Here is a 144,179-nt window from a genome sequence, read left to right on the forward strand (position 1 = left end):
AGTTTTCAGGCACATTCTTGGCTGTTGACACAAAAAGATGTCCTAGGGTGATATTATTATTTCGCTGCCTCAGTTCTGGTATCAGTCATTTCTTTAAGGAGAACTCATATGTTTTTAAATGTGGAATATAATTTAGAATATAAGATCTTGGCGTGTTGCATGTGCTCATTGCTTTTGGCCTACCAGAGGGTCCAGGTCTTTTCAGTGAGCAGAGCTAAGAAATAAGACACTAAAAAATGATGTGTTTATACTGACACCTCCAATTCAAATCCATGATCACAGGATACTTTTCACCTCTTCCCATTCTATATTTATGCTTCTTTTCTCTGACAATGAGAAACTAGGGTCACAGAAGGATCAACATATTTATTCCTTTGCTCTATTCTAAAATACAAGCATGATAGTTTCATAATTATTATACTAACATCCCTGCCAAGAGCAGTTTTACCAAGTAAACCTCAAGATTTCTTTATAGTTTTTTTTGTTCTTAGACTATATCCTACTAAAGATACAAGTTAAAGATACAAGTCACTTGAATTAAATCTTTTCTTTTGGTGTGGCTTGATTAGCAATTTATTATAAGTTAGGATCATTTGTTTCTGTTTGTATTCAATTTTAGTTTTGATTTTTGTCAACTTTGTTGAATTAATTCTATTTTTTGGATGAATAAAATATGTATATGTGTCAAATTCAAAACAATTAGTCTATTTAAAGAGGTCTTTCTCTCATACCTAATCACTTATGTGTCATTCCTGCCTTTATTTTTAAAAAATGATACACACAAATACACAAATGCAGTCTTTGTTATCTTTTTATATTTAATAATATATCTTAGAAATCAACCTATGTGTGTACATAATTTTATTTATTTCTATGGTTGTACAAAACTCCACTAAAGAGATGTTATCTTTGTCTATTCGACTAGTCTCCTATGTATTTTGCAATTGCAAATATCACAATAAGCAAAATTCCACACATTGCTTCATATATATGGAAGTAGACTACAGACTTAGATTTCTGGGCTGAAGAATGAGTGCATACATAGTTTAGTTAGAAATTGTCCAATTCTTCTAATAATTGAGAGTGCCCATTTTGTCACAGCCTTGACATTTAAATGTGTCGATCTGATAGATGAGAAATACTTTCTAAAAATTATTGATCTTTTTAAATGACTGCTCATTTTGTTGGTTCTAATCGTTTCTTTAGTGATTCTTGGGATTTACAAGCAAATAACCATATTATCATGAATTACTCGAAGTACAAGTTTTCAGGAAAAGGTATGTGCTCTTTACTGTGGTTAATGGAGGTTTATTACAATTATACATAAAAACCTAAGTATCATTGATTTCTTGTTAGTAAGAATTTGGGAGAGTATCATTTGGGCTGACAGCCTGGTGCTATTATACTTTCGAATGGTAATTACTTTGTGACTTGAAGACGGAAAACATAGGAAGTATTTTTTTTTACTAGAAAATATTCTTATCATGTCCTTTTAATTTCTAAATCATAGGCTATGAAGTGGGAAAAGTGATTTTATCTTACCTCTGTTATGAGAAGTAAAATGGGTGACAATCAACTGGTCGTGTGCCATCACAGATTTTGTTACCTTTAGAACTATTGGCTCACCACTTTTATCATCTCCTAAGAAGTTGTACATGAACTGTCGTAGTCTGAAATTGGACTCCCTGCATCAAACTAAAATTGTTAAAGTCAGGGTTAGGACACAGCTTCTGTGTTTTGGATAAGAGCTTTCTACCATCCTTCTCATAGATAGAGAGCCCTAGCAGTTTTGAATTTTCTATTCCTAGAAGAAAGAAAAAAGAAAGAAAGACCAAAAGACAGACAAAGGAATGAAAACTAGCTTTTAATTTCCTCATAGGCTCCTGAAATATGTCCAAATGAAATTCACACATTGAAAATTGTTTCCAGTTTTATCATAGAGCCTTGGAGAGAGTATCCTAACAAAATTATACTTTACACTTGAAGCGATAAAAACCAGAAGTTCTTACAGTGAAATTAAACATTAGTACTTTCTTAAACTTAGATTTTAATTTTAAATGTTGGAAAATGAATTTCCATTATCAAGAAATGATGTCAAAATTGTCAATAAAGCTATAAAAATGGAAATGAAGTCATGCATACAAAACACTTTTATGTTTTACAAACATTCCTCACAACCACATTGAAGAAAGCTTGCTACCCTCTGCTCATGAGACGTTAAGACACCGGGGTGAGGGGAGTAGTGTGATGTCTCTTCCCAGCAGGAATGTGCTTGTACTTGCTTTTGAAAATCCAATTGTCACCCCATGTTTCATGTTCATGTTCATCTTTCTTATTTCCTCTAGATCCAAAACATCTTCCCATTTGAAAAACCTTAAATGTCCTCCAGTCTACTTTTTCATCAGACTCATGTGATGTGTTAACTAACTGAAAACATTAATCTGCTATCTTGTTCTTGTCATTTCTAGCCTTTTTTTCCTTCACTCAACTATTAAGAAAAGTAATCACCTCTGTTTCTAGCCTTCAAAAAGGAAAAGGGCAGTGTAGGTAGACATACGCAGAGTAAAAATAGATGTTAAAATGGCTTAAATTGAAAGATTGAAGTTTGTGATCCCTTTGAAAAGAAAAAAATTTGTACTCCCTTGTCTCATGGATGAACTCGCTCATTCTTGGTCACCTACTGGGTGAGTAATCAGCTTGAAGTTTCTCTTCGGAGATCTCAAGGTCCCAGGTATCTTAAACTTGCCTAAAACAGTTTGGGAACCACTGAAATGGGGGAGCAAAATGCAATTTTCAATATGGTAGAGTTTAAAAGTGTTGCAAGATATAGAGTCCCAGATCCAATTTTGGAGTGGATAGTACTTTTTTCTGGAATATTTAATGAACAGCCTCTGACTTTTTATTTAATAATGGCTCCATGATTATTCACAGAAAGCCTCAGGGCTCCCTAAAGCCACTTTCAGTACTTCTTATAGAGTTCAGCTCATTTTCCAACTGAGAAACTGATGTCTACAAGGACAAGTGAACAACTCCAAAGCCACTTAGTTAATCAGGGACAGAGCTAAAACTAGAATTTGGCATCTATTAACATGAATTTTGTGTACTCTAAAAATGAGATTGGTCTATAGATGTAACATCATCCAGAAGCCAAAAGTCCTGATGTGTCTAGGATTTATTTTCCATTTGCCAATAGGAATTTTTATCCTACTCATTTCTGATAAAACATTTTAATAGGCCAAAAGGGAAAGGGACAAAGGGGTTAGGAAAAGAGACAGTGGAAGAAAACAGATGAATGGACAGATGCAGGTGGCCGATGTTACACATTTGACAACTTTGCCCATGGTTTGCCCTGTGTTCATTGATGCTGTAAAAACAATTTTGTCAGTTGCTGCCAGGCTGTGCTGGTTGACTTTCCTTGCATGGCCATTCTAAGAGGATGAAGTCTATCCTGTGATGCAGTTCCAAATCAATTACTAAGTTAGACCAATGCAAAATATGTAGAATGTCTCAGGGAGCCGAGAGAGACAGAGAAGATAATAGGATCAATTGTGCTCACTGACTGTGAGGGCATTATCCTCTGGGAGACACCACCAGCATCAAATCTGTCAATTACTCGATGACCACACCTAGACAACGGGGGAGAGTTTCAGGAGAACATATTTTATCCCTAACATATAATATCAACATCTTCATTAGAAATGATCCTAAAGCAAAGTTCCTAGGCTCACAAACATTATTTTAACCCTAGATATATTTTACTTAATGGCATACATATCTACAAATATGTATGGATTTAGGTTTTGTAGAACAGTGCATTGTTGTTGAATAAAGAGTTCAAGTTTGGACACTTATTATTTCAATATTTTTGTCTTATTATCATACCACGTGTCTAATCAAAGTTCTAATTTTAGAGACTGTATGCACAGGCAATGGAGTTTCAAATAAAAATAATCTTTATTACCTTAATTGAAAATGAACAAATAACAGCTTACAGTTAAATTGCATAGCTTCCTAAGTTACTTACTAAATGGTTTGAACTTTTGACTCAAAGAGAGCCGTAATTACCTTTGTAAAATATCTGCTATTAGTTTTTAAACACACTATGTTTAGCGTCATTCACTATTCACAAGAAATATTAGTGTAGCAGATGACCTGGTGTCAGGAGGTAAACCCACATTTTTCTTACTTCCAAGTCTGTGCTTTTGATCATTCTGGCTCTTTAGGAAAGCATATTTACTTGGGTTATCATCAAGTATACTGGTCTGAGAATTGTGCCTGCATAGTTAACTTTAGTATAAAAGTAAAGGTTTTATGGTGAGGAAATAGCATCCAGAAATCCAAAAAAATTATACAGACATTGAGATACAGATTAGAGCTAGTAGTTTATGTTTTAAATTATATAGGGAAGCTGATTATAGTGAAAAAATACAACTACTGTGAATAGAAAGCAATGGCACATTTTTACAAAAGATCTTTATAGAAGTCAAGCCCACTCCAGCTGTACCAAAGATATGCCTAACAAGAAAGGATTGCTTGTACCTTTTGGAAGAGTATGTATATGTATGTGTGTGTTTCTACCTCTCCGTTGACTCAAAATGGCTCTCTCTCCTTCTCTCTTTCAGTGTATTTACATTTTGGTTACAAGATAATCTAGGAAACATTCTTCAAAGACATTATATATGCATGAATAATCTCAAAATATTTATAGAGAATTTAATTACAATAAGTAGAATTATATACATTTAAAAACAAGAATCCAGGATAGTCATTTCTTGCTCATTGTGTGTGTGTGTGTGTGTACGTTAAAAATAATACCTTTTCTATCTTGGGCAGAAGTTTATTTTGGTAAAACAACATTAGATAAGAGCAATATTTTTTAAAAATATCACTGATAAAATAATACTTTGATTTAGGAAGTGGTTATTTAAATCATTTAATAATATTTATTATTTTTGAGTCTAAATCTGCATAAAGGTATCTTTACATAGGTGAATGTTTTCATCTTTGTATCAATTTTGTGCATTAAATTTACAATTCTATACAACTCTACTTTAATAGTTACTGGAAATGTAGACTCCTTCTCTTTTTCTGTTTTATTCTTCTTAGCACTTTGCTTTTATTCTCAGTTTTGCTTGTGTTCAAAATGGCTGCTGAACTCAGCTATTACGATTGCATTCATGTAGCAAGAAGGAAGTGCAAAAGGTAAGTGACTTGTATTCTTGGTTGAGTCCACTCCTTCAAAACAATCTTTTGAGGCGTCTCATACAACACTTCTGTTTACATCTTATTGGCCAGAATTTAGTCATCTGGTTGCGATAGAAGCTTGGACGTATAATCCTTTCTAATCACAATCCACAAAATACCAAGAAGGAACACTCTGTGGCAACTAATCCTCTCAGCCTCAAGACAGAGGAAATGAATCAGATAAACCAATTATTTTCATTATATTTTAATCCTAAGTATGCTTTCTCTCAAGAAGCAATGAAAGATAAACTGTCTATATTAGTTTGCTATGGCTGTCATAATGAAATACCACAGACTCGGTGGTGTAACAGAAATTGATTTTCTCACACTTCCAAAGACTAGAAGTTCAAGATCAAGACGTGGGTAAGTCTGATTTCCTCTGAAGCCTCTCTCCCTGGCTTACAGATGCCTGCCTTCTCGGTGAGTTCTCACATGGTCTTTCCTCTGTGCTTGCACCCCGGCTGTCTCTTCCTGTATCCAAATTTTCTCTCTTTATAAGGACAACAGTCAGATTGCATTAGGGCCTCCTCATCGGCCTTGTTTTAACTTAATCGCCTCTTTAAAGGCCCTCTTTCCAAAGACAGCCAGCTTTCGAGGTACTCAGTGGTTAAGTCTTAAAGATATGAATTTTGAGGAGACACAACTCAGCCCACAGTACTATCCTTTCAGGAATGCCGTGGAAATGTAAAGATAAATTCAAACTTCAATATAATTAATTTTATTATAATAGTGTAATGAATTGAGCAAAATGGACTTTTGGCTCTTTTTGCTAGTTATATTTTATTTCATTCATTACTTCTAGAAATCTCTCTCCCCTGAAAAGAATATGCCCCACTTTACTTTTTTCTAGTTCAAAAACTAATAATCTCTATGCTGGAAATAAATATTACATAATTATATACTTCAGTGATTCACAAATGAACGCTTAACTGAGTTCCAGGGATATTTATATTTTATCTCCACAATAAATTTTACTTCAGCCATTTAAGTTTATGTCATTTTTCCATTTTGAATAATACACAAGTAGCCAAAACAAATTCACAATGTTTCTTTTCTTTCAACAAACTTTTAACATTGGTTTATATTCTTTCATATTTGTTTTGAAATGAATACAAATACATATAGACATACTTTTACTTTATGGAGATTTGATCACATAATATAAATGATTTTGTCATTTGATTTCCTTTCTTAACATATAACGCATAATGAGGATCTTTCCAGTCAATATTTATACGGTGCATAATAATAGATTATGCAAATGAAGCATCTTTGCAATCAACACTTACACTTCTACTTATTCTTGTAAGTAATGGCATAATATTTCACAATAATTTAAATGTCTTTATGTAATCTATCCTCTTTGGTGAAACATTTGGGTATTTTTCAAGACTCCCATCCCATCCCTATAGAAAAATGGATGTAATATTTACATTTCAAAGGGAGAATATTTTGAGAAAAATATTTTAAGACCAAAGGATTACCCTATCTTGGTGGCTTTTTGTATTAGGGCAAAGAGCTTTGCCCATTCTCCTCCTCAATCATATCAGGAACGTCAACATTAAGATAAATTTCTTATAAAACAAACTCAAGAAAAATATGATGTAATGCCCTTATTTAGGAATTAATAACCATCATTATTTTCTGCACTTTTTCTAAGCATAAGAATCCCTGGGAGATGCAATGTGAATGCAAAAATCAAGGATCTCAAGAAGCATATTTATCATAAGGAGTCTGATTCTTTTTTTAAATTTTGTCAGTTACATGATCAGCTATCCACAGGCAAACTAAATGTTTACGTAGTTTTGACAGTGACATAATAATAGTCCCCAAAGCAGTTAAGTTGCAAGAACTTTTTTGAAACTCTGCAAATATAGGCCTAGAATCAATTATTATTCAACATAGAGCAGTGAGTGAAAGTACTGATATGCTCGGAATTACAATAATTTCTAAAAATAGGGCTTTAATTCATGTAGTATACTTTAAATTCTGACTTCAGGCTCACGACTTTGGTTTCACGAAAGAGAAAAATCATTCTCAAAGCCCATTAAGCTGACTAGTTTCCTGAAATTTTTTCTCAGTATTGTTTGAAACTCACACATGCAAATCCAAATATTCGAGACTGCTTTGTTTGTTGTTGGGGTTGAGTTTTGTTTGTTTGTTTTCCAGTTTTCACACATGTAAAGATTGATGGTATTAGCTATCATAATATTTGTGAAGTTTTACTTTTTGTCTTTCTTTAAGCGTTTCCTTCATGGTAATTTTACAAAATAACATACACAACTTTTTTTTAGCAAACAGTTTTGGGCCTATAGCATATAAGTAGAATAGTGCACAGGTGACAATTATTCAACTCAATTTTCAAAGAGAACATGCTCAAGTAACCAGCACTCACATCAGTGAATGCATCCTTGCCAGCACTCTGGAGTCCCCATCTACCACTTGTGCACTCTGCAACTGTCCACTCCAAGGGTAACCATGATCCTGTCTTCTCTCAAAGCTGATAGAACTTGAACTTCATATGCATGGAATTGTACTGTAAGAGCTCTATTCTATCTGAACTCCTTTGGTCACAATTTTGTAAGATTCATTCCTATTTTTACTTGTAGGAATGATTTTCTCATTCTCCCTATTGTATGTTCTTTGTTGTATGCATCTATAATTATGTATTTATTCATTTTTGAAGATAGACATGTGAGTGGTATTTCAGTCCACTATGGATGAAGTTCCTGTGAACATTCTTCTTATGCATGTGTTTGATGCACATGTAAACACTTTTGTGTCAGATATATAGCTAGGAGTGGAACTGCAGGATCACAGTGTATGTGTGTTTTTATCTGTAGTAGTTATGGCCAAGAGATTTGCCAAGTAGTTGTTCCAATTTATAGTCCCAACAACTATGTATGAGAGTACACACATATTTTTCATGTGGAAGACATACAGGTATTTGAAGCTAAGGAACAATTTTGGTTGATTATAAAAGAGATGATAATAGAAAACTTCACTTATAATTAAAGATTTTGATATACTATAGGAAAAAGCTTAAACTGAATGACTCTGTGTAGATTTTAATAAAATTATTCTTACAAAATAGTTTACATTTGAAGATGACAGTACTTCATTAATCACCAGAAAGTGTCTACTAAAAATGTTGACTATCCATATCATCTTTAGTTGTCAATCACCCATAAATTTTATCCAAAGATTTGTATGCTTTCAATTATACCATACTGCCAGGAGAGTTCCTTAAGGAGATTAATATTTTTTTCTTGGCATCAGAAATATTGATATTCGCAAAGATCCAGGTTCTAGGTCTTCATAGTGACATCATTATACTTGCTTGAGATTCAAAAAGAAAAACTTTACATGTTTAAACCTTAAATATTTTCTATCTGCAAGTATGGCAGGACACAGACATTGAACAATGTATTTTTATATTTATTATCCTTAGAAAATGCAAATAGATGTATATATTGTGAACTTGTGGATTAAAAAGTTACCTATGCCACGGGGACATGAACAGAACTTCTTTGCAGCCAGAATTGTAAGAAGAGATTCTTTTAAACGTTTCTTTATTTATTCATTTTGTTAATCTGTGGTAATTAATCCTTTAACTATATTTAAGAAACTGTACTGAAATTATTATTTGTTAACATCTGATGTTTTTTGACATTTTTTCCTTCAATATCTTATTTGCCTGTATAAAGGAGACACACTATAAAACCAAAGGGTCATTTTCAGTCATTGACTTTAAACTTGGTGTAACACTGATTTTTTTCAAAGCTAAATATGTGTAAACACTGATGAGTAAACCAGACTTCTGCCATGTTAAAGGATTAAAATAGAGCCATAGATTTTCAAAGTGTTTTTAATATACTACAGTTGAGGTATGAATTTACTTTGCCAGTGTCATGCATGATAGTCTCCTTTTGCTAACCAAAGAGATAACTCAAGCTTCTTCTTTCTTGGCATGTCTCCTTGTTGAGGCTTTTCAGTTTTCCAGTCTACTTTGCAGCTAAGGGTGGTTGTGCGACTCAGTTTAGACCAAAAGCATAAGCAGAAGTCAGCTGAGGGGGCTTATTGGAAAATTCTTTCTTCTTTTTAAAGAACCAAGTATATAAAGAAGCTACTTACTCTGTCTCTACTTCTCTTCTTCCTGAATTGGTCATAGATATGGTGTCTGCAACACTGATTTTCATCTAATGATCATGAAACATTTAGCATAAGAAGGATCAACCCGCACTGTAGGGATCACAAAATGGGGCCTGGGTCTTGAAAGTATAACTGAGCCATTACACAAAACTTGGAATCGCCTATACCCTGACACGTTGTTAAGTAATAAAACACGTCCCTGTGTTTGCAATCAGTGTCAGTCAGCTTTCTGCTGAATGCAATCCTAACCAACATATTTTTAAAGTTGTTAGAAAGGGTATATTTTTGCTCAACATCTTTCAGATTAAGAAATATTACATTGCTTTATTTTTCTTAAAGCAGATTAAATCGTGTTTTAAACATCTCTTTTTTGTGTGGTGAGAAATATTTGCCCCCGTCAGCCATTGTCACTTAGTGGGGAGCTGTTTCCTCTTCCCCGGGATTTTACTCTTGCCCCATGGGGTCTTCCACTGCCTGGAGAATTGGGATAAAGCACTGCCCTACACACAGACCTGCTGCTTGTCATGATCTAGTCAACAGGTCAAACTAAGGCCTATGGTCAGTTTGAAAGCTTCCAACTTAGTTGGCTAGTATCTTGTCCCAATACCCACTCACATAGACAGACTGGGTAGTCTGGCTCCAGGACAAAATCCTGCATCTGATTTTTCAGGTCCAACCATAGGCGATCACAAAGGCTTATCTGACAAGTCTCACAGGGGAAGACTGCCCTGCCCACATCAGACCAGTGCATTGCAGTCTCTGAAGGGAGTTGCAGTCAAGGACTCAGAGCTCTGTGGTCATCCGTGCTTTTACACATATCTGAATTCCCAGGCCAGGCCCTCCCTTTGGAGGCCTCTTTATCAGGGAACCCACTGAAGAGGCTTTCTCAAGCACCTCTGCCCAGATCACCTTATCAGGGATCCTTGAAAAACTTTTTCTCCACTCTATTCCTAGCCCTTTCCCTTTGCCTCCTTTCAGCCTCCAGGCCCAAAACCAACAGAAACCTTTTCTTTAGGGGTTTTCTGGGCAGTAAGACAAACATCTGCATTAATCCACCTGACCATCACCTGTTGCCATTCCATGGGGGAAAAGTGGACCACTGCGGGGAGCTGTCACTTTATCCTGTTTAGCCTTTTGCTGGACTATCTCAACAAGTGATTAAATACTTGCCTATTAATACATTTGGGTTGTTGTCTTAATTGTCTATTTGAACATCTGGCAGCTCATCTCTCTTCAGCTCAGCTCAGCTCTTGACAAGACCCAGAGGAGGTAGACAGCTGCAAATGGTGTGCGAAGTAGAACTGGGCCACAGGGTCAATCCTTAGGAAATACTCTAGGAAAACTCCATTGTTTGGGGGCATAGAGCTGTCTTTCAGTTATGCCTTTTTTGTATTTACACATTTTGGAATATTCCACTTCTAAAATTTGAGTATGTAAAATGAAGTTGTTCTCACAGTTGTTCCCTCAAATCCAGAGAAGTCACAATCCCTAGGGCATAATGTTTATCTGACTTTCAGGAGGGGGATAACAAATGCCTCTCACGCTTTGGTGTTTAGGATACAGCTGCAAGAATAGAACAGAAATTAGCATCCATTAAATGATCCGTCAAATTTGAGATAGTAAAACCCACTTTCTGTGTTTTCATGTGCCCCTGGGCCTTTAATTTCCCTTGTAGCTTAGCCAATTACTCTCTTTCTTGAGTCTTACCTGCTCTGGCTTCTGCTCCCTATGTGCTGAATGTTTATGGTAGGAGGTTTTGGGCAAGGTTCTCCCTTGTGATTCTTGCCTTCCTTCCCTTCCTTTCTCCTCTCATCTTTTCTCTTTTCTTCTCTTTCCTCTTTTAAAATTTTAATTACTTTTTATTTTTTTTTGTCTTTTTGCTGGGAAGGATAGCTTACCAACTCATGGTCAGACTGCTCTGTTACATGGTGTGAAATGGAAATACGACATGGAAATAGAGAACATACATACATACATACACACCCACCCCCCCACACACAATCAAAAAAGTGGATCTTGTGTCACTATTGTCATGCTTTATTCTTCTTGAAACTATCTTTATATTCTGTGCATTTACCCTGCATCTGTGTCTCATAAAGATTGAGTGGATAGGAAAAAGGGAGGGAGAGAGAAAGAGAGATGACGTCAATACCCTATACTCTTCCAACATGGCACCTCTTCTCTCTTGAGATGTGTCAGATCCTTTTTATATTTGCTGTTATAAATTATAAACTTTTTTCCAAGGAAAAACTGGATTTTAAAAGAATAAAATTAGAAAATTGTGTGTCCTATGGGAAAAGATGATTGGCTGCTACAGGTTTAAAAGAAGAAAAGTAGAAAAGAGGATAGCACAGTAAATGTATGGTTATCTATGCTTCTTTCTAAAGTCTTGAGTTCCACAATTTATTTTATTTATTTATAATTCCCAAGATTCAAGCAGAGAATAAAACTAGTCTCTTAAAATATTAATTTTCAGTTTTTAATATTTTAAAAAATAAAAACATTTTTGGTTTGCTCCTCCCATGAACTTACAATTAATTTTTTTATGTCTTAAAAATAGTTTCCAGATGCATCTGAAATTTTATACAATATCAGATTTATATTTTTAGGATCTGACAGATAACGTAACACCAATAAATGGGAAACTATATCCGTAGTCCTCCTTGCCTTCCTTTCTGAATATGCAAATGAGGTAGTGTCAAATGTCTCTTTTCAATTATTTTAGGCAGATCAGAAATCCCTTGCCAGTTGCTCAAACTTTTGACATTTTCAGGTTGTGATTTTTGACTTGTAAAAATTCACAATTTCAGCTGATCCAAAAAAAAGAAAAAAGCAGTATCTTTTAAAAAAAAGTCTACCTAAATTTTCATTCACTGAAATAATTTCCAAGCAAATAAATTAAACTGACCTTTTTTCTTGATGAAGGGGAGTCCTCAGAGGGCTTCACGGCCTTTGGAGACTTACTGAGGAGCAACACTGAAGAAAATTGATGTTTGCTGCTTACAAAAAGTCTGTGGGAATCATGTACAAGAACAACAAAACACTTGTACTTCTACACTATTCAGTAATCTTTTGGTTAAAAGTGACACTCATTCAAACTAGATTAAGCCACCAAAGAGTGGGAAGGCTACACAGTTGTGCTTATTTCAAGACAAGATGGATCCCAGGGTTCAAATATGTCACTAGCATCCTGTGTCATTTTCCGCATCTCTTGTTTCTGCTTGCTTTCTGAGACAACCTCTCTTCCTCATTATAAAGGTAGACCATAGAGCTCCAGTTTAACAAAGCTTGTTTTTCAGGCTCTCACATGCAGAGATACCCCCTTTTTCTGCTTCCATGTCAATATCTCCACCTCATGTCAATACCATGTCAACACCTCTCCTTCTGCCACCCTGAAAAAAGAATGCATCGAATCAAAACAAGTCAAATAAAAGCAAATCAATCAAGCAAGCAATCACAATTCTGAGTGGCTCACCTTGAATCATGTGATCAGCCTTAAACCAATTACAATTTCTCAGTGGAGGAAGTATTCTAATTGAAAAGTTGGTTTATGCGTATTGCAGTGACTGTTTCTTAACAAATTACCCAAAAATTTAGTTGCAAAAAATAATCGTTCACTTTGCTCATGGATTTGGTATGTTAGTAATTCCCAAAGGGCATGGAGAGGAAGTCTTGTCTGCTTCTCTTGAGGTCTACTGGGGTGTCTCAGAGGCAGAAGTCTGGAATCATATGAAGTCTCCCTCACTCATGTCTGAAGGTTGACGTGAGAGGGAATTGAACAGCTTAGGAATAGAATAGACAAGATTCCGCAGGCATCTATCTCTTGCTTTGTGCAGTCTGGTCATCTAACCTCTCAGCACGAAAGCTTTAGAGTAGCCAGACTTTCTACACATCAGCTCATAGCTCCAGAGAGAGAGAGAGCCAGGCAGAAGTTGTGTTACCTTTTTCTAATTTAGAGTCAGAAGTTACACAAAGAAACTTACGACATATTCTATTCATCAGGAGTAATTCAATAAGTCAATCTGCATTCCAAAGACCTACATATTTTGTGAGAAGAAATGTAAAGAATTTGCGGACATGTTTTAAACACCTTCAATGTACCTAACTTTGGCAAGGGTAAATGACATTGCGAGAAATTTCTACCAGGTGTGAGAAGGAAGGTGGTTAGTGGTTAAGGTGTGGCCCTCTTATCATGCTGAAGTCCAGGTTCGTTTCCCAGTTGGGGAACCACACTACCTGTCTAGAGTTGTCAAATTGCGGCAGCTGCCTGTTGCTGTGACACTGAAAGTTATGCCACCGGTATTTAAAATACCAGGAGGGTCACCCAGGGTGGACAGATTTCAGTGGAGCTTCCAGACTAAGACAGACTAGGAAGAAGAACCTGGCCACCCACTTCTGAAAAAATTAGCCATGAAAACCCCAGGAATAGCAATGGATATAGAGCTGGAAGCTGAGAGGATGGTGCAAAAAGACCAGGCAGTGCTCTCCTCTGCTGTACACAGGGTCACTAGAAATCAGAATTGACTCCACAGCACTATCAGAGGAGAATGGCAGGTAACAAAACATTTTCATGTGTTCATTACCAGCATATAAGAAAGGAATATATAGCTAATAATTGCAAACAATTTTATGTACTGAAGATACCTTCTTAAGTATAAGTTGCTGTTACAGTTCTAATGAAATTTATAATTGTTTATATCACCTCTGAATTATCACTGATGCTTGCTCATTGTTACACATTTTTACCAATCTTTTCACTTATGAGTATTAATTTCTATCAATTGGTTGGAATAGACCTTTATGAAATATTTTTAAGGAAAGTAAATAGGTGCATATTTTTCTTGAACCCTATTTACTTTGAATTGTTTTTATCTTAAAAGATATGACGACATGGAAAATTATCTGATCACAATTGTTTATTTTTTAACATTAAATTACTGATGATATTGTTACTTTATACTTTTCTTTCATCATGTTGAGTCTCAACAGAAAATGTGAGGGACGTTAGTTGTTATTGTGAGCATGAAGCTAACCTTTATTTTTGACTTTGCGTTTGTACATTATATGGGATGAGGTTTCTACCCTACTGCTATGTGTTTACATGAGGTGTTTTAAGAATTATGTTGCATTGACCATAGTGAATCCTAACATTAGAGGTGCAATGTATTTTGTTGGTCTAGAAAACTTATCCACTCTACAATTTTGGCCACAGCATCTGCCCCATTTGTTCTGTTCTGTCAATCATCACCAATAATTTGCATTTTAAATCACCAGTTTGCAGCCTCCTTAGATATATTTACATCTTTTACCTGTTAATTTTCTTCTTGTCTTGTGAATTCTGGGAAAGCTTTTCAAATTGTTCCTCATATCACTTAATCAATAACTTATTCTTCTGAGAATTCACAACCATTTCTTAAACATTTTTCGGATCCATGGAATAGATCATTTTCAGAATTAATGTCTTCCTTTAAGTCTTTTGTATATTGTTCAATATATTTGATTCTGCATTATATTTTTGTGGGTTATAAGTTGCCAGTAATTATGTTTTTTCTTTTAATATCATTTGAATTGTAATTTCTCCAGCATTGTTTATCAAGAGATGAAGTACATTACTATATCTCCGACCTTATGACAGGGCCACCTTGTCTTGAATAATGGAATTTGTAGTAAGTTTTGAAAGCGAGAAATATGAGTCTTCCAACTTTGTTTTTCTCTTTCATTATTGCAGCTATTCTGGGTCGCTTGAATTTCCATATGAATTTTAGGACAACTTATCAATTTTTGCAGAAAAAGCCAGGTGGAGTTTTGATAGGGAATGTATTGAATCTTCAAATCAACTGGGGACTATTGAGATCTTAATAATATTAAATCTTCCAGTCCACAAATATGAGATTCCTTTCTATTTATGTAGGTCTTCCTTAATTTCTCTCAAAGACGTGTTCTAGTTTTCAGTGTACAAGTCTTGCACTTCTTTTGCTAAATTTATTCTTAAACAGTTTATTCCTTTATATGCTCTTGTAAAAAGAATTTTTTTCTTAATTTCATTTTTGGATTATTCATTGCTACTATGTAGAAATGCAATTAATATTGTCTATTGATTTTGTGCCCTACAATCTTGTTAAACTCATTTATTCTAATAATTTTGTGTGTGTGTGTGAAATCTTTAGGAATTTCTGTCTCTTTTTATTTTTTGGTGAGGAAGATTTGCCCTGAGCTAACATCCATTGGCAATCTTCCTCTGTTTTCTTCTTTTTGTTTTTGCTTGGGGAGGATTATCTCTGAGCTAACATCTGTACCAACTTCCTCTACTTTATATATGGGATGCCTCCAAAGCATGGCTGATGAGCGGACTAGGTCCACACCTGGGATCTGAACCAGTGAACCAAGGAATTTCTGTATCAAATAGCATGTAAATACATGTAAAAATTTTTATATTTGATGAGACATAATTCTCATGTTTTCCTTTAGTTCGTTAGACATGCTTTACTTCAGTCCTTGGAAGGTATTTATACTAGATGATATTAAAGTCTTTGTCAAGTGAATCCAACACCTGGGTTTTCTCAGGGACAGTTTCTTCATCATTTTTTTTCCCTATGCATGTACCATATTTTTGTGATTCTTTGCGTGTCTCATAATTTTTGTTGAAAAGTGGACATTTCAAATAATATAACATGGTAACTGTGGAAGTAAGTTTCTCCCTCTCCACAGGGTTTGGTACTATTTTTTGTTCTTGTTCTTATTACCTTTTTTTTATGTGTGTGAGTAAATGTCCTGAACTTATCTGTAAAGTCTGAGTTCTGGGTCAAGTGTTGCCACTGAAATCTCTCTTTTGTTAGCTTAGTGGTCAGCAAATCAGTGGACAAACTTTTTCTTAAGTGCCTGTGATCCAATCAGTGTCCCACATTTGCTGAGGGGCTTGCTGTGCACGGGGGGGCACAACTTTCATGCTCCTTCAATTTTCAGCTGTGCCTTAGCCTCTTCTTTGGAGTTTCAAGATCAGCCAGAGACTCGATATAAGGGCAGTCCCAGGCCTTCCCAGGCGAATGAACAACCCCATACACGGCCTTCCAGATTCCCAGGAATATGTCAGAGCTTTTCAAAGCCTCCTGTGCACATCCCATTTCCCAACATTTTCTTTTAAGCTTTTTGGTCATTCTCGCATTTGTCCCAACTATTACCAGTGGCTCAAGTGGTTGTAGTATTAAACAGTTGTGGCTGATGGTTTTTCACAAGTGCCCTGGGGTGAAGACTTTTCAATCTGAGAGAGTTCTGACCCAGATCAAATAAAGACAGACTGTCCAATTTGGGTTTACAGGGAGCTGCCAGGCCAAATAATAAAAAATGTGTAGAAATGGAACACTCCAAATCCATGCTGCCCCGTTAGGGCACTTATTTCAGCAAGTACTTTCCATTCATTTATTTTTAAATAGATGTGTAAAAGTATTTGAAGAATGTAATTCTATTTACACAATGAACAGAAGGTAACTATCTTAAAATTATAAATACCAGAAAACTTTTTGCAAATGTCATATTTACTAGGAACTCTTTAGACACATTTTTCTTCAGATTGAGACTAAGACCAGGTCACCTACTGTTATTACTCAAATTGCCACAAATTCAGTGCAGTTTAAATTATAATTCCTGATGAATTTTTTTCTAATAAATACTCAAAAAACACATTCTAAAATACATATACAAGAGCATTTACCCAATAATAGTCCAATCACTTTTAAAAAAGAATTTCGAAGTCTTTCCCTACCTGAGAGGATGCGATATTTTAAAGAAGCCATGTTGATAAAACAGTTTGGTTATGGATCACATTAAACAAATCAACTTGTTAAACAGCATGGAAGTCTTAAAAATAGAAATAAATCACATATGAATGAATCTGTTTTATGAAAAAAGTATCACAAAAATTGGTCAAAATGATGGATTGTTTAAAGGATGGTGTTGGAAAAACTGACTCATGGAGAAAAGTATAACTTTGGATCTCCGCTTATCTTCGTATTATATACAAAGACCAATACGGGAACAGTAAAACTGTAAAGTTAACAGAATGAAACTAAGGACAGCATATTTGTATCTCTGAGTTGGGTAACAGATTTTAATGAAACATCTAAAAGCACATATCATAAAGTCAAAAAGTAAAAATTTGGGCTCAATAGGTCAAATTTAATATTGTTATTCAATCAAAGACGCAACTGAAAAATACTGCTGGAATGATAGAGTAGAAGATATCTACAAATCAGTATCTGAAAAATGCTTCATACAGTATACAAGAAGTTTATGTCAACAGAATAAAAAATAGAGATAATACGAAGAGTCTAAAGCTTATTAATAAGCAATTAAAAGAGAAATTTCTGTACGTATTCATAAAACATCATACTCATGTCTTTTAGGAGATATTTGCAAGATATTTATCATAGCATTGTATATGGAAGTGGATAATTGGAACCATCCTAGCGATTGACTACTAAAAGATAAAAATAAAAAATAATGCAAAGGTAAAATCTGTAGGATGCCTATAACGTCATAATGTAGCAAACAAAATGTATAAACTAGAGGCATGCACAGCATATGGATGGATCTTAAAACATAAAGTTGAGTAAAAAGAAGAAGAAAAAGAAATTATTGTATTTTCTTTGCTTAATATCATTTATGCATCTGTACAACACAAACATACAGGAAAAAAATACTATATACTTAGATAGATAACATACATAGTCAATTATTCATGCCTAACATATTAGAGCAGGTGTCTGTTGGGGGAAAGGGGAATATTTAAAGCATACAGGTAGTGAAGTGGGGAAATGTATCCTTAACTCTTTGCACTGCAGTTCCATAATAGTGAGACGAAAATAACCAAAGCTATTCTCAACTAATGGGTAAAACATAAATCTTAACCTGTGACAGTGATTTCACACTTTTTCTTCTACAATTTTTTTTCACAGTTAAACTATTGTTGCACATAATAAATGAATTTAATTTCATGGATGCTGGTGACCAATATCTTGGATTTTTTTCTTGTCATATCAAGATAATAAGATATCTACTTCATAATGTTGTTACGAAGATTGAATAATTTAATATGTGGAGATATTTAGAAGATGTTTGAGACATTTAAATGCTCAGTAAAATTATCTTCTTAAATTTTTGGCTGTCAAAAAATACATGAACAAAAAATAAATGAGGTTATAAAATATATATGTACTATATATATTTTAGATTAAAGGATGCCATAATGCTATTTATTCATATATTAAATGACTAGAAATATGAATTCAACATTTTCACCTACTTCTAGAGCTAGTCTCAGTTTTAGTCTAGGATAGTCCCAATTTTGTAGTGGCCTTTGAATAATTTAAGAATCTTATAGTTAAATGTGACCATGTATATATAATATTTAAATATATATGTATATATATACAATTAAGTATATATATACAATTAAGTATAATATACAAAGGTAATTGATCGGCTCATATAGATTAAAAGCCTAGAGGAAGAATTGAATTTAGTTGAATGTAATTTTCAACGTTCACACATTCTCAGAACTTTGGTTCTATTTCTGTGTTTTCTGTGATGCTTTTGGCATTTTTCTCCTCTGTGAGTCACTTTCACCATTAGGACAGCTCATCTGATGAGTAAAAATAGATGTAGCAGTTCCTGAACTCCCATCCACATACTATTCCAACTATTCCAACATTTCATTCATTCTCAAGGAGTTAGACAAAGCTTCTTCCCTCAGCATCCCAGCAAAATGGTCTGAATGCCACATGACCTAAACTGGGTCTCATGATCATCTCAGAACTGAATTCTGTGGCTAGGAGAATGGGAGTCCTTTAAGTCTCATAGAAACATTGGGGGGGGGGGGTTTGGGGGGGGATTATGTTACTCAAAAGAAAAACTGGATGCTTTAGTGAGAACTCTAGGCAGTGAGTAGGGTAAGAAACCAACAAGTATCAACTTTAGAACTAATATCTGGAACTCTTAATAGTGCTATGCATTCCTTCTAGAGTCTTTCTTCTTTCCTCATACAAAGGCCTACTCAGCATTTTATCTGTTTTTCCTTTGTTTTCCTCATGTGTTTAAAGGCTTTCCAATGCCTCTATGTTATTGGCTCCTCTTGGGTCAACATTTCAGATTCCCACAAATCCATTGGTTTCACTCATTGATCTTGTTCATAGGGTGTTCAGATGTTGTGCTACAGCAGAAGGACAAAAATGGTAAGAAACACAGAATTTTTGTCTGAGAAAAGTCTGTCCTATAAGGATATTCAATGTTATACTTATATATTATTCTCTTATTAGAGACTAACAAAAGCGAGTATGTATAGTTTGATGAAATCTGTTCAGCTGTGGAATTGTCAGGGTCAAGCTAAAGGACACAGGTTAATTGCATCATTTACCTATATATTCAATTTTCCCTGATGTTCAAGACTAAGAATCAATGACGCCGACATTCTCTGGAGGGCTCAATCAACATGTTGCTAGAGATGTCCCTGGTGAGGGAGTCAGGCCAATTTCAGAGCCCCAGGATCTGGTATACTTTTCTCTAGAGACATGGCACAAAATTTAAAGATAGTTTCAGAGGCTGTATCCAAAGTGGGAAACAAGTATAAGACCTTGAACTTTTTTCCTCTCTCACCTATGGGTGTCAGATCGCAGAAAAGTTCAAGGGGAAGACCCCATATTGGAATGATTGAAAGATTGTTTAAAGAAAAAAATGCATAATAACAAAAATAAGTATAATAAATCTCATACTACTGAATGGCAAGATCAAGATTTTATCCAGGAAATTCAGAGTTATTTTCATGATTAGTCTAAATTGAACGTGATTATTTCACTTGATATTGCAATGTCTAATGTGAAAAGTATTAATATAGCTTGTTTTGCCCCTGTAGCAATGTAGGCATTTAAAAAATAGTTGAGCAATGAAGTTACAAGGAATATATGAGCATGTCTTTGGGCCAGCCTGGTGGCAAAGTGGTTAAGCTCATGCACTCTGCTTCAGTGATCCTGGGTTCACTGGTTTGGATCCCAGGCATGGACCTACGCACTGCTTATCAAGTCATGCTGTGGCAGGCGTCCCACATATAAAGTAGAGGAAGATGGGCACAGATGTCAGCTCAGGGCCAATCTTCCTCAGCAAAAAGAGGAGGATTGGTGGTGGATGTTAGCTCAGGGTTAATTTTCCTCAAAGGAAAAAAATAAAGAGCATGTCTTGGTACTGCAAATTTTGCTATCTTGAGAATAAAAATTAAAATGTCATTAAGGTACAGATTTTAAGCCTTAGATTATAGTTTATAAACATCAGGTGATAGATGTAAACTTTCTACATTCCAGAAACAATATTGTCAATGTGGTCAGGTCACCAGAAAACTTTCTAGAGAAACAAGCACAAGAGGCTGGTACATATAGTCAGATGTTCTCAGTTCAAATAACAGAAAACCCCAAAACAATTTGCGTTAATAATTAATAGAAGACATTTAGAGCTAGGACATCATCAAATTTGGAAAGTTTACTCTTTAAAAGAAACTTTATTTGTTGGCACCCAATGACTTTAACAAAGACCCAGTTCTTCTGATCTTTATTCTCCGCCAGCCTGAGTGTGTTTGATCTGTCTTGCCCTCAGATGAGGCTAATGGCTGGTGGGCAGCAAGGAAGGCGCTGCATACCTATGTAGCCATGCCAGATAAAATCATTCTGCATTAAGAGTTTCTTTTCAGAAATGACAAAGCTGTTGCAATTAGCTAGAGCAATGTCACAGCAGGTGAGATTAAAACACTGTTGCCTGCATTACCAAAAACCCGTGAAAATGCTCCCATGCTGCCCGGCACAGTCATATAAGCAAATGTAAGACTAGATAGCACTTCAGTGAGGTTCATGTCCTGAATGCACTGGTTTTTCGTGTACCTGGCAAGAATTCCTACAAGATTAAGATTTTTTCTCTGATAAGTCTGATTCATTAGGCTTGTTCTCCAGAGAGATGGTAGAGGCCACAGATACGGTCATTCTTAGAGTATTATGTACTCAATTCTGCTTTACACATTTTTAGTTAGTTAATTTTTCAAGCTGGTTTTGCCTGTTTTATATCTGGGAGTAATTTTTTAAATATCAAATTTGTGGGTGGAATTTAGTATATTTTGTAGATAGAGACTTTCACTTATTTTGTATTTCTTGATGATTTCATTAGAAATTTGGAAGACTAAGCCAGTGGGTGGAAAAACACATATTCTATTCTCACATTTATACTCTTTACATGGTAGCATGTAAGCGTTTATATTTTTAAACATATGAACATTAATTTGTTAAAATCACCTTTTACATCAAATGAACATTTTGATCTGCTGCTTTCACTCAAATTGCTTTATAGAAAATAATGAACTGTCATTGATCATAGCACTGTAGGATATATAATTATTACTATTAATACAATTCGTTAAGAAGTAAACATAATAAATTACTTTTAATGAATCTTCCAGACATAAATTTGTTTCAATCTACAAACTCATTTATATCTTTGCGGTATACCCAAATTAAATTACCATTCTCCGATGTTCTCAGAAGTGCTCCTTCTTTGTAAAGTAATAAACATAACACATAGATCAAAACAATTTCGTTACAGTCAAGTTTTACAGTGCTGGAAGGAAATTATTAATACTCTGGCAAACTTTCTACTTTTTAAAATTATAATTCTTCTCTGTTCAAGAGGATAAACAAGCATCTCTGTATGGTGATGCAGAATAGAACCATGAAAAGCCACATGTCTAAAGAATCAATTCATTACATATAAAATATTCCAGAAGTATTCTTATCCAAAATATTGCAGATATCATTACATTAATGTAGGTAGAATGTTAAAAATTGTAAATTCTAGGGGCTGGCCCCGTGGCCGAGTGGTTAAGTTCGCGCGCTCCGCTGCAGGCGGCCCAGTGTTTTGTCGGTTCGGATCCTGGGCGCGGACATGGCGCTGCTCGTCGGACCAAGCTGGGGCAGCGTCCCGCATGCCGCAGCTAGAGGAACCCACAACGGAGAATGCACAACTGTGTACCGGGGGGCTTTGGGGAGAAAAAGGAAAAAATAAAATCTTTAAAAAAAAAAAAAAAATTGTAAATTCTAGAGTCAGACTCCTTGACTTGGAATTCTGGTTCAGGCACTTTCCATGTGTGGACAGATAACTTAAAGCCTCTGTGCTTTAATTTCCTTATTTGCAAAAGTAGGAATAATAATAGTACCTACAAATGAGTGATTATGGCAATTGAATATTATAATTCTACAGGTAAAATACTCATTAAAGTCATATTGTTTAAATTCTTAAATAAGAGACATTCTTTGTCTTGAACCTATATATATATATATATGAAATATATGTTTGGTCTCTGCCCCTACTTCCTGTTACAGAGCTTCTAAAACCCTTGTAATTTCCTGAGAGACAGGGATGCTAGGAGCATCTTTTGTTCTAATATTTGACCATTGACCACAGTTCCTCGTACAGAGCTCTTAAATCCCTTGGAATTTCCTGGGTGATAGGAATATCTTTTGTTCTAATGAAGCAACTCTTGGTGGTGTCCTGGATAGTTTCAGAAGGGAGCCAGCTGGTCACGAGAAAGAACAAGCTATGATTAGAAGCCTCGAACTTTCAGTCCCACCTCCCATCCTCTAGGGAAGGGAGAGGAGCCAGAAATTGAGTTAATAATCGATCATCTCTATGATGAAACCACCATAAAAATCTCTGAGTTACAGTGTTCCAGACCTTCTGGTTGGTGCACTGGGGAAGGTGATGCTCCCGAACTCCACGGGACTCTTCCAGATCTTGCCCTGTGTAGCTATTCATCTGCATCCTTTACCATATCCTCTGTAATAAACTAGTAAACATAAGTAATTGTTTCCCTGAGTTCCGTGAATTCACAACAAATATTGAACCTGACAAGGGAGTTGTGAGAACCCCCAATTTATATCTAGTTGGGCAGAAGTACAGGTGACAACCTGGGACTTGTGACTGGTGTCTGAAGTAGGGGGCAGTCTTGCAGGATGGAGCTCTTAACCCATGGGGTCTATGCTAACTCTGGGTAGTTAGTGTCATGATTGAATTATAGGATACCCAGTTGTTGTCTGAAGAGTAGGAGAATTGGTTGATGTGGGGAAAAACACTCACACTTTTGGTGTCAGAAGTTTTGTCCTTCCACAAGCTATTACCATATTTGATCATCATTTTTATTAGTAGTCTTTAATATTTCCCCTTAAAATTCATTTGAATTTATATACTTTCTCATGCCTACTTTTTTTTTCAACCTCTTTTTTGTCTTTAAGTACATCTTATTCTTCTTGTACGTTCTCCTCCAACCACTTTTGGCTTAGCACTGTGCACTTTATGTTGACCAGGTTTCAATATCTGCTTGTTAATACACAAACTGAAAAGTCATATATTCTGAGAAGGAAAATAAGATGAAGTAGAATGAGAAATGCAAAGCATGTACATAATTTGTTTGTAGTTAGAAGTTTGAGGGGCTAATTCTCTATGGGGATGAGTGTATTTTAACTCATCAAGCCACTATTCTGAAATGTTGAGAACCGTGTAAGTAGCACTGATTATCCAATCAGATGGTTTCATGATTTGTAAGTGTGTCATTTTAATGACAAAGCCAATCAAAGACTAAGATGTTGTACACAATTACTGTTGAACATTTTGTTCCAGATGTATGAGATTCCTGTTAATTTCATGTTTTTGTTTCTTTGGCTTTTTTTTTGTAGCTTGAAAAGCATAGCTGAACTTTTTCTTTTCTAATTCTTACCCATTTTTGATGAGGATTTAGTGTGAAGAACTGTGTGAAGGGTCTGACATTTTACCTTATGGGCAAACTCTTAATTTAGGTGGCTCCAGTTTCGTGTATACCAGCAGAAGACATGAGACTCGGGTCGAAGACAAAATACTTTCTTATTCATGGAACAGAAGGTAGCAGGAGCTTAATGATGACATCGGTTCCCCTTGTCTCCCAAATCTCACTAGGGTCACTTGGAAGAGCCCATATTGGATGCTGCACACTCAGTGGTTTGTTTCACAGCTAAAGAACCTTAAGCTTTTAAAGGTGGCTGCTAGCTAATTTGTCCAAACTTTGCCCTGGGGGTGGGAGACATTATCATTAACGTTATAGACAGCAGCAACAACAGAAACAACAAAACTTTCCTCTTCCTCAGAGGGACACACTATGTCTATCTATTAAGGCTATTTGCTATAAAAAATTCTTGAAAAGATAGTCAGGACAAAGGCTGTCAGTACGTCTTCTCAGAGGATATGAAAAAATATGACAAATGCATAGAGAATTGTGTCCTAATTCTTATACATGTTATTATGTCAAGAAGTATTACTGGTCAATGGAGACGGGATAAAATATTAAGCAAATGTTGCTGGGAACACTTGTTCTGACTATGGAAAATAATCAATAGGACATCTATCTCATGTGATATCTTTAGAAAACCATCTCTGTGCATTAAAGACAAGTATGAACAGCAAGATTTAAATATCTTTCACAAAAATAAAAGAGGATGTCTTGTTACTGTAGGTTGGGATGAATTTTAAAAACAATGTACTAAAATCACTTATATGAGTGGTAAATTTAACTAAATTTACAAAGTAGCATGTCTGTTTGTAAAAATCTTTTTAAAATAGCTACAAACTGGGGAAAATATTTGCAAAATATAAAATTTAAAAAGATATTTAGAGAGATTTATGAACCAATAATAAAATGACGAATAAGCCAACAGAAAATTTTCACAACTCCTGAACTGGCATTTCAGAGAAAATTAAACAAAAATGGCTTATTGACATGTCAAAAAACACTGAAATTCAATAGTAATAATAATTCAACAGTAATAAGGTAATATACACTAAAACAAATGTGCAACACTATTTTAGATACTAATGACTTAGATGCTCTCTCCTGTGAACTGCAGATTTTCATGTTTTCTTCTGGATTTCCAGCCTTTACTTATTAATAAGTACGAACATTTTTAAAAACATATTTTATATTCTAAATCTCTATTTGTATGTATATTGAAAATACTTCTGCATATTTGATACTTATAAGGTGGCATATTTTACCACAAAGTTTCATAATTACCTTATATTTTGATAGTGTAGTTTTTATCATATTTCCACTGATATTTAAAACAAATTATCTTTAAAATTTTAAGATGATCTTATTGAATGATCTTTGATTGAATAAAGAGTAAAAGTTCTAGTAAGTTCTATTATAGACATACTGGTTGCGCACAACAGCCAACATTTCTAAATATTTTGAATGCCAAACTGTTTATGTTGGACTGTATAAATCTTTTAAAGGATCAAAATTTTCTATTTTAATGCTGTATCAACATTTATTTACAATTTTTTTGTTTCTAGATTTTGATGCTATATAAAACAATACAATAAACATCACAGTATATATGTTACAACTTTTATATAATTATTCCCTTGGTGTAGAGATTCATACAAGAGAAATCTTATTGCATATATTTGATAGTTTTGATGCATTAACCAACTACTCCTCCAGAAACTTTGAAATATGTATGTTCTATCAGCAAAAGAGAAATGTTTGTTTTCTGACACTTGTGAACATAATGAGTGTCCTTTTCTATCATTATACATTTGATGTCTGAAAATATAATTGATTCCCTTATTTGGAATTTATCTCAAGAAAAAAAGAAAACAAATATTTATTTGAGTAGATATTAAAGATTGTCCATCACTTCTAAGTGTTTGATAATTATTTGTCTGATCTATTAAATATCTCTATTTCTTGTGCTAATTTTGGAAATATGTGTATATGTCTAGTAATGTATCAATGTCATCTAGGTTTTTATATTTGGCATATTTCATAATTCAGTTTATTATATTTATCTATGATGTTTTTATAGTTATGACTCAGTTTTCATTTTTTATTTTTTTATTTTTAATCATTATATTACCATCGCATTTCTGAACAATATACTGCTTAGCTTTGTAAGATTTGAACTTTACATAAATAGAAACACACAGAATGTATTCTATAACTATGAGTTTGCTTAATACTATGTTAACATATTAATTTAGGTTGATGAATGGTGCTATTGTTCATTCTTTTTACTACTATAGATTTCATTTTAATATATTACACTTTGCTAGTTCATTTTCATGGTAACGAATATTTGTGTTAGGCACTGGTTTTGCTATTACTAAAAAATGCTGTTAATGAGCATCTTTCCTTTTGAGTATTTATATATTCATTTTTTTATATTTCTTTTTTTTTAATTTTTATTTTTTTCAGATGTACATCATATGTCAAATTCTGGATACATTACATCATGTTCACCACCCGAACACTAATTATAGTGCATCCCCTCACATGTGACCCTAATCACCCCTTTTGCCCTCCCCCCTCCCCCCTTTGCCAATGGCAACCACCAGTCCAATCTCCAATGCTATGTGTTTGTTTTTTTTTTTTTGTCGTTTTTATCTTCTACTTATGAGTGAGATCATATGGTATTTGACTTTCTCCCTCTGACTTATTTCACTCAGCATAATACCCTCAATGTCCATCCATGTTGTCACAAATGGCTGGATTTCGTCATTTCTTATGGCTGAGTAGTAGTCCATCATGTATAAATACCACATCTTCTTTATCCATTCGTCCCTTGATGGGCACCTAGGTTGCTTCCAAGTCTTGGCTATTGTGTATAATGCCGCAATGAACATAGGGGTGCAAGTATCTTTATGCCTTTGTGTTTTCAAGTTGTTTGGATAAATACCCAGCAGTGGAATAGCTGGATCATATTGCAGATCTATCCTTAATTTTCTGAGGATACTCCAAACTGCTTTCCATAGTGGCTGCACCAGTTTGCACTGCCACCAGCAGTGAACAAGGGTTCCCTTCTCTCCACACCCTCTCCAACATTTGTTGTTTCCTGTCTTGTTAATTATAGCCATTCTGACTGGAGTGAGGTGATACCTCATTGTAGTTTTGATTTGCATTTCCCTGATAGCTAATGATGTTGAGCATCTTTTCATATGCCTGTTGGCCATCTGTATTTCTTCTTTGGGGAAATCTCTGTTCAGATCTTTTGCCCATTTTCTAATTGGATTGTTGTTTTTTTTGTTGTTGAGCTGTATGAGTTCTTTGTATATTTTGGATATTAACCCCTTATCTGATATGTGGTTTGCAAATATCTTCTCCCAATTGCTAGGTTGTCTTTTCGTTTTGTTGATGGTTTCCTTTGCTGTGCAGAAAGTTTTCAGTTTGATGTAGTCCCATTTGTTCATTTTTTCTTTTGAGTATTTAGAGTATATATCTAGAAGTGGGATTTCTGCATTCTTTTATGTGTGTGACTTCAATTTTATTTGTGTAATGAAAATTGTATTCAAGTCTGGTAATAAAAATTCCTATTCTACAAGCATATATATAAGACCTGTGGCTCCATATCTTTGAAATCACATTTATTTTTGTTTTGATGTGCCAAGTATATCTAAAAGCAATTTCCCATATTATCATATACTTCTTTTCTTACCTTTTGCTTATCAAGGCTCATTGTGGTGGTTTCCCAAGCTGTTCATACAAATTTGTTTTCATTCTTAAATTGATTATAAGTTTTACTTTTTGTTGAATTTATCTAATTTGTTTTACGGAAATCAAGGAAATATGAGAACAAAGAAAATATTTCTATAAAAACAATTTAAATTGAAAAGAATAACATTATCACAAAAAAAGCCTTATAACAAACTTATTAAAAACTTTGGATTTTTCACTCAAACTGCTTTGCAATTGTTTAAAGATTTTCCATGTGCTTTAAAGACACCAAAGCTGGAAATCGTTTGCAATATGTTAGAGAGATTATTATGGAGAAAAAAAGACATCTGATCCAGTCAGGTAGTAAGAATATGCATGCATATCAAAAATATAAATATTATAAGGTTTAAATTAATTTAATATAAAATAATTGAGGTTTGTATATCTATTATAATTCTAGGAGTTAATCAAATATGTCCATTAACTGACCAACCAACAATGCACAGGAGAAGAGATCTTCAAGTACATATTTTAAAGATAGAAAATTACCTATAGATATATATCACAGTTTAGCAACAATGAATAGATTGGGGACAAAGGTTGGGGTCAAGAGGATTGGTAGTGTTCGTCAAAATATGCTTTAGCAATATCAGTATTTTGTTCTTTTGTAAATAATGCTATTTTATTTTTATACAATTAAAATTTATTTTGAAAAAAGGAATAAGTACAAACAATGCACAAAAGCACAGAAATATGTGCCACATTTTCAGTTGCAAACCAATCTTCGCACTAAAGTTACAAGAAATCAGATCTTATCAGTTAACGTCTTTATGTAGAAGAAATGTAGTCTATTGAAAATAATTAGTTAAAATTAGAATCACTCTTTAGTATGTAAATAAAATTATGCATTTTATCTCTTTTCTTCAGGAATTATTCCTGGGGAGTACATATACATGTCAGTCAAGTCCCTCTTTTATTGCCTTAAGTTGAAATATTATTTTTCACATATAGTTTAAATGAATTTCATTATCCATTCAAGAAATATAACAGAAGAAAAAGATTGCCCTTTATTTTCGTTTTATGTATGCATTACAAAATGTTTTAATAATACTGATGAATGTGATTATATTATCAACTTGCTCTCTCTCTCTTCTCATTGTCTCTCTAAGACTTATTCTATATTCTCACCAGGGAGAGACTTTCCGTGTCCCAGGAATATACAATCATTTGCAAATAAATAAATCATTCGTGATATGACATGGAAAATTATCTTGTGTGGAAAAAGGTCGAACTGATAATCACTAGACTTGATTTTGTGTACAAATTTGCTTGTATCATATTTTTTTAGTAAGATAACCTCTTGGGCCTCAGTATTCTCACTCAAATGATGTGAGATTATTATAAATAGCACTAACTTAAGTATAACTTTTAAATATAACTTTTGCAAAAATAGCAATAGAAAAATTTAGCATGTGATGATTCTCTCATGGGCTTTTTGATACAGACATTTGTGGAATTTGGCATTTTTGGAGGGAATTAGGTTATGTCACATATTTCTACTTTATTAAATAAAACAGTAACTAAGATTCAGTGGAGCATCTCTAATAATGTACTACAATAAAATATCATTTCCCTTTCTTCCTTTCATGTCATTGTTTTCAGTATATGTGTTTGGCTAATAGAGGGAATTAACAAGAGCCAGAAAGGATACGAGAGAATACCTTGGTCATTCCTGTTTCTTGGAATGCCTTTACTTTCTTTCCGCATTTGAGGTAAATTCTGCTTTAAATGGAAAGCATGATTTTTGGGGACTGTTAGTGCCCTTGTTTTCTCAGTAATAAAAGTAACGTGTTTACCTTGAATAAGGAGACTTGCATTTGCATTTTGCACTGGGTCCAGCAAACTGTATAGTTGGCCCTGCTTTTGAGTTTCGTTGAATTCCCACAAATCCTGAGTCCACTGGAATTCTGAGCTTTAGGACCATTTCAAATAATGTATGCCAGGGACTGCAAAACACATATTGTGTCTAACTCCTCTGCTCACGTGGTTGTCACGTCAGACATCATTTACAAAATGCAAGTTTAAAAATTATGATAAATTTCAAGATTGTGAGAGAAGAGCATTAAACCAATCTTTGGGCCCTTGGTAGCTGCATAGCTTGAACACCCTTCCAGTTGGCCCTGTCCTCTGTAGTCACTGGCTCCACCCTCTGAGGTATTCTTCCTGGTTCGTTACCCTTCATGACCACCTATGAAGGGAATATTGGGAAATCCGTCCTCCTTGAGGGCTGCAATGTTAATAACACCCTCCTCCTGCCAGGGACATTGAGAGGGCCTGAGTGTTTTTTGATATTTAAATATTTGAACTGTCTTTAGATCAGGTTAGTTCTTTCTTTATCAGTATAATTCTCTCAAAAAAGAAATAGACTTCTGAACTGTGTGCTTACAGTCAGTGTCATGAGTCAGTAACTATAGCTAAAGTTCTTCCCTAGATAGAGCCCTTAAATCTGACTTATTTCTTTCCTTCCTTATCCATAGCCCTCACTTTAAGGATGGCCATTTGAAACAATTGGCTTGAGTGGGAAGGCAAACTCTTAATCTGATCTTTAATGATGGGATTACATTTCTGTCATTAGTTGAGAGGTACCAAAGGGACTTTGCCATTTAAATACACATATTTTTTTTGATTGAATTTCCTGCTGTTTGGGGTCCAGAAGCTTTCAGCTTTTCCATCTCTTCAAGGCACATATTCTATCTTCTATTTCCTTTCATTTCTTTTGCGTTTTGAAACTAGCAAATCCTAGCCTGAGCTCATATCTTATGTAGTAATTTGAGAAATGCAGCTAACAATTACTGAGACCGACTAACAGAACAGTTACTTCCAATCTTTTCCTCTGGTTTACATTATTAGACATTTCCTACAGCTGCATAACCTAGTGTTGGACATTGCATTCTGGAGCTTTGTGTGCCTATGTATATTTTAATATGCACAAAATTGTGGTTGGACTTAAAAATCTATGTTTAGGGTTTTTTTCTTCCAGCAATACTCAAGAATATTAAGCAGAAAGACTCTTGTATTGTTCTATCTTCTAACATCCAGTTTTGCTCTTAAGAATTATAAGTAATATTATTCCTCTTCCTAGGTGGACAATTTTTTTCTCTTTCTCTCTGTCACATCTTTCTTCTTTCTTAAGTGATGCTATAATATGCCTAGGGATTTAATCTTCTCTCTTATTTAGGATTTAAGTCTATTTTTCAATTTTCTTTAAGAATGGGAAATTTATTATCATTATTTTTGCAATTATCTTTGTTTTAATTTTTCAAAAATCTCTTTGTGGCTGATTTGCTATCAGCCCCATTATATCCCCAATAGTGCTTTCTTTAAAAAATAAACAAATAGAGGACTGGCTCCATGGCCTAGTGGTTAAGTTTGGCACACTCAGCTTTGGCAGTCAGAGTTCAGTTCCTGGGCACAGACTCATGCCACTCATTGGCATCCATGCTGTGGCGGTGACCCACATACAAAATAGAAGAAGATTGGCACAGATGTTAGCTCAGAGAGAATCTTCCTCAAGCAAAAGGAGGAGGATTGGCAACAGATGTTAGCTCAGGGAGAATCATCCTGAGCAAAATAAAATAAAATAAAATAAAATAAAATAAAATAAAATAAAATAAAATAAAAAACAAATCAAACCCTCAGCGAGGTGTATTCTGCTATTGTTGGATAGAATGTTCCATAAATGGCAATTAGGTCAAGTGAGTCAATAGTATTGTATATATATTCTATATCTTTACTGATTTTCTATCTACTCATTCTATCAATTAAAGATAGAAGAATCAAGTGACCAAGCGTAATTTGGGTTTTGTTTTTTTTCATTTCACATCTGTCAGTTACTTCTCTATACTGAAGCTCTTTTGATAGTTCCATAGTTGGTCAGAATTGTTAATGTTCTTGGTGAATTGATCCTTTTATCATAAATATTTCTCTTCACTGGTAATTTTTCTTGATCTGAATTCTGCTTTGTTATGACATTAATATAGACTCTCCAGCTTTTTAAAAAATTATATCACTTGGTATGTCTTTTTCCATCCTTCTGCCTTTTTACCTGTTGATATAATTTTATTTAAAATAGATTCTTATTGGTAGCATAAAGTAGGGGTCCATAGAGTCAATTTTATAATCTATCTTTTAATCGATATGTCTAGACAATATACATTTAACATAATGTAATTTTTGATATGTTGGGATTTAGATCTAAAATTTCATTATTTATTTTATATTTGTCTCCTTTGTCTTTTCTTTGTTCCAAGTTTCCTACATTCTTTTAGAGTCCCTGATTTTTTTTTTTAGCATTTCATTTTAGTTTCATTATTGGATATTTGTATTATATACCTTTAAAATATGCCTTAGTGGCTCTAGGGAATTAAAATATTCATACCTAACCTTTCACAAACTCATAAAGTTAGTACTGTATCACTTCTAACGTATAACATTTAGAAACATTAGTCACGTACAGTTCTCTTCCCCCCCTTTTATATTGTAGTCGTTGTATTTTTTGTATCTGCATTCAAAACCTCATAAAACGTTATGTTTTGTTTTCAATAATCATACATATACTGTGAACTTAACAGAAGAGAAATAATCTATCCTATTTTCCCAAAGGCTTACCATTTCTGTTGCTCTTCATTTATTCTTGAAGTTCAACTTTCCTTCTGGATCATATTCTTTAATTCCCTCAGTATTTCTTTTAGAGGAGGTCTGCTAGTGACAAATTCTCTTAGTTTTATTTATATGGGAATGTCTTGGGGCCAGCCTGGTGGCACAGTGGTTAAGTTCATGCAGTCCACTTTGGAAGCCTGGGGTTCACGGCTTTGGATCCTGGGTGCAGACCTAATGCCACTCACCAAGCCACATTGTGGCAGCATCCCACATAAAATAGAGGAAGATTGGCAACAGATGTTAGCTCAGGACCAATCTTCCTCACAAAAAAAGAGAAAGAAAGTCTAAATTTTGCTGTCATATTTTTACTGAATATAAAATTGGGGGTTGATATGTCTTTGATTTCAGCCCTTTAGAAGATATTCTTGTATTGTCCTCTGACTTCCATGATTTCTGATGAAAAATCTGCAGTTATTTGAATTGTTCTCCAATATATAATCTGTCAATTTTCTCTTACTGTATTTGAGAATTTTTTTATTTATGTTTGTTTTTCCGAAATTTTATTATAATCTGTCTCTGTGTGGTGTTCTTTAAGTATATTCTGTTTGGAGTTTGTTGAACTTCTTGGTTCTATAAATTCATGTCTTTCATCAAAAGTGAGAAGTTTCAATCATTATTTCTCCACAGATTTTCTAAGCAATAAAGTCTTTCCCACCTACTTTTGGGACTCCAATGACAGAAATTACTTAATTATTATCTAACAAGACCCTGAGGCTCTGTTAATTTTCTGTCAATTTTGTGTTGTCTTAAAATTGCGTGATTGCTATTTACCTTTCCTCTAGTTCACTGACTCTTTCTTCTCTCATCTCCGTTCTGTTATTGAGCCCATCAAATGAACTTCTTATTCTGGTGTTTATTTTTTAGTTCTAAAATATCAATTTCATCTCTTTTAGAGCCTCTATTTCTATTGTGAGAATTTCTATCTTTCCATTAATTTCACTTTTCATTTTTAATTCATTTTTAATTCATGGAGCATAGTTATAATAGTTAAAGTCTTTTGTGGTAATTCCAGCATCTATGTCATCTCACGTTTGTCTCCTTTTGAATTTCTTTTCTTTTGAAAATAGCTCACATTTTCATGGGTTCTGCTTGGTTGTTCTTTCCTTTCCTTTTCTTTGATATGTCAAGTAATTTTTAATTGTGAGAATCTGATTCCTAAATTCGCCAGTCCTTTGGAGAATGTCTTTTGTTTTGTTTATACAGGACATTGACCCAGTTACATTGATAAAAAGTGAGTTTTATCTTGCTATTTTTGTTCAATGTTTCCAATGTCAGTATAGTTTTCAAAGCCTTTGTCATACTTTTTAGATTTTCCATATCCTTACCCCATCGGGGTCTGGACTTGGTCAGCAGTTTATCCTACGGTTTAGTTCTGAAAATCTTTGCTATGCATTGGGGCAGGCGCGGTGGCACAGCGGTTAAGTTCACACATTCTGCTTCTCAGTAGCCCGGGGTTTGCCAGTTCAGATACCGGGTGCGGACATGGCACTGCTTGGCACGCCATGCTGTGGTAGGCGTCCCACATATAAAGTAGAGGAAGATGGGCATGGATGTTAACTCAGGGCCAGGCTTCTTCAGCAAAAAAGAGGAGGATTGGCAACAGTTAGCTCAGGGCTAATCTTCCTCAAAGAAAACAAATCTTTACTATGCATCTCTGTGTCTGTTTGCACATGTGCAGGTTGAATGTCCACTCAGGACTTTTGTCAGTGTACTCACAGAATTAGTGGTCCCTTGCTTCAGCCCTGACATGGAGGATTTTCCCCCAACATTGATTCCCAGGAGCCCCTTTACTGGTTTCTCTGGTAAGAATGATATATTCCCTCCAAGTTTTAGTCCTCTATGTTTTTGCTCAGTTCAGTATAATTTGGGCCATCCTTTTGACAAAGAGATGGGAGAGGAAAGAGAAAAAAAAAATCAACAAAGATTCTTGCCACACTCTTAGAATAGCAATAGTCCTTCTTCTGGCTCCTCTGACCAGTGGGATAGAACTGTGTCTCAGAGTTTTGGGTGTATATACTGCTGCTGCTTCCTAACAGTGCAGCTTCATGACTGGAGCTTGTCTTCAAGGAGGGCCAGAAGAGAAGAAAGAAAATAAAAGGAAAAAATGTGGATTCCTCCCCACTCTATACCTCATAGAAGCTCTGTTTTTGAGTCCTCTAGTCAGAAAGAGGGATTTCGTATGGGTTACTGTTGTTCTTGCCTGCTGTACAGTTCTTCAGTTTGGACACCTTCCGGTCAAAGCATGAAGATAAAGGAGGGAAACACTCAACAAAATAGGGAACTCATGCTGTGCTGGTAATTCCGCAAGTTTTGATTTTTCTGCCCAACCTGTCTGATATTGTTTACCTCCCAAAGACCTCAGGTAATTTCTTTCTGTATTCTCTCTATAAATTTTAGTGGTAATCTGTGAGAGTCGTTGGCATGGCTAGTTGTTAGGCTCAAGGGCTCACAATTGCTGCAGGTTTTCAGGGAGGTTTCCTGCAGAGCAAGGTTGCTGTCATTTCTCTCAGGGGCGCAGATAGGTGGGACTGGCCCAAGGCCTGGCAGCACACAATCATTTCAAGCACTGGAAGGCAGGGCAGATCCCCTTAGTGGCCATTTAAGATGGCCAGAGGTACAGCTCTCCTGCAGCCCACACACCCCACCACCTGCGTGCGGACCCACGCCCCACCAACACAGGCCTACCCTGTGTGCATAACCTGCTGAGGCAGACCCACCTGCTCCACTGCAGAGATCCCACACACCCCACCTACACAGGTCCACAAGTTCCCCAGGGGCTTGTTGGTGGGTGGAGCCAGTCCCTAGGGCAGGGTGCCTGCCCTGGCTACGCTGTATTAAGTGAGTGCTCTAACAGATGGGGCAAACCCCTGTGCTAACAGCCCAGAAGAAGGAATCCAGTGGTGTCTGCCAGCATCTGTGTCAGCACGACTGCACTAGTTCACAAGAGTGGTTGCCGGCAGTGTCTCAGTCCCTAGGGAAGTGGGCCCAGCCACCTCCCACCTCTCTGAGATGCACTCAGAGCTTAGCAAGTGTGTATCTTTTACCAAAGGAGTATTCACCTTTCTTTCGGGTGTTTTTTGTTGGTGATGATTTTTCTGGGGGTGTTCTCAGTTGGTTTTTAAAAGCTAGCACAGCCAGGTATTATGGTAACTCATCTCAATTGTACTGACTTCAAAAGCTGGGGTGCCTGTTGAGGCATAGATCTCCAGTTCAGATCCCCTGCTTCTCCAGGAAAAGCTTCGTACCTTTAAGATTGCTCCCAGCCATGAAGTGCGGCAGCTAGGATGTGGTTTTTCCTGCAGCAGAGGTATATTTCTGCCTCTTCCACCCCTGTCAGAGCTGTCCTTTGTTGTGGGGGTTCTTTTTATCCAGTTTCCAGTTCCTGCTCTGAGGTGATTGTTGCACAGGTAGTTGTAGATTTGTGGTATCCGTGGGACGGAGGTGAGTTCGGAGTCCTCCCATGCCACCATCTTCCCAGAATCTCTTCCACATGGTTCTTTTTATGGCTTTCTGATTCTGCTTCATATTACTAACGTCCTTCATTATGTTTTTGAAAGATGTTTGTTATAATTATTTTAATTTCTATTCTAATAATTCTGGTTCATGTTGTAACTGTGACTTATTTGTCTTTATTTTATTGTGGTTGAAATTGTAAGGTATGCAGTTATTTTGGCAAACAAACTGAATTGTTCATAGTATCAATTTTCCTGTCTAGTAGTGTCTACTGGAAAAGCTAAAGGTTATCTGAAACTTTGGGGCCTTCTCAATGGGTTTAGGAAGAGGGCTGATGTTCACCTCTACTTCTTATTTCTTCACCAGGCAGCAATTCTGTTAATGAGGCACCTTTGAACACAAAGAAAACATACTCTCTAATTTCCATAGTTTAATGCACCCTTTCCGGGGTCAAAAACAGCAGAGGGAGTTACGAATGCCTGACATCAAGTGGTCAGTCACACCTCTTTTTACAGCTCCTCATCTCAAAAAGATTTTGTGCCAACCCAGCATTATCCCATTCACACTGAGCAGCCTGGGCTGATGCTGGTCATTTCTGTTGTGATAGGTCAGTCAAAGGCTTTCCCAAATAATTTAAGGGGGTGACAACAGTAGGACCTAAATCATTCCCCTAAAGTATTCTCTTACCAAGGTGATACCTTCTTCCCTCCTATGAGTTCATGATACTCTTTCTTTTGCCCAGGAGTTTCTCAAAAATTTTATGTCATTTCTTACATCCAATCTTCCCTGTAATTTCTCTTTTTTTTTATAAAGCTGATTTCGGAGAATACAGACAGCAGCTCATTCTCTTTGCCACTTTGTCTGTAAACTTTAACCTCTTTTATACTATTACCTATTTTCTTAAGCCCGACTTCACTTGATTACTTAAAATGATTATTTAGGAACCTTGCCTTTCAATCCTTATATCACGAAGAACATCTTTCAGAAGTCTCCTTTTGCATTAGAATTTTTTGTATTATTCCCATGTCCCCAATAGATAGTTTTTTAGATTGCTTTCACATTTCCTTTTTTTCAGATACACTGCAAATTGTTTTCATCAATAAATATTTTGGAAATCATTCCATCCTGATTATTTAAAAGATAAAATAATCTATTACTTAAAATTGAGAAAGTGTTAAAGTATTGAGAGAAATTCAAATGCATAAATATTTCCTATTCTTCACCATGAAATAAACATATTTATGGAGAAAGCCTGAGCTAGAAAGCTGTAGAAAAAGAATGCAAATGTAAACAGTGATCTAATGCATATCCCAGAGTATGTATCCTTATTATTAAGCAAACACATTTTACTGATGAAATGTTCAGAGTGTTAGATAATGCAAAGTAATAGATAAGCTACCTAGTAATAGCCTTTCATTAAACAATGCTGAATTAGAAGTAACACACTTACAGCACATCTTACATTTCCTTAACACGCCTAAATAATATGCCTTATTATAATGATGCTATAAATGGTCATGATAATAAGAATATACTTTCAACAAAGGTAGAAGTTATAACCAACTCAAGTATAAGGTAGTATTACATATAATATGCTCTTAAATGTTAAACATGGTTGGTAAATGCAATTTTCTGATTAATTATATACTTTAATTTAAGAATGAATAACTATTCATTTAACACCTACTTGGTATGTGTGCAGAATATGTGATAAAAATAGAGTACAAGGCACAGTACTTACTAAATACTTAAGAGTTTAAAATCCATTGGGGCAGACAATGCACTCTTTCCTGAAAACAATAGAGGAATGTACAATGCATACTATAATTTGGAGAACAAATAATAAGCATAAAGAGTGTTACTTTTTGGATACTATTTTGGATATTTTGAATACAAAGAAAATATAAATGTCACCAGAAAGCTGCAATCATAAAAGTCTTTCAGTCATTACGACATACATAAATTATAATTCTGAATTGGAAAGCTTATTGCTTCCTAAGTTTTACATTTGTATTCTGATAATTTACTGCAGTTTGAATATGGTTAAACTATTTTTACTATGTGCAATATGGCTACAATCACTAGTTACCAGTCTCACACACACACACAAAAACACGCATATATAGACACACACACATTTATGTCTATCTATTGATCTCTATATATGGATATATACAAATCTCCTAATATATTGATACATATTGTTTGAAAAAGAGTTTGATGGAAATATTTACAGAAAAGGAGAAATTCACATGACTACACAAAGAAATGCTCATGGAGTTGAAACAAAAATGAGTATGCCAAACAAAAGAGAAGTTCAAAGAACCAAGTTGTGTAAGGAAATCGCTGTCTTGTAAGTGTGAGATCAAGAAAGTCACACATAAAATTGAATGCAATTTGCCAAAGACATCAAATGAAATGGAAAAAAAGTTCTTAAATATATAGAAACAAGATGAGTATAACAGAAAATATAACCTCTGCTATCCACAAAGGCAAAATGTTGAAATTCAATGACACAGAGAATCAATCAACCATTAGTGTAAATTTATTCAACATCTATTAGTAGTAAGAAAATAAGAAAGAAAAAGGAATGCCTTACCCTAAATATTCTTTTGCACTCTGAAATAGGATGTAATTTTTCAGAGGCAAGGTCATCAGCTCTGTTGGCTTTCTCCACTCCCACCTCATAGCCACTATTGGGCTTCTTTCTCTGAAGAGAAACTTTAGAGTGATATATAAATAGCTATCTGTCACGTTCTTAGCAGAGAAGATGGGTTCAAATATTATTTTATCTTTTCTTAGCTATGTGACATCGGGCAAGTTCCCTAATCTCTAAAACTTGTGTTTCTCCAGTTTTGAATATCTTTTACAGTATTGACCTGATATTCATTTTAACTCAATCCCACAATTGTCCTGTTAAAAGGTATTGAAGGAGGGCCCACAGGGTCTAGCTTAGATTCTAATAAGTGTGTCTCTGCCACAGCCTGTTGATACCTTCTATGAATATTGTGATAATAGCTTTCCACTCATCTCCATCCATTTCTGCTTTAAATAAGGCACTGGAAGGCCAAAGATGACTAAGTTGCATGGTGACGTTTACCAAATGAAGGATGACTCCCTCTTTGTGCATATTCCATTGAAAACATACTTAAAAAGAGCTACTTGCGCTAGAAAGTCTAAAAGAGATGTTAGTGAGAATCTTTTAGTGTAGTGACGTACAGTGGTGTCCAGCGGTGGTTCAGCTGAGAGACAACCAAAAAGCAAACACTTTGCTATAATCAAAGCGCATCTCCATCTAATGACTAGGGCACTTCCTGGGGCTAGAGCATTTTGTCTAGTTCCTAATTCTGGAAGGATTTATCTCCCTATAGAGTTCCCAGTCCCTATGTAAATGTTATCTCATTCATTTCATAAGAAAACATGTTGCAAGTTTTGTGACTGTCATATTTTATATTGTTTCTGACTTTTTACTATAATATGTAATGGAGAAATGAACATCTCTACTTCTATGTTTTTTCGCTTGCATTGGTTTATTACTTTGGGATCACTTCCCAGAAATGGTATTACTTTTTCAAATAATATGAATATGTTTATGGTTTCAGATACTTATTAGTGAACTGCTTTAAAAAAGGAGTCTGTATAAATTTATAGTTCCTCTGAAACAGAAGAATTGAGCCAATTTCATTGCACATGCACCGTAACTGGGGATATTAAACAAAACCAGAAAGAAAATCCATAGCAAAATGGAATATAGAACCATGAAAATAAATTTGAAAAATATATAATATGGATGATTTCTACAAAAATATGCAATAACAATATTATCTCAAAACCAGGAAAAAATGTTACCATCGTGATAAACTTGGAAATTATTGTAATTTTTATCAAAAGATTACAGCAAGAAAGGCATTAAGCTCAGAATATTTTAAGGAAAATCACTTCAAATAGATAACTCTCATGCTATATAATCTGATGCACATCACAACTTTTAAAAACAAAATAACTATTGGCACTAAAACTACAATTACTGCTACTCAAAATATTAGTGTGCATTCATAACTAATGCCAATAACCACAAAAAATTAAAGTTCCATTCACAACAATAACATGGACTATAAAATATTATGACATTTATTTATATACAAAGAAAAACCAATTAGAATTTATGGCAGATGAGCAGGCAATTCAGTTGGCATGACATATGTAGGGATAACTATATAAAAGTAACTGTTTTAATGGTGATAGTGGGGATGGGAAGACTGGAAACAAATCACTGGAAAAAGATCATGTAAAAACAGTAAGAAAATACTAACTAGAAGATCAATGTTGGCTAACTTGTCTTACCTGCTATTAAAAGTTACGAAACAACAAAAAAACCAGCATTGGTACATAAATAGAAGGACCAATGTATATAACAAAGAAAATCTAGAAAAACAAATTAATATAAAATGATGTGACATCTCAATTTTGTGGTGAAAAGATATAATTTCAATAAATAATGTTGGAATAATTTTACAGCCATCTGGAAAACCATATATTTGGAAAGCTTACATCATATACTAGCATAAGCTCCAAATGGATCAGAGATTTACATGTATAACAATATTTAAAAAATCACATAAAATGTAAAAAATATTTGAATAATACTTTTATATGAAATATGTGTGAAATTATAGAAAGCGCTTAAGAAAATAATTCAAAAATTTTGATATAAAAACAATAACATACCTGCAAATCTTAAAAAAATAAATAAAAGTGAAATATAAATAAAAACTAGAAAAAAATTTGTAATTTGTATCAGCGACAAACTCCATAATATGTAAATCTCATAATGTATAAAGATTTTCAATGAAAATCAAAAGGCAAAGAACAACAATCCTACAGGAAAATGGGTCAGAACTCATATTATACAGATATGGAGTTGAAAATAATATTTAAACATATAAAAATATAATCTGTCTTATTTTTAGAAAAGAAAACACAAAGTATATTTAAAATGATGCTTATATTAACAACATTGACAACATTAAAAGTTTTAATAACACTCTCCTCGCAAGGATGTAGGAAACAAGCACATAAAACATTGGCTATAGGGGCCGGCCCCGCGACTGAGTGGTTAAGTTGGCGCACTCAGCTTCAGGGGCCCAGGGCTTTGCAGGTTTGGATCCTGGGCACGGACATAGTACCGATCATCAGGCCATGCTGAGGCGGTGTCCCACATAGCACAACAAGAAGGACCTACAGCTAGAATATACAACTATGTACTGGGGGGCTTTGAGAAGAAGAAGAAGAAGAAAAAAAAGATTGGCAACAGATGTTAGCTCACGCATCAATCTTAAAAAGAAAGAAAAAATCTTTGGAGCATTAGAATCTGTTAGTATATTATCAAAATTCCAAATATGTACAGACATTGACCTAACAATCTTATTTCTATTGTTTAACTTCTGGTATAGTTGAATAATTGCTGGTCATTATTTATTAGGTTTATTTATAATTGAAAAAGACTTTAATTATGGTCATGGCCTGGCAATGGTTATAATAATGAATTTAGATCTGAGCCACATGCCCCACCCCCACCCCAGAAGCAGATGGATGGTGATGGGGAAAAATAGAGGTGCTATAACCAAGAACAAAGGTGAATTGAATCTAGTGAAGGAAAATGAACAAATGCTCACTCTGAATATATGTGACAACTCAAGTATAAACATTTTCAACATATTAAGAATATCCCCAAATCACTAAGATATAGAAAAAATTCTTAAGAAAAATATCAGTTAAGAAAATAACATGTAAGTTAACTCTAAAACAAATTTAAAAGGCCAATAGATGTGTGACTAGAAAAAAACACAACATTATTAGTGATAAACGGGATGACTAATTAAACCATAGGGAGTCAGGAATTTAGGATTATAAATTGGCCCATAATACTTTGATTGTTTTAAAATACAATATTCTTGGTGATAAGAGTAAGCAAAATAGATATTCTTTAACACTGGGAGAAATGTAAAATAGTATCTACATTTATATGTGTATCTTTACATCTATATCAATATATGCATATGTGTATGAGCATGTACCTCTATATGTGTGTGTGAGTGTGTGTCTAGAAGGATAAATTCAACAATGTGTATGAAAACCTAAAAACTGTGTCTACCTCATGTCCTTTGGTACAGCCATTTCACTACTGAATATTTACACTTAAAGTGAAAATCATAAATGTGAGCAGAATTGCTTGAACAGCAGTCTACATTGAGCTGTTTTTCATCTTTAATCTTTTAAATAAAAATATTCCTATTTAATTTATGGTATAAAATGGAAAGTGATAAAAATTAAAAGTTGTATCACTAAGAAATGATTATAAACATGGGAAATGTTCATAACTCACTGCTAAGTAAAAAGTACGGAGCTCTATAGAAACCCTGGATAATAATGGTAATAAGAGTCAAACGTATTACCGATTACCCAGAAGATAAACCCTGTTCACTATGAGAGAAGAATTGGTGTGGTATATTTGTAGTAGACGTGTACATGCTTGCTTTAGATCTGAGGATCAGATCTTTTTCAGTGTTTTCTGTATTGAGTCTAAAACAGATAAGTAAAAATGGAAATTCTTTATAAATTTATTTTTCCTTAACAATCTGTGCAAAAAAATCCTTACACTTTTATGAAATAATTATTAATTATTGAGTGATTAAAAATTGTCATGGAGCCAGCCCTGATGGCCTGGTGGTTAAAGTTTGGCACTCTCACCTCTTCAGCCGCCCCGGTGAGTTTCCCAGTCATGGAACCACACCACTCATCTGTCAGTCGCCATGCTGTGGCAGTGGCTCACATAGAAGAACCAGAAGGACTTAGGATATACAAGCATGTACTGGGGCTTTGGGGAGGGAAAAAAAATGAAGATTGGCAATAGATTTTTAGCTCAGGGCCAATCTTTGCCTGCACACACACACACAAAAATTGTCATGTATCTGTGAATGGAACTTCCGTTCTATCCACTAATTTATTTCTTAGATTGTTTTTCCTTATCAGTTTTACAGTCTTAATTCTAGCTCCAAAGTATGGTGTCTTCACCATTTGAAGAAATAAAACTAGGCTGTATTTTGTCAGGACAGAAAATAACACACCTATCACTCTGAACAACATAATTTCAAGTTTGTAGCCTAGAATCATTATGAGGTTTTAGGGGTAATTTTATCATAGTACTGATTTATATAGAGATTACTGTGAATATGAGCAATTGTGCAATACTTGCACATTTTATTTTAGATGTAGTGGTGGTGATGGCTATAGATTTTTTCTTAATGAGAGGGAAAAAGAAATATGACGATCATGCAATTTACCTTCTTTCTATTACTGTAAAAAGAATAGAAAAATTTTCTCCAGCTCAACCTTAGAAAGATATCTAGGTGGCGATGCAGATGCCAAAATAGATTCTGGAAGAGAAATCCTGTTAGGAGTGTCAGTAGACTATAGAGTGTTTGATTGTTTGAAGGCCATTGGGATTCTCAGGATTTCTCTCTAGCATTCCAGGTGTAAACTCAGATTAGCAGCCTTACTAAATGCAAGCACAAACCTGATGGTTGATCTGACTCTTATTATTCTCCCTGTGAACGTTAAGAGCGTTCACTTACTGGGCTAGAATGGAAGCCATCTTGAGGCCAATCAGCTGACTCATCTGCAGAGCAAAGAAAGTTGTGAAAAAACAACAAAAATTCTAGGTTGATAACTATGATATACGGTACAGATCTCCAGCGATGAGACAAAAACAGACTCAATTCTGTGTTCTAATACTGATGCTTTGGTGACCTTAGCAAGACGCTTAACCTCTTAAGTGTTTTTTGAATTTTATACTCCTTTTATTTCAGAATCTTTCTTTCTCTCTCTCTCTCACTGTCTCTATCAATTTTGTTCTCTCTCCTCATATACATATGTGCATGTTGTATTGCGTGTGAATATGTATTTAAATCTCAGTCAGTTGTATTCATTTAGAAGTAGCAAGTGGAAATCGGAATTCACATGTATTAAATAAAATAGAAAATTTCAAATTTAAAGACTAGTATCTATTCATTCTATGCATTTTATTTTGTATCTTACAGAAATGATCCATGACTAGTTTCCCCTCCTTTTATGGCTGTATTGTTATAAGGAGTTTTCATCATGTTTCTTTCTCACAGTGTAAAAATTGGTAAAACACTCCAGTGAATGAGCATATTAAGAGAAACAAAGAGCACTTAGCCTGGCTTAAAAGATGAAGATATATATATCACTGGCATGAAGAATACTAATCTGGCAACATATTCTTTTCTATTATAATAAGAGTCTAACTCAATCACACAAATGAGTTCAGTTCATTAATTCTTTAAAGTTTTACTTTGTAAGAAATTTTGACTTACACTAGAAAATTCCAGTAACTTCTCTTTAGTATGAAATAGAGAAAAGAGTATTCCATATTTAACTGGACATAGATGACTATAATTTATTTTTAGTTTTCCTTTCTGAGCCAAGATTAGGCAAGACATCAAATTTATATTGATTACAGGGGTTTATAATATTCTTATTTATCATCTTATTCATTACAGCCTCTGAAGTATCAATGGAGAAAATGTTACAATTGGAACTTTTTTTAATGCTGCATCTGAAACCATGGGCAGAGTAGGAATAAATAGAGATGTGCAATTAATTGTTTCACAAAAGAAAAAGCACTAAAGGTAGGATACAGAGGCAAATAGTTGAAGTTGTTTAAAGAAAATGTTATCACCATATTGGGGGAGAGGAAAAAGTGAGCCAGGTGATAACACATTCAAGAAATGAGGTTGAAAAAACCCCAATACCTGAGAAGGCTAAAATGAAAAGAAGCAGCATGAGCTTCAAATAAACTGGAGGTTTATGGTATAAAAATGGAGAGTGAATACGGAAGTAGCAATGAGAAGTAAGGAAAAGATCTACTCTCTACCCCCAGATCTATGGAATATTGAAAACATTAGAAAATAAACTATTGGAAATATTGGAAAAGGAAAACCAACAAACAGAAAACAAATTCCATTATAGAGCGCTTTCAGGGAAGCACTTGAAAATACAGATTTTGTACTGATAACTGAAAATTCCAGCCAGAGGAACAGTGGAAGAGTTCTGGCTTTGGAGGGGTGGGGAATTGAGCTAGATTAGGAGATTACAGCCCTGTAGGGGGATGAGAGAGTGTGAAGGAAGGAGAAGGTCAAAGATGTCACAGTGATGTAACCACAAGGTGTTCTCAAGTTAAGGCACAAATTTAAAATGCATATATAAGCAGCAAAAGAAAAAAATGAAAATCCAGACAGACTGCTAATGAAAATAATTCTAATGATAGCTCATGCTTCTACATTCATTAAAAACAGTCTATATGTCAATCATGAATAACTAACTTTTCATTAGATTTCATTATTTTACAAAACCCTTTACTTAATCCTTTCTGCTTGATCCTTACAACTCAGAGGTAAATTTAGAGAAACACTCTCTACATTTATCCAAATATGCTGAGATAGTGAGAAGAACTGAATATTTGAATTCAGATTTGCCTCTGTTAAATAGCTTATTTTCTTTTTCTCAGACTGTGTCTTTGTGTATAAGCCAAGACACTTGGCTCACCAAAGAGGACCACTCAACTTAGAAAGAGAGAAAGTTAATTTCCTTTAAAAACCTAATCTAACAGTAATATTAGCATAATATAAATATGTATGCTAAAAACAAAGCTGTTTATTACTTGATATTTTTACTTTCTTTACTAATTATATGTACATTTATTATATGTTAAAATAAGGACTTGCAAATACTATTTTGAAATAACTAAATTTTAAGAGCAAATTATCGTAAGCCTTGACAGTTGACTTTTCTTTTGTAATATAAGTGCCTGACTTAAGCTTTGATTGTCGAGGCATCCATTTAAAAGAGGCATCCACTTCAATGAAGACTTTCTCAAACACGTGGCCAGCCACATGACTAGAGAAGGAGCCAGGATGAGCCTCCCAACCCCCTACCAGGTGGCTCCTTTGTTTTAGAAATCCTGGTTGATTTAGACAGCTGGCCACGAGCACAATTTGGTGTTTTTCCTTTCTTTCTCCCCCTTCCCATGCTTTAAACTTCTGCTCTTATGTTTTAAATTGGCCAATAAAGCATTAGCTTTTGAAACCCTAGACCCTCACCCTTGACCCCAATAAAAAGAGAATCCCAGGGTTTGGCCTGGTGGCATAGTGGTCAAGTTCGGACGCTCCACTTTGGTGGCCCAGGGTTCACGGGTTCAGATGCCAGGAGTGAGCGTAGACACTGTTCATGAAGCCATGTGGTGGTGGCATCCACATACAAAATAGAGGAAGATTGGCTCAGTGACAATCTTCCTCAACAAAAAGACAAAACAAAAACCAGAACCCCCCCGCCATATATATGCCTACCCTAGACGTCGCTGTGTGGCCCCAGTGATGCCCCAAGGCTTATAAGTAATAAACTCTCTCTTTTTCAAAGTTTCCTAATGGTTATTGCTGAAGGACATCTTGCAATGATAATAGGAACTAAAAAGTTGCTCCCGGTCCATAACATTGGTTTGAAAAGGGGAGATGTCTGTAGAAAGCTCACTGCGGTCTCAGGTGAGGGCCCCCAGGCATTTCTAGCGTTACTATCAATAGACTGAGACCGGCACAAAACAAAAATGTATATCAGTAAAAAGTAAGTCATAATGTAACATCTACACAAATGCTGAGGAATCCTGATTAAAAACATTCTGATTATTAAAATTATAAACATAAGGACTATCCACAAAAATCTCTGGAATACAAGAATTTAGTTAGGAAAGCATTAGTGGACATACAGTTTGCAAATCCGGCAGACGTGACCTTCAGCAGCAAACCAAAAGTGTGCTCTGGGAGGATAAACAAAGGGGGCGGCCTTTATGGAAAAAGTTCCTGCCCAGGTTTCCACTCAGGTGCATTTATGCAAATGATGCAAGTCCTGATTGGTTGGCACAGGTCACAGTTTTATTGGTGATGTTGAAGTGGCTGTTAGGGGCTTTTGTAAAATCAAGAATTTTGGCAGAGTCAGAGCGTAAGAGTACATTCTCTGGTTTTTCCCAGAACAGAGGACATGACTGCATCCTAGTCACATCATAGCATTTGACACTATTTTGTTTTTTTGGGTTTTCTTTGGTTGTTTCTTTATTTGTTTTTATTTTTTTAAATTATTTTATTGAGGTCACATTGGTTTATAACTTTGTATAATTCCAGGTTTGCATTATTATATTTCACTTTCTGTATAGACTACATCTTGCTCACCCAAAATAGTCTAATTTTTATCTATCACCCTACATATGTGTCCCTTTACCCATTTCACCCTCTTTCCATCCCCTTTCCCTCTGGTAACCACTAATCTATTCTCCTTAACCATGTGTTGGTTTATCTTCCACACATAAGTGAAATTATATGGCATTCCTCTTTCTCTGTTTGTTATTTTCCTTACCATGATACCTTCAAGGTCCATCCATGTTGTTGCAAATGGCACAACTTTGTCTTTTTATGGCTGAGTAGTATTCCATTGTGTGTGTGTGTGTGTGTGTGTGTGTGTGTGTGTGTGTGTGTGTTTGGGTTTTCTTTGGTTGTTTCTTTATCCATTCTTCTTTATCTGTTCATCAGTTGATGGGCACTTGGACTGCTTCTGTGTCTTGGCTATTGTGAATAATGCTGCAATGAACATAGGGGTGTGTAAATCTCTTTGTGCTGTTTATTTCATATTCTTTGGATAAACATCTGGTAGTGGGATAGCTGGATCATATGGTATTTCTATTTTTAAGTTTTTGAGAAATCTTCCTACTGTTTTCCATAGTAGCTGTACCTGTTTGCATTCCCACCAGCAGTGTATGAGGGTTTCCTTTTCCCCACATCCTCTCCAACATTTGTTATGTTTCATCTTGGTAATTATAGCCATTCTAACAAGCGTAAGGTGATATCTCATTGTAGTTTTGATTTGCATTTCCCCAATAATTAGTGATGTTGAACATCTTTTCATGTGCCTGTTGGCCATCTGTATATTTTCTTTGGAAAATTGTCTGTTCATATCCTCTGCACATTTTTTGATCAGGTTATTTGTTTTTTTTCTTGTTGTTGAGTTGTATGAGTTCTTTATATATTTGGTAAATTAACCACTTGTTGGCTATACAATTTGCAAAGATTTTCTCCCAGTTGGTGCATTGTCCTTTTGTTTTCTTCCTGGTTTCCTTTGCCTTGCAGAAGCTTTTTAGTCTGATGTAGTCACAATTGTTTATTTTTTCATTTGTTTCCCATGCCTGAGTAGACAAGGTATTCAAAAAGATACTGCTAACACCAATGTCAAAGAGTGTACTGCCTATATTTTTTTCTAGGATTTTTATGGTTTCAAGTCTTACATTCCATTCTTTAATTCATTTTGAGTTAATTTTTGTGTATGATGTAAGAAAATGGTTTACTTTCACTCTTTTGCATGTGACTGTCCAGTTTTCCAACAGCAGTTATTTAAGAGACTCTCCTTTCTCCATTGTATGTTCTTGGCTCCTTTGTTGAAGATTAGCTATCCAGAGATGTGTAGTAGTATTTCTGAGCTTTCAATTCTGTTCCATTGATCTGTGTGTCTGTTTTTGTGCCAGGACCATGCTGTTTTGTTCACTATAGCTTTGTAGTATATTTTGAGGTCAGAGATTGTGATTCCTATAGCTTTGTTCTTTTTTCTCAGAATTGCTTTGGCTATTCCAGGTCTTTTGTTTTTTCATATAAATTTTGGGATTCTTTGTTCTATTTCCATGAAGAATGTCATTGGGATTCTAATTGGGATTGCACTGAATCTGTAGATTGTCTTTACATAAAAAGAACACTTTAATTATGTTTATTCTTCCACTCTGTGAGCATAGAATATCTTTCCATTTCTTTATGTCTTCCTCTATTTCTTTCAATAATGTCACAGTTTTCAGTGTATATGTCTTTTACCTCCTTGGTTAAATTTATTCCTAGATATTTTGTTCTTTTTCTGGAAATCGTAAATGGGACTTGCTTGGCAGCTGGGTCTGGCTGAGCTGCTGGGCTAAAGCAGGAGGGGCAGGCTAACGCCCAGGCAGGGCTGCACTCGCACACAAGTCTGGCCAAGCTGTTGCACTTGGCGGTTGGGGCACCTTCGCACAGGCTGTGCTGCTGCCCTTCAGTGGGAAGCATTCAGGCAGGCAGGGCCACCTTGATGGGTGGGTGCTCCTGTCGGCCAGGCTAGCACTCTAAAAGTGTTTGCATGCTAACCAGGCTGCCCCTCTCTCCACTCACAGTTGTGCCAGCCGCTGTGTGAGGATCTGAGACCTGGATCTCTGCCTCCAGGGTGGGGGCCTGGGGGTCCATTCACCTAGTTCCACTGCTTCCTGAGGATCCAGGCCACCCACCTTCAGGTATATAGCTGAATGGATCTCTCAGGCATCCTGTTGTGCTGTATAAGGAATCTTCTGTTGGTTACAAATGTTCATTTATTTGTAACTTAGAGGGGAGACACAAAGGCAACAACTCACTCTGCCATGCTGCTGACATCACTCTCCAACTCCATTTTGCTGTTAGATCCCGGTTAGCCACACAGAGTCCATCTTGTTCTCAGGGATCTTTTTTATCTCATTTTATTCCACGGAACTGTAGAAGCACTGAAGTTGTTATGATATTTCGCTCAATAAAAATGTACAGCACTCAAATATTTTCTATAATTGATATTGTGAAAAATGGCAAAGGAAAGATGTAATAGGAAACAGGAACACATAAAATAATAGTTTCATTTGGAGGATAGAATAATAGGTGATTTTATTTACCTTTTCAAAAAGTTTCATAATATCTTTGTCATCATATTTAAATTATACAAGAAAAAATAAAATGCAATATTTTGAAGCTACAGTCCTATCAGTGGAGTGTCTCTTTGCATGGCTGTAACTACTGGATAACTCTCATCTGCATTTGCCATTACCCCTTCTCTGGGCTTTTATTTAAGGCTGTGATCATAAACACAAATCTGATGCGGGCAGTGACCTTTAACTTCCCTCTGCAAAGGCAGAAGAGGTGCTTTCCGTTTTGCCTTCGTTATTATTTGCTGGGTTACTCAAAGGAGCGATCCCTCTCCTGCCTGTTGAACAGTTTGGGCTCAAAAGTATGTGTTTATCTTTGCCTTGCTTACATGATTGTGGACAATTGGGAATGTTTATGACACTGTAGCTGACAACAGCTATGAATCTGTTGAAGTAGAACAAGGACAGCTACTCTCAGCTTTTAAGTTTTATCATAATTCAAGTTGCGTTATTTGTGACATTATGCTTTATACTCATGGACAGTAGGTGAAATATACGAGATATAACTAAAATTTCACACTCTTAGTTTAACTTCCTGTAGCAATTTAGAGTAAATTATTAATGTAAAGAATGATCTAAGAAGCAATTTAGAAAATCCTAAAAATATGGCAGTTTGTTAATCATCCCAAACAAAGATTTAAATCAGAAATGAATAGAAAATTAATAAAGTTCTATACAACTTAAAATGTGCATTTAGCTGAGCAACTTGAAATCTTCTGGGGGAAACCTCACCAGTTTTTATTACAGAATGCAAAATATCTGTTACGAGATCTAATTAACAGAATTCAGTCAAGTTCAATAATCAGGCATTTAATTGTCAATTTTGTAATTGCTTATTTTGGACTATATGAAAGTCACTTACTGATCAAGCATAAGATAAAGCATTCTGTAGTACTAGTAAAAGCAGAAGGATTCATATCTCTTGTGTAATGTTAGGATTTTTCAGGCAATTTCCTTCCTTTTAATCAGCAAAAAAATCACTAAAACAAATACTCCAGTGGATTTACAGAAGTGATATGAGTGAGAGAAGAAGGAATAATTCATGATTCAGACCAGAATTATATTCAGCTCATAGGATTATTTAGGAAAATATATTCATATTGATATAGTGACATGAAAGTTCTAGGACACATGGCTTCCATCTGCTCGTATTTACTCTTGACGGTCCTAAGGAAGAAGCACCATCCAAATTAGGGGATCTCTTGAGTAAAGTGCCTGGCCTGTCAATCATGAACATTGATGCTTCTGGACAGGTGTCATATGCTGGGAACCTGAAACACTGGTGAGTTTAGGTAATTGCATTATCTTTATTATTACATTGATTATGAATTCAAAAGGAAATTTAAAAATAAGTCTATTTAGATATAAAACACTTTCTTTGTCTTTTATGAATAATTTAGAAAACCCATTGAAGTACAAAAGAAAGATAGAGACATCAGTATCTAGCATTTACTATCTTTTACAAATATGGAAAATATAAGAAAAAAGTGTACTCTTAAGAAACAAATGAAAGCGTACTCAATAAATTTTTTTTTTATGAGGAAGATTAGCCCTGAGCTAACATCTGCTGCCAATCCTCCTCTTTTTGCAGAGGAAGACTGGGACTGAGCTAACATCCGTGCCCATCTTCCTCTCCTTTATATGTGGGACACCTACCACAGCATGGCACACCAAGCAGTGCCATGTCTGCACCCGGAATCCGAACCGGCAAACCCCAGCCTGTCGAAGCAGAACGTGGGAACTTAACAGCTGCGCCACCGGGCCGGGCCCAAAAGAATTTGTATTTTTGTCTTAATTTTCAGTGAAGGAAATAATATCTCCAACTAAAAACGACTTTTTTTAAGACAAAAGACATAATTTTTGTCTATAATGGCATTTGATTTTAAAAATGTATAGCTATCACTAAACTTAGGATTTATTTTGTTAACTTATTCAGAAAGTCAAGTCCTACGTTCCTATTGGTTCCGGCTATATTACTTCAAAGTAGACAAATCATAGTTACCATCATGTTAATAATATTAATCAGTTTAAATTTCATTATATTCCATTGTTAACCAATTATGAATGTTAAAAAGGAAGTTATTTAATGTAGAGTATAAACAAGATTAAGTTTAAAGCCATATTTGGGTCATGATATGGATTTATCCAAAATGCTCTGATGAATGCAGTAAGTGGTATGAATTAAATATATGTTTCCTTTCAACAGTTTGAATTCAGATTAATGTAGAGGAAAGCAGCTAGGCCATTTGGCTTTACTGACAGTTTTACATGTAAACCAAGTAATACTTCTGTGGGTGCTATGTGCATAGATTTCTACTGTCTCTATACTGCTGGCCAATTTATTATTTAGACATTTGTCTTCCCATGATGTTTGAAAATTTATTTCAGAATAAGAAATATATATCAATCTCCCGTGTGTCTTTAAAAGAAATGGAGACGTAAAACCAGTTTGAATTCCTTTGGGTCATTTTTCAGTTGCAAGTGTCAAGGACCATCCCTTCCTCCCAAAGCTCGAATGGTGTGCAGTTGTAAATTGTTCTTCTCTTTTGACAGGCTGCTGTTTTGAAAAATATGGCCATTTATTTCAACAGGGATTTTTTCCAGACTACTAAACTTTCTATCTTGAAATGAATTTTCTGTTACATAACTGAGCTTTCAACAGTCTAACCCCTAAATACATACACAATTTTCCCTTCTATTTCTCAAAATTGTTTTCACTCTCATTTGTTTTGCTTCTCTCTATGTGTGCATTTGCCAAGAGTATGGCAAGAGTAAATGGAGGAATTAATCTGGAGGAAGAAGTAACATGTGTAAAATCATGATTTGTAAAAAAAAATTCCAAAATGATTATATCTCCCCTGGACTAGTGAGTAAGACTATCACCTCAATTCCAGTAGTGCCTTTTTTTTCCTCATTCCTTGTGCATCACGTAACTATATAACTGCGTAGATTTGCTATCCCACTAGTGATTAGAGATTTGGGGATTCTTTTTCTCATTTTCATGTTGCTGTTAACAACCAAAATATCAAAAGCCAGTTTAATGAGACCATAGTTAAACGCAAATTCAGCGTCTCAATCTAAGCCTGCTTGGACTTTTCTAAATGCTGAGACGATATTTTGTAGTGTTGCTAAAAGCTAAAGATAATGCAAAACTAAACTCTGTAACAAAAATTACCCTTTCAGTCATTCTCACTCCAAGAGTCCTCCTTCTACTGAGGCCTTGCAGGTTTCTCACTACTACTATTTTTATAAGTCAGTAAAGATTTTTTAAAAGGATCTGATCACAAGCACACACAGATTTTCTTCATAGAATTAAAAGAGGACTTTTAAGTAAAATTTCTCATCTTTTGGATCAGAATTTCCTCACGCCAGCATTGACTTTAAAGGACAAGACAATTAAAAAGGAAGACTTGTGAGTTAGGGTGATTCTAGTAAATGATAACGTGCACAAGCATAATAGTGATATTAAAATTTATTATTTGGGGCCAGCTTTGTGACATAGTGGTTGAGTTTGGCTGCTCCACTTTGGTGGCCCAGGTTCATGGGTTCAGATCTGAGGCATGGACCTACACCACTCATCAACCATGCTGTGGCGGCAACCCACATACAAAGTGGAGGAAGATTGTCACAGATGTTAGCTCAGAGCTAATCTTCCTCAGCAAAAAAATGTATTATTTGTATCACTGTTGACCCTTATAACAAAGTGATCTTGGCGTTCATTCAAAGGAATACTTTAGGCCTGCTCTTTTCAATTCTTTCAATTCATAGATATACCTTTTGAACAAAATTTTAACTCATCAAGGGAGACTCCTTTACTAGTTATTTCCCAAGGATTTGAGCATCCTCCATGACATGCTTTTCCTGGTTCCAGGATGCTCAGCTCTTCTAAGAGTTTCCTAATGTTAAAATGTGTTACAACAGGGAAAATACAACAAAAGCCAATAAACAAAACAAAGTGAACACCAATCATCCCTTCTAGGACATCCATTTAAACTAAATAATTTATGGATATCTTCAAGAAGTAATTATGCACCAAAAAAAGAAATAGTGTGTAGGGGCCATGTCAGTGGCCTAATTTTAATATTGGATAATCATTACATTTTCTCATAGATTGGGATATACATAGGGAATCTTGTGTCTTTTGCTTTGGTAAGAAATTATGCATATCTTCAAGTGGGATATAAAATAATATAGAAATTTCTTGGATAGGTATTTTCAGGTGTATAAAGAATTACTGGACAGGTATTTTCAGGTGTATAAAGAATTATTGGACTTCAAAAATCATATCACGTAAGCACTTGTTTACCCACTTGAGAACTAATACAAATTTTTTAATTTTTTCTGGGTTATTCCTATTTCCTATACATTATTTATCTGTGTTTCTTTGTTTGGAATCATATACTTTATAAGAAATGGGTCTTGATCATTTAAAGAGCTTGTTTCATGAAAATGATGCTCCATGTGGCAAGAAGAGGAATTACAAAAATAATTATTACAATCTTTGTTCTCCATACATTTAAAATGTGAACGGGCAGACAAAATAAAGGAGTTGATTAGGGAAGAAGTTTTCCTACAGATCAACTTCAGGGACATGAAAAGGGGTAGGGAGTGGGGTCTGTGTGGTGAGGCCCAGAAATAGAAATTTTTTCAAAAGTCAGTATCTACTTAATGGGGAAACAATTAGAAAAGGAATACAATTAGAAAAGGGATGCAATTAGGAAAAGAATAATATTTCAGGCATAAGAATTGTAAAAGAATAAATAACATTATCTCCATTTGTGCGTGATATAATATTTTTATCACTAATTCTTTTGGGCTGTTCGTGTATCCTAACTGAAAACAAAAAACAATTCAGTAAGATAGCAGAATGTAATATCAACATACAAAACTTGATAACTATCAAATACATAAAACATAAAAAGTTAAAAGATATAGTGGAAAAGAAGATCTTATTCATCATGGCCACAAAAAATAACATATTTAGTAATAAGCAGTACAATGGAGTGGACTCACTTAATCAGATATTAAAATATACAGTATCTAAAACTAAAAGAGTGTAGTACTGGTGCATAAATAAACAATCAAATAGAAGAGAATAGAAAGTCCAAAGTACACTAAAGAAATATAGAACTTCAGTATATCATAGGGTTCATGCTCCAAATTACTGCGGTCAAAATAAGCTCATTAATAAGTGATAATGGGACAATTAGACAGCCATTAAGAAGAGTAAAATTGCATCATTTGTTAAAATGCACCAGTAAGACTTAGTGGATAAGATCTAAATGTAAAAATGAACAATATAAACATACTAGAAAAAAACATGAGGGAAATCCTTTAAAATCTGCATATGAGTGAGCAGTAGAAGTAACATTAAAAATAATTAATCTGATACATAAATTTTTAAAGTCATTCTATTGCAAAAACAGTTAGCAATGTCGAAGACAAATGACTAATTGGGTAAAAATATTTACAATGTATACCACAGAATAAAAGAGCCAATAAACTTAATATGCATTTTAAAAAAGCTCTAAAATTATTGAGGGTGGAAAAGACTAAAAACTCAATGCGATTATAAATTGCAATTAATTTTAAAAAGGCTCAAAAAAGATATAAAATAGTTCTAATATATCTGAAAATATATTTGAATTCACTCCTAAGTAACATGCCAATTAAAACTATGTTTAGTCAGTGTCTCACCTATCAGAATGACAAAATTCAAAGACATGATCACATTTACTCTTAGCCAAGCTGTGGGGAAATGAAGTGTCATGTTATTATTGCTGCTGGGACTATGAAGTGGTATAACCTCTGTGAAGGCAATATCTATCAAAACTACAGATGTATTTACCACTTAACTCATAAATCACACTTCCTAGAATTTACGCTATAGTTTTAAAATATGTGTTAAATAAGAAAAAAGACAGTTGCCACTCAGCAAGTCTAATGTGCTTATTTTGTATAAGGAATAACAAGTAAGAAGACTTTATGAATATATCTGCTTAATTTTAAAGATAAGAATTGGTTACCTACAAATGGGAGTGAAAAGGATGGTAGGGAGAGGAGAAAGAAGGAAATTATCTATCTATGTATAGATAGATAATATATGATATTAGAATATATATTATCTACATATATTTTTACTTTATCGAGATATAATTGAACATTAACAATGTGTAAGTTTAAGATATATAACGTACTGATTTGATACACTTATATATTGCAAAACATAATAAAAGACAGTCGGGGCTGACCACGTGGGCGAGTAGTTAAGGTTCTGCACGCTCAGATTTGGCAGCCCAAATCCAAGGGTTCGGATCCTGGGTGCAAACCTACTCCACTAGTCAGCCATGCTGCAGAGGCATCTCACATATAAGTAGAGGAAGAGTGGCACAGATGTTAGCTCAGAGCTAATCTTCCTCAAGCAGAGGAAAGAGAGGAGGATTAGCAATGGATGTTAGTTCAGGGTGAATCTTCCCCATACACACACAAACAACGACAATCTACAGCCAATACCTTACACAACGTTTATGGCAGCCTCTTCTCATTTTCTACATCTGATCCCATTCCCTTTGTTAATAAGTAGAGTCCTCCTGTGTCCCTGAGAAACAAGTGTGTGTTGCCAATGCGGGTATCCCTTACTGAACGGAAAAAGCAAAATATCAAAAGGAAAATTTCATTAATTTTTTCCCTTTTCCTTTCACAACTTTCCTACTGGGATTTCAATAGGTGACATCTAGAAGTGCAGGAATCATCTTGCAATTATGAGGACAAAAGCCTCCAAGAAGGATGACAGAGCAGCAATGTGGAAAGAATTTCTGCTTTTGATGAATTTACTGAGCAGATTGCATTCCTATTTCTAGAATCCCTCTGGTTCAGTTTCAATTATGGGCAGCAGAATAGAACACAAAGGATGTTAGCATGAAATTTATGAGTGATTTAATTGTGACCATCCAGTGACTTTTTTTAAACTATTGTTCTATAAGTTATTACTGAAGAAAATAAATAAAAATAAATGAGAGAAATATTGGAAAAGAGAAGCCAACATTACCCTTTATGATATCAGTGTTTACCAGGCAAACAACACTAACATTTGAAAAACTACTTGCACTGACGTATATATATATATATATATATATAATTGAAAATATAAATCTCATCAGATGTGACTTCTTTGAAAAGATTAACATGAATACAGGTTTCCAATTTTGCTTTGTGAAACTCTACAAATTTGCAAAGGGAATAAGAATGGGTCAACACAAACATAAAGAGTAAAAAATTCTAAGTTCTAACAAAACACTCTACAATCACTGAAACTAAAAAGTAGAGCCAGCAAAAGCTATAGATACTAATGAATGTGTGCTAGATATATTTGATCTACATTAAGTAACTGTCACAACTATACCATTGGTTTCTTTTGACAAGGGTGGCCTGAGAGCAACGGTCTAAGCGTGTAGGAAAAATGCTCGGGAAGAGGTAATATCTTCTTTATTTAGAGTGGTTAAATTTTAGGTACTCAATGGATGTTATGTAAAATGTTTAGCAATTTTATAGGTGGTTTGTTTTAAAACTCATATCTCTGGTGACATTATGGAGAACTATTCTTTTTAAGAAAGGTGCTATTGTTTCTAGTACCATGATTGAATTTATGATCAGAATGTTTTACATTTTATTATGACTACTTGAAAGCGTTGAAACTGAAGTGGCAGTAGTAACCAAATCATCAACAAATACAAATTATGAGAGACTTGTCATAGGTTTAGGAAAAGGATCTGCTGCTTGAAATACTTACCAACTTTGGCAGATCATTAACTACGACACTAAAAATAGGTTAAATATATCTAAAGTTATTGACTTTGGTACCATCATTGGAAGTGGTTGATATGAGAGCCAGTAAGACAAGATGGAAGAGTGATAGCTAGGCAATATGAGAGAAATGGTACTAAAAAGACTAGACAAAATAATTTCATGATTGATATTGTGTAAATAGATGTTATTTAAAAGTAAATAAAACATAGAAGACAAATATAGAATACATTTATATGTTCTTTATAGATATGTGGTGTATACATGTGAAGAATTTGTTGATGTTGACATATGTAGGTGTTATATTCCTTTACTTAAATAAAAGTCAACCACAAAATTTAAATATCTTTGTAAGCAGTGATGCTAAATTGGGAACCAGGCAGAAAATTCTGGGGGAAAAAATGTCAAAGTTTCTAAGAAGATGCTTTTCAAAAATCAGTGGGTCCAAAAGGAAATAATCATACCATGTACAAAGCCTGTTCCCGTGTTCTCTGTCTCTGTTAATGTTATCATGACCTTCCCAATCAGAAATACGGCCATCTTCTTGCACACACACTCCCAACCTATAAGTCACTGTGTTCTGTCAAATCTTTCCCTTCAACCTCTCTTGAATTTATTTTGTTATTTCCATTTCTATTGCCTTTTCCTTAGTTCAAATCACCATATCTCACCTCAATTACTACAACTGCCAAGTAAAACTTTCCTCTAGTATAACTCTCCTTTAAACCTTTCTCTTCTCTGCTGATGTAGTTAACCTTAAAAGAGGCCAAATCGCTCATGTCACTCCCCAGCTGGATTGATAGTTATGATAGTTTATTATTTAATATAATTGTTTACGTTTATATTCTATGCAACCTGCAATTTCAGTTGACATCTTAACTGACAATATATTAGACAGCCCATGGATGAAAATTCCCAAGCATCTCAAAAGTGATTGATGGAAGATGCAGTGTTCTCTGTGGCTAAGGAAGGATGCATTTAAAAGAAAGAAATAATGTGATCAAGTCAAACAGTTGACAGTTAACTTTCTATATTAAATAAGAAACACCAAATTGCATTTTCAAACCTATTTACTGTAATATGCATATTGTCTTCCCCAAATGTCCAAAGGAATAAAAATGGTGTTGCTGTCAAAATGAAAATTTCCAGGAGATTCAGCAACTCTGTTCGTGATTTATTTATTAGCTACACTCCATCTATCTTTGTAATGTACATAGTTTCTTTTCCACTCTATTCTTTAGTGCTTCTCTTCAGCTTTATAACTACTTTTAGTGTAGAATCCAAATTAAGGCCAGGACAAAGAAAACTTGTAACATCCTCACAATCCTTCTTCCCCAGGCATTTGCTGTATCTATCCCTATTTTAGAGATGAAAAATCTGAAATTTTGAGGTATTATGTACATACTGAGAGCTCAATATCTAAACAATAGCAGAGTAGAATGTTATTCAAAGTAAGAAACTTGATGAAGGTGTCAGTGCATATTAAATAATCAAAGCAGAGACACAAACTCAGATTAGTCAAATTATGATCAATTCTGTACAGCCAAATTCTGTACAGCCTTTCTAGAAACCAGGATACAGAGTTTAAAATATTTGAAAGTTCAAGTGCTTAGATTTTCAATAAATCTTTATATTTGTATTTATCATTAATGGTAATGTTTCCTTATCACAAATACTATTCCTTCAGAAGTCTTCTGTGGACAGCAATAGAATAGTTACAAAATATGTTTGCAATTGTGGTAGATTATATGAATTGAACAAGCTCTGATGAGCTTTATGAGTAGACTGGAAAATCAATTTAAAAATAATGGCCATTTACACCTGGATGAGAGGATAATGTATTCCATCAAATGTCCACAGTAATTTGTGTCTGTGGACAATCCTTGGATGCATCAGAGTAGACATACAGAGATAGATAACAATCAAATCTCTGATGTCCTGGTCCTCTAAGATGAAAACACCTTTTGAATATGAAGGAAATGGAAATTATTCAACGGTTTCTCACAGAACAAAGAGAAAATGATCAATCATTGATATATATGGATGACATTCTAGTATGTTGCCGAAATAAGTGAGCTCTCCTTGAATTGTAGGCAAAGTGTTTCTTGGCCTCTCTTTATACGCATGGCTGTACAAATCCCCTCATGTTTATAGAAGTGCATGTCCCAGTCCATCTATACTCTTGGAAAAACAAGAGAACTCTTCACAGGGAAAAGTTTCCATAGAGAATTATTCCTTCCACTTCTCCACTCTTCTAAGCCTAAATATGAGGTTATATTAACAACCTAGTGTTTTGGTAGGAAATATACCTCCAGTTCTGCGTTCCTCCAGGGAAAAAAAAAGCTGATAGTAACAATGAGAAATTCTTTAATACAAATTAATTGAGGGTCTGGCCCGGTGGCACAGTGGTTAAGTTCGCACGTTCCACTTCTCCATGGCCCAGGGTTCGCTGGCCCGGATCCCAGGTGCGGACATGGCACCACTTGGCAAAAGCCATGCTGTGGTAGGCGTCCCACATATAAAGTAGAGGAAGATGGGCATGGATGTTAGCTCAGGGCCAGTCTTCCTCAGCAAAAAGAGGAGGATTGGCTGTAGTTAGCTCAGGGCTCAACTTCCTCAAAAAAAAAAAAAAAATACAAATGAATTGATCTGATTGCATGAAACGTCAACAACTGTAACCATAAAAAAGAATTAAAACATTTTCTGTGTATCTGCTAATAAAGTAATTTTAATTTGTTGAATCTTTTAAAATGTATTCCAGTTTTTTCAGTTTTCACGGCAATCTATTCTTACATAGAGTTTTTTAAAACTGTCACAATAAATCAGAAAATTTGTCTGAATAGTTGAATATTTTTTCTCATAGTGAAAAAAGTTTATGCTCTCATAAATCATGTTTCCTCTCCATATTAGTCAGAGAAAATGAAGAGTCAAGTAAAGAATCAAAGAGTCCAGAAACAGGTATTATACTTTTAAAAATTATAAGCACATAGTATATATGTATTATTTTTATAAATAAACACATATACATATATATACTCTTATATATAAATATTTCTATGAAAATGCGGCATTTAAATACGGCCAGGACAGTTCAGTCACAACTGAAAGAGAAAACTGCAATATGTCTGAAATAAAGATACAGAAACATAATTATATACGTGAACATGAAATCTAAGAGAACGTCACCACAAATATATTAATGCTAATATCACTGAATATGCATTTGATCTTAAAAGAGGGAAGCTTTTCCATGCATAATGGGAGTATCTAGTAAAGTAATGGGGGAATAATAAAAGTAAAGAGAGTTTTAATTTGCATAAATGTGTAATATCCTGTAAGTGCTTTTGAGCAAATATGAGGCAAGTAAGAATTGAGAAAACATATTTATACAGAATATGAAAAACAAAAATATTAAATTATATAGCATACATAAAAATATAAAGTATCTCATATATCACATTTTATGAAGAGTCCTACTAATGAACACAGGCAATAAGTAGATATAAAGATGAATAAATGCATATGAACATCAACATGTATATCAAACTTATACTAGTCATTTGAAATACAGTTCAATACTTCTGTTTGTTTTCCATTTACATTTTTCCCCCTCCATCACTGATGATTCCATTGTGAATGGAGGTAAATCTATACATCTAACTGATCTAAAACATTAACTTGTTTCCGAATGTCAGTACTGTACAGAAAGGCAAACTCAAAGAAGAGTCACCTCTCTCTCCATTCCTTCTATTCTGCCCTATTCTCATCCTTGCCATCCCATTGCCACACATCCCTGTAGGAAAAATATCCCATTAACTTTTCATTTATTCCTTCTATGTTAATTTAGCACAAGTGAGGAGATATATGCATACATTCTTAGTTTCCCAGATACATTATTTTATCAGCTGAATTGTGTTCTCCTCCAAATTGATACATTGAAACCCCAACTCTTGAAGGCAGTTGAATGTGACTTTCTCTGGAAATAGGGCCTTTGAAGAGGTAATTAAAGTTAAAGGAGGCGATACGGATGGGCTCTAACCCAATGTGACTGATGTCCTATAAAAAGAGAAAAGTTGGACACATAAAGAGACACCAGCAATGTGTTCATAGAGAGGAGAGACCATGTGAGGACACAGCGAGATGGCGGCCATCTGCAAACCAAGGAGAGAGGCCTCAGAGAAATGAAAGCTGCTGACACCTTGATCCTGGCTTACTAGCCTCCTTAGAACTGCGAGACAGAAAATTTCTGTTATAATACACCCCGCAATCTGGGGTATTTTGTTATGGTATCTCTACTAAATTAATACACCTAGTGATAAAGCATTTATTATATGTCTGTATTCAGAGATTAATATTTAAATTTACAAATAAGAATAATTATCAGAGGTCACTTAATTTTTAATCTCTTGAAGCAATCTAAATATATAAAAATAGAATAATAGCTGTTAAATTATATTACAGCCAGTAGACATAATTTTATATAGCTATTATTAAAATTAGTTTAGATGAATAATCATAAAATGCGTATGACCCTCTGTGCTAATAGGTTCTAAAATCTCTATTTGGAAGAATAAGCGCACATGCAATAGCAAATAAGGAAAGACTCTGCATTTGTTGTATTTTGATGTGTCATTTTACCAACTCTAGCCTAATTCTATAGGAAGCTGACAGAATTTTTTTTGTCTTTTTTATATCAAAGTCTTGTGAAAATCCTATCAGTGACTGTCTAGCTACAAGGCAAGAAAACAGGCTGTGTCCCACAGCAGGGATGCAGGCGGAAACTATGTTGAGCAGAAAGCAGGAGTAGAGAACATTGTTCTGAATCTGTGACAAAGACACAGACTCAGTGTTGGCTACAGCAAATAGGTTTACTACACCTATCAAACAAGGCAAGAAGCAACATATTTGTTCTTTAGAAGAGTCAAGAGAGGGATGTGAAAAAAAAGTGAGTGAAAGCACCATATTTCCCACTAGAGTTGCATAAATAACACCAACTGCTGACCTAGAGGAAAGCCTGTCTTTTGCTTCCAACAGAGCCGGGTATAATTGAAACAGTTTGATAGTGAAGATTATTTTCTATTTTCTCTAGTATTATTCAGCCTAATTTCAGTATTTGTCATACTTCCGAATATCAAGCCTGTTTCATGGTGTTAACTGTCAAAGGAGCATGGAGAAAGGATATCCCTGCAAACGAAGGGGGTTCAAAGGTAAAACTGGAAATTATATTGAGTGATTGAAGTCTCTAAGAGTGGCAAAGAAATTCTTAAAATGTGAAAGAAACATCCGTAGCTTAGCTATAGAGATTAAAGCACCCACAGGGGGAGTCTGCTAATTTCTAATCCCATAGTTCGTTTTGTCTGTCCAGTTCTGCAAGGAAAAGGGGATATGGTCAAACTGGGTAATTTGAGGAGGGTTTAAAGAAGGGGCAATTTTCAAACATGTGAGAATTGTGTAAGATAGCCATAAAGAGGAGTACACAACTACAGAACTCGTAAGAGTTGGGGAGGAGAGTCTGTTATCACTCCACCATATGAATAGGCAAGAGGACAGGAGAGTAATCAGTGGAACTGAAAAGACAAAGTCATGGATAAAGAGCAAACTGGCAGGAACTGTAAAGTCGATGACAACACATCCAGTAGGAAACCAAAGGACTAATTTCCCTGACCTCATGTCTCCCTCTCCCTCCAATCTCCTGCTATAGTTCACCACTGGATAAACCAGACTAGATGTCAGACAGAGTGAAGGTTAACTTTATGTGCCAACTAGGCTATGCTATAGTATAGTAACCCAATTTTTGGTCAAATATTAGTCCAGATGTTGCTGTGAAGGTATTTTTTATACGTGATCCACATTTTAATCAGTGGACTTTGATTACAGCAGATTACCTTCCATAAGGTGAGTAGGCTCCACCCACTCAGTCAAAGACCTTAAAATAAAAAGACACTGAGGGCTCCCCAGGAGGAAAGAATTCTGCCTCCAGATTATCTTCAACCCAAGACTGCAATGTCAGCTCTTGCCAGAATTTCCAGCCTGCTGGCCAGCCCTACAGACTTTGAACTTTCCAGCCACCAAAATCATGTGAACCAATTCCTTAAAATTCTCTCTTTCTCTCTCGTGTCCATATACACATATTTGTTCTATTTGTTCCATTTCTCTGGAGGACTCTGACCAATAAAGAGGTAAGGGAGCACCAACCAAATTCTTACATGCTGGATTTGTGTGTAGGTTTGGCATATAGATACAGTCATGCACTGCATCACGATGTTTAGGTCAACAACGGACCACATATACACCAGTGGTCCCATAAAATCAATACTATATAGCCTGGGTCTGTAGTAGGCAATACCATCTAGATCTGTGTAAGTATACTCTATGATGTTCACACAATAACCAAATCACCTGGTGACATAGTTCTCAGAATGTATCCTTGTCATTAAGCAATTCATAACTGTGTATCAAATTGGTTGTGGTGGAAATAGTTTGAAATCTTCCAGGAAATAGTAAAAGAATAATCAAAAGTTCTGGAAGTTGCCTGGCTGATAATAAGTAAACCCTGGCCTCAGATGAAGCTGCCTTTCTGTTGTGTTAAACTTAAGTGTCAAAGTCGAATCTCATTATTTTATAGCAATGAAACAGCAGCAACAGCATCGCATGGGAACTTGCTAGAAATGCAAATTCTCTGGCATCGCTCCAGATATACAGAACCAGCAACTCTGGAGTTAGGGCTTAAGAACTTGTATTTTAGCAAGTTCATATAATTACGTGCATACTAAAGCTTGAAAATCATGGTTAATTAGTAAAATTAGAAACCAAATATATTTTATCATAGTGCTAACTTGTATTTATCATTATTTTACTTAGTTTGTGACCATAATAAGAAATAAAGATCATCATGCCATTTACATATAGTCTATCAATGATGTATACTTTTAATAACAGACAAGTAATAAACTAAAATTGGGGCTACTAGGAGGCTTTTGTTCCCAGCCCATCACTGCACATGTCACAAAAGCCACAGGGAAGCATGTGAATAAGAAACGTTAATAATAATTTTTTTTTGTGTGTGTGTGAGGAAGATTCACCCTGAGCTAACATCCGTTGCCAATCTTCCTGGTCTTTTGGGGTTTTTTGTTTTTGCTTGAGGAAGATTGGCCCTGAGCTAGTATCTGTGCCAATTTTCCTCTAGTTTGTATGTGGGAGGCCTCCACAGCCTGGCTGATGAGTGAAGTAGGTCTGAACCCAGGATCTGAATCCACAAACACAAGCTGCTGAAGCAGAGTATGTGGAATTTTAACCACTCAGCCATGAGGCCAGTCCCAATAATATATATGTATATTTTTTGAGGACAACTGACCCTGAGCTACCATCTGTGGCCAATCATCTTCTTTTTGCTGAGGAAGATTGGCCCTGAGTTAACATCTGTGCCTATCTTCCTCTACTTTATATGTGGGATGCCTACTACAGCTTGGCCTGATAAAAGGTGCATAGGTCCATGCCCAGGATCTGAACCAGTGAACCCCAGACCACCAAAGGGGAGCACGTGAACTGAATCACTATGCCACTGGGCCACACCCCCAATAATAATTTTTGAGGGTGGTCAAAAGGTACAAACTTTCAGTTATAAAATAAATATCTTGGGATGTAATGTACAGCATGGTGACTATAGTTAATAACACTATTATATATTTGAAAATTGCTAAGAGATTAGACCTTAAAATTTCTCATCACAGGAAAAAATAATGGTAACTAAACTAAAATGGTAATCATTTCACAATATATACAATATTGAAGCATTACATTGTACACCTGAAACTAATATAATGTTATATGTCAATTATATCCCAATAAGAAATACGTAATAATTTTTAAAATTGAAAGTCACCTTAAGGAGAAAAAAAGGCAGCTTTGACCTGGTATGGGAGGAAAATGACAGTAAAGTGTGGAGGAAATCCAGCTGTCAAAATTGGGAGATAGAGGCTGGCCCCAGGACCGAGTGGTTAAAGTTCTGCGTGCTCCAATACAGCTGCCCAGGTCACGGGTTCAAATCTTGGGTGCAGACCTACTCCACTCATCAGCCCTGCTGTGGAGGCATCCCACATACAAAAAATAGAATAAGAATGGCACAGATATAAGCTCGGGGCTAATTTTCCTCAAGGGAAAAAAGAGGAGGATTGGCAATGGATGTTAGCTCAGGTTGAATCTTCCTCACCAAAAAGAAAAATTGGGACATAGATATACCTATAAACATGAGTGGCTATCTGATCAGACATTCCTACCCAGCACCATTCAGAGATTATGAAAGAACAATAGCTTTGGAAAAGAATCAGTGCCTACCTAGGCTCAGGTATGCAGCAAATAGATGTGGATAGTCCCAGGCTGCGGCATCAAAGCTGTCTGCTCTAGACCACATACCAGCTTGAATTCACCAAAAGGATGTAAGGAAGGACCTGGACATCCACCACTCTGCTCAGGCACATATTAACTGCCAAAGTGGCCAATCTCATCAAGGAAAATAAACTAACGGAAAAATAGTTAGATAATTGAGGAGTATAATCACTGTCAAAATGAAAGTGACAGGCACAATAGACTTATAGTAGATGAAAGGAAGCTATCAAGGGAGTGAAGTTAGTACTTACAATTATGAAGACTCATGTAGACACATCAAGTATAAAAAAATAATATTTTAAGTAAAGAAATAAAAAATGGGACCAAAAGTCCATTTAATGAGTAAATTAATGAGCTAGCCATATATCTGGTTGAGGAACTCTTTTCTTAACAAAAAATAGTAAGGATGTGGAAGATATAAAAGTAAATTTAAAATACACCAAAGACAGAAACACAAGTTCCAATGTCTGTATACTAAAAGTCCAGTTTTAAGGGTTTGGCATTGAAATTTCTATTCTTAGGATGCCAGAGAAGTTTATATTGGATCAAGATTATAGCTCATAACAATTATGAAAGCTGAATTTTAAAAAAATGACATTTAAAGCTATAGGAAAGCAACCATATGGTGGAGAAATAACAGTCCATCTCACACCCCCTAGATCGTCCAGCATGCCAAATGCTAAATGTATGCATGATGCCATCCAAGATCAACCAGCCCCAAGCTGGCTTGGACCAGAACTGCCAATCTCAAACGTGACGATCATAGTTAACACTGCTGTATGGTGTATCTGAAAGTTGCTAAGAAAGTAGATCCCCAAAGTTGTCATCATAAGGAAGAAAACACTGTTTTTTTGTTAACTATGTGAGGTGATGGTGTTAACTAAACTTATTGCGGTAATCATTTTGCAACATATGTAAGTCAAATAATTATGCTGTGCACCTTAAACTAACACAATGATGTATGTCAATTATATCTCAATAAAACTGAAAGAAAACAATAAATTCTTGGTGTGATACCAGACGTATGCTTATTCTGGAAAAAGCTTCACTGAATCCAACATGGCTAGTGTTCTAGAAATCATACCTTCATCGTGCTCAGTATGTTTGTAGAAAAGGAGGCCAGTAACGTCTAAGGGAGTATGTAATGATGGAAGTTCCTTGACTGAGAAAGTGGTCTTATTATTAAAGGTGCTTAACAGAGAGAGTTACTAGGACAATTCAGTTCTATCTCAAAGTAAAATATATAAGTGAGAAATTAAACCCAAATAATATTGTCATAAATCACTATTTCGTGGTGGTTTGTTGTGCACTAAACACTGATACACAAAGAAAATCACATGTAGCTATATCCAAAGATGTACTATTTTACATTTTCTCCACTATTGCATGAAAGGCCCAGTGCCTATGTATCCTTGCCAACAGTTGGTATAGTGAATTTTTAAAATTTTAGTCATTCTGATAGTGTGTAGTGGTATTTCATTGTGGCTTAAGTTATATTGCCCTCATAACTAATGATATTGAGCATGTTTTCATGTCCTTATTTGCCATCATTCTACCTTTTTTGGTAAAGTGTCTGCTTAAAGCTTTTTTGCCAATTTTTTAATTGGGTTGTTTTCTTCTTACTGAGTTTTCAGAGACATTTATATGCTGTTTATGAGACATATGGTTTGTAAATGTTTTTATCCAATCTGTGGCTTGTCTTTTCATTCTCTTAACAATATCATTTGAAGAGAAGATTTTAATTTAATGAAGTCCAATTTATCAATATGTCATTTCATGGATTGTACATTTGCTGTTATACCTAAGAAATCTGAGCCTAACTCATGATCACAGAGGCTGTGTCCTATTCAGGATCTGGCCTAGGGTGAGGTGAGTGAGTCACCTACAGCACACACTACAAGAAGGCATACACACACATCCCTCTCAGAGCCATGCACGTGCAAGGGCATTGTTCTCCTTCCTGTGTCTTCCCAGCACCGCTGAAGCATAATCCCCATGAGGGCAAAGATTTTTGTCTGCTTAGCTCTTTTCTGTATTCCCAGGGATTATCACAGTTCCTAGCACATCCTAGGAACTCAGTAAGCATTTGTTAAATGGAAGAATAAAATAAAGAACTATGTTTCCAATTTTAGAGAGTCTGTGACAGGTAAACATGGGACGTAAAAACTTTACTATACTCTCACTTGTGAGGTTTTAACCATTGTAGAGACAGCAGATAGATGGATCCATCCAGCCTACAGAGAAAGAAATAGAGCTGTTTATGCATAATGATCATGGCATTAAGGAACCAGAGTGAGTTAACTTTTCTTTGTACTCTTCTATTTGCAATTTTTATGATAACCGTCCATTATTTTTTTAACTAGAGAGGAAGAACAGTGGAGGTTTGTGAGTTGGATCCCATTGCACTAGTAGGCCAAGACATGTGTCACATCCTTTTAAACACTGAATGTAACTTTTTATATTCCTAAAAGTGCCAGATTCATGAAATGCCTGATGTATATTAGAACTCGATAAGGAGAAAATGAACAATGGTTTTTTTCTGTTTCAATGGAGAAAGCCATGCATTCTTTCGTATTTGAATAGCCACAAGTGAATACCATAAATGGATCTTTAAATATTTAACTAAGGACAGCAAAATGATCTGTGTTCAGGTTAAGAGAAAAAGGGAAAAATCCCTAGATTCTAAAAACGTTTGTCTTGGTAGATGCTATTATTTTTACCTAGATGTGCTCTAAAATATTTTACGTACATTAGGGCTTCAGTAAAGAAGGTAGTTTTCTTCTCTTTGTGGTTCCCTTTTCCAGAATATTTCCACCAATAAAATATACTTCCCATATAGTGAGTTGGGAGGTGAGTGGTTTCTCATGGCTTCATCAATTTTTCAACTTTCTTTAGGAATGACACACCATTATTTATAATTCTCTCAAAACTTCCATTTGGTTTATTTATTTATCACTGCTACTATTTTAGTCTGTCTTGTTTATTTTAATTTCTTTCTTCATTGCTTGTTTTTTATAAGAGTATTGTTCTAAATCTTGAATATTATTTGAGGACATAATAATTGGAAAAATGTGAATGCTTAACTTTTATCAAAGAAATAAGAACGTATGTGTATGTGTGCACACATACAGTTATGAAAATAGAGTCTAAGATTTTACTTTATTTCATTTCTTTATAATTCTAAAACGAGTTACTTATTATGGCATATTAATTTTGATTTATTATAGCATACATGTCTTGATTGTTGAGTAAATAACAGCATAGCTTTGATGTTTACTAGTATTTTATAGTACATGTAACCTGAATACAAAAGTCCTTGGAATACTTACATTATTTTGTTTCGTTAAACTAATAATTCTAATTAACAATGAGTATATTACTCAAATCATTTATTTTGTGATTAAACACTAACTTTTTTCCTGGATATTTAAAAAATTCTATTTAAATGGGATTACTAATAAAGTATTAGTTATTCATGTTTTTTGATCAAATTTGTGGCCAAGGGTTTAGGGAGTTTAAGCCTACTAATGAGGAGTATAGTTAGTTTCTACCAAATAAAATTGTAAAATATGTTTACCATGATCTCTTTTTAATTTATTCCAAGTGGTTGGTGCATGTATTTCAAATAAAGTTTTCATAAGATTTCTTTTTGGGGGAATGGTGGTTTGTTAACTCAGAACAAATTTCCAGCTAAAAACAATGTTAAAATCCTGTGATTATTTTTTCTAATTTCTTAAAAGCATTAAAGAGCTGAGGAAAGAGCATATAATTGCCAATCAAATTTCGGAGGATATGAGATTCCAGAGAAACAAGAAAAATACCTCCGGAATAACTTTTGCCCCAAGGAACTTTTAAGGTCAGGGCAAACTGAGGCAACAGAATGAGTGACCATGAGGGGAAGGGAGATAAAAGACTAGGTTCAGCATCTAGCCGTTATAGGAAACCCACGTCTAATAAGCTGTGAACCCAAAGGGTCACAAAATTAGGAAGGAAATTAATGAATAGAAACCCCCTTCTTCCCCATGATAATCCCCACTTTCAGGAAACTGCAAGAATGGAGTACATGAAGAAGAACAGAGAAAAAAATCTTGAAAATTATGGCTGTAGGTCAGGTCTCTCATGGATTTTTTTGGGGTGGTAGCTAGAATCTTCAATACCAGAACAAACTGTCATTTAAGATGGTCTCTGACTTCCAAAGAATTTGATACCTTGCAGAAGCAAAAGATAATTCTCCTTGAAAGAAATCATCTTCCTTTCAGGTCTCCAGGAACCTACAAAATTACATAAGCAGCATCCCATTGAAGACAGTCACGAAAGATAGCAGACATGCAAATACCTCAGATATAAGAATTATTAGATATATATTACAAAATAATAAAGTTTGATATTTTTTAAAGAAACAAAACACATGTTTAAAATACCTGAAGGATGAAAGGAAATTAAAAAATGTAATACCACATATTTAGGAAAGAAAAATGGCATCCACAAAATAGGAGTTCAGTGGCCAGTTTGGCAACAGATACGATGCAACAAAAATCGGAATCAGTGAACTGGAAGATAGACCAGCAGAAATTACCCAGAATACAGCTCAGGGACAAAAAGATTTAATTTAAGAAAGAGGTTTAGAGATTTAGAGGATAGTGTAAAGAGGATGGGGATATATTTATGTGGATTTTTAATAAAAAAGAGAGGAAAGAAAGATTAAGAGAGAGACAAATATTCAAAGAAATAATGGCAAAGAATTATCCAGAACTGATAAAATACACAAGACTCAGCTGCAAATTCACAATGAAGCAGATTAAATAAAAATAATTTCACGCAGAAATAAACTGACGATCTCTTATAGTCTAATAAAAACTTAAATATAGTAGAATTATTTTTCCAGTGAGCTGATAAAAATAATTACCAACCTAGAATTCTAAGGTTAGCAAAAATGTATTCCACAAATGAGGATGCAATAAAAACATACTTCTAAAACACACACATGAGTTAATTGCAGTAAAGCTTCCATAAGAGAAATTCTAAAGGATATAACTCAGGCAGAAAGAGAATGATTACTGATGGAATTAGAAAATGAATCTAGAGCCCAAGTGCGACAGATATGTGAGTAAATAATAACAATGCCTTGTGAGGTTTGACTTAAAATGAGATAAAATTAAAAGTCATGAAGAAAATAACAATAAGTTGTAAAGTGTATAAGTGGCCTAGAGTGTTTTAAATGTATTATCAGTGAAAAAAGGAGACTTTTTTCATTAAAATTCTATTTTTTTTTAAAGAGTGGCACCTGAGCTAACAACTGTTGCCTTTCTTTTTCCTTTCTGCTTTTTTTCCCCCAAAGCCCCCCTCAGTACTTAGTTGTATATTCTTTGTTGTAGGTCCTTCTAGTTGTGGCATGTGGGACACTGCCTCAGTGTGGTTTGATGAGCAGCGCCATGTCCGTGCCCAGGATTTGAACCAAGTAAACACTAGGCTGCCTGCTGTGGAGCGCGCGAACTTAACCACTCGGCCACAGGGCCAGCCCCCTTTTATTTCTCTTTTAAAAAGTTGGTAGTGATACTCCCTGACACATTATTAATGTTACTATGAGATCCCATAGTATATAATACTTTCCCCAGTGTTCGGCACATCGTATAAATGATATGCTTATTAAATATTAATAGTCATTGCAAAAATTTATTCCAAGTAACTGTTTACTATAGAGATAAATTTGTAGTAGAAAGTGGAGCAGATAGTATTTTTCTTGCTAATATGATGCTGAAGAAAATAAAATGAATTTATTTTCCAGCTTTCTCAACTTTGACACTATTAACATTTGAATAACTCTTTGTTGGAGAGGGAACTATCCTGCTCATTGTAGAATGTTTAGCAGATCCCTGACCTCTCCCACCCCCAGTAGCACCCCCCAAGCCAGTTGTGACAACTGAAAATGTCCCTGGATGTTGCCAAATGTCTCCCAGGGAGCAAAGTCACCCATGGTTGAGAACCGCTGGTAGAGAGGACTAACAGTCATGGAAAAAATGTTGCACCATCAATATATGATAGAAAAAACAGCAAAATCAAAACTTGCTAGAATTGCAAGTGGAGACACCCCTTTATCATTAGCCTTTCAAGCCTATGTGGCCCTGAAGTTACAGTTTAAAAGCAAGTAACAAAAGTAATCAAAGAGTCACTTTGCTAGCTGATTTAGCAGGATGTAGGCTCTTTCAAGCTGCAACGACCCACGATAAAGGGTTTACCAGTGTGTATGCCAGTGCAAAAGTGACGTTTCCTGACTAGTGACTTTGCAGACAAAATAGTAAGAATTCCCTGCCTAGAGAAAAGATCCAGTGGTTTATTTAATTTACCTAATCTCCAACTTCTGTAAGTATATCATAGTTTTTTAACTTGAAGATTTACCATAAATGAATTATATTTTAAAAATGAAAAATTATTCTGGAAGAGAGTCGTATATATTCTTACATCTATTAACTCAAAATACTTAGTAAAAACGTAATTTATTTACTCCTATATTTGGAAACATGGAAGAGTAAATATTGTGAAGTAACCTGGATACATTTGTAAAAATCTTTTTAATTGTGTAACTGAGCTGTGAAAAAAGAGAAAAAAACCCCACAAAGTTCAAAAATGTGGAGAAAGCACAAATTCAGAAAAGTAGAAGTCTCAAAGATGGCTTTGTGTATATTTCACATAAACATTTTACATATTAAAATTATTTTCTAGTTTGTAATTGAATACTCTTTGTAATACAAATACCTCAATTATACTTTAATTGGTCATATAAATAATATATTTCTATTGAAAAATTAGAATAGTATATAAAAGGAAAATGAAAATACAAAATTTACCCCAAATCCCACCATCATGAAGTAACTTTACATATTGTTGGCCATCTTTGCGTGCTCAATTCATACTCCAGTATATGCATCAACATATCCAGATAGAATTAATCTAATTCTATTCTACATAGGTCTTTTATTCATTATTTCATTTAAAAAATCTCCTGCACACTCTTGGCTTCTTATTTTTCCTCACTTAATAAGACATAGTGGAAATCCTTTCAAATCAACTTCATAGAGCTAACTCATGTATTTTATCAGCCACACAACGCTCCATGTATAGATACAACATAATTCATTCCTTTCCCTATTGGTAGGAATCCAGTTTGTTGTCAGTATTTGCTACTGTAGAAAAGGCTGTGAAAAGCATTTTTGTATGCATATCCATGAATGAATTAAAAAATCTGATACTTTAAAAAATATATTTCAAAATTTAATTTAAAGGTTAAAATAGAAATATATTACATTATAATTTCACCCATTCTCTCCAAAAATAGATGTCATCAGTCTCTGATTTTTTTTTTCAATTTCTTGGATAGAAATTGCTACTTAATTTTATAATGGAATTATAGCTTTTTTTCACCCTGGAAATATTTTCTGATCATAAAAATTTCTGAGCAATGTAATACATTTTAAACACTTAATTTTGTGATATATTTCTAATGATATATCACCCTCATCAGCATATAGAGCCTATACAATTTCTGCTGTTGAATTTTATTAAATATTTGAGGCCAATAAAGAAGTTTTTGTTGAAACTTAATGTTACAAAGTAAGGTATTTGTAGAACATACATTTCAGGATATGGCCACGTAATCTATAGGCATATATATTTAAAATCATAACACACAGAAAGGTGCCAAACTATAAGTGTACAACGCAAAGAATTGTTCAAAGTAAATATCAGTGAAACACCACCCCGGTCCAGAAATAAATAGAATGGTCTCCCTGATGTTGCTGCTGGATTGCTATGCCCTCCCTCCCCATGAAGGGTGAATACTGCCCTCACCTCCAACACAGCAATTTACTGCTTTGTCTTTTTGTTGTTGTTTTTTTAAGGTACGCTTTTTGGTGAGGAAGATTGGCCCTGTGCTAACATCTGTTGCCAATCTTCCTCTTTTTTTTTTTTTTTTTTTTTGCCTCCTCAAAGTCCCAGTACACAGTCGTATATCTTAGCTGTAAGTCCTTCTAGTTCTTCTACGTGGGATGCCACCACAGCATAGCTTGATAAGGGGCGCATAGGTCTGTGCCCAGGATCTGAAGCAGCAAACCCCAGGCCTCAGAAGCAGAATGAGCAAACTTAACCATTACACTACGTGGCCAGCCCCTGTTTGTTTGTTGTTTTTTGTTTTAACTTTGTGTTGACAGAATCACACAGTGTTGTCTCTAGGCTCTTTCACTCAAAATTTCGTCATCGTGAGATTCACTTGTGCTATGTGTAGCTTCAATTCATTCATTTCAATGTAGTACATTATCTCATTTCCTGAATATATCTAATGTTTTTATTAATTCCACTGTAGATGAATTTTGAGTTTTGTCTGTTTGTTTTTAATTCTTTATGCTTGTTTATCACTGCAGTTTAGAGCTATTATGGCTAATAGTTCCATGAGCATCTTGTTCCTATCTCTCGGCGCACATGTGAATGCAATTCTTTTGAGTTTATTCCTGGGATAAGAATGACGAAATTATAAGATATGCATTTTTTAAACATTAATAGATAATGTAGAAAATGTTCCAAAATGGTATTTTAATTTACATTCTCATGAGCAGTTAATGTAAATAACTATTCCTCTACTTTTTTGCTAACCCTAAAGGAATGTGTCGTTTTTAACACTCTAGAGATGTGTGCTGTAACTCATTGCAATTATATTGCATTTACCTGATTTCTATAAATGTTGATAAATTTTTCATATGATTATTGGATTTTGGAAACTCTCTTTTGCAAAAATGCTTGCTCCAGGCTCTTGCTGAATTCTATTGTGTTGTCTTTTTTATTGAATATTAACACATCTAATAGAGGAAAACACACACATACACACACACTCCTTTATATACAGGAGAAGTCCTTTATTCCTCGTATCTTTTATAAATAGTATTTCTTCTGCCACTATGGGCCTTGATTTCACTCTTTTAAAGTTGTGTTTTGAAGAACAAAATTCTTAATCTTACTATAATCCAAGTTAGCCACTATTTTTCCTTAATGGTCAGTAATTCTGTATTCTGTTTAAGAAATCATTGCCAACTCTGAAGCAATAAAAGTATTCTCTTCTATTTTTTTCCCTAGAAGCATTATTATTTTCGTCTTCTGATTTAAATATGCAATTCATCAGGAATTATATTTTTATTTAATTTTCATCCATTTTAAATAGGAGATTCCACCAACACTTTCTGTATGCTTCACAAAGAACTGTTCATTAGGAATCATGCAAGGCCCTCCATTAATCAAGTATCATCTGAATCATATATTTAAGTGGTTTTATTCCACAGTCTCATAGCTTCTTGCAATTTCTGTAATCTTAACTCCTGGTTTTCCAGAATTAAAAAATTTAACATGGGTGGTAGATTAGAAAGAATAAACAGTAAAAATGTGTGTGTGTGTATTTGATGAGTCTTCTTTTCTAATTTAACCAGTCAAAATTATTCCTTTAGTAAAGCATTCACTTTTGGAAATCTTCAAATTATGTAATTCGAGGTTGTCTTCAACTAGTTTATCCTCTGTAATCTGTAATACAGGTCACAAATGTGTGAACAGGCATTGCTTCATGGCTAGTTTACAAAACATAAACAAAAAAAAAATAGTGCTCTCATTTAAGTAGGGAGAAAACCTACTGCTTGCTTTATTTAATGGGTGGAACCAAAAGTTTCATGGGTAATAAAAATAATCTTTGTAGAATTACCCAGTCATTTGGAGTGCTATAAAGGAGCTGTTGTCAATAAAAACTATGATTATTACCATGGTTTCATTCCATTTCTGTGGTAATTAGTTATTATCATTATTTATTACTTTATTTTATGGTTATTGCTTGCAATTTCAGACTTTAAATACCAAAAGCATAAACAATGCTAATTTAATTATAGTATTGGAGTTTTGAATACTGCATGCAGTCTTAAGATTATTAATAAGTATATTTCAAATGAATATTCTAATAATAATTTTCTTTTTTCCCTGATTTCTTGTTCACTGGAATTTTGAACAAATTGATATGTTTGTAGTCTTGAAAATTGTCATGCAGAAATGAATGCTATTCCCAAGCAATTGATTTTAGGGACTAAATTCTGTGATGTTTGTAGTCAAATAAGGAAACAACAGTGATAAAGGAAAGAAATCTTAATCTTTAATAAATTATATGTCCATCATTTAAAGGCATCTTCTAAGAAAGAAAAAAAAAACCTCTTAAAATGTCACACAATATAAAATAGTATAAAAATAGGATGGCATTTACACATTCCTCCATTTGCTTTCTATTTGATAAGGTATAGCATTTCTATCAAGTTTTAAGATAGTTTGGTTTAAGATTTAGTTTGAACTTTACTGATTCTGTTCAACTTTGTACTGCCAGTCCCTTGTAATGTTCATCAAATCATCAGTGATTTGCATCATTAAAAGGCTAACAGATTTCATGAAAAACAACTCCATTTGATCAAATAGAAATTAGCAACAAAGAATATGAAGATGGATGGCATTTAGGGTGTTTTGAAAGTCTTCTCGCATACCTTATTGAAAGTCAACAAATTAACAGTAAGAATATGAATAATGTGGAAATATTCTCTCATGAAACATTATTGGATTTATCAGACATAAAAGACATTTCTGTGTACACATCATTTACACACATGCACATATACATACATAAACACACACACACATACACCTCTCCAGAAAATGATTCAATGGAGTTTGCAGTTCATAAAAAGGAGGGAGATATATATTGGTAGAGACAGGAATGTTTCTGAATTGTGTCAGCCATATTTCCTGGCAAAACATGAGAGAGAAATTTGCATACAAGAAGGTCATTAAGGAGTGCTCTCAGGAACATCTGTGAGAGAGCAAGGGAAACAGGACCAAGAAGGGGGAGAACTGATCAGTTGTAGCTGATTCCATGAAGAGCTCTGAAACTCTATGCCCCTTCAGGATTGGTCCCCACTGAGGCACCAGGGCATCTGAGAAGTACCATATGGAACAGTCACTAGAAGTTGGCTGGTCCTGGTGAAAATGTGTTAGGCAATTCCCAGAGACTCCATTCTGAGCCATCAGTAGCCAACACTGCTGGCAACTGGAAGAATAAGTGCCTGGGTCCTGAAAAGAAGACTTGAGTGGAATGTTACATTTACTACAATACACTGAGTAATAAGAATGTTATATATCTCAAAAAGTTCCCAAAAGTGACATTGGCAAAATGGAGGACCAGGAAGCTCCTGATCCTCCTTCCTCTGCAGAAACACTGAGTTAATAACAATGGACACATCAGAACATCTTTGTGAGAACTCTAGAGGCAAACTGATTTCTCAGCAGAAACCTTGCAGGCCAGAAGGGAATGGCATGATATAGTCAAAGTGCTAAAAGAAAGGAAAAAAAGACTGCCAACCAAGAATACTGTATCTGGAAAACTGTTCTTCAAAAATGAAGGAGAAATAAAGGTGTTTCCAGATAAACAGAAGTTGAGGAGTTCATTACCACCAGGCTTGCTTTTCAAGAAATGCTTCAAGTTGAAATGAAAGGATGCTAGTCAGCAACATGAAACAAATGAAGACATTCTCCAGTAAAGATAAAAACATGGACAAATATATTAATCTGTAATATTATAATTGGGGTACATAGAATTTAAATGGCTAAACCAAAAATTGTGAATCTATATTAATGGCTAAATAATATATAAATATGTAATTAGTCATATCAACAACACAAAGAGGGGAAGGGGGAAGTGTAAAAACATAGAGTTTTTGTATGCAATCAATTTAAGATATTTATAAATTTAAGACATTCTATATAATTGCAATGAAAACCACAAAGAAAATATCTCCAGAATATACACAAAAGAAAATGAGAAGGGAATCACAGCTTATATGATAATGAAATCAATGAAACAAAAGAAAGGCAGTAAGAGAGAAAAAGAAGGACAAAAAGCCTACAAGACATAGTATAAATGATTAAGAAAATGGCAATAGAAAGTCTTCCTACCAGTAACTGCTTTAAATATAAATGGGTTAAACTCTCCAATAAAAATACACACATTTGTTGGATGGATTAAAAAACAAAAACAAAAGCAAGATCTACCTGTATGCTGTGTGTAAAAGACTCACCTTAGATCTAAGACAAACATAGGCTGAAAGTGAAAGGAAGGAAAAAGATATTCCATACAACTGGTAACCAGAAGCGAGTAGGGATGTCTACACTAATAACATACAAAATGGACTTAAGTCAAAAACTGTTACATGAGGCAAAGAAGAAACTTATATGATAAAAGAGTCACTTCAACAAGAAGATACTATAAAAAATTATCAATATTTATGCACCAGACCACAAAGCTTCAAAATATGTGAAGAAACCATTGACAGAATTGAATGGAAAACAGCCAGGAACACAGTAATAGTAGGACACTTCAATACCTAAATGTCAATAATGGGTAGAACAACCAGACAGAAGATCAATAAGGAAAGAGAGGACTTGGACAACATTATAGACCAATTGGACCTAACAGACATATACAAAACACTCCAATGACCAACAACGGAAAATACACTGTTTTCAAGTGCACCTGGAACATTTTCCAAGAGAGATCGTGCATTAGGACACAAGATAAGTCTTAACAAATGCAAGAAGATTGAAATCATACAAAGTGTCTTTTCTGATGACAATGGAATGAAACCAGAAATCAGTAGCAGATGGAAGACTAGAAAATCCACAAATATGAGGAAATTCAACAACGCTCTTTCAAACAACGAGTATATCAAATAAGTCTCAAGAGAAATTAAGAAACGCCTTGAGGTGAATGAAGCCAAAGACATCACATACCAAAACTTATGGAATGCAGGGGCCAGCCTGTTGGTGTAGTGGTTGGGTTTGTGCACTCTGCTCCAGCAGCCTGGTGTTTGCCAGTTCCAATCCCGGGCACAGACCCATGCACCGCTTATCAAGCCATGCTATGATACATATAAAGCATGTGTACATATAAAGTAGAGGAAGATGGGCACAGATGTTAGCTCAGGGTCAATCTTCCTCAGCAAAAAGAGAAGGTTTGGTGGCAGATGTTAGCTCAGGGATAATCTTCCTCCAAAATAAAACTTACGGAATGCAGTGAAAGCTGTGCTATGAGGAAAGTTTATAGCTATAAATGCATACATTAAAAAAGAAGAAAGATCCAAAATCAACAACCTAACTTTACACCTTAAGAAGCAAGAAAAAGAATAATACATGAAACACAAAGCTAGCAGAATAGAGAAAATAATAAAGATTGGAGCAGCGATAAATGAAAAAGAGCCTAGAAAACCAATAGAAAAAAACTCAGCAAAACTAAGAGTTTTGATTTCAAAGAGATCTTTGTACATCCAGGATCATAGCACCATTATTCACAATAGCCGAGAGATAAGCTAAATGTCCAGCAACAGATGAATGGATAAACAAAATGTGGTACATGCATACAATAGAATATTATTGAGTCTTAAAAAGCAAGGAAATCCTGTCAAATGCTACAACAAAGATGAACCTGAGGACCTTATGGATAGTGAAATAAGCCAGTCACAAACAGGTCAATACTATATGTTTCCGTTTATATAAAATATCTAAAGTAGTCAAATTCATAGAAACAAAAGTAGAATGATGGTTGCCAGGATCTGGGGAGAGGGGGAAATGGGAGTTGTTATTTAAATGATACAGAGTTTCAGATTTGCAAGATGAAAAGTTCTGGAGACCTGTTTGCCAGCAATGCGAACATACTTAACACTACTGAGTTGTAGACTTAAAAATGATTAAGATGGTAAATTTTACATTATGTTTTTGATCACAATAATAATTACTAAATATATATGTACACATCTATGTATACCTACTACTTACAGTAATATTTTATAATCACAATATATATTTATTAAATATATAAAATATTATTTTATATAATACTAAATATATCATATTTATTACTTATATACATATATACACACACAAATATATAAATTCTCTGGGGCTGAGATCCAGGCATGGATATTTTTAAGGCTTCCTGCATGTAAACCACGTACAGCCAAGGTCAGGAAATGGACTCCTCCTTTTGGCACTGAACTAATATGTGGGCCTAGTAAGTGGCTCTAAACTTCCGTTTCCTCATTTGTAAAATGAGCCTGATAATACATGCCTTGTTTACTTACAAGGTATGAGGCAGGGCTTTCCATAACTCAAAAAGTAACCAATCAATTCTTAAAGTAAAATCTTGATAGACTCTGGTGTTGGGTATATGGGTGTTGACCCTCAAATTCTTTCAACTTTACTATATGTTTGAAAATATTTTTCATTTAAAAATTAGGCTTTGCTGTATTAAAAAAAAAATCCCCCAAAGTAAACTGTGATTTCATGGCATTTCACTAACAAACAAAAAAGGTATTTTTAGCCATTTTTTGTGGTAAAGTTATTGTCAGTCCTAATTATTTGCTTCCCTTCCCAGTCAGAGTATTGTGTTTCATTGCTCTACGAGCATCAGGATTTGCCACGAGACTCGCTTTGGCCAGTGAATCTGAGCAAGAATGATATATACCTGGCACTTCTGAGAAGACCGTGAGAGTTGAATCACAGCTCCTCTTGGTCATGAGGCCATCTTTCCCCAGGCTGGGGTTGCTTCTTCAGCCTTTGTGCACAAATAAAGGGAAGAACCACGAGGATATGTAAAAGGAACAACAACCAAACTTTGCTGTTGAAAGCAGCAAAAATATGGAAATCTTTTCTTGAGACAATATAAGAGAAAAGCTCACTGGAACAGTTTGAAAGCTATTAAAAATAAAATCATCCAAAAGAAATAAATCAGCCTGATGAAGAAAACATAAGTTATCACCTAAAAAACTCATTTGTACAGGCAGTTTCAGAAACATCTATTTTAAAAAAATTGTAGAATGAAGAATTTATAATTAACAACCCTCTTAAAGTGTCTGTACCTTCCTACATTGAATAATACGTCTTTGGATTGTCTTATATTATCCCAAGTAAAATCTATCATCTTTTTTGATTAATTTATTGTATTCCATTTTAAAGCTGTACTATACTTTCATTAACCAGTTCTCTATTTGGAATTAAGGTTTTTTGGGGTTTTTTTCTTTTAATTGATGTCATGTGGCATTAAGGTTTTGATTAATTCTTTTTTAATATAAATCATGCTGCAATGAAAATCTTTGGACAAATCTCAATCCAGTTTACTAAATAAGCTGAACTTCCTTCTTTTTTGCTGACCGCCCCTTCAAGTCTGCTCTTATGAGCGCATAAATTCTCCATGCTGTGTCATCATTTGTGCAGGTCTTGTAGTTTTGCGGTCATGCCCACATATAATAAACTGTCTTCCAATCATTTAAGGTAAGGTGTCCTAATAAATGTCATATCGCTGCAATTAGTTTTCATCCAATTAAATAACTGTTCTTCTCCTCTCCAGTTTGCGCCTTCGTTACCTGGGAAACTTGCAGTGAAGTGATTGACAAGGGAAACGGGTCTAGTGCTCTCTTATTTTACCACTTAATAGAGATAGTTTGGGGCCCTTCTAGGTATGGGGTATTGAGTAAAGGAGAAAGCTACAGCATCAGAAATATCTTATTTGACTGATAGAAAAAAATTGTAAGAATTTTGACTAGTAAAATTTTAATCAGATGCTTAATTTTTTTTAAAGATTTTATTTTTTTCCTTTTTCTCCCCAAAGCCCCCCAGTACATAGCTGTATATTCTTCGTGGTGGGGCCTTCTAGTTGTGGCATGTGGGACGCTGCCTCAGCGAGGTTTGACGAGCAGTGCCATGTCTGCGCCCAGGATTCGAACCAACGAAACACTGAGCCGCCTGCAGGGGAGCGCACGAACTTAACCACTTGGCCACAGGGAAAGCCCCAAATCAGATGCTTAATTTAATGCTGATGCTCTGGATGTGGCAGAATCCAAGGCTGATTCTTTTTCTCTTATCGTGGTTTTCGGGGTTCTTTAAATAGTCCCTCAACTCATATTACTGAGGATCCTTCATCTGCAGTATATTTCCCATGGGCAATGCCATCTCCAACTGGCAACTTAAAACTATCCCCTGACTTTGGGGTTTCCAGCAACCCAAACCTTTTCAAATGTCATGTCGGAATTGCAGAAGTAGTTCTCATGGAGCCAATATGTGTCCTGTGGGAAACTTACACACTGCTGCGACTGTGGCCCCAATACACCCCTGTCTCTTTGCTATGCCACAGGTAGGGGCAACTGCAATGAACACATCTTCTTTAGGCATAATCCAAGCACTGGATGCTACGTTCCTTAAACTGCACCATAAGTATGTCAAGTAATCTTAGAAGCTTATTGAAGACCCCATCACTTAGCTTGAGAAAGGCGGTACGTAGTCCCGTCTCCTTTCATATGGGGAAAGCACAGAATGCAGCCGTGTACTAAAGCCTTCTCAAATTCTCTCCAAAGTTGTCCTCATCACTGGCCTGAACCACTCAATAAAATCCTAGCATTTTCCTTTATAACCCAGACAGGGATAGTCTGGTTCTAGGAGAACTGGTTTCACAATTTCTCAGCGTGTTTAGGCCAGCCTGTGAAGCAGCTGACTTTAGGACAGCAACATATTAAACCTTGATACAGAAAACAGAAAAATATATTTTTAAAAATAACATTTAACCTATTGTTTCATAACTTGACCACATGCAATCTCTATGTAGGATGCATCCCCAGAGATGTAATTGCTTAGTCAAAGAGAATGTGCACTGTTAAAGGAAGTGCTTAATACCCTCTGAAGAGGTCACATCCATTTCATTACCACAAAGAGTTCGAAATTACTTGTTTACCCACTGATCTTTGTTCTTTGCTCACTCAGTTTAACAAGGATACTGCTTTTGCCCTTCGGATAGATAAAAACGCTATTAACAATTTTTTTACATGTATTCTTTAAAAATTATTGACATTGCATATCTATTCATTTGTTGATAGGTCACTTATAGATATAGACATAGATATAGCTATACTCTGAGTTTATATTTAAAAATGTGGACTGCTGTATCAACTTGCAGGTCATTTTACAGATACTATAATAACATTATCAGTATAATTAAATTTCTCTATATTTGTTGCCAGAGTTGATAATGACAGTGTAATTTGATCAATGATAAAGAGATTACTCTATTATAGTCTTTTATTTAATTCACTGACAATCATCTTAATAATTAAGTTAATTAAGCTAGACGTTTAAGCATCATCTTTGACTTATTCCTCTTCATGCTAAGGATCTTTGCTCAGTGTTCACTTCTCTTCATTCTCAAGGCACGTCATGTATTTTAAAATCTTGACTCAGTAATTCCATGTCTAGGAAGTAATACAACATGTGTTCAGTGATCTATATAGAGTAAAACTTGTTATAAAAATTATATCAAGCAATTGAGAATTGTTTCTGTAAATTAATTTTCTTCCATATGATTAAGTGATATATTATACTGTGAAAGGCATTTTATTAATTTAAAATGCTCAATTTTGAATACCAGGTGAAGAAGGATTTTAAATTAATAGAACATCAGATCATTTTTAAAACCACATTTCTACATATATATATGTGGATATATGTAACACATACAATTATATATGCATCTAAAGCCCATTCATAGAGCATAAAATAAATATGCTATATACAATTATATATGCATCTATAAGCCCATTCAAAGGACTAGAATTAGATTTATACCCACACATAATTTAAGTAGAGCACTTGGTACACTGTTTTAGATAATGGGATTACAAATGCTTTTATTGTGGCTGTTTTTTAAGCATTCTCTATTGGCCATGTAATTTTCACATCAGAAAATAATTATATGTGATTTTAATATGTATGAATATGAATATAACAATTAAGTTGAGTAGGGATAAATATAAAACTAAATCATTAGTACAAGTAAATAAGAATAACAAATTGTGATATTAAAAAACAGAAACTCATACATATGGTATTATACGTCTGCTGGAGATAAACCACGAATTTGATCCTTTTTAGACATCAAACTACTAATAGTCAATCATGAGATTACTAAACTGTCAGGTCAAGTAAAGCACAGATTTTCCAGGTGGCCAAGTTGAGTCTATTTTTCTCTTTTGTCCGCTTAGGATACTGGAATGTATAACAAGTGGTGTCTTTCAGTATTGCTATCTTACTAACTGTGACAGGTTTTATTAGGCTGTCTGCAATAATGTTCCATGACCATAAAATAACGGTAGCGAATTTAATATTTTGAAACTTGAAAAAAATATATGACTGATAAGGTAAACTAGATCCAGGAGAAAAAGTACATATATTTTTGAGGAAGTAGGATGAAAAGGGAATGATTTAAAAATAGATGTCAAAGCTCAGTGATGCTCCTATATCAAGTCTTATCTTGATTATATCTTTAAAAGGTTAACATTCCCTGTGGGAGGCTCTCTTTTTAGGTAAAAACATTCTATTTTAGAATTACCCATGGTGAAAACCCACATGTGCCCTAGAGAAAAACTGTTTCTGAGATATTTAAGTAAGCTATTATTTGGAGAAATCTTCAAAATAGAACCTTTCTTGAAGGTGCACTGAATGTTCAGAAAAATTATTTTAACTGCCTCTTTACAATTCTACCATGAAATGATAGTCTATAAAAAAAGATCCTGGAGCAAAACTTAGAAGTATGGAGGAGGATGTGTATTGTTTAACCAGCTGCTATAAATTTAATGTGGTAACATTATTGTCACAAAGAATTTTACTGATTTTTTTCCAAGTTACTTATCTACACATTTATTGTGTCAGTTCCCAAATATACTTTACTCTGAATTCCGGTGAGAACATATTAATTAACTGCTATTTAAAATGGAAGTAAAGAAATATGATTTTAATTCGAACAAGAACTTAACTGAATACAAGTATTGTGCTTGTGCTGACATTTAAATGTTTTATTTTTGCCTGACTTTGAAAAATGTCACATAATTTGAAATTTAATTTATTTTATCAACACATGCAGCATGACTCTCTTTGAAATAAATTTTCATTTTGTGTACGTCATTGTATGGTATATTTATTAGTCTAAATGGATTATTCAATTGATTTACACCAATACCATTAATATATATGAATTCTTATAAGTTGCTTTTTTTTTTAAATATAAAGAGACTAAAACTATATGGCACCATACCAAGTATATTACGGTTAACCCAGCAAATAGCCTTGAATTGAGGTTCTCCTTTCACATTTTATAACAAGGAATTGGAAACGTTAATATGGAAGCCATTTTAGGAATTTGGCTTACCAAGATGATTCTTTATTTCTTACTCACAGTTGCCTTTGTGTTTGAATCTGAACTCAGAAACATTTTAATTCCCAAGATATCATGACTTCCAGTTCCTTCCCTTCATACAGGTTCTGGGAGGGGGTGGGTTTTAGTATGCTGGTAATGTTTAACTACATGACCCAGGAAATGCTTATGGTAATAATTTTCTGAGCTATATACTTACGATTTGTGTATTTTGTGCATATATCTAAAACTAAAAAGAAAAAAGAAGTCTGTAGTATATTCTCGCTATACTAAAGCTAATGAGCTAACAACTGATTTGAACATTTCATGACTAATAACAGCCTTATTCTGTGTTTCATGGTTTCTGGCCCATGTTTTGGATATTTTAATTTATAAGGGCTAGTGAGTAACATCTCTTGTATCAATTAAGTATTGGTACAAAAATGCTGCACACGAAAGCATGGCAGCAAACGAGAATCATTTATCCTCATAGATCTATAGAGCAGCTGGACAATTTGTTGATCTAGGATTGGCTTGGCTGGGTGGCTCTACTTTGCACTTGGATTTGACCAAGATTAGCTAGGTCAGGCCATTCCCCACATGTATTCAAACATGGCCCTAAGCTGGAAGAGCAGTACCTGCAAAGGGAATCATTATTTGGCAAAATACAAGCTGCCTTGGCCTAGACTTGGAACTGGTATATTGTCACTTCCTCTTTATTTGTTTAGCCAAAGAACATTCTTCTTTCCCTACTGGAAATCTGAGCAAACTGAAAGAAAAAAAGAGAGAGAGAGAAATTAGACTGTTCAAGAAAAAAACAATTGAAGAGCAACTTTCATGATAGGCTAGGTTGGCTTGGTCATGTTTCACCCCTTTATTAGTGTAATTGAACTTACATGGTTGTGGTGTCGCTGAAACACTAGAGACTCATCCTATTGAGGAAGCAAGTCAAGCCCAGTTTTTTGAGATGCCCAATCTCTGCACAGTGGTCGTGAAGCCTGTGGTACACTGAAAGTCACTGCACAAACTATAGTTAATCCTCATTATTTGTGGATTCTTTATTTGTAAATTTGCCTGCTTACTAAAATTTATTTGTGACTCCAAAATCAAGACTAGCTGCACTTTTGTGATCATTTGTGGATATGAATAGAACAGTGAAAAATTGAGTTGCCCAATGTGCACATTCCCTGCTGAGGTCAAAGAAGGTGATATTCTGCCTTCTTGTTTCAGCTCTTATACTGTAAACAAGTGTCCTTTCTATGGCCTATTAGTACTACATTTTTCATATTTTTATGTTTTTCTTTAGTGATTTTGCTTTTTAAAATGATTCTCAAGTGTAGTGCTGAAGTGCTGTCTAGTGTTCTAGAGAACAAGATGGCTATGATGTGCCTTATGGAGAAAATATCAGTATTAGATTAGCTTCATTCAGATATGAGTTAAAGTGCTGTTGGTCAGAAGCTCAATGTTAGTAAATTAGTGATATATATTAAATAAGATTTCTTTAAACAGGAAAACATGTAAAACAAGGTTGCATGTTGAGCAGTGAATGAAAATGATGTGACCTCATGCTTTCAGGAACGTAATCCTGTAATTCGTCTAGAAGCAATGGTTCAGTATTCAATGATTAAATGTTTCTAGTAACTTTATAGACAATAACTATCTCAAATAATGAGAATTGGCTGTACAACACAAGCCCAATCTAGATCAGCTACAGATTAACAAGCCTCAATTCCTGACACTAACAGGCTGACAGAAAAAGCATGCTTGATTTCAAGCATAAATATTATTTATCAGTCTCTGCTGCTTTTTTACACAAAAAGTCCAAAATTAAAGTTAACTGATACATAAAAATGTGAGAAAAATAAGAAACCTATTGTCGAGACATAAAATAGTTAACAAAAGGAGACACAGCGATGGGCCAGACAGTCTATTAGAATACAGGCTTTAAAATAACTATGATAAATGTGTGAAAGGTTCTTGTGGGCAAAAACGTGGAGATTTGAAAGAGATTAAGGAAATTAACAGAAATTATAAAATAACGTGAAATGGAAATGCTAGAAATAAGAAATACCATACCAGAGATGAAGAATTTCTTTGGCAGGATTATCACAAGAATACATACAGACGAAGAGAGAGGCATCAGTGAAACTGAAGATAGGTCAATGTAAATTACCCAAATTGAAACCCAAACAAGAAAAACATGGACAGATTATTTGAAAACTATGAAGAATATCAAGTGGTCTATAAGACACATACATATAATCGAAATTTTAAAAGGGGAAGAGAAAAAGAGGAAGCAAAGCAGAGTGTATTTGAAGAGATAATGAATAAGAATTTCCCAAATTTAGTGAAATACAAAACGCTGTGTATCCTTGAAGCTCGGAAAAATGCAGGTAAAATAAACACAAACGAAAAGACACCTGGCACATCAAAGTCTGATTTCTGAAAACCCGAGGTAAAGAGAAAATCTTAAAGGCAGCTAGAGAAAAAAGAAATATTATATAAAACCCAACAAAGATTAAAATGACAGCAGAGGTCTTCAGATACAATGTAAGCATGAAGACCATAGTGTGGTATCTCTAATGTATAGGGAAAAAAGAAAAAGCTGTCAACCTAGAATTCTGTTCTCAGTGAAATATCTTTCAAACTTAAAGACAGTGTAAAGACTTTTTAAGGCAAACAATGAGTGAGAATATTTATTGCCAGAAAACATACTACAAGGATTGTTAAAGGCAGTTCTTCAGGCATAAAGGTTAAGATACCTATGGAAAGAAGAATCTATAAAAATAAATGAAAAGGACAAAAATGGAAATGTGGGTAAATATAATTTTTATTGCATTTTTAAATTTATTTAAAATATGCTTGAGTAAATAGAATAAGAACAAAAACTGATAGACAATATTTAGGACAAAATTGGCAACAAGATATAACCATAAAATGTAAAACACAAGCATAAAGTAAAAAGAGCTACAAGACCTGCTTTCTATAAGCAAAAATGCAGGATACGGTGAAGGAAGCCAAGCCTTCTGATAATTATGAGAACCATAACACTCAAAATTGTTGGTAGGTACTCATTGGAAAGTGTCGTGGGTCTATCTGAGAGAAGCAGCAACGCCATGGAGATTTATATCCCCAAATTCACATCCGAAGGTATGAGGATGAGCATAAGAAGCTTTGAAACTGCTAAAGAAATTATCTCATGAACTTCTGAAGCCAACCATCAAAAACTCCTGTCTAGGATAAGGGCCCTACACTGAAGATTTTGCTTGGAGTAGAAATGAAATCAAGCAGAACAGGGATGAAGAAAAGAGAAAGTGCAGACAAAAGAGAAAGAGAAAAGCAGCAGAGGCCAATTTCAGAAAGTAGGAGGAAACATTTTTCATCACTTCACAAAAAGAGAGAAGAGGGAGCTATAGAATGATACAAGTGGGAAAATGACTCTGATACTCCTCTCTCTGATAAAAGTACAAAAAAGTTGTATCTCTTAAAACTGAGCAATGATCAAGAACTGTGTTCACACCCTTTGCAAGTTTACTATACATTATTATAAGAATCAGCATCATGTTCCTACAGAAAACGAAGCCGTGCTAGAAATACTCATCTGTAAAACAAGCAAAAGATATGTTTTAATATTGTAAAGTAAGCTAAAAAATTTTAAGAAAATCTAAAGTCCATGTATAATAGTCCCCCCTTATCTGTGGGGAATACAGTCCAAGACCCCCAGTGGATGCCTGAAACCACAGATAGTACTAAACACTATATAAATTATTTCTTTTCTATACATAACTATTTGAGGTGCAACAGCAAAACTAGCATGAATTTCTTTTCCTTCTTCATAATTTCATGGATAGAAGATTTATTCTTACTGTAGATCTTAGCAACAGCAGCATCCAATTTTTTTTTCCTTATTAAGTCGAGAACTTTCACCCTTTCACTTAAAAGAAGCATTTTACAGCTTCTCTTTGGCATATCTGAGTTGCCACCATTACTACTCTTCCACTGTGGGGCCATTTTTAAGTAAAATAAGGGTACTTGAACACAACAAGTGCTGTACCAGGAGAGCAGATCTGATAACAGAGATGGCTACTGAGCCCCTAATGAGCGGGTAGCATCTACAGTATGGATACACTGGATAAAGGGATGATTCACATGCCTGGTAGGATGGAGCACTATGGAGCAAGATTTCATCATGCTACTCAGAACAGCATGCAATTTAAAACTCATGCATTGTTTATTTTACTAGAATTTTCCATTTAATATTTTCAGATCACAATTGCCCGTGGGTAACTTAAATCACAGAAAGAAAAATCATGGATAAAGGGGAACTACTGTGCTATGATTAATCATTAAAAAAAAAATCAAAGCCATGAAACAGTATAAATATTACTATAAACCAATAAAATTAAACAAATGCTACCTGAAAAAATATTTTTGTCTTATTATTCCTAAAATAAACTTAAAATGACTGAAAACTATGTATTGACACAGCATACTGCATATTTTGGAAAATGACTTAAAATGGGCAGCACTTCAAGGAACAAGGTATTATTTAAATGTGTCTCTGGGGGTAAGGGTAGGGAAAAGAAAGAGAGATTGCTAATGAATTTTAATATTAATATTGTTCCCAATGAAAAATCAATAGAAAATATATTTCTCATCAAAAAGTAAGATGAAACTGATAGTCCTAGTATTATTGAGATAATTGTACAAAGGTAACAGAATAAAAAATAAAAAATTACATAGAAAGAAAATAAAAATCATTGATATATACGTGTGTGTACGTAAAGTGTGTGCGTCTGTGTGTGTATGTCTGTGTATAGAAAGTGAGAGAGGTCTCTTGTTAACATTATCACAATCTTGTACGGGAAGGGAATATCTTTGTATAGAAAGGAAATCTATATTAGAAGCCTAAAGGCCAAAATAGCTCATTTTTCCCTATGTTCATCTATAAATTTAATGTGAACCTAGCCAAAATCACGTGAGATATTTTTCTCCCATCAGATGGGCAATATCTAAAAGTTTGATGACACGTTCTCTTAACAATCCTTTGGGAATATAGGCACGTGAATAAATTGCTAGTGTGAATTAAAAATAATACAAGCTCGTTTTAGCAGAAAGATACCCAGAGCTGAAAAGACATTACTCTCTCCCATCCTGCAAATTAATGACTTTTCTTGAATTCATCAAAGAACTAAGGTTGCAAGGCAAGTAACTAAATCAAAGCCCAAAAAGTGATAAGAGAATGAGGTTTTGAATCTAAAATGATGCTGCGAACTCTCTATAGAGGTCAGAGATTATGTATAATTAGGAGGGAATGCTTAACGGGAATATGTTTATTTATTTTATTTTTTTCTCTTCTGTTTATTTGATTTTTGAGAGGGGAAAAACAGTCTAGAAGCAACAACTGGGAGGAGAAAGATCAGTGATGTCATTTCTCCAAAGGAGAAAAATACACAGTTAAGTTAACCTACATGAAAATATTCCACAAAATAAAAATATTAGAAACCCAGTTAAATTTGAATATCAGGTAAATAAGAAATATTTATATATATATATATGTGTCTCATAAGATACTTGGGACATCCTTATATTAAATTATTATTCATTCTTTAGCTGAATATCATATTTATCTGGGCATCCTACATTTTATCTGACAGCACTATTTACAATGAATGTGATTAATTTCGCAATAAATTCATGCAGCTAATTTATTTAGAATATAAATTGTCACTCAGCAGCTCTGCAAATGAGTTATAAAAAAAAAGTGCGTTGAGAACAAAACTGATGCAAAGAGAGATAGCATAGAGAGTGCTTTGTTAAGGTATTTTTTTCCATTTCCCTTTGTTGTCATGCATGTGTGTTTCTATGTAACTTTATAATTCTACCTGTTGTTTCAAAGATAAAGATGTTCTGAATGTATTTATTCGGATTAGTATATGATGTGAGTGACGTCGGCTTGCAAGAGAACTGAGGAATCCTGACAAATTGAGCTCTTTGGCTGTGTACAGAAGTGGAGGTTCCAGCTGATGGATGGAGAGGAAGCACGGCAAACTCTAACTTCATTTGTCACTTATGTCCATTTTTCTTAGTGGCATAGTGAATATCTAAGGAATGCCTAATGCCAAGAGTGGAAAATAAGTAAAGCAGAGGAAAAGTGGAATGTGGAACAAAAATCTAGAAAAATCAAGTGCAACCTGAAGAAATAAGGTTTACTAATTTTGACTCTCATACTCAATGTCTGATGAAATAGATGATTAGCAAGACAATGAGTGTAAAGTTCCCTCTGCATTATAATAGGCAGCCGCAGATTTTCAAGAGGCAAATTATGTTTTAGACAGAAGTCAGATGTCATTTCTATAATATATGTAGAAAGAAATACGTATGATGGTTTTAACTGCTTGGTTGACAGAAGGAAAATCCTAAAATATATCTCATTTTGGATCTATATTGCTAAACACGTTTTGTTTTTATTTTTCCTCTCTCTCTCCTCCTCCTTCTCCTCCTCCTCTAGACATTTGCAAAATGGTGCTTGGAAAGAGAGGTTATTATTGCTTGCCAGAAACTCTGGTCAGTAGGTCCCTCGAACATTACTACAAAAAAGTATAGCTGAAGAGATACCTGCGCTCCCAAGATCACTGCAACTTTATTCAGAGTAGTCAAGATACAGAAACAACCTAAGTGTCAGTCATCGGATGAATGGATAAAGAAAACGTGGTATATATATACAACAGAATATTTTCAGCTGAAAAAAGAAGGAAATCCTATTTCTGACAACATGCATAAACCTGGAGGACATCATGCCAAGTGAAATAAGCCAGATACAGAAAGGCAAATATTGCTTGATTTTAGTTATGTGCAAAATCTAAAAAAGTCAAATTAATAGTAACAGAGACAATGGTGATTACCAGACACTGTAGGGTGAGAGAAATGGGAATATACAGGTCAAAGGGTACAAACCTTCAGCATAGTGACTACAGTTAATAATAATGATGTATGGTATACTTGAAATTTGCCAAGAGAGTAAATCTCAAGTGTTCTCACATCCCCCCTCACACACACACAGAAAGAAATGGTAACTATGTGAGGTGATGGATATGTTAATTAACTTGATATGGTAATCATTTCACAGTGTATACATATGTCAAAACATCGTATTGCACACCTTGAATATATATAATTTTATCAACCATACCTCAATAAAGTTGGGGGAGTAAAAGCATAGTCAGTCTACCCAGATCTCATTTATACTTCTCTTGTTCTAGATACAATCCCTAAAATAAAAGATAAGCAATTTTCTATACCTAGTGATTAATTCACAAAAAAAATACTCGATAGCTTACGAGTTACTGACAAAAATGATGAACAGTTATAATCCCATGTCCCACTTAAAAAAAAGCTTCAGGAGCCAGCCCAGTGGTGTAGTGGTTAAGTTTGCATGCTCACTCCATCAGTCCAGGGTTCATGGGTTTGGATCCCAGGGGTGGACCTACACATTGCTCATCAAGCCAAGCTGTGGTGGCATTCCACATGTGAAACAGAGGAAGATTGACACAGATGTTAGCTCAGGGACAATCTTCCTGGCCAAAAAAAAAAAAAAAAAAAAGCTTCATCTACCCTAACAGACCTTTCCCATTTCTGATTTCCTTAAAAATAGAATTCTGGTCATGTTTATTTACTATAAGCCTCATGGGAAAGGAAAAGTTTTCTGGATCAGAAGAGGAAAATTTTTAGACTGACACTGAGATGATCTGAGTTTTGTGGGTCTACTTCCTTGGCCTTTGCTTACCCCATTTCAGCTGGCAATGAAATCTTTCCCATGGCTTCTCTGAGTATCAAGTGAAAATTACTATTTATATCAGTGTTTTAGTCTTGTCTTTAAATAGACTTTTTAACATCTCATTACTCAAATATTTTGTAAAGTCTTAGGAATAGTAAGGGTTTCTTTTAAAGCATTTATTTCCCACAACACCTACCATTTTCTGTGTAAATTTATAAAAGTGAATCTTTTCAGGCTCTGTGTTAAGTAGGTTACATGCATGACATCAATTACTCTTTCTTAAAATAAAAGCATCATCGTCTCCATTTTACAGAGGAGTAAAGTGACACTCAGAGAAATTAAGTAATTTTCATGCAGATATTGAATGGCAGAGCTAGTATTTTACAAACCAGGGCTGTCTGACTTCCAAACCCAGATCCTAAATCCCTATGCAATCCTGCCTTCCTTGATCTTACATGCTAAGTAACTAGTGAATTAATCAAGCAAATGAGATAATTCAAAGTACAGACTATCATAGCATCAAATAAAATTGTAAGAGAAAAATTGCAAGCTTTTTATATTTTCCATTTAGGATGAATATCTACAGAATATAATTTGGGGTTAGGAGTTCCAATTCTGGCTTCTGATTTTATCTTAAATTATTGTGCAGGAGTTGAAAGCCACTAAGAAATAGTGAGAACCACAAGGACAGCTATAGTTCTGTAGTGAGATATTTCAGGCAAAGGGACATAATGCCATGTCTCAGAAGTTATCTATGACTCAGCTTTTGAATTGGTATAGAACTAGTGATTCTCGAATGCCACTGAGCACCTGGGAGGCTGACAGAAAATGCACACTCATGGGAACTATCCACAAATTATGATTCAGCATATGTTTAAAGAATCCCATAAATGTGCATTTTTTAAAAGCACCACAGATGATTCTGAGACAGAAGACTCAGCACACTTTTAGAATATCCGTTCAACTCTTTGCAACCACTTTCTTAAGTGAGAGCATCACTTGGTACAGCAACAATGTTTCTTTCCATTTCTCCATTATAAAAAAGAGAGAAAGTTTGCAATGTGTAAAGAAGAATAAATCTGAATTCTCAGTGAAATCATAAATTAATCTAGAGTCATTGAACTCATTTTCAATGGAAAAGAGAAAATGATTTTAAGACATAGGTAAAGGATCAGAGATTAAATAAAATTACTCTGGTGATAACAACATAAATGACAAACATAGTAAATTAAATAACACCTAAATTAGAATTAAGTGCATGAAAAACAGTTTTGGAGATAATAGTTTATGGTAGCATTACATTTTATATTGTTCAAAGGCAATGTTTCCTTTTTGTATTGTCCACCTGTAATTATCTTTCTAATATTTTTTAATTGAGTATCTTTTACCTCAAAAATTTTAAGGTATGGTCGTCAATTATTTTGTTTATTTCCCTTATTTAACCAAATCCTATTCAAATATACCAACATAGATATAGTCTTAACTCTAGCTATTTTTTATGGCATTCTTAAGATTTCTGAAGCTCTTGAGCCCTCCTTTAAATAGGTCTGAAAGTGGTAGACAACATATAAAAAACAGGTAAAGAAAAGAAAATATAGTATATTAAAATTTTTTAAATTATAATATCAAATAGGAATAATTTATTTTTTCGTTAGGCCTAAAGTTGATCTAGAGAAGAATAACATAAATCAACTACTCAATGATCTCTTACTATGTGCCCGACAATTTGTTGAAACCAGCTGACTAGTTTATCACAACCTTGAGCTAGATATCAGAAGAAAAATTGGAAAAAGAACTAATCATTTAGTTTTTTTAAGCTGTATAGTAAATAATAGACTTAAATATTAAATGTAAATCAAGCTTTCCATAGAGAGTATGTTCTTATTCTCCTATGAGACACAGGAAAAAAATATATTGATCTTACAAATAGCAATCGTACAAAATTAGGTAATTATTTATTTGGTGGCTGTGATGTATGATGATGAAAAATTAAAATAATTTACTTAAAGGGAATAATTTATCAACCATGATAATCCATTGTAGGATAATCAAAAATAAGTTCCATAACAATGCTACCACAGTTTCAGAACTATAACCATAGGTAGAAAAAAAAAGACCTGGTTAAAAAGCTTTCTGGTCATGAATACTTCAATATTTTTAATTGTACTGTAAATACATAGTAGTTAGGATCTGTATGAGACATAATCATTTCCTTATTTAGGATTTGCCATTTGTAAAGTTCCTCACAAGGACCAAATCAGACACTAGTCTAAACTATTAACCTTTACCATAGATATATAAATGTATAATTTGTGTGTGCTTGTTGTGGAACATTAATCAAAATCTCCCATCTTAAGTATTCCAATAGAATACTCCCTTCTTACGGCTTTTAGCATAGCTTGAAAGATATGTTTTTAAAATATTTCAAAGGCATATCTATTCTTCAAAAAAAGAGAATGAATGTCTTTTCTTATGTGAAAGAGAAGCCAAACCCATAGATGTATAATGGGGCAGGAGGCTCAGGTCTACCGCTTACCAAGTTTTTAAACTAATCTGTATGGCTGAGAGTTTCATTTCCAGTGGGATTTCAAGAATCAAAATTACTTATAAATGGTAGGGAACAGATAAAGGAGTGCTTGTAAACAAATTGAAGGACACAGAGATAACCTGACCAGAAAAGGAAATCTACAAATATTGCAAGTATTCCAAAGACATTTAAAACTCCATTCTTACTTAGCTATTGAGTCACATACTTCATTAGACTAAGAAAAAAAGAGAGAAGGCTCAAATAAAATCAAGATGAAAGAAGAGACATTACAAGTGATGCCAAATGAATAAAAATGATCATAAAATACAACTGTAAACAATTATACACCAACAAATTGGACAACCTAGAAGAAATGCATAAGTTCTTAGAAACATATACCCTATCAAGACTGAATTATTAAGAAATAAAACTTTACCCAAACAGAACTATATCTAGCAAAAGGATTAAATCAATAACCAAAATCTCCCAACAAACAAATGCCCAGGACCAGCTGACTCCACTGGAAAATCTACCAAACAGTTAAAGAATTAATACCAATCCTTCCCAAATGCTTCCAAAATATTGAGGAGGAGGGATCACTTCCAAACTCATTTCATGATACCATCATTACATTGATACCTGAATCAGACAAAGATGTTACAAGAAATCTACAGACCATATCCCAAATGAATACTGATGCAAAAATCCTTAACAAAATGCTAGAAAGCCAAATTCATCATCACATTAAAAGAATTATACACCACGACCAAGTGGGATTTATGCCTGGAAAGCAAGGATAGTTCAACATAAGAAAATCAATCAATAAAATATGCCACATTAACATAGTAAAGTACATGACAGTCTAAATAGAAGCAGAAAAAGTATTTCCCGAGATTCAATCTCCCTTCATAACAAAGAATACTCAACAATCTAGGAATAGAAGTAAACTACCTCAAAATAATAAAGGTCATATAAACAGCCCACAGCTAACATCATACTCAATATTGCGGACTGAAAATTTTTCCTCCAGGATGAGAAACAAGGCAAGGATTCCCACTCTTGCCACTTCTATTCCAGTATTGGAAGTCCTAGCCAGAATAATTAGGCAAGAAAAGAAAATAAAAGACACTCAAAATGGAAAGGAAAACATAAAGTTGTCTCTATTCACAGATGACATGATCTTTTATATAGAAAAACACTAAAGAATCCATCAAAAAACTGTTAGAAGTAATAAACCAATTCCCTGAAGTTGCAGGATACAAATCAACATGCGAAAACCAGTTGTATTACTTGAGGCTGGCTCCGTGGTATAGAGGTCAAGTTTGAGCTCTCCACTTTGATGGCCCTGGTTCACTGGTTCGGATCCCATGGGGTGACATATGCACCACATATCAAGCCATGCTGTGGCAGGCATCCAAGATATAAAGCAGAGGATGATGGGCATGGATGTTAGCACAGGACCAGTCTTCCTCAGCAAAAAGAGGAGGAATGGCAGCAGATGTTAGCTCAGGGATAATCTTCCTCAAAATAAAAAAAAAAAATCAGTTTTAGTTCCATATGCTAACCATAAACAATCCAAAAGAAAATTATTAACACAACCCCATTTACACAAATATCCAAAAGAATAAAATACTTAAGAATAAACTTAACCAATGAGGCAATAGACTTGCATGCTGAAAACTACAAAAATTCCTGAAAGAAATTAAAGAAGATATAGCTAAATGGAAGGACATCCTGTGTTCATGAATTGGAAAGCTTAATATTGTTTAGGTGTCAATGCTCCCCAAAGATCATGTCATCTGTGAATAGAGACAACTGTATGTTTTCCTTTCCATTTTGAGTGTATATTATTTTCATTTTTTGCAGAATTGGAAAACCTACCCTCTGATTTGTATGGAATGCAAGGGACCTCAAATAACCAAAATAATCTTGAAAGATAAAGTTTTTCAAAATATACCACAAAGCTACAGTTATCAAAACACTGTGGTGCTGTCATACAGAGTCCATACATCCTTGACCAACTGATTTTTGACAAGGCCACCAAGATCAATCAATGAGAAAAGAATAATATCTTCAACAAATGGTGCTTAGAAAACTGGTTATTCACATGAAAAAGAGTGAAGCTGACTTGCTACATCACACAATACACAAAGATTAACTTAAAGTGGATTATAGTAAAACTATGAAAACCTCAGAAGAAAACATAGGGGTAAAGTAACTTTTCATGACATTGGTCTGGCAATAGATACTCAGATATGACACCAACATCATGAGCAACAAAAGAAAAAATGCTTAAATAGGATATCACCAAAAATAAAATTGTGCATCAAAGGATATTATCCAGAAAGTAAAAAAATAATCTACGGAATGGGAGAAAGTACTTACAAATTATATATTTGGTATCTGTTATTTAGAATACATAAAAAACTCACAACTCAACAAAAAAAAAGACCAAAATCCAGTTTAAAAATGGGCAAAAAGGGTCCGGCCCCATGGCCAAGTGGTTAAGTTAGCATACTCCACTTCACAGGCCTGGGGTTCACTGATTTGGATCCTGGGCATGGACCTAGCACCATTCATCAAGCCATGCTGAGGTGGCGTCCCACATAGAGGAACTAGAAGGACATACAACTATGATATACAACTATGTACTGGGGCATTGGGAAGGGGAAAAAACGAGGAAGATTGGCAACAGATGTTAGCTCAGGGCCAATCTTCCTCATCAAAAAAAAAAGGAGGGGGCAAAGAATTTGAATAGACATTTCTTCCAAGAAGATACTCAAGTAGCCAACATGTATGTGAAATGATGGTCAATTTTCATTAGTTATTTGGGAAATACATATCAAACCACAATGTGATATCACTTCACAATCACTAGGATGGCAATAATCAAAAAAATGGAAAATAACAAGTTTTGGTAAGTAACAAGTTTTGCTAAGGATGTGAACAAATTGAAACTCTCCTACACTGCTGTTGGGAATGTAAAATCCTACAGCTGCTGTGGAAAACAGTTTAGTGGTCCTTCCACCAGTTAAACATAGAATTACCATATGACAGAGCAATTTCATTGCCAAGTACATACTCAAAATAATTGAAAAGATATATATAAAAATAATTATACACAAATGTTCATAACAGCACTATTCACAATAGTTAAAAGTGTAAACTACCTAAATGTCCACTAATGGATGAATGGGTACAAATTTTCATATACACACTCAGTGGAATAACATTCAGCCATGAAAAGGAAAGAAGTCCTCACGCATAGTACAACTTAGATGAACCTCGAAAGCATTATGCTAAGGGGAAGAAGCCAGACACAAAAGATCAATATTATATAATTTTGTGTATAGTGAATACCCAGAATGAGTTAATCTATAAACAGGAAAAGCAGATTGGGGGTTGCCACAGGATGGGCTGAGAGAGAAAAGAAGATTGACTGCTTCATGAGTATGAGGTCTCTTATAGGGGTGACAAAAATGTTTTAGAATTAGATGGAGATAATGGTAGCAGAATATAGTAAATGTACTAAATGCCACTAAATTGTATACTCTAAATTGTTGTTTTTATGTTACATGAACTTTACCTCAATAAGAAACAAATAAATCAGAAATATTAAGCCTCTATGCCAAAAAAGAATGTATGTGCAAGTTAAGTTTATAGACTATAAACCAACAATTATTATAGAAAAAAGAAAATAGTGAAGTGCTCCTATTTCTTCTCCAAAAAACTCAACCTGGAGAGTTCCACAGGTAACCTTCATCCGCTGTTTAAATAATGTATATTCCAATAATTTAATATGTTCCAAAAGATAGGAAAGACAACATGATTTCAGATAGCTTTAAAGTTCAAAATATGATTGCTTATTGTTGGCACATAGGAAAGCAATCAATTTTTCTATATTTACTGTGTATCCTGCAATCTTTCTATATTCCCCTTCTCGTTCCAGGAGTTTGTTGATTTGGGGGGATTTTCTACATAGACAATCTTGTCATTTGAGGTTAAAGACAAGTTTATTTTTTCCTTCTCACACTGTGTACATTTTATTTCATTTCATTTTCTTGCGTTATTGCAGTGACTAGGACTTCCGGTTGGATGTTGAAAAGGTCATTCTTGACATGGTCTTAAAATGAAAATATCCAGTTTCTGATCATTAAGTGTGAAGTTAGTACCAGGCTCACATACGAGATTATCTCATTTCATATGGCATCCTTGTGATGTTTGCATTATTAGCTCCATTTTATAAGTAAGATGAACGAAACAACAAAAGTAAACATTAAATAACGTTTAAATCCTATCAATTGGCCATATACACAGCCATATCTATGCCACACTAATGATATATCAGTGTTCTGAAACATTATTCTACATTATTTTTACTATTGGAAAAGCAGACCCTCCCCCCCACCAAACAAAGCAGCAAAAGTGGCTGGAATTGGTTAATAGGTATTTATAGCCCCGTAATGCTTTCTGACATTCAGTTTCTGGCTGAACAAGCATATTGGTGGTTTATAGCTGATGTCTGTCCTGATTTAAGAAATAGAATGGCCCCTACCATACTGTTTGTTAAGTATGTTGAATCTCTCACTATTGCATCCAATGAAATATTCTTTAGCCCTTAAAATTTATGTTTTGCTGTGGAATGCGAAGTTAAAAATAAATTTATAAACACCATGCATTGTGAAAATCTAATTTAGAAGGTATACCAGAAGGAATTGTGATCAAGATGTTAAGTGTGGATGTTAAGATTATAAATAATCTTTTCTTTCTCATCAATGTTTGATTAAATTATATTTTTCCACAAAGATTAAGTATGAAAGTAGAATTATATAAAGAATTGTGCTCCTTCTACTATTTAATGAATCAATCATGAGTTTTTATTCTAAGTTTCTCTTATTAGGTTTGTTTTATCTTGCACCAATTGAACATTCCTTTTCATGGTAATTTGCAGAGTGATACATTATAAACTAGGAGTGCATTGCTTTGTGTTTCTAATGTGATTCTTTGCGTTTCTTACAAAGCATACAAGGAAATAAATGATCTTCCCTTGCTCTCAGGATTACACATTAAACAAAGATAGCATTATGAGTCATATTGCAAAGGATCCTGGGTAATAAAATTTAAAGCATCATAAAGGCAAATGGCATTAGACATTTGGTTACAACAGCATGTACTCACTCAGGTTCCCGGTCAGTTGATTTTTAAGTAGGAAACAAAAATCTAGGGCACAGATATCCCGCTCTCAGAGCTCATCAGAGTCTTGCATCCGTTACCTATGTGAGAGAAAAGCCCTCTTACAATTACTTGATTGGTAACAGTTGGTATGATTAAGGAGGAATCAATTTTCTTGTTAGCTCTCTTTATGAACCTGTGTAAAATACTCTCCCATCAGTTTGAAATGTAAATTTAGACAGCATTTGTTTCTAGATGACACAAGAAATCATAAATATAATTTTCTAAGTTTGTCCTACTTAGAAATTAAACAGAAAATTTAATCTTACATTCTCCTATCCAGAAGCCACCAACCAACAACATCATGATGCAGAAAATTATTTTTTCTGAGTGTTTTTTCCAATCTTTTTATTTAATTGGAATCATGGAAATTTACTTATTTCATGAGATTTTTTTCATAATAATTTTTAAAAAATATTTTTGAATTTGTAAACTGTGTTCTCAGGGTAATTTCAGGAATTTAAGAAATATAGACATTTTCACTTCTTAGGACTGTTGGGGTACCATTCAGTAAATCATTCTGCCAGTTTTTTATACTGTGCTATTGTGACCTGTAGATTGCATATATATTTCAAAAAGTTTCTAAGGAATTCTATGGAGATAATTTGCACAATAAAAAGAAATAAACACATATAACTCTTTAGACAAAAATATTTCTACATCTTATTTAGTTTCTGTTTAAAACGTAAAATACCTTTCTATTCAAGTTTTTATCTTCTTATACGATACTGCATAATTTGATATTGCATTTGCATAAAATATATTTCTGACAACTTCTTCTCTGGATTGTATTGTCTAGCAGATATACACTTTCACTGCCACCTCAAAGACAAGAAAATGCTATTGGTGTTTCTTGGAAGTTTGAATTTGTATAGCAAAGCTGGATTAATACAATCAAGAACATATAGATTTTTCATTTACTTTATAAGCGTTCATGTGCACAGTAACTTAAGACTAAAAAGAGAATTCTGTGCATAGCTATTTCTCCATAGGGAATATATTCATCATGACTTATATTAGTGTATAGTATGGCTCTATAGAAGAAAAAGAGGTTGAACAATTAATATGTTTATTAAAAAGATTTATTATACACTTTACTTCTTCATTAAAATTTTGGCTCAAATATACTTTACCGAATGTACTGTTAAAATATGTTACTTTTTCATTGAAGAAAAGAGGTAAAATTCATCCCTTTTGGTAATTTATGAATAATGGGAAATTAAATAGGGTATCATTTTAGCTATGTTGTACAGAATTTAAATTCATACTGCCTTGCTTATCCAATCTGGAACACAGCACATATTTTTATAAATATTTCATAATAGATAGCTACATACTTATAGTTTATGGATTTTTTCCCACTAAATCAATCTATCAATGAGAATTTATTGATGCCCTGTATTCTCATGGAACACTTTCTTCACTGGGCTTCAGTAAATAAAAAGTGTGTACGTCTGTTTTCCTTCCCTCAACGATTATTCCTTTCAGCCTACTTCACTATTTCAGCTTATTTCCTGATCTTTAAATACTGCAGTACTTTATTTTCTTCTTTTTCCTCTCTCTTTTCCTCTTTCTCTCTCTCTCTCTCTTTCTCTCTCTCCCTCTCTCTCTATATATGCATTATCATGTAATATTAGGATTTCCAATACCTTTTCTATCCCCATTGGTGACATCTCCACTCAACTCCACATGTTTATAGTCAACTCCACTGAAATATATAACTGACATATCAAACTTAACTACACAAAGACATGCTGATCTTGTCTCCAATTTTAATCCTGCCACGGTCTTTTCAAAGAAATATATAAGGGAATACACCATCTTCTCAAAGCTCAAAGCTGGTATCTTAGGTACTATCTTAACTCCCCTCTTTGTCTCACATCCCATAACCAATACATCTGTAAGTACTGTCAGCTGTATCCTCAAAACACTTCAAGTATCTGAGTACCTGTCTTTATCTCACCATGTTTCAGGTCATAATCATCTCTTATCTGGAGTGTTACAGTAGCCCGCCAACTGGTGTATTTGCTTCTGCACTCACCTCCCTGTTGTCCACTTGGTACACAGCAGCAAGAGTAATCCTATTAAGGAGTAAGTCGAATCAGGTCACTCATCTGCTCAGACCCCCCCAGTGGCTTCCCTCTCTCTCTCAGAGTTAAAGCTAAAGCCCTCACAAGGGCTTGCAAATTCCTCTTGAGTCATTCCCTGCTAATTTCCCCTTACGTTATTCTGCTTCAGCTAAACTGGACTCTGTGCTGTTTCTCCCACTGGAAAGGTATATTCCTATTTCAAGGCCTCTGTCTTAAACATTATGTGACCTGGAATAGTCTCCCTCAAATATAGATATGGATCACCTCTTCCAGGTTTTTACTTAAGTTTTAATTTCTCAGAGATGCCTTAACTAATCATCCGAGTGAAAATGAAACAAACCTCTACTCATGCCCAGCGATCCCTATGTACAATTTCAGCTTAATTAGTTAATTTAGTTCACAGCACTTTTACCTTTAAGGGTAGCACAGGATTTCATTTATTCCTTCATTTATTATTTCATTCATTCTTTCGGTAGTTCATTCATTTGTTTTCTGTGTCTCCCCACTGAGCTACGAGCTCCATGACAGCAGGCATTTTTGTCTATTTGCTTCACTGCCATATACTGAGTACCTAGAATAATGTTCAGTACATAACGGAAGACTATTTAACATATATGGAATGAATAAATTAACTGTTGGTTCTTATTATGCATAAAGTTCTAATTATAGAAGTAAAATAAACTTCTGCTTCATCGTATCAGAAACTACTATATAAATTGCTAACTATATAAAAATTTTTTGTTTTTTGCTTAATTGAAAACTCTGAGAGAAAAGAGCTGTCTTAGTCATTTTATGTTTTCACCACAACACTGGTCAACATTACTGGAATTTAATAGATATTTATAAAGAGAATTAGTGGAACCAATTTCAAAGCACATATGAGCAGAGGTAAACAAATGTAGTGCTGACTAGATACACAAATGCTACTGAGTACAGGGTAAATAGTAATCTGATTTAGATGGTATCTAGAAATATATAACAATAATGCACAATTCTTCTTTTCATCAGCCCTCAAAGTCACTTTGAGAGAAGGCAATATGGCACCCTGATGTTTACCTCATCCTCTGATGAAGGGAATGCTACGCCAATTAAATAGATAGCTAGACGTGGAATGTCACATAAATGCATAAGTATATCTTGTTTCTTGCCTATCAAGACACTTGTATTTCCTTTATGTTCCTTAGCAGCAGGTCTAAGGGAGAGCAATATATATTAAGGCCCCACATTTCTACTTCCAAAGGGGACCTCTGCCCAATCTGTTAGATACCATGAGTACCACTGGGTATCACAAACTTTGTTGAAAACTACTGCTATTTCTGTTTTCCTACTGCTTCTACCAGCCAACCCTGGTGGTGTAATGGTTAAGATCTGGCACTCTCACTGCCGTGGCCCCCGTTTGTTTCTCAGTCAGGGAACCACACCACCTGTCAGTTATACTGTGGTGGACCTGGCCACCCACTTCTGAAAAAGTTGGCCATGAAAACTTTATGAATAGCAACAGAACATTGTCTAATATAGTGCAGGAAAGTGAGAGGATGGTACAAAAAAGAAAAAGACCTGGAAAGGTTCTGCTCTGTTGTACACAGGGTTTCTAGGAGTTGGAATCGACTCAACATCACTAACAACAAACTGCTTCTGCCAAAAAACACCTCTCTAGGTGCAGCTTATTTTGGTGAGTACATACATACATAAACATGTTACATGCTACTTTACTAAAGCTATGAGGTTCTGGAGCAGAACTGAGCATACCAAAAAGAAAAAAGAAACATTCTTCCTCAATGCGTCAATTAATACTCCATAGCTGTGGCACCTCCTAAGCTGCAAGGCAAGAAAAGTATAAGTGGAGTCCAGCAAACATAGTAATCCACAGACTTTAAGCCAAAATGGTACCAAGAGACCAAGAAGGTCATTGTATAATGATAAAGAGGTCAACTCATCAAGAAGATATAAGAATTGTAAATATATCCACACCTAACATTTGAGCACCTAAATGTATTAAGATTCGAAGGGAGAAATAGACAACAATACAATAAAACTAGAAATAGACACTAATACGACAATACAATAACAATACAATTGCAGAACGCTGAAATTCTCCATGCATCAGCAATGGATAGATCGTCCAGACAGAAAATTAGCAAGGAAATGTTGGACTTGAACTATACTTCAGACCAACTGGACCTAACAGACGTATACATAACACTCCATTCAACAACAGCAGAATGTACATTCATCTCACTTGCTCACAGAACATTCTCAAGGATACATCATATGATAGTCCACAAAACAAATCTTAGCAAATTTAAGATGACTTAAATCATATCAAATATCCTTTCCAAGCACAGTGGCATGAAAATAGAAATCAACATTCTGCACAGCAAAAGAAATGATCAACAAAATGACAAGACAACTTACAGAATGGGAAAAAATATTTTCAAATCATATATCTGAGAAGGGGTTAATATCCAAAATATGTAAAGAACTCATACGACTTGGTAGTAAAAAAGAATAATCCAATTTAAAAAGGCAAAAACACGTGAATACACATTTTTCCAAAGAAGATATATAAATGGCCAAGAAGTATATGAAAATTGCTCAACATCACTAATATTAGAGACATGCAAATAAAAACAACAATAAGATATCACCTCATGCCTGTTCAAATGGCTATCATCAAGAAGACAAGAGATACTATGCCCATGATGATGTGGAGAAAAAGCAACCCGTTTGCACTATTGGTGGGAATGTAAATTGGGACAGCCTTTATGAAAAACAGTCCAGAGGTTCCTCAAAAAATTAAAAATAGAACTATACTATGAGCCAGCAGTTCCACTTCTGGGTATACATTCAAAGGAAATGAAAACACTGTGTCAAAGAGCTATCTGCACCCCATATTCAATACAGCATTATTTACAATAACCAAGACATGGAAACAGCCTAAGTGCCCAGCAACGAACAGATGGATAAAGAAAATGTGGTATGTGTAGAGAATGGAATATTATTCAGCCATAAAAAGAAGGAAATCCTGCCATTTGTCACAGCATGGATAGACCTTGAAGGCATTATGCTAAGTGAAATAAATCAGACAGAGAAAGACAAATACTGTAGGATCTCACTTATATGTGGGGAAAAAATGCATAGAGAAAGAGTTCAGATTTGTGGTTACCAGAGGCAACAGGTTGGGGAAGGGGGATTTGGATAAAGGTGATCAAAAGTTACAAACTTCTAGTTATAAGATAAGTACTAGAGATGTAATGTACAATATGATGACTATAATTAACCCGGCTATATGGTATCTTTGAAAGTTGTTAAGAATGTACGGCCTAAGAGTTCTCATCACAAGGAAAAAACATTTTTTCTTTTTGGTTCTATGTGAGCTGATGGATGTTAACTAAACTTATTGTGGTAATTATTTCGCAATATATGTAAGTCAAATCAGTATACTGTACACCTCAAACTTATACAGAGCTATATGTCCATTATATCTCAATAAAACTAGGAAAAAAGAAGCAGAAAACAAAGAGAAAATTTCATATACTTCTAGGAGTGTCAGTGGGAAAGTCAAACATACTTTCTTATGGATGGAAGTGGTTTTATGCATTATAGGGTCACAGACGGGTAGAAAGAAAAGGCTAATTTGAAACAGGAATGTGAGGTAGAGGGTACGGTTGAGATTCAGTTACATTAACAGATTCATTAAGAGTTCCCAGTTCTCAGTAGCAGATACCTTGATGTGTGAGAAAATGTGAGAAAAGTACCTTCTGTGGAATTAGGTTTATTAAAAAAGAAGAGAGAGCGGAGGGGGATGATTTGTGTCAGAGGCTACAACTCTTTGTGATGTAGAGAATATAGAAAGATCTTAACACAACTAACGTGCAATGCGAGACGTAAAATACTCTTTAGAAAATAAGCATGAATTTAACTTTGATGTTGGTATTTGTGAAATATTTTGTTTTTAATTTCCAGCTTAGATTTTTGTTACTTATTGATGAAACATATTATTGCATTATTTCAGGCAGACCACAAATAGGAAGTGGGAGATCACATCCACAATGCTAATAATTCAGAGAGATGGTCTTACAGAGCTTCATTTATTTGCCAGAATCCTTAAGGATATTAAAGACTCTCTCGGATCTCAGAGCTAACACAATGCCAAAAAGGAAAACTCCTCATGGTGGGGAGGACAGCTCAGTGTATTGTTATTAGCTTATTGGATGGCAAATGACAGAAAAATAGATTGTAACCAGATAAAGGGGAAGAGTGTTGGAGGTGAAAGTTTATTCAGCCAACCTGTAGTATTTGCAGTAGTCACTGTCTAGGTGACCCTGAATAATATCTGTTTTATTGTATTCAGGATTTTGCATCCACACTCAAGATGTTATTGTTCTTCATTTTTTAAAGTTATTTTGTTAAATCTGTCCAATTTTGCTATCAAAGTTACATTACCATTGTAAAATGAAGTGGAAGTTATTGCAACTTTTTCTGCAGTTAGGAAGAGCAGAAATTCTCAGTACTTTGACAATTTGAGAAAAAATTCCTTGTAAACTCTTTTGGGTTAGAAGTATTTACTTCCTGTCTATATATTTCTGTCACAGTTTTGTTTTTAAGTTTTAAAAGTTCCTCCTTAATTCATTTTGATTTTTCCACAAATATTTTCTATTTAATGAACTACTTCATAATTAGTAGCCAATAAATGGCCATATTATGCTATATATGTATTTAATCTTGTCTGAGTATTTGATTAAAATTTTTATCTCTTGCGTAATTGGGTGTTATAATTTCTTTACTCTTATTAATAGCAAACAAAATATGTTTGTAATGTAGAAAAATTAAAAAACTTGGAGAAGTAAAAAGAATGTTATAATCATGCCCTCTCCACCACAGGCAAGAGATAATTACTATGGATATATTCATTTACTCCTTACAGAATCAAGATATGCCTGAGCATATACCTACGTAAACCAATTTTATTCATGGTATTGTTTTCAATGCTGGCTTAGCACATGATTACATGCGTGCAAAATAATTTCCTCAAACTACTCTTGCAAAGCAAGGTCATGTCCGGATTTTTATCACTTAATTGGAAAAACAGCCATAGCACTAAATCTTTGTCCACATATTTTGAATAGAGTTATAGAGTCATAGTTTTAAGGCTTTCCCTATGGCAAACTCATACTCCACAGGGATTGTACAAATTAACAATTCATCTAGCAATGTATGAGAATGCATGTGGACTCAATTCTTTTCTACTTTTCCTTACTGAAGTTATTTTTTTGTTCCCAAAGTTTACCTATTTATAGGCTAACATCTCACATTGTTGCCATTCCAGAATCTCTTTTTTGTTCTGAAAACAATGGTAATTTTTCTCCTTTTCAATGTTTACAGTTCTTTATCAATTTTCTTGTTGAATTTCAAAGGACAATGTTAAGTCTTAGTAGCAATCATTGGTAATTTGCATTTCTTGCCAATTTGCCACTTCCAGTCCTATGGGTCTCTGGGCATTAAGTTCTAGCATTTGCTGGCCTGTGGCTACCATTGCCTTTTCTCTAGATGTTGAATACTGATCTAGTTCTGGTACTTTTAGTTTCCTCCATGGCCTCCAGTCCTGAATACATGCCTTTGCTAACTCCACATTTTGATCCCAGACACTTTGATCCCTAGAGCTCAGAAACTTTTACCTACTTTACACTCAGCAAAGTTTTCTATTGTGACTTTGCTTGTTTACACCTGTTCCACCTCCATGGAAATAAATTGATATTGACTATGTCTTCTACTGTTTATATGTATTGTCATTTCTCCATTTGGAATTTTTAACTGAAGGAGAAGGAAGTGGCAAGAAGATTACAACTGATATCAAAAGAAATGCATTGCAACCTCATTTTTAACTCTAACTCAAAAAGGAAACTTCAAGAGGGACTTAGCGTCCCAAAGAATTGGTCAGCAAAATGGGGATAGTATCTACCTAAAAGAGTTGTTGTGATGATTAAAGAAGATGCTATATTTTCTTTCGTTTAGAATGCCTCCCCTTGTCTTTCTGGCAAGATTCTGCTCATTAGTCAGGTCCCAGTTGACTTGTCACCTTATTTGTAAAATATCTCTTTGCATTTCAAGCAGAATTAATTGCTGTTTCCTCTGGGCTCCCACAGAACCCTATTTCATAAGCAGTTATCACATTGTAAGCCACATTCCAGATTGCTGTATGCCAACACCAAATTGTGAACTCCTTTTTAAAAGACCAATAATAGAACCTACTTATGTTTAAAGATCTATCATCTTTTGCTTTGCCCTGCATAAGAAAATGAAAAGACATTTATTTAATTGATTTGAATTGAATTTTCTCTTCTGCAGAAAATCCAAATTGTTGGTAATGTTACTGTCAAATGTTAGACCACTTTAATTCAGAGCTGGGCAGTAAACTGACCTCAGTCATCAAGCCGATTGCCCAGTCCTCCGGGTTGTTCTCTATGAGAGAAACTATCAAGTTGACCAGAATATTCTGGTCCGTCTTTCAAGTGCGGTCCCCTCTCTGACAGATTTGGAGACACAAAGGGGATGCTTTTTCTTCAACTTTGATTTTGGACATTCTGAAGATAACTTATTTTCTTATCTATATCAATTCATTGTTTCAGACAGTCAGCTTATAGTACAAATGATTATTCAATAGAGATCTTTTTTTTTCATATTCCGTGTCTGGGTGTGCAATTTGTTCACTGTAGTCTTGGATATTACCCAGGTAACAAACTATTTCTAAGGAAAGGACTACTTCTATAGCTTGATGCGTGTCCATCCAAAAAAATTTCATTTGTTTTACTTCTCTAAAGGTAATGTTTTCCAGACAATTTCTTTAATTTTGGAAACTGAAAGTTTAGACCATGTTATCATATATTCAAAGAATATAATGACTATAGATTTTATAAAAATGATAAATAGCATGTGTTAGACTCCTTCGCTTGGTAAAATCTGTTAGTCTTGGAAGATAATGTGAGGTGAGGATGGCACACAAAATTTTAGTTTTTGCAAAATAGCAAGTACTGCTTACTAGGATCTTTGAAAAATAGTTTTCTGTCTGTACTCTATTAAAATCTTTTTATACATGTAAACAATCAGAAGGAAAATATGTGAATGCAATATGCATGTTCAGGGTCCCTGCAAAACTCAGTTTTTAAAAAGTCTGCTAAAATATAGTGGAACAGCTAAAATAGACAATAGATCTTGTTCAAGGCAGATTTATGGCTATAGCATTTTTTTTTGCTTATGTCAGCTAACCTTGGCAAAAAAGAACACTTTTTGCTATTGGGGTGAAGCCTGTAAATCTAGATTTTCTCTCCCTCCCTCCCAAAACCTTGTCTTAGGCCTTGTCACTTTCTTCATTCATCACAGCTATACTTAAATATGGGTAAAATTCTAGAATGTTTGATTTTTATTATATTTTGAACATTCTCTTTAACTTCATTATGCAATTATTAATTATTTATAATTAATAAATAGTCTTCTTTGCCCATTTATAAGAAAGAATGCTATTTTGAAGAACTTTCTTCTGTGGTTTGACATTATTCTGATTTTAAATTAAATGCAAATATTAAAGGGCTATTTTTGTACGTTGTATGTTAATAAAAATAACGCCACTAATTTTTATTTGTGGCTTGTACAAATAACCACTTTAACATTACATACAAATTGCATGCATATGTTCATAAGAATGTTAGGCAATATCTATATATTCTATGTTTTATCTAAATAGTTCATTATGCTCATATAGGAAATATGCACATAGGATTTATAATATACAACATATACATGCATAGACTTAATTGCATGCTTACACCATTTACATATATTTATACAACTTTGAGATGAACTTGAGAAAATAAACCATGTTATATTAGGAAATAAACTTTGTTGCCTTTCCTATCTAAGTTTGACCGTTGTAGTTAATAAATCACACGCAGCTCATTTTTATTATGAGTAGTCTCCCTTCAAAATCTTAAATTATCAGCTCTTTCTAGTAATAGTCACTTCTTCTCCTGTCCATGCTGAGGTCAGTAAGTCATTTACAGATCATCTCACACTACAGAAAGTAGAGAGGTGTCCACAGGTATGGCCATTGCTCCAAGACACTCAGAAACAAAACCAACATACACATCCAAATGCAGACAGCAAGAGTACATAATTTACGTGCAATTGGGAACTGTTACTCTAATGCTGCCTTTGATCATTTTATTCATTTTTTTTTTTAAAGATTGGCACCTGAGCCAACAACTGTTGCCAATCTTCTTTTTTTCTTTCTTCTTTTTCTCCCCGAATCCCCCCAGTACATAGTTGTATATTTTTTTATAGTTGTGGGTCCTTTTAGTTGTGGCATGTGAGATGCCACCTCGTCGTGGCCTGATGAATAGTGCCATGTTGGCGCCCAGGATCCAAACCAGCGAAACCCTGGGCCCCCGAAGTGGAGAGCATGAACTTAACCACTCAGCCACGGGGCCGGCCCCCTGATCATTTTATTCTTTCAATACAGAATATTATTATTACATTTTTTAAAAGAGTTCAGGATTATATTAATTTAACTTATCATTTCCAGTAATTATGGTGGAAGGAATTTTAATTTTTCTTTCCTGAGAAATATTTTTTTACAAGAATTTAGATTTTTTGTTATTTCAGTGAAAGCAAAGCAAGTCACGAAAATAGTATGAGTGTAATTCCCATTAAAACACTGTAAAATAGGCCTTTAAGCTTTTATACTGATTGAACTAGATTAAGGTTTTTCGTTATTTTAAATAAGTAATTATTTTTGTGTGTGAACAGGAGAGACATCTATGAGAAAATTATATTCATCCTGGAAATCTTTTGATTTGTTTTTAAAACCTAGTTTTCGTAGAAAATTAATTTGTAGAAGCAATCATTTGGCTTAATGCATAGGGAATCAATCCTCACGTTTACTGAATGGAGAATAGCATTTGTAGTCTGCATAATGCGATTTCCTCTTCTGATTAAGACAGATGCTTCTACAAATGGGTTGTATAAGTTTTGAAAAGAAAATAATCTTGTTAAATGCATCACTGCATTATTTTACTTAAAGAAAGTCATTTTTTCCCCAGTCCTTCTGATGGCCCTAATCTATTGGTTAACTGGTGCAAAATGAGCATGGAGCCTGAACAATAGGTAACTACAGAGATTTGCATGTAAAACATTTAAGATAAAGCAAGCAGAAGTAAAATTCTCAGAAATTTCCTTCCCTAGAGTTAATTCATTCACTTTGAATTCATAAAGTTACAACTTTATTCATATCACTATGAATAAATGTTATTTCATTCATTAAAAAAGGAATCTTCCTCAATATGAAAATATCTAGATGCATTTCTGTCTCATTTATTTTCATTGTGTGTCATAATATTGAAAAATAACTTGTGAGGTTTTAATTTTTAATAGTTTTCCAATTAGCTTCAAAAATTTGTTGATAACCTTCCCCAGCTTATTGTGATAAGCAATATCTGAGCAAAGAGGGGTTTCCCACCCCTGGTTGCATGAAAGTTATGGTAACTGGTTAGAAGCTCATGATTTAGGTGTGGAATGCTACCAAAATCTAGAGTGGACTTCTTTTCTGTTAGGATAATTCTAATGTTAAACTAGAAAAAGATCTAGAAAAGATCTAAATGTGGGGTTTGCTGATGGGTTGACTAGAGTTTCAGACCAGTTATCCGGTGGATGTCGTAATAGATTCTAATATGGTGGAGGAGACTGCAGGCTTTGAGAATCTGGCCCATTTAACCAGCCAATCCTAGACTTTCACACTCAAAGAGTTTTTCATTATGAATTATTTACACAACTTTGGATATTTCCTTTGTTTGAATATCTGGACCAGAGAGCCTTTGGTTTTTAATTATTTTAAATTTTAAAAGGACTTTTAGTTTGTAATTCAAAAAAATCCTTGTTTGTTATAGATAATTTGGAAAAGAAAAGAAAAGAACCCAACAACATAGATAGAAAAATTTTAAAGAGCATATTGTTGTATAGTCTTTTCACATCTATTTATCATCTATCTACCTACCTACCTACCTCATCTACCTATTTTTAAAATAAAACTGCTATAGTGTTGTACATTTTACTATAGAACACGTACTTTTGCATATGAATATGTGTTTATTTACACCTTTATTTAAACAACCACAAAGCAGTCCACCTTAATTTTATAATGTTATAAACATTATAACACTGGAATAAATGAACATTAAAGATATATTTGCAAATAACTATGATTAATTCCTTAGGAAAACTTCATAAAACTGTATTTATGAGTTCAAGTACACTTTAAAGGCATTTGATAATTGTCAAATTTCATAGAAAGATCCTACCAATTGGTTCGTATTTAATTTTCTGATACATTTAATGGCTTATGTGATTTTAATTAGTTTCTATTCTTATCACTTTTTGAAAGAAACATTTGGTCTGTAAAATTTCTCTTTTGAAAAAATTGTTAAGATATTCTCTGTGCCATTATGGATCTATATTATAAGATTCAAATGTGAACAATTGAGCTGAGTCAGAGACAGCTGAGCTGACAGGTGTCAAAGTAGCTGATTGAGACAACAAGCCAAAACGAAGGTAACAGACAAGCCTTTAATTGTCTACTGTACAGCATAAGCAAGAGGCTACACTGGAAAAAGCACTGACTCCCACGCTGTTCCACTTTTGGCGCCTCTGATGATCTGGCACCAGTTATGGTCAGATGGATTAGCACAGATGTGGGAAATAATCTCACTGTTGAGGGAACCCTGAGAAAAAGCTTCTTTCAGTTTTATGGACCTGGAGGTTTGGAGGCGGGAAAATGGTAAAGGCTAGGAGTGAAAAAGTATTGAGCCAGAGTAGGCAGACAGTGTCTTCAAGGTTTCTAACCTCCATCAGATAAGGCAGTCTCAGCAGAGATGCCTGAGAAAGGCCTCTGCTGAAGGCCCCAGTATCAAGGCCTGTGAATGGAGGGGCCTGGTCTAGGACTTCAGGTATGCCTCAGAGCGTGGGCAGCTAGCGGGGCCTGAGTCCTTCACTGCCCGAGTCCTTGACTGCAACTGCCTTCAGAGACTGTGGTTCACTGGCTGTGCACCAGGTCTTATGTGGGCAGCCTATGTCCCTCTGTGAGGTGTGCCAAATCAAGCCTTTCTAATTGCCTACGATCAGGCTTGCAAGACTACACATCAGTTTTTGGCGAGGAGCTGGACACCTCAACAAGACATGTCAAATCAAGGTATATATTTATATTTCACCTGGTACCTAAACATATATATTGAATCACACAAATATTAATAATGATTTCATGAAAAATAGCACATGTTTGCATCTGCGTGGATTTATCAGCCTGTTTTCTGCCACTAGAAATCTGGGGGTCCAACAGCTTTCACTCAGTTTGTACTCTCTCTTTCCCCTTCAGTACAAGCTGGCAGTGTTTATGCTGATATGCAATTTTCAAGGATTTTATGGGTCTCCCTTATATTTCATGTGGATTCAGTTCACTAGACATGAGACACACCCACGCATCTTTCTGAGATATTCCATGTCTATTTTTGCCTTGTGCTCAAATAGCTGGGATCAATACACTTATATTTTTTAGAAGCCCCTTCATTTCATTGAGGGGGTTTGTGAACCACACCCTCAACCTCTTGTGTCTGAATACTCTGAACGTTTGATCTCTCCCAGTATTAAGTGAAGACATACAGAGTCAAACATGTGTCTTTTACTCTAAAGCGTGCTTTCCTGACAGTGAATCTCTTGAATTAATGTCTTTCTCAGCAGAGTAACCTAAGAATCAGCCAAATCATCAAGTCCTGGATCTTTTGCTTTTACAATTATTCGCTCCATGTGTTTTTATTTTACTAGAAGCAACAAAAAGAAACCAGACCACACCTTCAATATCTTGCTTTATAATCTAATGGCTAAATAGCCAAATTTATTTCCAAATTCTGCTTTACACACAACTGCAGGACACAATTGCATGAAACTTTCTGCTGACTCACATTAATACATTCCTCACCTTCTGAGGCGGTGCCAGCAGCACCTTTACTGTCCATATTTTTGCTAATAGTTTGTTTGTGATGGTTTAGGTACTCTCTAAGACGATCTGGATTGTCACTTATGCTGCTGGTTCCTTTGCATCCCTTGCTAGCAGGTTTGTTAGCATCCATACTACTACTAACAATTTGTTCAAGGAACTCAGAGCTTTTTCCATCACATTCTTCAAAATTCTTCCAGCCCCTGTCCACTGCCCATTTCCAAAGCCAGTTTCACATTTTTAGGTGTTTGTCACAACACATTTCACTTCTGACACCAGAATCTCTGCTACTTTTCCATTGCTATCATAACAAATTACTATGAACTTGGTGGGTTAAAATAGCACAACACAACACACATTGAAATAATCTCACAGTTCTGTAGGTCAGAAGTCAGGTGGTCTCGATATCAAAATCAAGGTATTGGCCAGTGTGAGCTCTTATCTGAAGGTTCTGGGAGACATCCACTTCAAAGCTCATTCGAGTTATTGGCAAAATTCAGTGCCTTGTGGTTCCGTATTTGTAGGCCTGAGATCCTTTTTTCTCTGCTGGCTATCAGCCAGGAGCCCCTCTCAGCTCCTTCAGGCAACCTGCATTCCTTGTCACGTTGCCCTTTCCCTCTTCAAACCAGCCGTAGTGAATAAAATCTTTCTCAAGCTTCAAAACGCTCTAATATCCCCTCTACCTCCAGCCAGAGAATGTTCTCTGCTTTTAAGAGCTCACAAGTTCTGCTTGCCATGTAACATAGCATATTAACGGGTCCTTGGGATTGGTGGGTGGACATCTTCAGGGAGCCATTATTCTGCTTAACACGTTGAGGATACATATTATATATGTATATACATATATACATACATACACACATCCATATATACACATACATACATACACACATATATATATACACACATCTGTATATACAGATCCATATATACGTATATAAACATTTTAATATATATTAGAGTCCCTGTCTCAGCTTTAATGCGAAAATACAGTTGTACTTAGCTGCCTAGTAAAATTCTTAAACATTTTTCTCCAGACTTAAGTGAGTTTTTTGGCTCACCTTCCTATTACAGAGATTTGATTATGATTTGCATTAAAGAAATTTTAATTGCCCTTATAAAATATAAATATCTGATGATAAGTCTTTTTATTGATTAAACTAAAATCAATAATGAGTATAAAAAACAAATTTTTACCTGTTATTTGACCCCCCAGTGCAAGTGTGAAATCAACTGAGTATATACCAATACATGAAATAGCATTAGAATGAGAAAACAATTTTTTTTTAAATGAGGCACTTATGAACATGGAGCAAATATAAACTAATAAAATTCTGTAGTGTGGCATATCGGTGTGAAGAAAGCTTTAAATGTTTAGGAGCTAGAAATGAAAGAAGCAGAATAAATGAGGTGTAGTTAGTCTGAAAATTATACATAGGAGGATATTATAATATTTTTAGTAACAATGATAATTTTTAAAATTCCAATATTTCATTAATTTTTTTAGCATATTGTGCCATGGACTTAGCAATTTAGATAAAGAGCTTTGTGAAAGTAAGTTACCCATAAGCTGTGGAGTTGCTTGCAAACTGCAAGAAAATTTGTAAGCCACCTCAATTCATAATCATATTCATAGTTTCAGTAGAATTGGACAGCAATATTTACCTACTCTGAAACACTTTCTTTGCAAATTTTAAGGGTAATGAACATATCATTCAGTACAACTATTTGCTTGAAATTGTTGTAATTATGATTTCTGGAACACAGCGTCAAAACGTAAATTCAAGAAATCAGTATTTTCAGGTGCCAGACCCCAAGAAGCATTTTCTTGGAGTATTGAATACATTAAAGTCACGAAATTTACAGACTGGATAACTCTCATAACTACACGTTAGGCATACTCTTTGCATTTTTAAAACACAGGAGGGATGGAATTCATTTTCTTTCTTTCTTCAATTCCACGTCTGGTAGGCAATGAGAGAATCTGAATTGCCTGCTCCCCAGAGAAATGCTGAAGTCTATCACTAGCAAAATCAAAAGATCCAGCCCTCCTGAGGGAAGTAATGGGCCCAGGTGTGGCATTTATAGTAGGCAATACCTTTCACCTCTTTGTAATTTGAATGTTAGTGCCTTTAGTAAATTATATTATAACCTCCAAAATGATTCCAATTTTATTTTTAGAATGACCAAAAACCCATATGTAGCTATTGCAAAATTTCCTCTAAAACACTAATAAACACAACGTAATGAAAACATAACCCTACCAAGAATTCAAACTGAGAGTTAACCTACAAAATATGCAAAACCTGAGGGTGGGAGTGGCTATAGACTATTACTAAGGCTAATGGAGCTATATTACATAAAATTAGATTTCACCTCTTGGCCAATCTAGGCTTCAATTCATAAAATACATCTCATATAGGAAAGAGAGTCACCCTTCTTGCTGCATGTACCTCAACTTAGAAACCATATCCAGAGAATGGGACTGCTGTCCTACACTGCATTTCTTCTTTTAGAGGCGAAGCCCATTCATTCATTCACCTCCTAATCTTCGCCTTTATAAACTATTCAGATACAACTGTGTCCAGAAGAAAAAAAGGAAAGGAAGACAGAGGAGTTTTAGTGGGAGGCATTGTTTTACGGAAGGATTTCCTCATAAAATATTCGATGCAAGAGCCACTACAGGAAGAAGCCTCACTACAATTTATGCTGTCAGTGTTCACTTTTATTTTTACACTAGTTTAGTACATTATAGAACCCGACTTTAGAGTTAGGAGAGTTAACAATTCAGTGCAGCTGTCTTGCATGAAAAACATTCTCAGAAATGAAGAATTCTTCCAAGAGCTATGCCCATTAACCTAGCCACCAACTTAATTTTGAGAAAGGAATTCTACCATCATCCAGTAAACAACAAACAGAGGCACAAATTTTAAGTTTTAGGAAAAATCAGGTCTGGAAAAAATGTTTCCTCATGTGTAAGTACCTAAAAGAAAAAGATCTATGGTCTCACATTTCTTCAGTGTTGGCCTAAAAGTTGTTAGACTACCCTCATGTATGTTAAACTGAAAACCAACTCTGCTTACATTTTCTCATTTAACTGCTGCTTAGTGGGTATGGTCATAGGGCTGAGTTATAGGTCACTGACGTAAAAGAGATTTTGCCTCTTTGTGATTTCATTTCAAGTGTGATGAAAATGAAACAGTACAGACCAACTTTTCTGTTTGGCTTTATCCAGATATCTATAGTATCTGCATCATCCTTCAATCCTTGTGCTACTATAGGATCAAAGTAAATAATTTTACAAACAGTTTGACACATATAAAACACTAGTTCTATATTGGTTTTTGTTATTACTTCTGCCTATGACAATATGGAAGTGTTTGCCAGTTGGTATGACCACACTTGTCCTAGGTACAAGTATACTTAAATTCTGATAATCTAATCTGGTTTCAAGTCACCTTCTTCAGCTTTCTTCCAAAACTAATCTCTATCCTCATCCCTGGCCTCTAAATGTTGAAATCACTACAACACTGACTTTCCAAGTCCTTATATATTCTTTGATCTTGTCTAAGATATACTGTAGGTCCTAGATAATCCTCAATGCTCATGGCAAACAAGCGGGAATTTGCCTAGTTTCCATCTATCATTATAATTTATGATATTCCCCATGGTTTTTAATCATCATTTTTCCATTTCAGTTGAGATTTAACCATTTGAGAGTCAGTTCCTGAGTTCAATTTGCATTATGATATCTTATTAAAATCTATATCTCTTTATCTCTTTCTCTCTCTCTTTTGTTGTTTCTTCTTTTAATTTTTAAGAAATTTATAACAGATTGCTAATATGATGGGCAGTACTTTTACTGGAATCCTCAAAGTATTGTTGTGTCCTAAGATCGCTAAAATAATTGCCATAAACCACACGAGCAATGCTGCCCTGGGTAGAAGTGGTTACCTCTAAAGGAGGAACTCTGCATCTTTCAGATTCAAAGGCTAAAGCAGCATCAATCAGCAGGAATGAATTTAGATCGTTGCATGTGCACAAAACGATGTCCAGTTCTGAATTCATGTCTTTATCTCTGTCTAAAATTATCTACCCAATGCACTTTCAAGACTAGTTCCTACTCATCATCTTAGTCTTTCCTTGGATTAGGCAGAGCTCTAAAAAGTCCCCAAGATTCCTGCTCCCTGATGGACAAGCCCTTTATAATTTCCCGTCCGTGAGTGCAGCAGGACCTGTGAATCTGATGGGAACGTCATTCCTCTGATTATGTTACGTTACATAAGACTCCATTTTAGAAGATTGCAGAGTGATTCTCCTTGCTTCCAAGAAGTAGGCTTCCACGTTGTGAAAGAATCATGGTCTAGGACTTGAGGGTGCCCTACAAGAGCTGAGAGAGATTCTCAGCAGGAAGCTGGGAGGAAAACAGAGCCTTCAGTCTTACTACAGAGGAACTGAATTCTAACAAACTAAATGAGCTTGGAGAATGGCCCTGGGCTCCGGATGAGAACACAACTGATTGATGCCTTGATTTCACCCTGGTGAGACCCTGAGCACAGGACTCATCTAAGCCGTGCCTGGACACCTAACCTACAAAAGCTTTGAAAAAATAAATAGTTGTTGCTCTAAGCCTTTAAGTGTGTGGTTAATTTTTTATACAGAAATAGAAAACTAATACACCTCTTAGATGCCAATTTATCATAGAGTTCTATTTGGGTGCCTGAATCTGAAGTATTCCACCATACTCGATAGTATGACTCCATAGAGATAGTCAAATCTCTATCTATTATGTTGTCTTGTTTATTTTCTTCATAGAACTCATCATCATATGAAATTATATTTTCTGGCCGAAAAGTAAAAAATCTAATAATAGCTAATAACAATTACATTCTTATATTGTATCAGTCCTTGTGCATTACTCATTTAAGCCTTGTTCTCACTCCATGAAGAAGGCAGGATGATTTGTATTTTCCAGGAGCTATTCTGGGACATTGATATGTTAAATAATTATTTCAAGATCAAATGGAAAGATATGGATTTAAATCTAATTTTTTCTCATTTGGTGGCTCTTACTATATTATTTTGACTTAAATAATATACTTATATTATTATACAAGTTACAATTTAATTTATTACTTTAATCTTATTATAAATCCTAGCATTTGTCCACACAAAAAAGAAAAATAAAAGATAACAAGCTTATAGAGCCAAGTATTTATTTTCAACCCTTCATGACAAAATATACTTTTTCTTTTTCACATAATGATTGAAACACTCAAGATAGATTTTCCTTGTGAAAAATAGTTGACACTAAGCTATTATAGCAATAGAAACCAGAAAATCCAGAGAGCCTTTAATACTGTGAAGATCAGTTTCAATATTGTTCTAGTCTATTACAGTGGGGTCTCAAAGGGCTTTGTTTGATAGTTACAATATCAAATAGCAGCTGAAACATGAATAGAAATAAACTATAATATATTATAAATGCAAATTATTTTTATTACTATGAAAATAATTCCCATTTATCTTGGAAAATTTAGACAATTCTGATAAGGAAAAAAAATCGAATATCTGAACTCACATGTAATCCCCGCCAATTAAGAGATGACAATAATAAACACTTAGCTATAAGATTTCATATTTTTCTATATTTGCATTTACACAAATGGGCTCATATTGCACATAATTTTTGGAAGTTTTTCCTGATTAACAATATGCTCCAAACATCTATTCTTTACTTATTTATCTGTATTACTATACTAATAGCTATATTTTTGTTGTTGAACTCAGGAGAGTTTTCAGCTGTAACATTAATTAAAATGTACATGTGGATCAAAATTCTTGTAAGTAAAGATGTAAGCACACCCTTTATTGTTCCTGTATAATTCCTAAAAGTGAAATTCCTATATCAAATGCTATATAAATACACACACGTGCATGTATGTATATATATGCACACACATATATATGTAATATTTCAGTATATATATTCTGAAACATTCTATGCAATTTTTTTTTATCAATTTATACATCTATAGGTTGCATTTAAGCATGACCATTGTCATTCATATTGGATACTCATATTTTCAACATCTCCACCATTAATCAGATGTTTAAATTGTATGTAATGCATTATTTAAAAACGTTTATTGCATTTTTTCATGTGATTAGGTTTTGCTTTTTTGTGTGTGTGAGGAAGATTGGCCCTCAGCTAACATCTGTTGCCAATCTTCCTCTTTTTGCTTAAGGAAGACTGTCACTGAGCCAACGTCTATACCAATCTTCCTCTATTTTATGTGGGATGCCACCAAAGCATGGCTTGACAAGCGATGCCAATTCTGAATCTGTGAACCCTGGGCACTCAAAGTGGAGCAGGTGAACTTAACCACTACACCACTGGTTTGACCCCTCATGTGATTAAGTTTTTTTCTGGAATATTTGTCTTTTTCTATGGTTTTTTCCATGCTTTTGATACATTGAAGATTTAATTTTTTTCTGTTCCATATGGTTCTAACAAATGTTTCCAAATCAACCTTCATCCTTTAAGACCACATGTTAAAATAAAAACTCTTCATTACTAAATAAGGTGTGACAAGATGGATTGCAATTAGGAAATCATTAATGAAATATATTGAACATGAAAAGGAATAACACAGATGATAATCTCAGGTAATATCTATTTCCTTTGTAGAAATTATCTTCAACCCCATCCATCTCCCCTCATCTGGCTGTTAATATAAGAACTATTCTCCTTCCTGGGGTGAATCTCTCCACCTGAGCTCCAGACCCCACCTAGTTTTTGCCTTCTCATGAACTGTGCTCCTTTTACTTCTACTCCCTATCTTGTGATTACAAACTGTCCCTATCTATTGACTTTGTCATTATATTTATATCAAGTTCTACAAAAGGCAAAATTAATCAATGGTGAAGAAAAAATAAGAACACTGAGTGCACAATTTGGGGGATAGTGAGAGTCTATGGATTGACCGGAAGAGGACATGGGGGAACTTAGTCTCCTGGCCAGAAGCCTATGTGTGCTCTTTCAGACCCAACCACAGGGAGTCACAAAGGCTTCCCCTGTCAGGCCTTCCAGGGGAAAGCTGCCCTTCCCATGTCAGATTTGTTGCACAGTCAGGACATTGCAGTCTATGAGAAGAGTTGCCGTCAAGGACTCAAGTTCCCCTGTTCTGCATTGTCCTTACACATATCTGCATCCCTAGCCCAGGTGCCTCCGTTTGGAGTCCCATTTATCAGAGGGCTTCCTCAGGGACTTCTGCAAAGACCTCTTTATAGGGTGAGGAGGCAAGCGAGGGGAACCTTGAAGACAATTTTCCATTCTCAGCACTTGGTACTTTTCCACTTCAAACAATTTCCTCTCTCTTTCTCCCCAGCCTTAGGGTCTATAAAACTTCAGGACACTTTTAGAAAATACAGGACAACTAACAGTATGGAAATAAACTGCCACTGCTGGACAAAGAAAATAATGTGCTACTAACAGGAACAGGAAACACATGGGGGAAAACAGCCCCCCTCTCTCCTCCTCCCTTCTGGGTTCTCTCTATTGAAAGAAACTAAGGAAGCAGCTGACGATGTGTAAATGTGGTTTGCAGTGTTCCAACCCCATCATTCCAGAACAGAGTATAGAGGAGAAGAACTGGAGCTGAGAGTCAATTATTTATAATGGACATACCATTGACTGTTACCATAACATTGGTCACCTTAAGCCTGAATTTTCTCACCTGCAATGTAGACAGATGTGTGTGTGTATGTGGAAATGTGTATAGTGATTAATATATGTATATATATATGTGTGTGTGTATACACATACACACACATGTGCCTTATACCAGGTTAATGAATTAATATAATATAAAATGTTGGGGAAAATGTTTAGGACACTCTAATCAAACTAAATGCCATTTGTAATATTTATAACAGACCATAGATGTTGGAATCATTGCACTTTTTTCTTCTAGGTAGCTCAGTTTTGTTTTTTGTTTTTCTGAAACAAAGGAATTATTTCAAGTTTGTGTTGCACTTATACTGCAAGAGTGTAGGAACCATAAAATATAAATCAACAATGCAACTTACATGAAATATGTTCTGATCATATATAATATCCAAAATTGCAACTTTCCTGGAAAATCTTGAAATTTATCAATACATGAATATGTTCTTGGGTTATATATTTATTTTTATTTTATGGAAAATAAACCCTTCATGCATATCTGATTGGAAGCATTAGCAATCTTGTGGTACATTACAAGATTATTCTGAGGACTAGCTGATTTGTGTGTGTGTGTGTATAAATATAATGCTGCCTATAACAGTATCTAGCATAGTAGGTACACAATGAATATTTGTTGAATTTCTAAATGGGAAGTATTATAAATGTATATTTACATGTTAAAAGTGCACTGTGATGCATAGAAACAAAATCATAAATGTCCTTCCAATCACTCATTCAAAAAGACTTCTAAGCCTGCTAACACTGGGTGATCAATGACTAACTGCCAGGTGTTGTGCTAAGCATCTTGTATACAATTTCTCATTAAACTTCCAAGGATCACATTGCCAGTTGGTGGCAGTGACAGAGTTTGAACTTAGGTCTATTTGCCTCCAAAGATACAGTTCTTAATGGTTTATTCCACCTTCCTGCAGCAATGTCACCCTAGCACATGCTAAACTTGGGGCTGTGGTATCTAGTCAATAACTAATGATGAGAGTTTTGGTGTTGTTTTGTTTTTGGCATCTTGCGTTCATCCAACTTGAGTATAAAATTAGTAAATAGCTGAGTTCCAAAATGTTTACGTGCTATAGGTCGCCAGCGCTGAACTTTTCTTCCACAGAACTCCAAAGGACCTCATTATAGCTGGATGGAATGGAATATGGAATATGCTTTGTGAAAAAGGCACACTCTTTGTTCACTGGCTTCAAATCAAATAAACTCTCTAAAGCCAAAGAAGGCTATCAACTAGAATGCCAAGATATGGGAAAAAAAAAAATAATCTAAAAAATTAGCCTCCAATCTTTTTTGCATCTTTCAAATATTACAGTGTAGGAAATGGTATAGCATGGGACTCTTTCTGTGCACAGAGCAGGAACTTTTCATTTCTTGCTTCCTTCTTAGCATGATGCAGTAATTGCAGTAGGCAGTGTCCACCTTGTGCATGGAATGAGCAAGAACAATAGATTTGTTGTTGTGGTGAAGAACTCTGACTCAAATCTCATTTTCATTCCACTCCACAACATAGAGAGATATCAGTCATCACCTCAGAAAATATTGGAAAGAAAAGATATATTCATGTAACTTGATTGCTACTTTTTTCTCTTCTCTATTACTGCCTGCTGTCATTGTCTCTACAGATTTGTTTGCAGGCACACACAACACACATACACAGACACCAACATTCCTGCTTATCATAATTATGTATAGCACGGTGCCTTAGTCCAGTCTGGCTGCCCCAAGATAATACCACACCAAGTGGCTTAAAACTCCAGAAATTTATGTCTCATATTTCTGGAAGCTAGAAGTATAAGATCAAAGTGCCAGAATGGTCAGTTTCTGGTAAGAGATCTCTTCCTGTCTTGTAGGTGGCCACCTTCTCTTTGTGCCATCATATAATGGGGAGAGAGAGAGAGCAAGTCCTCTGGTATCTCTTCTTATAAGGGTGCTAATCCTCTGGTGAGGGCCCCACTTTTATGACCTCATCTATATCTGATTATTAACCAAAGTCTCCATCTCCAAAGTCATCTGATTGGGAGTTAGAGTTTCAATGTATGAATTTTAGACAGGCACAATTCAGTCCATAGCACATGTAGTGTTATATTTAAAATTTCTTATTAAAGTAACTAAAGTAACCTACATTATCCTTTTCATTTATCAATTCAAATTAACTTTCTGAATTCTGTTTTAATAGAACATACATTTTAATAGAATTCAGTTCATGCCTGTAATTTTTACATTATCTAACAGTTATTGCACCTGGATTTCACTTAGAATATATATTTCCATTATTACGTATACTCTTAAAACATTGTTTTTTGTATGTTTCTTTCTGGATATTCCGTAGACAATCATCACAGGTGTGGCCTAAATCCCATATAAATTGCCAAGTCTGGCTTTGTGTAATTTTATATTTTCAGGTGAAATGCTGAAGGATCGGAACTAAGTTCTCAAAGATATTTTCAAATTTATAAAATATACAAAAAATGACAAAGAAAATAGAGATTGCTCAGTGAAGACTTTATGATTACTGTCTGTGTTGCTCCATCATTATTTCTTATTCCCCTGGAATAGTAGCTAGAATTAAAACAGTTAATTTTTAATCACCACTTTTCGTACTGTCATGTCACTTTATCTCATTCATTTTATTTAATGCATAATGGCCATTATTATTTTAATCTTGGTTTTAAACTTTAAATTTCATGCAGAAAGTAGAGATTCTTCTTGATTATTGAGTTTCATACAGATATAAATTACATGCTATGGAAGTCTCATATGCTTTAAGCAGTTGTGTAACACACACACACACACAAGAAGTAACAATTCCAAGTCATTTGTTTAGTCAGCTAAGATTCTGGGACCGTCTGTCTCCAAATAATTGGAGGCAAAACCCAAATGTAAATTCACTATGCCTTGGTGTCCATTTATAAGATAAGGAAGTCATACTTGATGTACTTGAAGCTCAGAATTGCTTTCTTGAAACTCTGATTATCTTACAGAATTCATAGACTGGGAAAAAATATTTGCAGGAAAATATTTTTGATGAAGGATTTATATCCAAAATGCGCAAATAATTCTTTAAAAAAAAATGGCACCTGAGCTAACAACTGTTGCCAATCTTCTCTTTTTTTCTTTTCCTTCTTCTCCCCAAAGGCCCCCAGCACATAGTTGTATATTATAGTTCTGAGTGCCTCTGGCTGTGCAATGTGGGATACCACCCCAGCATGGCCTGTTGGGTGGTGCCGTGTCCACACCCAGCATCTGAACCACCAAAACCCCGGGCCTCCAAAGCGGAGTGCGCAAGCTTAGCCACTCGGCCACGGGGCAGGCCCCCCAGCAAAGAACTCTTAAAACTCAACAGTAACAAAACAAACAACCTGATTAAAAAATAAGCAAATGATACACCCTACATCTGACCAAAGAACATGTATAGGTGGCAAATAAGCATATGAAAAGATGCTCAGTATCTTACATCATTAGGAAATTTCAAATTAAAACAATGAGATACCCCTTCATACCTATTAGAATAGTTAAACTACAAAAAACTGACAATGCCAAATGCTGAAAAGGATATGGAGCAATAGGAACACTTGTTTATTGCTGGGAGAGGAATGCAAAATGTTACAGCCACTTTGGAATACAGTTTATTACTTTCTTTCAAAGGTAAATGTGATTTTCCTACATGATCTAGCAATTATGCTCCTAGATATTTACAGAAATGAGTTGAAAAGTTATGTCCACACAAAAACTTGCAGCTTTATTCATAATTGCCAAAAACTGGAAGCAACAAAGATGTCCTTTAAAAGGTGAATTGATAAACAAACTGCGGTACACTCATACAATGGAATAGTATTCATTGATAAAAAGAAATGAGCTATCAAGCCATGAATAGACATGGAGGAATCTTCAATGCAAATTGCTTACTGAAAGAAGCCAGTTTGAAAAAGCTACTCACTATAAGTTTCTAATGATATGGGATTCTGGAAGATATAGAGACAATAAAATGGTTCAGTAGTTGCCAGGAGTTTTGGCAGAAAGGCGAGGGATAAACAGGTGGAGCCATGGACATTTTTAGGAAGTGAAACTATTCCGTATGGCACCAGTGACAACATGACATTGTACATTTGTCAAAATCCATAGAACTAGACAACTTAAAGAGTGAATCCCAGTCTAAACTATGGGCTTTAGTGAATAACGTTGTATCAATATTAGTTTATCAATTTTATCAAATGTACCACACTAATGCAAGATGTTAATAATAGAGGAAACTGATCAGTTGAGGGTGGGAGTACTTGGGAACCCTCTGTTCTTTTTACTCAATTTTGTGTACATCTAAAACTGTTTTGAAAAATGAAGTTGATTCATTGAAAGGGCATGAAAGTGATTTCCCACTTCTGCTTCAACTTTGAATAATATAAATGCTTATTTCTAATAATTTAAGGCTCCTAAATATTACCAGAAAACAAGTAAACTGGAGAAGGAAAAGCAGCACTGAGAAAACAGATAAATTAATTCCTACAGATCCCATGCTAATTCAAGAAACCAAAGTAAAAAAATAAGAGAGAGAGAAATCTATTAAACATAAAAAAAATTTCATAATAACTTGAAACTTTTCACACACTTATTGTTAAGTTTAAATATATTTAGGACAAAATAGCAGAAAAATTTCCCGTAATAAAAATATTATGTACTGACCCTTGACTAAATCATGAAACAAAAATCTAAAGATGTAAAAATTGCAAAAGGACAAGAAAGAATGGATTCAAGGGATCCAGTTACTATCCATTGTGAGTTTTAGAAGAAGAAAACCTAAATTTACAGAAAACTTGGCAAGAAATACATTGCATTATTTTTGCTGAATACAGCAGGTGTGACATACAATGTTTTAGTTTGGGTTTTTGACTGGAAGCTTAGAAAATCTAAGGAAGATAATATGTACATAGAAAGAATAAGGTGAAGAGACACAGCAGTTAGATGGAATTGTGAACCAACATCATGTCAAAGAGGTGAGAAAAGATTTGGGATTAGAAAGTAGATAATAGGGGCCGGCTCCATGGCCAAGTGGTTAAGTTCGCGCACTCCGCTGTGGCGGCCCAGGGTTCGGATCCTGGGCGCTGACATGGCACTGCTCATCAGGCCACTTTGAGGTGGCGTCCCACATCCCACAACTGGAAGGACCTGCAACTAAAAATATACAACTATGTACGGGGGGGGGGGCTAAGGGAAGATAAAGCAGAAAAGAAAAAAAAAAAAAAAGATTGGCAACAGTTGTTAGCTCAGGTGCCAATCTTTCAGAAGGGAAAAAAAAAGACAAACCTGTAAAATGTTTAAAAAAACAAAAAGGGAAGTAGATAATAATAGTTGAGTAAATCTGGGCAATAATCAACATGAGTTAACAAAAAAGAGAACTTTCTTCCCATAATTTTAAAAGCTTTAAAATACTGCAATAACGAAAAGTAAACAAGGTTCGAGAGATTTTTTTATATAATGAGATTATTTAACACATATTATTGGCTAAGAACAATGGATTAACTATGTGAAACAGATTGAATATACAAAAAAGAAAGGAAATGTTCGATAGAGGAAGTTCTTAAACTATATGATCAAGGAGAGCAACAATGGTTTAATTTAGGAGAAGAAGAATCAATTATTTCAACTTATGAGACTAGTTAAAAAAGACATGTTTACAGTAATGTTTCTAAGTTTTTTAAAGGGATAAGAATTTGTGGGAAATTATCAAAATGGTTATAGTTATCTTGAAAATGAAAGAAATAGCATAGTTTTCTTTTGAATGTACAATTGGGGTTTCTATGATTGGTCTTTGTTTTCGAGAACAGTTTTCAAGAAATGGGTGAAGGAAGGTATAGAAGTGAAATAAATGGTTCATAAATGTTTCTTAGGGCAATGTTTAGTTTAAAAACCAGGAATTTTAGTGATAATCATCTAGTTGAATGATTTCCTCCGATTGCATTTAGCAATGTCTATGTAGGATTGTAACATTTTCCTTCGTCTTCTTTTCTCTTTTTCTAGGTCTTTACGACTGAAGCAAGGCATAAATGTTAATTAGGGTGCTGATAAGAGAACATGTAAGTGTAAAACATAAATGCAGGTGGAATGGGGGTTTAGCTGAACTTTCGCTGAGAAACATTGAGAGGTCAGAGGAGCATGATTCTGTGAGATCTAGATTCTGTGAATGAGAACGAGAAGAGGAAATAAAAAGTTGCGAGATTGTGGCCAAAAGTAGTAGTATTGGATTTTGGTATTTATATGGTGAAGTAACCCTTGGGGGTGAGAATATTTGTCGGGGTTTCCCAAAGTATGATCAGGAGGACTACCTGAATCAGAAATGTCTGGAGATTTTATGACTGTGCAGGTTTAGGGCCCCATTCTAGAACTAATAGAAACTCTGAGGTGCTGCCTGTGGATCACCATTGTTAACATAGACCCAGATGATTATTTGTCAATGATATGGAACCTCTTAACCTCAAATCCATTTGCCAGATGCGCAGTAAGCCAAACACTGAGACTCTGGTGCTTGGACATAGAGAATAGTTTATTGGAATTGGCCAAAAGGAGAAGGCAGGAGGACAGGTTCTCTCAAATCTGCCTTAACAAAAGAAAAAAGCAGGTGGTCTTTATAGAGCTAAGGGGCTAGGAAGGAGGTGGTTGGGGAAGTCAGTGTTTCTTTCACTCCAGATAAGGCCCTGGGCATCCAGACTCCTTGGCATCAGCAGCTGGAGTCTGGTTATCTGGTGGTCCTAACTTCCTTAAGGGCACTTTTTTCCTTCTGCAAAACAAGCTCACAAGTCCATGTGACCCTTGAGTCACCCCTTTGGTTAAAAAAGAAAAGAGCAAATTAATAAGCTATAATGATGCATGGGCTACGAAGCAAGGATTTGGGCTCAAAAAATACATCTAACAGGGACTAAGATTATTTATCTAGGATTTACATGGGTAATGACTTCTTTTCATTTGTGGCTGTTTTGGGAACAACGTCAAAGGGTAACTATGTTCTTATTGAATATTTACAGTAATCCTCAGGTACCCAACTCTGTAAACTATAGTTCAAAAATCACTGATAAAGCTTATGACCACTAAAGTCATAGCAGAAACTGAGGTGAAATTATCTGGAGTTTGGAATCTGTAAAATATTGAAGGTAGGATTTTAAAACAGTGAAATCTTAGACATTGATGATAAATGTTGGGATGGAGAGAAAAGAAAAAAAGAAAGAATAATTATCCTCTTAATCCATCAAATAGATGTATGTGTCCACAAGTAAGTATGACTTTCCTTGATAATTTTTGATGACCTGAATTAGGTGACATAACTGGATTAAACACTCCATGTGAATAGAGAGAAAGTTGGGAACCAAGAGTCAGAGATCAAGAGTAAAACCTCAAAACAAGGGCTGAGTTCTACAGAGTAGCCACTGGTTCATTCAATATGCCTTAACCAAGTAGGTATGTCAGGTTCAAAATTAATGTTGCCAGCCTTTGATATATAAGAAAGTTCAATATTCCAGAACACCCAAAATATCTTAATTCATCATCCCAGCACTATTGTTATTGCCCCATCCCTATCCCCAAGAGTCAACCAGTAGAAAAGTTTGGCATGGTCTTGAACTTTTACTTAAAGGAAGTAAGATAAAAACTCAGAAAGAATGATCCTGAGGCCTATTTGCCCTTTTGGAGAAACATGCAAGGAACAGGGAGAATGTGGGACTAACTTCCATCATGAGCACCCTGGCAAAGCCAAAGTTAAGGCATTCTGAATACCACATGACAGAATCCAGACTTATTTTCCTGCTTCATTTACTGTTATGAGAAAGTGCATTACATGGTTCCTTTCCTGTACAAAATTAGATCAGGAATATGTAAGACTAAAATTCAAGAGTTTGGCAGCCATGACTTCATCTGGAAGGTCTACCGAAATTCAGAAATTCAAAGGCAAATCCATTTAACTTTCAAATGAGCACCACTTGCTATTAGCATGACCTTTCATTTTCAATTCTCTCTGGTGTGGAAGGAAGTGCATCCACTATGGAAACAGTTTTGCATAAAGGAAACATGAGCTGGTTTGACTGATTATGTGGAGGAGAGAACATGTATTTATAAGAAATTTAACCACACAGAAAGTACTTAAAACCACACATGTATGGATCTCAAAAGGCATTGGATAGTATGTAATGAAAGGTATGTTTTAAATATTGCTGCCAGCTTTAGAGATCTTTTCTTTTTTTTTATTCCTCATGTTTTAATTCCTCAGTATTAGAACTCTCCAGACAGTAAACAAAAAAATCAATTAGTTAATTGATCTCATTTAATTTGGTTAGAGTTGCTAATGGAGGGATTCCACTGTGTTCCAGAATTTTGGACTACATTCCCTGCAAATAAAAAATCTTCACATTTTAGCCTGCTTGTTTATATATGTATGTGTGTGTGTGTGTGTGTGTGAAAGAGGAAAAAACAGAGAATATAAGAATATACGAGATGAATGTGTATAGTATTATACGTTCATAGTCTAAAACTTCAGGTATTATGGTGTATCTTGGTCATAGGCTTATTGAAATAAAGGAGGTGAGGCACTGAACATTAAATTTGCTTAAGCTATCTCAGATCCCTGGGTATTTTCAATATTTGGAAGATCCCTGAAATATCCATTTTTTTGAAGCAGGAGTGAGATATGATATTACAGCTATAAAGTGCTATGGTGCCCTTTTCTGTGTACAGAAATATGGAGCGATTAAAATATAACCAAAATATTTTTAATAACTTTGTTAGTTCAGAATTTGCACCTCAATGAAAATTTACTGAAATGTCCTTTGATTCAAATGTAACAAAGACAGGCAACTGTATGTAGTTAAATTGTGTAAAGAACAAAATGAAATATAGAAAAATTGCTACTGCTACTGCTAACTACTGTGTAGTTGTTAATCTAAGCCTATTCACTACTAATTTCCTTAACCCAATCCAAGCAATCAATCTAACAAATGAATCTTTGGATGATATTGTTATTTCCTGAAATATTCAACACAATGTTTTGAATGTTGTTAGATACAGGCATGGGCTTTTGATATTATTAAAATAGCTTGATAGTCATCAAAACTATCACCAAAACCAACCCGAAAGCATGGTTTTTGATTACCTGGAACAAATTGTATAGCTGTACTGGTTGTCAATTACTAGTGAGTAAAATCCCGCTGCAATGAGCCCATCTGAATGCTTCTACCACTCTGATTACCCAGCTGGTCCCCTAGAAAGCTCTTTGGTTAAGCAACTATAGAATTAATTCCTCGCATAGCTGGCTTATCTAGGATCCTCCTCCAGCTGTAAGGCCAGCATCTATTCTGACGGGTTGATGCCACATCACTTGTTCAAGATTTTGAACATTGCGTCTGTCCTAAACTATCATCATCTGGACTCATCAAGGTATTGGAAGATGATACAGCGACAAAGGGCAATGAGAAAAGAAAGTAGAGGAACACATTTTTTCCCTTTTAATCTATGTTGATGCCCAAACTCACAGTTAGGGAACCGAACTGAATTACATCGTTTTGATAAGATAATTTGGGTTAAATAACTTCACACCAAAACAACACACTTGACCATTGCGGAGGAGTACATTCAATGAGGGAAGGGGAATAAAAAGAGCTCAGAACTTAGCATGTGTCTCGAGTGTCTAGTGACGATCTGGCTTAGGTTGCTAGACTGCTGCTGGTTAGTTTCTCTGCTCGCTGTCAGATGGGAGGAGGGAAAACAGAGGTGACAGCTGGGCCTGCACACAGGGGGCATGCTTTGGGATCCATTAGGGCTTAGACAGCATCTGTGTGGGACACAAAGGAGACTTCTGAAAGCATTCCTGGATCTCATCTCATGGATCGGGTTGTGGCTCACAGCACCACAATGGTATGGAAAGGAGGCAAGGAAAGAGAGCCACCTCCACGCACATCATATTCGGCACGCTTTGATCCTACCAACAAGTAAATCACCATCATGCAATCTCTCACTCAGCTTGCTATTAATATAAGTGAGGCTTCCCCTAATAAGATAAGAATTTCACCTTATTCGTGCCTGCAAATATGATAGGGGTGATAAGCATAATGTTTTCATGTATGTTTCTTATATTTGGCACATCATACTTTAAACTCCTTTTGCATAAATGTTGAAGGTGACAAGGTAGAGACAGTCAAGAAGGAGAATCGTTGATTACTGAGGCAGGACTTCACAAAGAAATGGAATCTTCGTGGTTCCATGAATCTTCTAGTGAATTGCTAGAAACTGATTCTTAGTTTTAGACACATGGTTTTCTTCCCACCCTTGTTTTTCCCAAGTTTTCAAAAGAACTAATATATAAACTAGAATTTCCTCTTTTCTATACAGAATCAGAGGAAGAAAAGTTACCTGGAGGCTCTTGAAGGGAACAAGCTATGGGGCCTGTAATACCCATCACTGTTATAAAACATATTTGCTCTCTAGTTCAAACACTCACCTTTGTTTGTCTGAGTACAAGACCCTCTGGAGAGAGCTCAAGACACACTGACAAATACTTCAAGAAAATCTCACTTCCTCTAACTGATTTTATTGGTCATAAAGTTCTCTATGTTAAACTTCTTTTCATTTTAGCTGGGTCTAAAGTTACCTAGTAATTGTCTTGATTAGATTGAGGTATGTTGTCAGCCATCTATTTGCAGAAAATGTATTGGGATGAATTGTTTCTACAGATAATAAATCCTATCCATTAGCCATTGATTTTTGAAGCTTATTTGTCAAATGGTTATTTTATAGTCAAGCTCTGAAGAAAAGTTACTCTGGCCCCTATATTCCAAAAGCATTGCTGTACCATCCAAGCCATACAAACCTCGAGAATATGTGAGGTTTTTACTTGAAATTGCTATGTTGTTTGGTTTGTTTGTCTTTTCCTGCTCATTTTATCCTTCTCGCTTGTGTCACATGTCCACACCAGCCACTATTCCTTCTAGTTGCCTCCACCTATGGATTTCTTAGTCATACTTCATCATTAACTTAAGCTTTTGTCACCTAACGCATCTTTCTCTTCACCTCAAATCCAGTAATCCATCATAGAAAGTGATTTCAGCATCCAAACAAATGTCCAAAATGTGAACTTCTTAGTTTCTTAATATTCTCAACTCCTGGGACCCTCCCCTTGACTCTATTTCAGCCACTTATTTTCGTAATTACCTAGAATTGCTGCAAGTCTGAATTCCTGAAATCAAATATCGCACTCTCTCATCCAAAGCTGTGCTTGCAGCTCTCAGGTGTGGCTGCCCACTACATCTGTCTTGCCATCTTACCAAGAACTCCAGTTTTACTACCTCTCTAATTCCTCCACGTTGATTAGCCTCCTCCCTAAATCCCCGCTGCTGTATTTTCTATCTTCCGTATTTTTCTAAATTCCGTAGTACATCATTTTAATCATTCTCTTGCCAACATCCTCAAATTCTTTTCCTTATTTGCATTTCTATTACACACTGCCAGTAAAACTGCAATTTTGCAAAAGTCTAAATATTGGCTTCTCAGCTTTTCCACACAGCTTTTAAATGCTGCTGGAGAAAACCACATCTTTAGGCAGACTGGAGGCATCATAGTGCCCATGAATCATTCTGTACTTACCTGATCACAGTAACTATTTAAAATATTCTCTAATTTCCTCAAACGATCTATTCCACCATAACTGCCCCTTATTCAAAGAAACATGACAGAGAAATAAAAGCTTCTTCCTGGGAACATTATTAACTTTTGGCAACCACTCCATATTGGAATGTTATCTCCTGGTGACACCACTTCAACAGTCTTTCTATCCTGTATCTTTCTGTGTACTCATCTATTCCCATCAATGTCTAAACATGTTTGAGGGCCTCACACATTTAAAAATCTCTTCCTTGACTTCATGTTTTCCCCAAGATAACAAGCATAACAAATCAAAAACCACTTATTTTTTTAACCTCTTCATGGATAAATTGGTTGAACGAATTTTGTATATCTATTGTCTCCAATTTTTACCTTCCCTGCATTCCTAAAATAAGGAATATGAGCTACCACTCCATGTCCTTGTCTAAGTCACAAAAGGTACATGTGCTGTTGATTCCAATTAATATTTTTTAGAATTTATCACACCAGACCTCTCTCACATTCGAACTTGTTGACTGCACAGTAATCATTAAAATGTATTCTGCCCTTGAGTTCTCGTGTGCTATACTCTTATTATCCTCCCAATGTTCCAAAAACTCTTTCTCAGAAGTCTTACTAGGTTCTCTTACATTACTCATTATTTAAACATTGGTCTTTTTCAGAGTTTTTGTCCTTGGAACTTCTGTTTTTACCATATCTATTTTCTGGGTAACCTCACTGAAATATCTTCATTTGTTAACCTGTTTTGGTTGGAATACACCTGAGATTTAGTACGTTCACATTAGTAACAATTGACTGTAAAGACAGTTATTTTTTACTAGAGACAGTCCCTTCAAACCACCACTCCACTAAGAACCTCGAGAGATGTTAATGTAGAAAATGTATAGATTGAATGTGGTATCCACAAAGTAATTACGGATAACATTGGTTTATTTCTTAATTCTAAACTCCAAGTCCATATATTAATACTTCTATTGGACATACCCACTTGGTATTCTCTCTTATACTTCAAACTCATCTTATGAAATACCAAAATCATCATACTTCCCATTCCTCTTATATTATGATAATAAATGGTGTAGTGGCTATAATAAACACCCACATCTTTCACAACAAAGATTAACACAATGTGCCAGGTTGAATAAAGGCCCACTGAAGATGTCCAAGTCCTAATTACGAGGATCTGTGGATATGCTACCTCACACAGTAAAAGATGCCTTTCAGGTGTGATTAAATTAAGATTTTGAGATGAGCAGATTACTTTGGATTATTTGGGTGAGTACAATGCAATCATAAGGGTCATTATAAGAGGGAGGCAGGGGAGTCAGAGTGAGAGGAAGAGATAGGAGGATGGAAGCAGGAGTAATAGTCAGAGAGAGAGAAAGACTGGAAGTTGCTGTGCTGCTGGCTTCCAAGATCAGGAAGAGGTCACAAGCCAAAGAGTACAGGCAGCCCCTAGAAGTTGGAAAATGTAAGGAAATGAATTCTCCCTTGGAGTTCCCCCAAATCATGCAGTCCTTCAAACAACTTGATTTTAGACTCACGAGACTCGATTCCAACCAGTGATCTGCAGAAACTGTGAGATAGTGAATATATATGGTTTTAAGTCACTAAGTTTGTAGTAATTTGTTACAGCAGCCATAGAAAATCAATACAAACAACAAAGATTTACTACTTATTACTGTACTCCAACACAGGTTCTCCTTGCTCTGCTCCAAGGAATGCAGATTTCTGATATTTTAAATGGGTAGTTCAGATGTCACCACAGAAGAGGAAGAATGATTCTGGACAATCCTGCTCAACGTTGTAATGCAAAGCGTGGAAATGGGATATAGCACTTCTGCGTACATCCCATTCCAATTACAAGGGAGCCTAAGATGTATAGTTTTGAAGTGTACCTAGAGGAAGTAACTGATAGTGGTGAACCTCTGGCAGGTCTCTGCCAACATCCATCCTCCGGATCATCAAATACTCATGTCATTCTTCCTCTTATACATAGAACAAACTCATTCTCTCCCTAAAAGACATTCCCAAATTCCTATCCAGTCATTGCATTCAGGCCAAGGATAAGGATTTCTGAATAATGCTCAATTTTCTCCATTAATTCTAGATGTTTTACCTCTGGTAACCAGTAAACTAAAAAAGACAAGTTACCTGTACTCCGCTTCCATTTATGCCCTCATTATACAAAAATGTAACAGGGACAGGATAACCCCAATAAAAGATCTCGTTCGAAAAAAGAGAGAAATGGGAAACCCAGAGGAGTGAGTATTTAACAGAAATTCCAAAATTCTTCTGAGCAGATATCAGGAGGGCCCCTCTCCAGGGGGTGGCAGAGATTTAAATAAGCCTTGATTCGACTCTCTGGGAGGAATTGCCTTGTGCACTGTTCTTCACAGCCATATTATTCTAATGATCCTTTTAGAAAGATCCCCATGCATAATTTTCATTGTCACATCTGAAACACTGTTGTTCCCAAGGTAGTCGCCATTAGGCTGAAAGGAGAATGTTGGGGCTGAGAAAGCAGAGAAATAATGCAAATTTAAGACCTGTGTCAGTGAAAGAACTTTGGGTGGAGTTCTTGAAATATGGACCTATAGGAAACAACCATTTACGCGTTTTGTTGGAATGATAAAGCCAAAGAAATTGCAACCCAGACCCCAGACCCCTGTCAATGGAAAAGAAAAACAAACAAAAAAACAGCTGACTATTCAAGATTTAAAACAGATTCTGAGGACTTAACTTTCCTTGATCAGGAGGCAGGTTTTCCTTGATATGTAGCCTCAGCGAAGGGCATTATTCCCAGAACACTAATTCAAAAAAGGCTTTTTGGATACATCCAAATAAGGATATGAATGCCAATTTTTTTTGAAGTAGAGAACCCCAAAAGAAAGGACACTTCATGATACAAGAGTCATGGTGAAAATTTAGATAGATGATCCCAAGGATGATATAAGTTCTATCTGCAGTTGAGCTATGTAATACACTATGTCATTTTCCCTTTTCTATTCTCATCATCTTTAGTTCTTCAAGGCCAGTGCATTCCATAGAAAGGTTCCAATACATTTGCATATTTTAGTGGGAAACCAGAAGGGCATCATAGCAGAAGGATATCTTTGGGAGAATAATTTGTGACCACAGGCAAATGGCTAGGAATATAGACTCCACCAATGAGTGTCAGCATACCATCACCACATAAAACTGAGGTGAAACCCATTTGGTCTCACTGGTCATCACTCTGGAAAAAGGAGCAGGTCCTCAATTTTCTGCAGGCCTGAAAGAGTTTTCAGAAGACACAATGTGTGTTTATGGACTTCATCTCATGCACCACGTGAGTTCATGTTTACTAGACCACTTCTTCATACAACCACATGACACATCCAAAAGGAGCAGGTGAGGAATGAAAATAATTTTTTATCATACAGAGTCAGTTACCAAAACACATGGTTATTAGTTTGGGCAGAGATTACTGGAATTGGCCATTATGACATTTCCCTAACCTCCCCACCCTGCCCCACTCACCAAGTAGAGAGTCAGGGAGATAAAAACAGCAGCAAAAAAATACAGGAAATGCATTTTCTTTGCACATATAATTCATTATGGAGGTAAATTTGCGAGCTCACTAGAGTTATACTATAGTTATTCCACGGATTGTAAAGTTTTACGTGAGAAATTCAATTAATTTAGGTTACAGTTTCCTCACTGATTAAGTGAAAGCAAGAGACTTTTTAATTATTAAGTATCTTTCATATCTACAATTATGTGTAAGTCCTTTTATCATTAAGCCTTTTTCTTCTGCTACATCACTTGAATATCAAGACTGACGTGATCACATCTTATTTAGCCTGTCTTTGGTGAGCTTGTTTATGTGCAGTATCAATAGTTTTCTCACCGTGTGGACAATTAGAAGGATGTGCAGCTGGGTTCTGCTAGGTGGGAAGAAAATAAACGCCTTCAACTTCAGCAGACACACATTAGCTACATGTGAAAATTTAAACCATCTCATTTGCATAATGAACATTTTATGCCACATTATTTGCACCTGGTTTACAAATTTACTGAGCTTTTCACAACAATTATCAATGATCATATCAAAAAATGTCAAATATCCCAAAGTGACATTTGCTAGGGAGTTCTCAAAAAGATTTGTTTTCCCTTTGATATTTGTTGACAGTTTAATTTGCTGCAATTTGTTGTGTAAGGAGAACTGTAAAAAAATGTCTCTTTTTTTCTATTTTGGTTAAGGAAAAAATGAAGAAGAAAAACAAGGTAAAGTTTTAGATCTCTCAAATCACAATATTTAATACTGTGGCATAAAGAAATGTGTACACCTTTTAATACTTATTTCTTACAAAAATAAACTAAGTTAGAAAATGCAGATGAGCAAGCAATTGCATTTTACTCCCTAAATCTCACTCCATAAAAATCATTGCTAAATTTATTTCTATTATTCTCAGCATTTTACATTTATTGTTGAGTACACTGAGATTTTTAAATAAAATGAGATTAAACACATGCTCAGTTTGGTAATTCTACTTACATTCATCAACATATCATAAAGTAAGTTTATGCAAATAAATATTTCTAGTAAATGATTTACTATTTATATTGCATTTCATTGTATTGCACCATAATTTATCTACTTGGGTGGTTACAGTATTCCTAATTTTGCTGTTATAATGAAGACTGTGATGAACATCCTTGCAGTTATTTCCTTGGCATAAATACTTTGAAGGTGAGTTTTTAGATTAAAGGTTAAGATAAAAATCTAATACCCTTTAGTTAGTCTTGCTAAATTGCATTCAATAATTACTGCAAGGGAAAAATACATTAAAAATGCTAACTGTTTTTATCATATTTGGATCGTTTTTATCTTATATATTTTATTAAATGATATTATTAATAAATTAGTACCTCTAGATATGTACTGAGCAGTAGTATTGAAACTTTAGTCAAAATAATATTTTGAAGTGTTGTGTTGGAGGAGTATGTTTAATTGAGATGTCTACGGCAAAATAGGTTTCTCTCACTTTGAGCAAACACTGGAGTTTGAGATCGAGTTGTCAACTACATATGAAAAGAAAACAAGGATTTGTTGAACATAAATGAATAACAAAGAAATTCTGCAAATAAGGAGTTAGAGGTGTTCTAATAAAGGATGGCAGAAGAATTAACCAATTACTGTTGGTTACGTAGCCCATGAATCTGGAACTGGTCAATTGCTGAAACGTTTCCATCTCTGTGGAATCAGCCCATGTTTAAAGCTTGCCAGTTCTTAAGTTCTCATGCTGTAGTGGAGGGGAGTTTTGATGAATCTGATCTTACTCCTCCTAGCATACACCAGAATTACGTCTGAGGCTCATTGTAACACCGGAGGGAAATATACAGCTTCGTTCTAAGGACAAGAGCCTGCCTTGCATCTGCCATTTCTCCTTAGAACCCACAAGCCTAAATCTGGAGTAACCAGGACTCTCCCTGTCTCTGGAACATGTGAGAAATACACCCCCTTGATAGAATTCTGCTAATTCCATATCCCTACCCTACTTCCTCTCTTACTCAGTGTTTTCGTGCTTTGATTTTGCTTTCTAAAAAAGATACGTATCTCTGTTATTTAATAGAGCAAATAAGGATGGCATAGAGCTGTATATAAGGTCTTCTCTCATTTCCCTGGAGTCAAAATATTAATTTACCCAAGGTCTTTCAGAGGGTATTAGAAAAGCATAATAGGCTCTCTATTGGAAACATGTTTACTACAGTCTTTCTCTAAAATTTAAAAACAATATTTGTATAATTAAAGATGATAACCAGTTGTTTTTTAACCAGCAATTAAAAATATACCAAATGAACAACAAATCTTACTGACATCCTTCAGATTAGTTTATTCAAATGCAGCCAGCACTTACTGGCCACCAACTGTGTGCCAGGCATTTAGTTTTACTCTTTGGCTAAAGTCATATTCTGAGGCTCACATGATCCCCTGGATATTTAAGTAACATAAGCCCAACATCTGAACTCAGGAGATTAGGAATAAAAAATCTGCTGACAATCAACTTTTTGGGAAAATAAAATAAATAAACTGTAAAATAATTGATTATATTAATGATTGCAAATGATCTAACTAATGACCTTAATGATTGTTTTCTTGTGAACATTAATATTTGGACAAAATCCACTTATTTTGTTGTGATTCAGAGGCTATAGATTGTGATATTGATCATACCATTGATTTGCTGCCTGGCACCAAGAAAGGCACTTAATAGCTGTCAGTTAGTACTTCTGAAAATATGGAGCCGAATGTGCTCATGATACAGTTGTGACAACTTAGTGGTAAAATGTCAAAATATTCACAAATCAACATATTTTAATAATGTCTCTTTCATGTATTGCTAACATGAATGCCAATGTGTAGTCACATTTCAAAAGCTGTTAATTTATCGTTTCTTCTCTGATGCCCATCACTTCACAATTGATATAGGGTAGAATTTCCTGAAAATACAATGAAAATCTATTTAAGTTAAAATTTAAAATATAGTTAGGTTAATGTTTTGAACCTTTGTATGAATTTCAAGACAAGTAACTTAATATCCATGCTATGAGACTATATCAAACATTTGCCTCAGTAAAAGCGTGATTATGAAACTGGAATCTCAGAGTAAATATGAATAAAATTAAATAAGATTGGGTCAGGCCTGGTGGCATAGTGGTTAAGTTCATGCCCCTCACTTAGGTGGCCCAGGGTTTATGATTTGGATCCTGGGCATGGGCCTACACACTGCTCATCAAGCCATGCTGTGGTAGCATCCCATGTACAAAACAGAGGAAGACTGGTACACATGTTAGCTCAGGGCCAATCTTCTTCACCAAAAAAACAAAAAAATTAAATAACATTTAAGAATTTTAATATAGGCTATCACCCAAGAAAATTAGGCCTTAAAGATTTTACAATGCATACACACACACACACACACACACACACACATATCCCATGGTTGAGCTTTGGGCTGTAATTTCTGGCTACATTAAATGTTTTACATAATGAACTGAAAAAGAGAGAGATGAACTTTTCAGCAGACACTTCTAGTGAGCTAAAACATAGGGTTTTGTCCATCTGTCATAATTTGTTTACTGAAAGAGAGGAAGGAAAGTAAGAAAACCATAAAAATGCATTTAGCAGCTACTATGAGTCAAGCCTTATTCAATTTAGTTTAGACAAATCTGTGAAGTAGAAAGCATATCAGGGAAGACTTTAATGTGTCTCTGAAGAAGTTAGAAAAAATGAGGGAGGATAAGGTGGCTTTCTGACAATTGGGCTGATTAATTACACTGATAGTGTATGATAACAGTGTTGATATGATATACACTAATAGTGGAAGTTATTAAGTAGATTGTAAAGGAAAACCCAAGGACTCTGACCACACCCAACTCCACTCAAGATGATGAGTCCAAACTCAGAACTGGAAACTTGTAATACAAGAAAATCAAATTGAATTTATTGCACTCAATGGATAATCTGTGCTAAGAAAAGCTTGATGATTAACACGAGTTAGGAAATATAAAGCCCAAAGAAGACTAGTTTGAGAGTGTTTATTCAGCACTGTCCAGATGAGATAGACCTTGAATCTAGAACCTAATCATTGATCATCAATGTCGCCACATTGGTGAGCTTTTTTCTTTCTTTAAGGAGCATGGGAGAAAGGACGATTCATTATTCTTCCCCTTGGCTCAGTTAAAATGTTACTTGTCATTACTTACTTCTTTCCTATATCTTTTTATCCCCTCTTTACCTAGCACAGTGGCTCCCGAAGTGTTGCTAGAGAAACAGCAGTGTCCATTTATTTTATTGTATTTAGAGTTTTCTTTTCCTGCTGCAATCTCTCTACCAACAAAACAAACTCAACTCGGTGGTTATCACAAAATCTTGGAATCTCTAGCTCTTCTCTAAGCCCTAGTTTTCTTACTATAAAATGAGAAAAGCTGAATTAATGGCGATATTGATATTTATATGAACGAATTACACTAATGTATAAAGCCACTTACTGATATGAGAATGTGTTAATTATATACTATTATAATTGTTTTTCACGAGGAAGGTAAACATATGTGATGTATACTGTAATACTATATTAAAATGTATATATATATGTATATATATTGTTATATAAGTAGAAGAGAAGAAAGCAAATGTCAAAATGTTAGCACTGCCAATTGGCAGAAGGTGGCATTCTAGAACTCTAGGTCAGAGATCAGCACACTAAGAGCCACAGGCCCGATCCAGCTCACCACCTGTTTCTCTGTGAGCTAAGAATAGTTTTACATTTTTACATGGTTGAAAAGGCAACAGAAGGATAATATTTTGTGACACACGAATATATTGTGAAATTCAAATTTCAGAGTCCATAAATAAATTTTTATTAGAACACAGTCATGCTCATTCATTTATAAATTGTCTGTGGCTGCTTTTGTTATAACCACTGAGTCGAGGAGTTGAGAAAGAGATCATATGACCCGGAAAACCTAAAATGTTTACCATCTGGACTTTTATGGAAGACATTTGCTAACTCTTGTTCAAGATCATTTCTGTAATTACATTTGCGCATCTCCTGATTTTTCCAAAATTTCCAACTTTAATTGAAATTATTATTGTTAGTTATTTACTTATTCATTTTGCTGAGGAAGATCCTCCCTGAGCTAAAATCTGTTGGCCATCTTCCTCCTTTTTCCCAAGGAAGATTTGCCCTCAGCTAACATCTGTGCCAATCTTCCTCTGTTTTTTTGTATGTGGGTCACCACTACAGCATGGTGGCTGACAAGTGGTATATGTCTGCACCAGGGAACCAAACCCTGGGCCACCGAAGCGGAACGCACTGAACTTAACCACTAGGCTAGTGGGCCACACCCTAAATGAAATTATTTTTGGAAAATTAAAGCAATTCTTTATTCACTAATAATTATAAATCAATTTTATACACTATTATACTTAATTGAATTTGTAACAAAGTGTTTCTTTAAAATATTTATTACTTTTAAAATAGAGTAAAATTTCAATTTGATCATTTCATCTTGAAAATATTTGTTACATTATTTTGAAATTTTAAATAAACATTTTAATAGAGAACATTATGTGTATGTTTCTGCATTTCATTGCTTATTTGCTTTCTAAGATTGAAGTAGTCAGTTAAAGTTTCTGTCAATGGCAACATTTGGCAAAGTTTTAAGGTTAAATATTTCAAATGAGTCCAAATATTATTATGCCTGGCTTGTAGCCAAAAAATCTCTCAAATAGAAGCATCCCAGAAGGATGACCTGTCCACTTGTTCAAATATCAGTGGTTCACTACAATCATAACTACCGCCTCCCTTCAAAAATGGCCTCCCTTGAAAATGCATTGAAGTAAAAAGTGTATTTATTCCTGCAAGATAAGACAATTGATTTTGGCCTTGAAAGGCACCACTTGTAGAAGATTGATCTTGTTTTTATGCATTCTTATATAAACCTCAAATATATATATATGTATTATATATAACAAATATGAATATATACTACTGATTTTTATATATAGACACATATATAAACATATAAAGCATATATAAAGAAAATAATATATATGCATGCATATATCCATATGCATATATATGCATATATAAGCTTCCTGGAGAACTTCCTTAGAATATTCACCTTCCAAGTGTGGGAAAAGATGT

The sequence above is a fragment of the Equus quagga genome, chromosome 5 (assembly GCF_021613505.1).
Source record: "Equus quagga isolate Etosha38 chromosome 5, UCLA_HA_Equagga_1.0, whole genome shotgun sequence".
Taxonomy (NCBI): Eukaryota; Metazoa; Chordata; class Mammalia; order Perissodactyla; family Equidae; genus Equus; species Equus quagga.